At 36.7% G+C, this 104777-nt stretch overlaps 1 protein-coding gene across 3 annotated transcripts; it reads left to right on the top strand.

Annotated features, from left to right (window-relative positions):
• The first annotated feature begins 17598 nt into the window (after positions 1 to 17598).
• Positions 17599 to 103644, top strand: LOC105484316 (myotubularin related protein 2). 3 transcript variants are annotated; one of them, XM_011745822.3, is made up of 15 exons: positions 17599 to 17837; positions 55543 to 55648; positions 72236 to 72311; positions 75549 to 75643; positions 75813 to 75923; positions 79297 to 79398; positions 80302 to 80385; positions 87126 to 87275; positions 88025 to 88213; positions 89988 to 90173; positions 92672 to 92878; positions 96078 to 96170; positions 99583 to 99696; positions 101475 to 101651; positions 102341 to 103644. In XM_011745822.3, the coding sequence occupies exons 1-15, from the start codon at positions 17758 to 17760 to the stop codon at positions 102500 to 102502; spliced, it is 1932 nt and encodes a 643-aa protein (XP_011744124.1). In that variant the 5' UTR covers positions 17599 to 17757; the 3' UTR covers positions 102503 to 103644. The 3 variants fall into 3 exon arrangements, with proteins under 3 accessions (XP_011744124.1, XP_070931592.1, XP_070931593.1); XM_071075491.1 differs by lacking the exons at positions 17599 to 17837; positions 55543 to 55648 and adding an exon at positions 56122 to 56195; XM_071075492.1 differs by lacking the exons at positions 17599 to 17837; positions 55543 to 55648 and adding an exon at positions 71508 to 71527.
• The last annotated feature ends 1133 nt before the right edge of the window (positions 103645 to 104777 follow it).

Raw genomic sequence — 104777 nt, 5'->3', positions numbered from 1 at the left:
ACTCTATATCCATTGAACAACTCCCCTTTTCCCCTTCTCCCAGTCCCTGGTAACCACCATTCTATTTTCTGTTTCCTTTTTTTTTTTTTTTGAGATGGAGTCTCATTTTGTCACCCAGGTTGAAGTGCAGTGGTGTGATCTTGGCTCACTGCAACCTCCACCTCCCAGGTTCAAGCGATTCTCCTACCTCAGCCTCCCAATTAGCTGGGACTACAGGTGCACACCACCACACCCAGCTAATATTTTTTCTATTTTTAGTAGAGGCAGGGTTTCACCATGTTGGCCAGGCTTGTCTTGAACTCCTGACCTTGTGATCTGCCTATCTCGGCCTCCCAGAGTGCTAGGACTACAGGCGTGAGCCACTGTGCCTGGCCTACATTGATTTTCATATGTTTAATCAGCCTTGCATTCAAGGAATAAACTCCCCTTGATTTTGAAGTGCAATCCTTTGAATGTGTTGTTAAATGTGGTTTGCTGGTATTTTGTTAAGATTTTTGCAACCATGTTCATCAGAAAATGTAGTTCACCAGGTCTGTAGTTTTCATATAGTGTCTCTGTCTGGCTTTGGTTTCAGGATAACAATGCTGGCCTCACAGAATGAGCTTGGAGGTAATCCTCTCTTCAACTATTTTGGAAGCATTTCGGAATTAGGCTAATTTTTCTTGAAATGTTCAATAGAATTTACCAGTGAAGCCATCTGATTTTGTGCTTTTCTTTCTTGGAAGGTCTTTAACAAATTATTCAGTCTCTTTACTCATTATCTACATTTTCTATTTCTTCATGATTCACTCTTGGTAGGTGCCGGGTCCAACCTGCAGACCCTTGCTGAATGATGGATAAACAAATGCACTCAGACACAGATACCCAGTGAAAGAGCAGGTTAGGGGACCAGGCCACCCACAGACACCAAGAAGGGTGCTGTAAAGAGTCAGCAACTGCAGCCCTGACAAGCCAGCACTGCAGGCATTTATTTAGTATAGATTTAATGACAAAGGCCTTGAGTCAACACACTTGTGGGCAATTCACATGGTCACCCAGCCCCCCAACCCTTACCCCTGGAGAGAGTAGTCCTGTGCACGGATGACTAAAGGCCAGGTTCCGAGGCCTAAGTAAACTAACTTATCTAGTTCAGTTTCTTTACATCCCCTTGTTATCTAACCTAAGCTTTCAGGCACCGGATAAGAGAATATGCCTGCCTTCAGCTAAATCCTTTTCTGAAGCTTTTGTAAAACCTTCTGGCCTTCCAAGAAGGTTTACATCTTTCTACAATTTTTCCCACCACCCTGACTGATCTCCTACATCTCCCACTTTTCTGTTTTTAGTATCAGGTTTTGTTGATTGAAGAGTACAAATGTGTGCAGCAGCAGGTTTGTCAGGCATGGTGGTCGCTGCTCGTATTCCGGCTTTGCTTCCTAGAATTGGTAAATAACATAAGACAAACATGAGTATAATCAGCAACATTCTTTTCTAATCAAGGAGTGATGCCCCCAGGAGTGGGGGTCTATCCAGGAGAGATGATCTCACACACCCTTCTATATGACTGTTTGTTGGGCGTGTAGATCTATGGCGTTTAGGGATTCTGGAATTTTGGTTTTAAGTTGCTTTGCGTCTGCTGTTAAATTGTCATGAAAGGTTCCCCACAGGTGTTGTTTCACCGTATGCCAACTATGTATTGATTGATTCCATGATAGAGAAGTGACACAGATATATTTATGCTCCCAGTCGCAGTTTAATTGCTGTCAGAATGCCAGTGCATCCTGTCGCTCCTCCACATATTTCAAGGCAGTCTCAAGGGCTTTCAGATGTGCAAGAATCTTTTCATTTATACCTTGCTGTAAGAGAAGTTCATTAGACACATTTCTGGCCAAATTATCTATAAAAGTAGCTGTTTGTACTGATTCAGTAATAGATGCTACAGCCACACTAGCAGTTGCTAGGATGATTATGGCTGAGACTACAAAGGCTATAAGTGTTAACTATGAATCTTTTGTGTCTGACCTGGGTCAGGGCACATTCTAAGGTGGCAAGGGCAGAGGAACCTTGCCAATTGTGTGTTAAATTGACTGGTAGGAATGCCTTGGGTTGTCTCCTCAATACCATGACACTAGTAATATTTAAATTAGATATGTTATAATTAGAGATACAAGAGGCAAACCAAGCCCGTCTCTGCACTCGGGTCACAAATGTGGAGTTTTGGGGTGTAATAGAAACATTGGTTCCCATAAGGAAAACATATGATGACTAGTGCAAATCAAGCACTGATTAATGTGATTATGAAAAAAGGTCATAGTATAATTGTAACTGGAATTATGATATGTCCCATGCCAGGTGTTAAGGGGGGGTGCTAAGATATCCCAGGTGCCATAAAGTGTCTTGCGGTGGCAGAGACTCTACTTGGTGTCTGGGATATTCCAACTTCCTATCAGCCCAAATTATAGGCTTATGTTGTCAGAGGAAGCCACATCATCTGGGGCCGCAGTTCCTGCCGGGTCATTTCCTTCATTTCTGGTACCGGGTTGGGTCCTAGCCACACCATGGTATGGTTTGATGCATCGTGCTGGAATCTAAAGAGGACCTGAGGGGATGTGAACACAAGCATATTCTCTCCCCTACATTAACAATTCATTTGGACCACACCATACATTACTGTTTTCATCTTTCCATAAAACTGTGGGTTTTATGTCTTGAGAGGTTTTAGCAAAGTGCTTTTCTACAGCTGATTGAAATTTATTATCTAAATTTTAAAAATTAAGGGTAAATAAGGCTTGTGCCAATAGTGTTGCAGGGTCCTTACTCATATTCCCCCTTTATTGTTTTCTGAGCGTATTTTTAAGGGTGGAATGGGTACATTCTACTATGGCCTGTCCTTGGAGGTTATATGGGATGCCTGTGGAATGTTAGATTTCCACATGTGACAAAATTGTTGAAATTGTGAACTGGCATAAGCTGAATCATTACCATTTGTAATTTTTGTGGGCCACCCCTTAAATGCAAAAGTTAAAAGAAGATGTTTAATGACATATTGGGTGGACTCTCCAGGAAGAGTATGAGCACAAATTAAATGAAAATTGATATCAACTGATACATGTACATATCTAAGTTTCCCAAATTCAGAGATGTGTGTAACATCTGTTTGCCATAACTGATTAGGTTCTGGTCCTCTACAGTTAACACCTGTAGAAGGAGGGGATGTGCCTGTGAGCTCACAATCTGGGCATTGTAGGATAATTTGTTTAGCTAGTCTCTGGGTAAGTTGAAATTGTTTAGATAAGTTTCTCTAGTTTTGGTGTAAAAATTGATGCTATTGGGTAGCTTGGTCAAGCAGATGTCATAACCTGTAGGTCTGCTTGATCATTGCCATAAGCCAATGGGCCAGTAGTGAGCTGTGGGCCTGAATGTGTGTAATAAAAATAGGACGTGTATGTTGATCTAGCAATTGCTGAAGTCAGAGAAAAAGTGCACACAGGGTGGGCTCTAGAGTGGACTTAATGAGGGCTGTCTCAAGGTTCTGCAATAAATAGAGTAAGCAGAGTCACTAACAATATTGATGGACTAAGCAGAAAAAGTTTCCAAGGCCAATATTAAGGCTCCAACCTCAGCTCTTTGAGTGCTAGTAAATCGAGAATGAGTGAGAGAATTACGTGGTCTCCAGCAGACAGCCACTTTTCCAAGTTTACCAGAGCCATCAGTAAACAATGTCAAAGTGTTACGTATGGAGGATTGAACTGTTTTAGTAGGCAAAACCACAGAAGTACGAGATAAGAACTGAAGTAGTTTATCAGCAAGAAGGATATGCTCTATATGGCCTGTATAATCAGAGAGTGCTATTTGCAGGTCCACAGATGAGGGCAATTCTGCTTCAAATTCCTTTTTACTTAAAGGAATTCTGATGATATCAGGGTCATAACCTAGTAATAGATTGCATCATCTGCAGCCTGAATAGATGACTTTATTAACTAGCTGAATATAGGGAGAGAGTGTTTTAGTCTCGGTATGTGAGCAAAAAACCCATTCTAGAAAGCGTAGCTCTGGAGCCGTCTGTCCTATTAACACTGCAGGGGAGTGTTTGGTAGGAAAAACAAACAATTGAACTTAATACCATGGATTTATGGGATCTAGTTGCCTTTAAGAAATGCTGTGTGTATGCAGCACAATTTCCCTTTGTGCTGCAGGAGTTAAATACCTAGGAGAGTCTAGGGTAGCATTGCCTTTTAAGAAGAAAACAGGTTCTGTAACTTATCAGTAGATATGCCTAAGGCGGGGCAAAGCCAGTTAATATCGTCTAGTAATTTCTGATAATCATGTAAGGTGTGTAAGTTGCTAGTATTTAATTTAACCTTTTGAGGTCTTACTGACCAGGAAGTTAGTATGTACCCAAGATATTTCCAAGGAGAGGACATTTGTACTTTTTCAGACACTATGATTAAACCTCTTAACTGTGTATTCTTTACGAGAAAGGCATGTAACTTTAAAAGTGCTGGCTCCATTGGGGCTACTAGTAAAATATCATCCATAAAAATGAATAATCTTGCAATTAGAAAATTCTTTTCTACTGGGGAGCAAAGCCTGATTTATATGATACTGACACATTGTAGGACTGTTCAGCATTCCTTGAGGAAGCAATTTCCAATGAAATTGGCAAGCTGGCCTTTCATTATTGATTGCTGGTATCGTAAATGCAATTTTTTCTCTGTCCTGTTTTGCAAGGGGAATAGTATAAAAACAGTCTTTTAAGTCAATAACGATAATAGGCCAATATCAAGGAATCGCTATGGGGGAGGGGAGCCCCTGATGAAGGAGCCCCATAGGTTGCAAATTAGCATTGATAGCACATAAGTCATGCAATAGTCTCCATTTACCAGACTTTTTGAGAATAACGAAAATGGATGAATTCCAAGGGCTATTTGACGGTTTTATATGGCCGGCTTTTAATTACTCCTCAACTAATTCATGGGGTTATTGTAATTTCTCTCCCTTTAAAGGCCACTGTTCTACCCAAAGTGGATCTTGAGAGAGCCATGTCAGGGGTAGGGGAGGGATAATAACAGTGGCCATTATTAGAAAGGGGTCTGCAGAGTGACCTGCTCCCCACCTTTGGGCTAATAGGTCCTGTCCCCAAAGATTAACAGAGATGGGCATGATTAGAGTTATATAACTGCTTCTGAATCACAACAGGTTAGGGGGTGTGTGCCCTGCTTGGCTGTGCGCACTTGCCCAATGCTGACAAGTTTTTGTTTTTGAGTGACCCAAGGCCAAGTTTTTGGCCAGTTTTGGTAACTAATGATCAGAATATCTGCCTCTGTGTCCAATAAGTCAGTGACATTCTTATTTCCAATTTTTAAGGTGATCATGGGTCTCTGATCAGTGATCAATTGATTCCAATACACTCCTGTGGCTCCTATGCTTCCAAAACTTCCCTTTCCCCTTTCCTTTCCATGAGCACTGGGGACCCAATATAGTAAAAGCAGTAACTGAGTGATCTTTGATCCGGGGGAAGAATATACAGACCTTTACATTACATCATAACTAATATCTCACCTTGATAATCACTATCAGTTATGCTGGTGGGCACATTAATTCCTTTACTAGATAGGCTTGATCTCGCTAGTACTAATCCCACTGTTCCCAGAGGCAGTGGTGCCTAGATCCCAGTTGCAACCTTTTAGGGTCTTCTCCTTCTTTTAGCACTAATTTGTTGGGTCAGAGTAAGTCCAGTCCTGCACTCCCAATGGTGGCTGCTCTGAGAGAGAGAACTGTGGGCCTTCCATCTGAGTGAGGAAAGCTGCTAGCATTGCCCCAGTTTGAAGCGGGCCCTGGGGTCAGCCCCTCATGAAGTTTCCTACCTGGTTACCCTACCCCTGGTGGGGTTGCCGTTTTTATCAAATTTGGACCTGAATTAATTTGCCCAATATTTTCCCTTTTTACATCAGGGGCATATAGAAGGGGGCTCTTTTCCTGAGTTACCTTGGTCTCTATTATTGGGGCATTCCCTCTTCATATGACCCGGCTCTCTGCATAGAAAACAATTTGGGTCTCTCTCTCTTTTCTCTTTAGGAGACCTTAATGCTATAGCTAATATTTTGGCTTTGTGTGTTTCAGTCCTCACCAGTTGACATGCTCATATAAGTTCCCCGACTGTGGCTGCCTTTCCTCTGATTGCCTGCAATGCTTGTTGGCAATCCACATTAGCGTTTTCATATACCAATTGCAACAATAAGATATCAGTGGCCTGGGCGTGACTAAATTGTCTCTTAATTCCCTGGGTTAACTGATTGATAAACTCAACAAACGGCTCCCGAGGCCCTTGTTGAACATTTATAAAAGATCCCTGTTGAACTCCGCTTTCAGGAATTCAGTCCCAAGCCCTGAGAGCGCACAAAGACACTTGTGGATAGGCCCGAGGATCAAAATTTGTTGTACATTGGCATGGGGACCCCTCCCCTGGAGCATAGCAGCTGTTATGTCTTGCCTGGCCGCCTTATTCTGGTTGGCTTGTTTACACAACTGCTCATATTCTGCCTTCCAGAGGAGGTAATGGCTGGGCTCCAAAGTTGTTTTAGCTATCACTGACCAGTCACATGGGGTCATACAGAAGTTGTCTGCTAAGGCTTCAATCATTCCTTTCATAAATGGGTGGAGGCTCCATTTTCTTTAATGCTTTTTCTTAGCTATCTATAAGCATTAAAAGAAATGGGTTCATGCACTTAATTGGCCTGTCAATCTTGCATTACCGGGCAGGCTAAGAGCTCCCCTTCTAATGCTGCTTGCCTAAGACAGGGTCCCATAGCTGTAGCATATCCCTTGTCTTTTTTATAATTTATTGGAGGAGGGGGCTCAGGCGAAACCTCTGTTTCCTCTTTGTTATTTTGGCCCAGTCATAGTGGGGCTGAGGGATAAGGAGGAGGTAAGGTAGGTGATGGTTCCTCTTCCCTTCCCTTCTGAGGTTCTTCTGTGTATAATAGGGCCAGAGCTGCCCTATCTAAGGCCCATAATGTTAGAGATGTTACTGGGACCTGTTGCCCTTGCACATGATGTTGTTTAAGACTTCTTCCTACTTGTTCCTAGAGCTCTACTTCTAGCATACCTTCTGGGAACCATGGGTTATGGAAAACCACTGTTTGCATTAGGTCCCTTAATTGAGCCTGTGAAACCGAGGCTCTGCTAGCTTTAAGCAGCTGTTTCAATACTTTGATATACTACTTCTATTGTGCTGATAACTGTTGTCCCATGATGAAACCCGAGCCTGAATAATTCCCTTGAACTTGGAAATCCCAAGCAGGCACCAATGACTTACCGACTGTGCAGTGTTTTCACCTTCATTTTTGAGGGTTCTATTGCGATCTGTTGCAGTGTTCCTCATACAGAGAACCACCTGCCGGTCTGACTCACAGACCCTGGCTGAACGACGGATGAACAAATGCACTGAGACACAGGTATCCAGTGAAAAAGTGGGCTGGGGACCAGGCCGCCCACAGACACCGAGAAGGGTGCTGTAAAGAGTCAGCAGCTGTGGCCCTGACAAGCTGGCTCTGCAGGCATTTATTCAGTATATATTTAATGACAAAGGCCTTGGGTCAACACACTTGTGGGCAATTCACATGGTCGCCCTCCATCCCCCCGCCCAAGAGTAGTCCTGCATGTGGATGATTAAAGACCAGGTTCCGAGGCCTAAGTAAACTAACTTATCTAGATCAGTTTCTTTACATCCCCTTGTTATCTAACCTAAGCTTTCAGGCACTGGATAAGAGAATCTGGCTGTCTTCAGCCAAATCCTTTTCCGAAGGTTTTTTAAAACCTTCCAGCTTTCCAAGAAGGTTTGCATCTTTCTACAATTTTTCCCACTACCCTAACTGATCTCCTACAGGCAGGTTGGTGTTTCTAGGAACTTATTAATTTCTTCTAGGTTACCCAATTTTTTTTTTGGGGTTGGTTCACAAGTGTTCATGGTATTCTCTTATTATCCTTATTTCTTTGGCGTCACTTGTGATGTCTCTTCTTTCATCTCTGATTTTGGTTTTTGAGTCTTCTATTTTCTTAATTAATCCCTGTGCTATTGGTCTCTGGTTTTATTCCATTGTTATTGGAAAAGATACCATGTATGATGTCTATATTCTTTATTATTTTTAAGACTTGTACTGTGATCTAACATATGGTCTATCTTGGAGAACATTCCACGTGCACTTGAGAAGAACACATTCTGCTGTCATTTAGTGGAGGGTTCTATGTCTGTCTGTCAGGTCCAGTTGGTCTATACCGTTGTTCAAGTCCTCTATTTCCTTATTGACCTTCTCTCTTGCTCTATCCATTATTGAAAGTGAATTATTAAAGTGCCCTACTATTATTATGTTTCTGTCTATTTCTCCCTTCAATTCTGTCCAAGTCTGCTTCAAATATTTAGAATCTCTGAGGTTTAGTACATAAATCTTTATGATTGTTATATTTCTTGCTGAATTGACCATCTTATGCAACATGCTTCTTCATCTCTTGTGACAGTTTTTGATATAAAGTCTATTTCACCTGGTACTAGTATAGGCACCCCTGTTCTCTTTTGGTTACCACTTACATTAAAAATCTTTTTGCATCTTTTCACTTTCAGACTGTGAGTGTAGACTTAAAGTGAGTCTCTTCTAGACAATATATACTTGTATCTTGTTCTTTTCATCAATTCACCCAATCAATCTATGTCTTTGATTGGTGAGTTTATTTACACATAAAATAATTACTGATAGGGAAGGACTTACCATTGCTAGTTTGTTGTTTTCTGGGTTTTGTAGCCTTTTTTCCCCCTCTTTTCCTTTTTTATTGCCTACCTTTATGTTTCATTGATATTTTTGTGGTTATATGCTTTGATGTCTTCATTTCCTTTTGTATATATATATATTTTTTTGAGACACAGTCTCCCTCTGTTGCCCAGGCTGGAGTGCAGTGGCATGATCTCAGTTCACTGCAAGCTCTGCTTCCTGGGTTCACGTCATTCTCCTGCCTCAGTCTCCTGAGTAGCTGGGACTACAGGCACCTGCTGCTACACCCAGCTAATTTTTTGTATTTTTAGTAGAGATGGGGTTTCACCGTGTTAGCCAGGATGGTCTCGATCTCCTGACCTTGTGATCTGACCACCTCAGCCTCCCAAAGTGCTGGGTTTACAGGTGTGAGTCACCACGCCCAGCCTTGTGTATGTTTTATAGATATTTTCTTTGTGAATACCATTGCAATTACGTACAACATATTTAAATGATAGCATTCTATTTTAAATGATAATAATCTCTATCATATACAAAAATGCTACTTCTTTATATGTCTACTCCACCCCCACTTTATGTTACTGATATCACAAGTTACATCTTTATGTATTGTAAACCCATTAAAATAGATTTCTAGTTCTTAACATATCTTTGTTATTTAAATTCTATGCATCAAAAATACAATAGGACAGGTTACTATATTTGTCCATATACGTACCTTTATGGAGAATCTTATGTTTTCATATAGCTTTGTGTTGCTGTCTACAATCTTTTCATTTCAACTGGAAGGACTCTTGTTAGCACTTCTTGTAGAGAAGGTCTAGAGGTAATGAACTCTCTCAGTGTTTGTTTATCAGAGAAAGTCTAAATTTCTCCTTAATCTTTGAAGAACAGTGTGGCCAAATACAGTATTTCTGTTTGACAATATTTTTCCTCAACACTTTGAACATATCATCTTATACTCTTATGACTTGTAAAGTTTCTACTGGAAAATCTGATAATCTTATAGAAGCTTCTTTATGTGACAAATTGCTTTTCCTGCCTGTTTTCAAGATTCTCTCTTTGTCTTTGATTTTAGGAAGTTTGGGTATACCGTGTCTTGGGGTGATTCTCATTTAATTTATCCTAGTTGAAGTTCTTTTAGTTACTTGAATCTTAATGTTCATTGTTTCTTTTGATGTGGGAATTTTTCAGCCAATATTTCTTCAAATAATCTCCCTGCCTCTTTCTCTCTCTCTTCTCCTTCTGTAATTTCTACAATGCATATATTGGTTCACTTGATAGTGTCCCATAATTCCCTTAGGCTCTTGATATTGTTTGGATATGTGTCCCCTCTAAATCTCCTGGTGAAATTTAATTCACAGTGTCAGAGGTGGGCCTGGTGGGAGGTGTTTTGGTCATGGGGGCAGATGCCTCATGACTTGGTGCTGTCCTTGTGACAGTGAATAAGTTCTCATGAAATCTGATTGTTTGAAAGTGTAGGCACCTCCCCACTACTCTCCCTCTTGCTCTCATTTTTGTCATATGAGACACCTGCTCCCCCTTCATTTCCTGCCACAAGTAAAAGCTCCCTAAGGTCTCCCTAGAAGTGAAGAAGATGTGGACAACACGTTTCCTGTACAGCCTGCAGAACTGTGAACCAATTAAACCTTTTTTACTTTATAAATTACCCAGTCTCAAATATTTCTTTATAGCAATGCAGTAACAGCCTAACACAGCTTTCTTTACTTTTCTTCCTTTTTTTCTTTTAGTTTTTCTGACTCAATGGTTTCACATGACTTGTCTTTGAGTTCACTAATTTTTTCTTCTGCCTGATCAAGCTTGCTGTTGAATTCCTTTAATGAATTTTTCAGTTCATTTGTGTTTTTCAGTTCCAGAAATTTTGTCCTTTTTAAAAATAGCTTCTATCACTTTGTTGATATTCACATTTTGTTAATGCATTCTTTTGTGATTCATCTATTGGTATTCTCTTTAAGCTCATTGGACATCTTTATTTTTAACATTTTATTTATTCATTTTTTTTGAGATGGAGTTTTGTTCTTGTTGCCCAGACTGAAGTGCAATGGCGCAATCTTGGCTCACTGCAACCTCTGCCTCTCAGGTTCAAGCAGTTCTCCTGCCTCAGCCGCCCAAGTAGCTGGGATTACAGGCATGTGCCACTACACCTGGCTAATTTTTTGTATTTAGTAGAGATGGGGTCTTACCATATTGGTCAGGCTGGTCTCGAACTCCTGACCTCAGGTGATCTGCCCATCTCAGCTTCCTAGGGTGCTCAGATTACCGGCATGAGCCAATGTGCCTGGACTCGTTGAGCATCTTTGTAACAGTTATTTTAAATTCTTTTTTGGGCAGCTCATAAATCTGAATTTCTTTAGGGCTTGTTTTTGGAGTTGTATTTATTTCTTTGGTTGGGACATGTTTTACCCTTACTTTGTATGACCTATATCTTTTTTCATAGGATTTGAAAAAAACAACCACCTCTCCCAGTCTTTGTGTACTAGTTTTGTGCAAGAGAAGACGTTTACTACTCAGCTGTGCTGGAAGTTCTCTGACCTCCAAGATCTTTTCTGATCTTCTGCTTCTTTTGGTGTCTGCCTGTAGAAATGGAGCTATAATATGCTGCTCTCCTCTATTATAGGCTCCAAGCTCTGGTATCAATACCATCAGTGCTCAGAGTCTGGCAAAACCAAAACCAGTCCCTTAGGCAGCCCCAGAAAAGCCAAAACATTTTATTAAAAGTCCCCTTTTTTGCTTTCATCCACAGGAAGAAGTCCTAATAAGAAGTGAGTGTTCACCCCACCCATTCCTTCATGATATGCCATCTAGGGAAAGGACGATAAACAGGTATGCCAAATGCCATAAGTTTTTCTACCTCTTTCTCTAGAATCCTCTCTTGGTTTAACATGCTTTAACTTCTCACACAGATTTTCTTGTACTTTTTTTTTTTTTTTTCTCTTAGACAGGGTCTCATTCTGTCACCCAGGATGGAGTGCAGTGGCTTAATCATGGCTCACTGCAGTGTTGACCTCCTGGGCTCAAGCGATCCTGCTATCACAGCCTCCCAAGTAGCTGGGACTACAGGCACACGCCAGCACACCCAGCTAATTTTTTGTATATTTTGTAGAGATGGGGTTTCACCATGTTGCCCAGGCTGGACTCAAACTCTTGGGCTTAAGTGATCCACCCATCTTAGCCTCCCAAATTCTGGGATTACAGGGGTGAGCCATTGTGCCCAGCTTGTACATTATTTTTAAGTCAACATCTGTGTGGGAAAAGAAGAGCCTGCATCTTCCTAGTCTGGCCTCTTGTTGACATCACCCTATTTTAAGTAATATTCCATTTAGGATTTCACTTGTGTTTATAGATGTTAACAAAGGAAAGGTCTATGGGAAATAGACTTCATAAAATGGATTCAGCAGCTTTCTTTTTCTGTTCCTTAATTTCGTCAAAATCTGTTAGACTTGATCCATAAAAATATTTGAGGGAGAGGTTTTTGATTATTGTTTTAACTTCTATTTTTTTTCTATTTCTTACTTAGCAAATTTTGGCATGTTTCTGTTTCAAAATATTTATTTATTTAAGATTATAAGCGTTTAGTATAAAGATGTCCATAAAATTATTCTATGATGTTCAATCTTTTAATTATATCTTCTTGGTCATTCAATGTGTTTATCATTTTCATTTTCTCTCATCTTTTCATTTTGATACATAATATTTGTACATATCTATGGGCACATGTGATATTTTGTTGCATGCATAGAATATGTAATGACCAAGTCAGAGTATTTAGGGAATCTATCACCTTATTTATTATTTCTACGTGTTGAGAACATTTCAAGTCCTCTGCTATAGCTATTTTGAAATATACTGTACATTCTTATTAACTATAGACATCATATTCATATTCTGTTATTGAATGTTAGAACTCTTTTTTTTTTTTTTTTTTTTTTTGAGATGAAGTCTCCTTCTATCATCCAGGCTGGAGTGCAGTGGTGCAATCTTGGCTCACTGCAACTGCCTTCCGGGTTGAAGCGATTCTCCTGCCTCAGCCTCCTGAGTAGCTGGGATTACAGGTGCCTGCCACCACATCTGACTAATCTTCGTATTTTTAGTGGAGATGGGGTTTCACCATTCTCGCCAGGCTGGTCTTGAACTCCTGATCTCAAGTGATCCACCCACCTTGTCCTCCCAAAGTGCTGAAAATTACATGACCCACTGCACCCAGTCTATAACTTATTTCTTCTATCTAACTGTATGTTTGTACTCAATAACCAACCTCTCCTCATCCTCTACACACTCTTCCTAGCCTCTGGTGTCCATCATTCTACTCTCTACTTCCATGAGATTGACTTTTTGAGCTCCCATATATGAGAGATAACACGTGATTTTGTCTTTCTGTGCCTAGCTTACTTAACATAATGACCTGTAATTCTATTTATGTTGCTGCAAATGACATGATTTCATTCTTTTTATGACAGAATAGTATTTCATTGCATATATATTTTTTCTTTATTCATTTGACCATTGATGGACATGTAGGTTGGTTCCGCATCTTTGTTACTGTGAATAGTGCTGCAAAATAAACATGGGGTGCAGGTATCTTTTTGATAACTGATTTCTTTTCCTTTGAATAAACACCCAGTAATGGGTAGTTCTATTTTTAGTTTTTTCCAGAATATTTTCCATACTGGCTGTACTAATTTACATTCCCACCAACAGTATAAGAGTTCCCTTTTCTCCACATCCTCACCAGCATCTGTTATTTTTTGTCTCTTTGATAACAGTCATTCTGACTGGGATAAGGTGATATCTCATTGTGGTTTTGACTTACATTGTCCTGATAATTAGTTATGTTGAGTATTTTTTCATATACCTTTTGGCTATTCTTGTGTCTTCCTTTGAGAAACATCTGTTATGTCCTTTGCCCTTTTTTTCTTTGGGATGAAGTCTCATTCTGTCTCCCAGGCTGAAGTGCAGTGGTGTGATCTAGGCTCACTGCAAACTTGGCCTCCTGGGTTCAAGCAATTCTCCTGCCTCAGCCTCCTGAAGCTGGGATTACAGGCACCCATCACCATGCCAGCTATTTTTTTCTTTTTTCTTTTTTTTTTGTATTTTTGGTAGAGACGGGTTTTTGCCATGTTGGCCAGTCTGGTCTCGAACTCCTGACCTTAGGTGGTCTGCCCACCACAGCTTCCCAAAGTGCTGGGATTACAAGCATGAGCCACCGCGCCTGGCCCTTTGCCTTTTTTTTTTTTTTTTTTGACATAGAGTCTCACTCTGTCATCCAGGCTGGAGTGCAGTGGCACTATCTTGGCTCACTGCAACCTCTGCCTCCTGGGTGCAAGCAATTCTCCTGCCTCAGCCTCCCGAGTAGCTGGAATTACAGTCACACGCAACCACACCCACCTACTTTTTGTATTTTTTAGTAGAGACGGGGTTTCACCATTTGGCCAGGCTGGTCTCGAACTCCTGACCTCAAGTCATCTGCCCACCTCAGCCTCCCAAAAGTGCTAGGATTACAGGCATGAGCCACATGCTTAGCCTGCCTATTTTTTAATGGGATTTTTTTAACTGTTCACATATTTTAGTTCATTATATATTCTAAATATTACTCCCTTGTCAGATAGTTTGCAAATATTCTCTGCCATTCAACAAGTTGTCTCTTCATTTTGTAGATTGTTTCCTTTACCGTGCAGAAGCTTTTTACTTTAATATAGTCCCATTTGTCTATTTGTATTTTTGTTACTTGTGCTTTTGAGGTTTTAACTGTAAAATCATTGCCTAAAGTCCTGAAATAGTTCCCTTATATTTTACTGTAGTTATTTTACAGCTTTGGGTGTTACATTTTAGTCTTTAATCCATCTTAAGTTAATTTGTGTATGTGGTAAGATGCGGGGGTCCAGTTTTATTCTTCTGAATATGGATATCCAATATATCTAGCACCATTTATTGAAGAGATTGCCCTTTCCCCAGTATATTTTCTTGATGTCTGTTAAATCAGTTGGCTGTAAATGCATGTATTTATTTCTGGATTCTCTCTTATGTTCCTTTGGTATGTGTGTTTGTTTTTATACCAATATGCTGCTGTTGCTATAGCTTTTAATTTATTTATATTTTGATGTCAGATAGTCTGATGCCTCCAGCTTTGTTCTTTTTGCTCGGGATTGCTTTGGCTTTTCAGGCTCTTTTTTAGTTTCATGTAAATTTTAGAATTTTTCTTCTTATTTTGTGAAAATGACACTGATATTTTGACAGACATTGAATTTGTAGATTGCTTTGGGTAGTATGGTCATTTTAACAATGTTAATTGTTCTGTTCCATGAGCATGAAATGTCTTTCCATTTGTTTGCATCTTCTTCAATTTCCTTCATCAGAGTTTTATAGTTTTTCTTGTAGAGGTCTTTCATTTCGTTGGTTAAATTTATTCCTGTTTTTCTTTTTTTTTCAGTTTTTGTAAATGGCATTGCCTTCTTGATTTCTTTTTTGGTCATTATTGATGCATAGAAATGCAAACTAATTTTGGATGTTGATTTTGTATTCTGCAACTTTATTAATTTATGAGATCTCAATTTTTTTTGGTGTAGTACCCATACATGAACTGTTGTCAGTCTGATGAGATCAACGCAATATTGAGAGTAAGTGTTTAGGAACTTTTATGAAACTTTCAAGGAGTAACATCTGTTAAATCTAATAAACAATTTGGCCTTGTATTTTGCATACTTTTTCTTCAATTTTCCTAGTGCAGTTATCCCTTAGTATCTGCAGATTATTGGTTTCAGGACTCTCAAGGATAGTAAAATCTAAGGATGCTCAAGTCCCTTATATAAAATGGCATTAATATCTACATATAACCTATGCATATTCTCCTGTATACTTTAAATCAACTCTAGATTACTTATAATATCTAATATAATGTAAACGTTATATAAATAGTTGTTACATTGTATTGTTTTCTATTTGTCTTGTTTTTTACAATTTAAAAAAATTTTTCAATCTGTGGTTGGTTGAATCTGAGGACATGGAACTCATGGGTATAGAGGGCCAACTGTGATTAATTTTTCTTATATTTTTAAAAAAGTATTGGTTGGTGATGGTTTGAAAATTAAAAACAAAACACAGTTCCTTCTTGCAGATAGTCTGAGAAAAAACAGTCCAGATTATACATTGAAAAATTAATAACTTTTAGTGAGGTCTCGAGTCAATCTTTTTTTTTTTTTTTTCATTTTTCTTTTTCACTTAGAGTTCATGAATTAGAGCTCACTAATTAATTTTCAGCTGATATTCTTTGCTTGTGTTTTCACTCTGAGAAGTTACTGTTTTACCAGTCAGGTTAGAAGTAATGCAGTAAGTTCAGTAGAAAAACAAGTAATAATAGATCTAATTAGTGAGACTGTACTGTGCAACCGACTCTGTATAGAGAAAAACAACCGATTACGTAGATATTTTTATTCCCATTTTAGAGATGAGAAACAACTTAACCACAGCACAGAGCAACTGTAGTGACAGAACCGGGATTCCGACGCAGGTTTGTCTGGTTCCAAAGTCTCTACACCTTTACTACACTGTTCTTTATTAATCACTAGATAGAACCATACAAATATTGTTATATCAGGCAGAAGATTTCGAGGGTTCTATTAACACAGTGCTAGGAATGAACTGGGTGGAAGAAAGTATATGGGTCTTCCATTCAAGGGTTCATCAGTGTTCACCATACTTAGGAAGTTTAAGTCAAAGTAGCTGACAATGAGTTAGCATTTTGGAAGACAGGTAGAGATGGTGAAGAAATAAGGAAATTCTTCTATGAGTCATTATAGATATTTAAGCTTGTTAAAAAATGTTTTTGACTACCTACTCCTTTTGCCTACAGAGTACAGTTAAGATCTCTTAAAAATTATGGAAATAAAAACAATCGGTCGCTGCCTGTCCTCGCCAAACTGAAAAAAGGAACAGAACAGCTAAGCCTTTTGTGCTTAAACACATACTCATCAGTAACTACTTTAGCTCCTACAACTAAGCTAGGTTGTTCTTCTGGGGAATGTACTTGCAAGTTAATATTGCACTGCAAGTATAAGGTTTTTTTAAAGACATCAGTTGTACGTTATAAATTAAATCCAGTTTAAATCAATATGATTCTATTTATCCTAGCAAGGAAGTTTTTTTCTTTTTAAGGATCGTCTGATTTTTTTTTTTTACAGTAATAATCTTTGCATAATTTTACACCCCATACATGAGATGATTGGGATTCAATCTCAATCAGAAAAATCCCTTTATGGTGTCCTTCTTACGTCCTCTGTAACAGAAAAATCCTAGCAGAAGCATTTCCTCTTTACCCAGTTCCTGTTCTCTTATCACAGTTCTATTCCTCCACATTCCCTTCCTGCTAGGCACGGGAATTTGAAAGGGCATGGAAACACTGGTAAAAGTTTGTCTTCTACTTGGGTAATCCAATACCACCGCATCCAGTAGTATATAATTCTTTTTGCATGTATATCAGTTTCCTCCCCAATCCCTCTTCCATACCTCTTTCTCACTTTTCTCTCATTATCCTGTCCTCTTGTTTTCCTTGACCTCCACATTCCTGTCTCAATCATCCTCCTGGCCTCAGGTCCTTATCTCTTTCCTGATACCCTTCTGCTTAGTGTTCCCTCATTCCTCTTACACCTAGGATTATCTCCTCCTTCCCTAAGGGTCTGGTCCTTCATCCCTCCCGCTTCACCAGACCCTCTCACTCTGGGAGGCGCCACCTCCCTTTCCCCAAGACCAGAGGTCGCGCGGCCGGACACAGCTAGCACTGCGCGTCGGTGGCGACATCTGAGCGGGCGCAGTGGGGTCTTCCCGCGGCCCAGCAGCCTACGGGCGCGGTGCACTCTGGGGGAACATGGCCGCTTCCGGTCTCCCTCCCGGGCCGGCGCTGGCCTGACTGCGGCCCCTGCCCGCAGCACTCCGCCCTCTGCTTCTCCCGCCCTGTGGCCGCGAAGACCGCTTCAGCCTTTCCCTCTGCTGCCCCTGCCGCGCCATGGAGAAGAGCTCGAGCTGCGAGAGTCTTGGCTCCCAGCCGGCGGCGGCTCGGCCGCCCAGCGTGGACTCCTTGTCCAGGTAACCAGGACGCCCAGGGCCCCGCCCAGCGTCCGAAGGGGATGGAGAGGGGCCGGGGACCCACTGGATTGTTGTCCCGATTCGCGGATTCTGGTTTCTGAAGGCTGCACCGAAATTCCTTCCCCGGGACTTGGGAACCACTTCTGCCTCCCTCTCTGGGGCGTGGAGGCTGAGGAAAAGGAGGTTAAAACTCGCTGCTTCTTTATCGATTCCTCCACCTTTCATATTCCGATCTCTTTTTCTCCCCAAAGGAGGGGGCCCCAGTTAATTACTTTCTCCTGTCTCTCATTCCCTCTCAAACCTTTTTTAAGACAGTTCCCCCCGCCCCCATTCTTTTCCCCACATTTCCTGTCTTTCTCTATCACTTTTTCCAAAACCATCCTTCAGTCAATCTTTCTTCCTCCACCCTTTCTTGTGTCTTTGGGTTTTGGATTCTTGCCCAAGCCTTTTCTCTCTTTTCATGGCTTCACTTTCTTAATTTCTTTCATGCTTTTCTCTACACTCTGATTTTCTTTTCGCCTCTCCTTTTGCTTAAATATGTAAATAAAAATGTCTCCTGTGCTTCTCTTTTCTAAATCTTCCAGCTGAAAGTCAGTATCAAGGAATCTGAGTGATTTTTATCCCCAGTGATAGGTGTAAGAAAACAAAATGAGTGGTAGTTTTCTTCCTTCTTGGGCTACTGGTTCTCCAGGTTGTCATTTATCTTGTAACAGATGGGAATTTTATCCTGGAATTTTGAGGAGGACTTTATGCAGCTTTGCGGAGAGCTTTTATGAATATTAACTAGACGCGTTTTGGATGCGGTCTTTTTCTTTGATTTTTAAAATAATGATTTAAAATTTTATTAAAAAATAAGACCTGTATTTGCTTTTTATGCAGCCATGATGAAATCTGGTTCTTTTCCACTGAATAATAGTCTAATTGTTATTAGAGAGTTATTCGATAACTGCTGTGTGAAGACACAATTTTCATTTTCTCCTCGAATCAAGTGAAGTGGCTCTATTATAATTCATTTTGGATTCTGCTAAATATGGGTAGTTATTGCCTTTTTTCCTATTGGTGTTCAGTACCTCATTGGGGAACCACTGTCTGATCCCATCATTCTAAATCTCTATATGCATTCATAGCTCCCTGCCCAGTCGTTTTTCAGAGTCCTTAATAAGTACACTATAATTGTTGGCTTAAAGTGCCTTTTCTACCAGGCTATAAGCTATTGTACTTGAGGGCAATCTTAATCATCTTCGTATCTCCAGCACTTAACATAGTCTCAGCCTGTGATAGGTGCTCACTACGTTCATTTTTTTGAATTTGTAGCCTGAATTATCCACGAGAGGAGTTTTCTTTGCAGTTTGATTATATATATTGCACGTTTAAATCAAGTATTTTTTGAATTTTGTATTGCTTTGAAATGTAGAAAGCTGAGGATTAACATGTTTAGTTGTAAAATTCATTCAGAAAACAGGTTGGAAAATTCTAATTTTATGGGAAAGTTACAAATGACAACTATGCCTCAGAATAGAATAAGAGGCAACCAGTACTCTCATCCGAGGCAGAGTCAGAACCACATGAAGCAGCATAGTATGTTAGAAAGAAGGAAGTACTGGAAGTTAGGAAGCTCCCATGCTGAAGTCTCTGGCTGAGCTAGCTCTTTGGTCTTTATCGTTTAACCTTTTTAGTCGACGGTTTTCTCATCTTTTAAAATAAGAAGCTTAATCTAGAAAATCTGTAAGGTCCCTTGGAACTCTAAAATTGTCATTTTTTAAATGTTAATGACAATACTAAGATAAATGCATTGGTATTAATTTTAAAGATAATTCCTTTGCAAATAACCTGTTTTGGATATTCGCAATTACGCTAAATAAGTGTCTTTTATTATCACAAACTAATATTTCTAACGGTGCCACTTTAACATATTTATTTCCTAAAAAAGAAAGCCCAGCAAATTTAAAGTTTATGAACTTCTTTATAAAAAAGTATTTACTGACATGAATTTTAGAAAATTAAGTACTCCTCGAGAGAATTGTGATTATAGATTAGTCTCATCCTCTCTGGACAAAAATATAAGTATGATTCCTGTTTTCCATGAGAGAATGCCAGCTTTCATTACTCCCCTCTGGAAGACAGAAAAGTAGTATTTACTTAATGTCTACCGTATGGAAGTTTCCCTGCTAAATTCTACGTATCTTTTATTTCATTAATCATCATACCTGTTTGTGGCACTCTCTTTAATCAACAGTATGTAACAGATACATTATAGACACTAGTTAGAAAGCTTAATTTTAAACAATCTAGGCTAACACTTCTTCGCAGTTGATTCTAATACATTGCCAGTGTGGAAAACTTAATCTAGGCTAACACTTCATCTCAGGTGATTCTAATACATTGCTAATGTGGAAAACTTAATCTAGGCTAACATTTCATCGCAGGTGATTCTAATACATTGCCAGTGTGGAAAACTTAATCTAGGCTCACACTTTATTGCAGGTGATTCTAATACATTGCCAGTGTGGAAAACTTAATCTAGGCTAACACTTCATCGCAGGTGATTCTAATACATTGCCAGTGTGGACTGCTGTGGTCTCGTAGCTGTGTTAAGTGTCTATCTAGATTGTTTTTTTGTTACATTAGCCTTCGACAAAGCAAAATTATTGCTGTTTGGCCTATATTATCTCAGGTTTTGCAGAAATGATGCCCTTAAATTGTAGTTTATTTTTATGCTTTCTGTTTTTACACAGAGGCCTAATTGGGAAACTGCCTTGGGAATTTGTTTTGATATCTCTGGCAAAATAGTAGTTAATATTGTTAAATGTGTCACAGAATGTCTTTCACCCATAGACTGACATAAATTTCTGCTGAATTTAGCTACAAGGAAAATTATTTATAGAAAAAATTATGTACGCTCCTTGTTTGTTAGTAAATGCTAACTATGTAACTGCATCTTTCTCTTTAGCTTAGTAAAACACTTTAGTCAAATTTATATCTGAAGGTGGAAATATACTCATCTCTAATTTCTTTAAGTACTTTTATTATTACATGAACTCAAGTTAAATATGTGTTGCATTTAAATGTATTGATTAGATGTTTTAAGCCCTTTTGGGAAGTAGGAAGAATAATACACTAATCCATGTGGTTGCCCATTGTTTTTTGAAAATGACATACTTGGCCGGGTGCCGTGGCTCATGCCTGTAATCCCAGCACTTTGGGAGGCCAGGGTGGGAGGATCACTTGAGCCCAGGGGTTTGAGACCAGCCTGGGCAACATAGTGAGACCCCGTCTCTAAAAAAGAAAAACAAAAACAAAAAAAAATAAAAAATAAACAAAAATTGTTAAAATAAGTAAAAATATTTAAAATGAAAATGGGGTACTCCATTGAAGTTGGATGAAAGGCCATTGTGCTATCTGTAGTTCACAATAAACATATAATGGGTCATACTAAGTATCTGTAGTCATTTCAGAGTTGCTCTTGTCTCCAGTTATGCCTTCTAGGTCATCATAGGCCTGATACCTTTGCCCACAAGCGGGCAATTTCATTCTTCATATGATATCCAGATAGTAGTTTCCTAACCAGCTATAGTTATGTCATCCTGCATCTTTAAAAAAAAAAAAAAAGTAATTGTCAGCTGGGTGTGGTGGCACATGCCTGTAATCCTAGCTACTTGGGAGGCTGAGGTACCAGAATTGCTTGAACCTGGAGGCCGAGGTTGCAGTGAGCCAAGAATGCGCCACTGCACTCCAGAGTGAGCAACAGAGTGAGACTCCATCTCAAAAGAAAAAAAATAAAAAATAAACAAAAAACAGTAGTTGTCTTTGGTGAGTCCTGCTTAATATTGCCATACTTCAGTAAACTGTTCAGCAACTCTTGTATATCTTGCTGTTGGCCATTCTTCATGTATGTCTAGCCTCACAGAAAGAGAGCGGGGGTTGTGGAAAAATTCACTAGCATCCTGATAATCTAGTTATGTTCTGTAATTTTATTCTTGTTGGGTGTGGTCTGATTCTTGATATAAGTATGACTTTATAGGTAAAACATATAGGTAAAATAATATACTATATAGGTAAAATAATACTGTAGGTCAGATGTGATAATAAGAGTAGTCCTGAGTCTCAGAACTGTAATGAGTTACACAGCAGAATTTGACATTATATTGGTAATAATCTGCCATCTTAGTCTGGTTTTCCATTTTTCAGTTTATACACTAGTATAAAATGCACTGCTTTAGTGGGTTTCTTTGATTAGTTTGTATTATGCATAATCAAATGGTAAGCTATCCAGTGCCAAATAGGTGCTCAGTGAACATCTAAATGAAAGAATGTTGACAGAATGTTCACCACTGGTCTTGTTTGTTGTTCCCATTCAAAGGATTAAAAAGGATTCCTTCTGTTGAATTTGGCCTGAACACTTGCAATTTCAGGTCTAAGTTGTAGTTATTTTTATGGGAGACTCTGGACATCTTGAGCTGATTTTACTGGCTGTATTATCTGTTCTGTGCCCAGTCCCATACATAATGAGGTTATTATGTCCTCTTCAACTACCTATTTATCTATCTGCTACTCTTGTTTACTTTTGCCCCTTTTGCTCTAACTTGTGTTGTTAGTCGTTTTATTTAATGTGTATTCTTGTCATCCTTCATATACCCTCAGGCTTTAGTTATTCTGGGTACCATACTTGTTTATCCCAGATTATTTTGGTTTTATCAATTTCTAGTATATAATTTCATTAGCATTGATGAGCATCTTATGTTTACATTTAACTTCCATTAAAAAAATCAAAGGGGAGGTACACATACTCAAAGTAGTTCTCAACTGATTGCATTTCTAAATTGCATGCCTGCCTTAAAATTATCATTTGAAAACAGCAATTCCTGGATTTCTGTTTCCATGGATTTTTATTATACTTACAGCCTGAAGAAGTAGAAGAGTTTCCTAGATTTCTAAAACACATTTTGTTGCAAGCTCTCATCTTTAGGTTTAGCCTCAAGGTCACTTAAGAGTGATGTGTTGGAGGCCAGGTGCAGTAGCTAATGCCTGTAATCCTAGCAGTTTGGGAGGCTGAGCAGTTTGGGATGGCTTGAGCCCAGGAATTCCAGACCAGCCTGGGTCACATGGCAGAAAACTGTCTCTGCAAAAAAATAAAAAGTTAGCTGGGCATGGTAGTGCATGCCTGTAGTCCCAGATACTTGGGAGGCTGGTGTGAGAGGATCACCTGCGCCTGGGAATGTTGAGGCTGCAGTGGGTTGTGATGGTGCCACTGTATTCTGACCTGGGCAAGACAGTGAGACCCTGTCTCAAGAAAAAAAGGGATGGTAGGAAAGATGCTTTTATGTTGTTTTTCTAGTAGTGGTGATGGATTTGTGTACAATCACACATTTTTACCCATTCCCTTTGTCACTCTTGGCATGTCTTCTGAGACAGCTGGCAAGATTAGAGGTAGAAATTATAGCTGTAAAACAGAATAAAGCTACCAGATTGAACCTACAACCTTGGCATTATTAGTAGCACCTTGCATCAAACATTGAGCATATCAGACTAAAAATGACTTATTTTGGATTTCATTAATTAAAAACCCTCAAAGAACTAAGTTCTCTTAGATAAGAACCAATATGGGTCTGAAATATGTAATTATGTAGCTTTTCAGAAAGGACATATTTAAAGAATGCAAGTTGATAGTGAACCTGAGGCTGGGTCCCGTATATATCTGTATTTTTCCTTTTTATGCTATTATCAATAATTTCCTATTAGTGTAGATCAGTAGTTCCCAAAGTTTGATCTCCAGGCCAGTAGCATCAGTATCTCTTTGGGATTTGTTAAAAATGCAAATTCTTGGGGCCTACCTTGGACCTAACTGAATTAAAATTTTAGGGGTGGAGCCCAGCTGTTGGTGTTTTAGCAAGGTTTCCAGGTGATCCTGATGGACGCTACAGTTTGAGAACCACTGCCTTGGATCTTTTGCCAGTTGGTGCCTTTTGTAATGCAATCAACGTTATTTAAAACTAAGTTAGGGTCTATGGTAGAGGTACTGTGAAACTATTACTTGAAAGCATTTTTGTAATAAATGTTGACTAAAGTAGTAAAAGGTAAAAGTCATCTCTGGTCGATTTATTAGATTTGATTTCTAGTAAACTTCCTAAGGCATTTTTCTTTCTCAGTCATGAGTAACACGAAACAAGAATATGTGTTTTAGGCTTTTTCTTAAAAATAGATTCTTAGTGAGAAAGATTAGTGGAAACAAGCGTTTAAAAAAGGTACAGTTGACCCTCAAACCACATGGGTGTGAACCGTTCAGATCCACTTTTATGTGGATTTTCTCCTGCCTCTGCCACTCCTGACACAGCAAGACCAACCCTTCCTCTTCCTCCTCAGCATGTGCAATGTGATGAGGATAACAAACTTTATGATGACTCACTTCCACTTAATGGGTAGTAAATATATTTTATTTTTCTTGTGATTGTCTTAATAACATTTTTTTTTTCATTGTTAGAGTTCGGTTTATTGGCGTGCAGCCTGAAATATGTTTTGATGGGCTGTTTATGTTATCAGTAAAGCTTCCAGTCAACAGTAGTCTATTGGTAGTTAAGTCTAGGGAGTAGTTTGGGGAGTCAGAATTATATGCGGATTTTCAACTGCATTGAAGGTCAGCACCCCAACTCCTATGTTGTTCAAGGGTCAACTGTATTATGAAGAAATAATTCCAGGAGGCCATCACTTGAACCCATAAAGTTTGGATTATGCCCAAGGGAAGGAGACAACCTGGATACAGATGACCAGAAAGCAGTAAGTTTATTTTGGAAAGCTTCCAAGTTAATGCTATTGTATTCAAAATCACCAGAGCCAAAGATTGCATGTGATTCAGGATTTGAGTAATGGAAATTCTCCAGATTTTAGTGTGGAATATTTTTCCTTTGTAAGGAGGATGGTTTTGCATATGTAAAGTACTTGCTATCTTTGTGTCTACTGTATGATTTAGTTAAATTGGTAGATAATAATTAAACACTATTAGAGGTGATAGTCAAGGATAGGCAGTGATTTTAAAAACCGCTTTCCACAGGAAGTCAAGTTAAAAACGGAACTGTTTAAAAAGATAAGGTTGGTACTAGATTATAAAAATAAAAAGGACTAGGAAAGATGCCTTCTTGAAAATAATAACTTCAGTTCCCTTTCCTGTAGCTTTATTACGCAAAACTAGTTATACCTGTCCCTCCTAATATGTTTCTATATAGGTACCAATGTTGTCTTTAATATAAACTGTTAATAAGCAAGCTTCATAATTCTTCCCTTCCCCAAGTACATAGGACCTGTGGCCTTAATCACTGGTGAATATTCATTCTTTCAAAGATTCTTACTTTGTATGAATAACTCTTGGTCTCTTTAAATATTTTTAGTCTAGAGTAAATAAGAGCAGATGCTGTGTATTAAATATATTAAAAATTAGCTGCAAAATATATTTTAAAAATTTAAACACATTTGGAAAATTCTTTTTTCTTTTTTTTAAGTTATGCTTTAGGCTTAGCAGCACATAACAGAAAATCCAAACTGACAGTAGCTTAATATAAGAGATGTTAAATTTTTTGTTTCCACATGAAAGCCTGGAGATAGTCAATACAGATCTAATATGGTGGATCTGAAGTATCAAGGACCCAGATTGTCTTACATTCCAGGGTTACCTCATGAACCAAAATTATTGTTGGAACTCTAGCTATTATATCTTCAGGAGGAAGGGAAGAAGAAGACCATACTCTCTCTCTTTAAAGGATACTTTTTTGGCAGTCACATGTCTTGTTTTTAACCTTACATCCAGTTGGCTAGAACATGGTCCCATGGCCATACATAGGTAAACGAGAGGCTAGGATAGGCAGTCTCTTCTGTGAGGCCTTTGTGCTGAGCTAAATTTGGAGGTTCTGTCACTGAGGAATAGGAAAGAATGGGTATTGGAGTCATAGCAGCTTTTCCCCTTGTGTACAAATGAATCATTTAAAAGAAAGAAAGACATTTTCCACCTAAATTCTGCAATATTTCACTTATGCCAGAGACACCCTTAGAGTTGCAAATGCAGTTACCAAAATAGGAAACACACTGAAAGAGAGGAGGTAATATATTGTTGCAGACCAAAGAAGAGAACTGTGGCTTGGAGCACTCTGAACTCTTGAGTTTAGGTTTCTGTTTTTTTGTGTCTTGTCTTGGGTTAGATTTTTATAATCTTAGTCTGGAACCATAAAATGAAAGTGATGCATTTAATAATGCAAGATCATTAAGTGATGGGGAAATAGAAATCAAATGAAGAATGGGTTGATGTGCTGTTTTATATTTCACTTGAAGAGCTCAAGGAATTGCATGGTAAAGTAGTAGTGGTAATGACGTTGATAGTCTACTCTGCTTACTTCCAGTTTGACGTCCATTTCCAAGCCATGTATCCATGTATTTTATCCTATTCCTGAATGTTGCATCAGGTTCTACTTAGGTATTTTCTATCATTTTAGTTGTAAGGATGTGGTTTCCATAAGGGAAGGAAATCTGACCATTTTAGTTTATGAATGCTTTTGCCAATATTCAGTTTGTTTTTATATCCTTGACCTAAACATTTTATTAAAAATCCAGAGACATCTGTGTCTTATATATTCTTTTGTCACCTAACTTAAATATTAATATTTTAAGCATATAATTTCAAACCTAAGGAGTTTAATAATTTGGAAGTGAATAGAAGAACATATGTATGTAAGTCTCCTCTGGATTGATAAAACATTTATTCATCAGGCTCCGAGGATTTAATAGGCATTAAGTCAGAAATATATCCATTTCTCTTCTTGGCAGAATTGCTTTTACTGATAGCAGCAAATGAGCAGTTGCTGAGGTAGGGAGGAGGCCTTGTCTGGAGGTTATGCATTAGCAAAAGGGAAAATAACTGGCTGATGATGGGCTGGTGATTACAAGCCTTAATATTCTTGAGCTGAGCCAAGAAGCCCAGCAAAGCTCAACAATAAAATTTTGTATAATACAGATGTTCTCTGTTAACAATATTAGATAAAATTCTTCTATTATAAGCAAAGGCATTGCCTCAAAATGGAAATACCCAAGACAAGCCTTGCTTTCCTAGTGGTAGACAGTTATAGCAATAAATTAGTAGTATTAATATTAAACACAACAATAATAATATAAATAGCACAACATTTATTGCATGCTTACTATGCTGGGCATGGTGCTACATTTCTTCTATGCATTTTCTCATATAATCCTCATAACTGTATAAAGTAGAGAATGTTAATGTTTCCATTTTACAGAGAAGAAAACAGAAGATTAGAGAGGGCACCTTGACATGTGAATTCAAGTCCATTTGACTTCAGGGTCTGTGCTCTAAAGAACACACATGCCTGAAGATCCAGTGCCCCAGGTGCAGACCAAAGCTTTGTAGTTAGAGGGCAGTCCCAGGGCAGGTTGATTGGGTGGTAGTGATGAGGACACAAGTTTCCTTGACCTGCTATTTTGCTGGAGAAGGATAAAGATACACTATACATTGACCAAGTGAGAGTGTTCATATTTGGAGAGAATTTTCTTTACCTTTGAATGTTTTTTTTTCCTTCTGATAGAAAATAGAATGATTTTTTTTCTTTGCCTGATGATTAAGAGGATAGTATCATTTCATTCATTACCTGATGATTAAGAGGGTAGTATCGGTAGTATCATTTCATTAAAAATAACAGTTTTACATTTTGAAGACCATATAAAGTATGAAGCAGGTAATTGCCAAAGCCTCCTCCCCACCAATCCCTGCCCTGCAGGCTTTGCACAATGATTTAGAATTCTTTAGGGTTCCTTAAATTTCTGAATTCCCCTAAGTTCCTTTGTGTTTGTTTACAGTTAATGTGTTAAGAGCCATTGACATTTGAAGATCATCAGAAGTGAAGATAAAACATCTCAAAAATTATAATGTAAGTGAATGGTAAAATGCAGATATAAAAATAGACAAAAGTTAATATTGCCAGCAATATTTCTGGATTATTTATTGTCCGAAATGAAATTTGCACATATGAGTAACCAGTAACTTCAAACTTTCCATTTCCAAGTCCCTGTCCTTAAAATTCTGTGTTCTCTTCTACTTGGGGAAAACAGTCACTAAGTTTTAGTCATCCAGTAATTTTCCATTAGAATTCTTTTGGCATCCATGTTCTGTTTTCTTCCTTTTCTTCCTTAGCACTTTGCAGTTTGACTTGAGAAGCGGATGACAAGAATTCATATTATATGCAAAATGTTACAGATACTAAGGTCTTTGCTTTCCAGCTATTGATGAGTGTTGTGTATATTATTCAAGTGTAATTTTACTACTGTTTTGTATGTTTCTTAGCCAAAAATATGACCAGTTAGCTAGCCACCTGCCTTCCTCCCCTTTCCCTCTTCTTTCTTTCTTTTTTTCCCTGCCTCTTTCCCTTCCTTTCTTTCTGTAAATAATTGTTTAACATTTACTGTACCCTACACACTGTGCTAGATTCTGAATTCCAAAAAGCTTGGTGCTGAAATGAATTATATCTTTTTATACTCTTAGAGGGATTAGAGATCATCCAATTAGTGTTTTTCAGCTGTGGCTGAGGACCACCTGTATATTTCAGTCAACTGTGAACTTGGTGAACACTTAACTTCCTAGGTTTCAGTGTGGACATTCTGAATCACTGAGGTGACGTTAGGAATCGGCATTTAACTGTTGGAGAACCACCGATCCAGATGCATTTGGATGCTAGTCTAGTTTCAAAAGTTTTCAGATGTGGAAATAGATCTAGAGAACTCTTAATAATTTACTCCAAAGCACAATAAATGTTAAGAGGGCCAGGAAAGGTGGTGGTTTTCCTCTGAGGTTACAGAACTATTGAGTGTCAGAGATGATCTCCTAAATCCCAGTTCTAGACTTTACCATGTAGCATCATGATTTTTTTTGCAGGGCCGTATAGCTTCACTGTGTTTCATGTCTGTAGAACCCTCTGCTTATACCATGTATAAGATTATAACCAATCCATCACTGTTCCTGAAAAAATAAGAGGACATATGGGTTATGTAAATGAAAAACGTACTGTTTCTTCATTTTTAGTCAGATTTGTGACTCATTCTGGTTTTGAAATCATTGGATGATAGACTTGAAGGAAAGAAAAACCATTTTTTTTCTATCCATGATATTATTCCTACCTGGATTTAAGTTTTATGCTTACGAAAATGAGGATCTGATTTCATTTTTTGAATGAAATAGTAGGTACAAATTTTATAGTGTTTTGCAAACAGTAGGTGCTTGATAAGCTATACTATGAGCAGTTTACTATTAAAACTTTTCTTCCTTTGGATTCTGTGAAGTATGCTAGTTAGGAGTGATTTTATTTGCTTTGTACAGAATCTGATGCTTTATATACCAACCCAGAAACTTTAAATAATTGAAATAATTTTACTGTATTTATAATACTATATTTTATAGTTGGTATTCATAAGATCTCTGAGGGACTGAAATTTATAAAGTATTTTTGAACTATAAGAGGTTTAATTTTAGTATAGAGTATATTTTATATTGTATTGTGTATAATATATTGATAGTTACTGATTTGTCACTTTATATTAGTAAATCTCATTTATCTTAATTTTGGAAATACTCTGTAATTCTCAAATTACTGGGAAGTTTAATGATGCAGTGCCTTTTTTTAATATTTCAAGGCACATTTTAATTATATGATTTTTTAAAAAAATCATTTTAAAATAGCCTATTGATTTCTAAAAAATTTATTATATTTTTCAATTATAAATTTTCTTTTCATTAAAAATTTTTTTGTTCTTTTCATAACCATGGAATCAAAATTGTACATATAATAGCTCTAGAAAGGAACTTTATCTGTTATGTGGTTTTCTAGTTTATGATTTCTAACAACTAATCTGGTAAATAGGGAAGAGTATTCAAAATTAGGGAGAGATGTCCTTGGCGGGCATGGATCACTGAGTAATGTCAATATTTTGATTTTTAGCTTAACCTTTCTGGACTACAAAGAGAAAGACGTTGAATGCTCTACCTTTCCTACTGAGAGTTTTAGCTTAGTAACTGGAAAAAAAAAAAAACAAAACCCCACCTGTGTTAACTTCATTTATATGACTTAAAAGTTTGTGGAGAAAAGTTGTATCTCATTACATTGAAAGGATAGTGAAAGATTAATTGTATAATAATCAGTTTTGCTTGTCTTGGAAAAACAAAATATATCTATCTAGATAGCAAAAATAATGGATATGACTTTTAATTTAATGAATTCAGGTTTGCAAGGTGGGATGAGAAAATTACATGACAGATGATTTTTCAAGACAAATTTCCATGTTTTCTATGCTTGTCCAAGTAAAATTGTTGAGCGAGTGTTTAGGGAATACATCACCTTCTCTCTCTTAGTGTTTCTGCCTATATACTTGAGTTTGGGATGGAAGGGTTAATTTCAGAGTTCTAATAATCTGACCAGTTTTCAGTTTAGTTTGAGTCTTCTCTCAGTTAAGTGATATTTAAATAACTTTTTCCCTCTAGGCTACTTATAAATCTGTGTGTTTTCATTTGAGCTATCATCTGAATTTGAATTGGAGGTTTTTGAAGAGATTCTGAGAAGCTCCTTAAACGGGATGCTGTGGCTGTGGGATTGGTGCTGGAATTCAAGGTCCTTCCTGCCCTCCAGTCCTCACCCCTGTCTCCCAGGGACGCATTCATTTTGAGCAGAACACTTTGGCTTTCACCTCTTTATTTATTTAAATTTCCCGATAAGTTCTTTGAAGAAACAATACTCTGGAGAAAAAACAGACCTATGTAAACCGTTTTCTATACAAACTGGTTGTTCGGACTCTGCTGCATTATGAAATCATATACCTGTGTTTTATTTTGGGAAATGTAATTGATAGACGTGGAAATAAATTGTTAACTGTGTCCAGGGTCACATGTACCTCAAAACCTTGGGATTTTCCAAACTAAGTGCCAACATGCACCAGTTGGAAGGCTGTCCCAGAGCTCAAATCCCCTTTGTTTCTCCGAAGAATACAAGTTGTCTCTCATGCCATGATGATCATTTATATAATCTTTTTTATCTTATGAATTGGTTAAGTTTAATGCAGGGTTCTGGTTTAGCATTTTTAAACATAATTAAAAATTGTAAATTAATTTGTTTTGCGGGGATTGTTTTTCTGTTTTGAGAATCCTGCAAATATTCTGACAATAAGTCTTTTGTGTCTCAAATGTTTTATACACACTGCAGGCCTTTTATTATTTTTTTTTAATAAAATCTTCAACAGAATGACTAATAGAGCATGAACAGTGCTTATGACACTATAGTGCATTGTGTAAGTATTGAGAGCAAAATTTGCATTCCTAGAAAAGCTTGTTCACGATCAGAATATAGAAGGCATTCTTTAATGTTCTTGGGCAAACATGCTGTGTATGTGCTCAGGACATTACTTACAAGAAAATAACTTTTTAAAAAGAACCTTTTCTTTCTACGGAATATTGAAGAAAAATTGAACTGGCAGCAAGAGTGAAACAGTTTAAGGCAAGTGGTTTAGATCTTATTGTAATGACTATGGTCAGTAGAAATACAGCTTCTCCTAAATCCTCTAGAGGCATTTGTTTACTAGGATATATGAAAAGATAGATGACTTGAAGTTTCCAGGTTGTTTTCACTTAAAGTATATACTGCTGTTATGTTTATCTGCATCCTTAATTTTCAGAAATGCTTTTTCAATTTTTCAAGAAATACTTTTGTTGAATTATATTAGATTCTGTTCATTACTGTGAAGTACTTTCAGGTGTTGCTGTGATTGACAATAAAGTAATGATAATTCCATTAACAGTCTGGCAAATCAGGGTGCCAGAAAGGGTCAATACTTTTCTAACAGTTACACTGAAAAATACTGGTGGTGAAATTGGTTTTGTGATTGAAGTTTTGGGTCTGTCTTCTGATTGAATATATTTAAAAAATCACATAGGTTGTGTGTGTGTGTGTGTGTGTGTTCCTATATATATATTTAAAAAAATTTCTCCCCAGTATTTATGCTTTGTATTATGTGATTCATCAGTTAACTAAAACTTGTAAGTTTAAAAGTATGTATATTTAATTTTCCTAGTGCACATGAAGACATTTTACATTACAGAGCTGAATGAAAAGTACTTTTAGGGCCTAGTGCTTTGCTTAATTTTAATTTAATTAGTGGATACCTTTTTAAAAATGGACTTCCTATTCTGTTCTTGTATTTCCACAATGCTATTTGTTGAACAGTTTCTACCAGTTCAGTATTTAACACTAAGTACTTTCTACAGATCTTGCTTTTTGATCCTTCTTTAAAGATTTTGATCCTTATTGCAAGATTTTGTAACGTATCATTATCATTTTGTAAATAGAGAACTCTATCCCCAGTATTTAGTACATTGATGATATCAGTAAATGTTTGTGGAATGGAGGGGAGGTTAAAAAAAAAAAAAAAAAAAAAAGGAGACTTAGGAAGTTCCTGCTCTGGAGAGGACAGGAGGGAAGATGGCTGAGGCCTTTAGTTGGAGGTAGAAGACCTTAGTCTCCATCCTTCCGAGGAAGCTAAGGTGGTGGTTTGAGGTGTGGCATATTTGGATGGGATAAGTGAACCCCTGCTATCTGGAGAAAGCTTTTTCTGCCTTTGCAGCATTAAAAGGGATTATAAGTCCAGAGTTTGAGTCAAAATATACTTCTGTAGTAGGTACCAAACTTCATTTGTTTAGACATAATTTTAATTTGAAAGTTTCTTAGGAATATTTGTAACTAAAAACAAAATCTAAATGAAACAGCAGCAAAAAAATAAACAAGTGACGAGAGCTTTGTCTTATTTATTGATTTTATTTTGAAAAGCATAGAGAGAGTAATTTTACCCCCTACCAATAATTAGTTTGTATAACTTTGTTCACCTAAATGCTACACTTTGAAATGGTGGAACTTTCGAGACCAAAAGGGTAGAGCATTGCTTTGAAGAATAGTGTAACAAAGGAAAAAAAAAATCCTTTGTTATAATAACAGCAGAGAAAAAAATGTGTGGGAATGACTAAGAATCAGCTGATGGGATTACTGTTTTGATCTTGTGGTGGAAAGAAAACTCTCTCTGGCTGAGTTGGTGGCAGGCCTGTTAGAAAACCAAGGCAGACTAGTGCTGTATTGTATTATTCTGTTGCTATAAACCTAAGTCCTATTATTTCATAGGCATGTGTATATGTGCATATTCCAGAGTTTTGGTTATACTCTGATAAGTTTTGTTGTTTTTGAGAAAATATTTTCTTTATCACCACTTCATTAATTTCTAAGGGTTTCAGTTTCAATCTGCATATAGGTAGCCCCTTCACAGCACCATTAATTGAATAGAGTCCTTACCCCGATGCTTGCATTTGTCAACTTTGTCAAAGATCAGATGGTTGTAGGAAGGCAGCGTTATTTCAGGGCTCTCTATTCTGTTCCATTGGTCTGTGTGTCTGTTGTTTTTGTACCAGTACCATGCTGTTTTCGTTATTGTAGCCTTGTAGTATAGTTTGAAGTTGGGCAATGTGATGCCTCCAAATTTGTTCTTTTTACTTAGAATTGCTGTGGCCATTTGGGCTTCTTTTTGATTCCGGATGGATTTTAGAGTAGTTTTTTTTCTAATTTTGTGAAGAATATCATTGGTAATTTGGTACGAATAGCATTGAATCTGTAAATTGCTTAGGGTAGTATAGTCATTTTAACAATATTGATTCTTCGTATCCATGAGCATGGAATGTGTTTCAATTTGATGCATCATCTTTGATTTCTTTCAGTAGTGTTTTGTAATTCTTATTGTACAGATCTTTCACTTTTCTGGTTACCTGTATTCCTAGGTATTTCATTTTTTTGTAGGTATGAATGAGATTGCATCCTTGATTTAGCACTCAGCTTGGATTTTGTGTATAGAAATATTACTGACGTTCGTACATTGATTTTGTATCCTGAAACTTTGCTGAAGCTGTTTATCAGATCTAGTAGCTTTTGGGCAGAGACTGTTGGGTTTACTAGGTATAAAATATATTATCTGCAAACAGATAGTTTGACTTTCTCCCTTTTTATTTGGATGCTTTTTATTTCTTTCTCTTGCCTAATTTCTCTTGCTAGGACTTACAGTGTTATGTTGAATATGAGTGGTGAGAGGGGGCATTCTTGTCTTTTTCTTTTTCTTAAGGGGAGTGCTTCCAGCTTTTACCCATTCAGTGTGATGTTGGCTGTAGCTGTTATTATTTTGAGGTATGTTCCTTCAATGCCTAATTTGTGGAGGATTTTTAACATGAAGCGTTACTGAATTTTATCGAAAGCCTTTTCTGCATCTGTTGAGATGATCATATGGTTTTTATTTTCAGTCTATTTATTAATTGATTTGTGCACATTGAACCAGCCTTGCATCCCAGGAAGAAAGCCTACTTGATCATTGTAGATGAGCTTTTTGATGCACTGCTTGATTCAGTTTGCTAGTATTTTGTTGAGGATTTTTGCAGCTATGTTCATCAGGAATATTCGTCTGAAGTTTTCTTTTTTCATTGTCTCTCTGCCAGGCTTTTGTATCAGAGTGATACTGGCCTCAGAATGAGTTAGGGAGTCCTTCCTCCTCATTTTTTGGGGGGGAATAGTTTCCATAGGAATGGTACCAGGTCTTCTTTATGCATCTAGTAGAGTTTGTCTGTGAATCCATCTGGTCCTGGGCTTTTTCTGGTTGATAGGCTTTTTATTACAGATTCAATTTTGGAACTTGGAATTAGATCTTCAGGTTTTCAGTTTCTTCCTGGTTCAGTCTTGGAAGGTTGTATGTTTCCAGGAATTTTCTGTTTCTTGTAGGTTTTCTAGTTTGTGTCTGTAGAGGTATTCATAGTAGTCACTGAGGGTTTTTTGTATTTCTTTGGGGTTGGTGGTAATGCCCCCTTTGTCATTTCTGATTGTGTTTATTTGAAGCTTCTCTGTTTTTCTTTATTAGTCTAGCTAATGGTCTATCTTAATTATTCTTTCGAAGACCAGCTTCCGCTTTCATTGATCTTTTGTATGTTTTTTGTGTGTCTCAATTTCATTCAGTTCAGCTCTGATTTTGGTTATTTCTTCTGCTAGCTTTGGGGTTGTTCTTTGTTCCCTAGTTCCCCTGGGTGTGATGTTAGGTTGTCAGTTTGAGTTCTTTCTCATTTTTCGATGTGAGGGTTTAGTGCTGTAAACTTAACTCTTAGCACTGCTTTAGTGATGTCCAAGAGATTCTAGTATGTTGTATCTTTGTTCTCATTAGTTTTAAATAATTTCTGGATTTCTGTCTTAATTTCATTGTTTATTCAGGAGCAAGTTGTTAAATTACCATGTAATTGTATGGTTTCAAGTGATCTTAGTATTGATTTCTATTTTTGTTGCACTGTGATCCAGGAGTATGGTTGGTATGAATTTGGTTTCTTTGAATTTGTTGAGTATTGTTTTGTGGCTGATTCTGTTGTAGATGGTAGAGTATGTGCCATGTGCATATGAGAAGAATGTTGTTTTTGGGTGGAGAGTTCTGTAGATGTATGTTAGGTCTGTTTGATCAAGTGTTGAGTTTAGTTCTTGAATATCTTTGTTAGTTTCTGGCCTTAGTGATCTAATATTGTCAGTGGGGTGTTGAAGTCTCTCACTATTATTGTGTGGTTATCTAAGTCTCTTTGTAGGTCTCTAAGACCTTGTTTTATGAACCTAGGTGAGCTACTGTTTTGGATGCATATATATTTAGGATAGTTGAGTTTTCTTGTTGAATCCTTTACCCGTTTTATAATGGGTATAATAATATAATGCCCTTCTTTGTCTCATTTGATCATTGTTGGTTTTAAAGTCTGGTTTTTTTTTTGTTTTTGAGACAGAGTCTCGCTCTGTTGCCTAGGCTGGAGTGCAGTGGCACTATCTCGACTCACTGCAAACTCTGCCTCCTGGGTTCAAGGGATTCTCATGCCTCAGCCTCCTGAGTAGCTAAGATTACAGGCGTGCACCACCACACCTGGCTAACTTTTGTATTTTTAGTGGAGACAGGGTTTTGCCATGTTGGCCAGGCTGGTCTCACACTCCTGGCTTCAAGTGATCCACTTGCCTCAGCCTCCTGAAGTGCTGGGATTACAGGTGGAACCACCATGCCTGGCCAAGTCTGTTTTGTCTGAAATTAGAATAGCAACCCATAGTTTTGTTTTGTTTTCCATTTGCTTGGTGGGTTTTTCTTTATCCCTTTACTTTGAGCCTATATATTATCCCCTTATTTTAGTGCAAATATATCTGGCCAACTATTTTTATTACTGTTGTTTTTAATGTAATGGATGTGTTGTAAATGCTAATCTCTAAAAGAGTTCTGATTTTAGTTTAGAAAGATTTCTTGGTAAACAAGTATTTATTGAGTCTGTGTATTTTACCAAACTAGAAAACATGAATTTGCTTGAAAACATTAGCAAAGGACCAGTTTTAAATGGCTATGAATTAAAGATGAATGTGCTGAGGGAGGCATATATCCAGGAAGAGTGGGAATAATCTAAAAAGTCTTCCTAAGAAAATCACTTTTGTTTCTTAGCCCCATACATATTTGTTTTTTGCTCTAAATTTACATCTTATGCATTTTAACAGTAACTTCATTCTCTGCATTTTAGCACTATTGTCAATTACAGGATGCTGGTCCCCTTTCCCCAACCTGCATTTTTGTTTTTAAGCAGTGGTATGTGTGTGTGTGTGTGTGTGTGTGCAGGTGTGTGCGTGTGTAAGAATATCACACTTTAGACAGTATTTTCGCATCAGAGAACTGTGAGGACAAATGAGATCATTAAGGAGAGGAGGAGTACATAGAGAAGGTAAGTTCAAGGACTGAGTGAGTTTAGGGGCACTCCAGTATTATGAGGTTAAGGAGGTGAGAAGGAACCATTACAGGAGACCTGAGAGGACTGGCTAGGGAATAGGAGAAAAACCGTGAAGAGTATAGAGGTCTAGAAGTCAAGTGTCGAAAGTGTTTCAAGGAGGAAGGTATGATCAACTACGTTAAATGCTGCTGATAGACGAGGAGGAAGTATTAATAGGTTTAGCAAAGTGGAGGTTATTGATGACCTTGATAAAAGCATTTTTGTTGGTGTGGTGGAGGCAAAGGCCTGACTGAAGTAGATTTAGGAGAGAATGAGAAGTGAGGAATTGGAAGCACTGCATATATATTACCGGAAAGGGGTCCTGATCCAGACCTCAAGAGAGGGTTCTTAGATCTTGCTCAAGAAAGAATTTGGGGCAAGTCCATAAAGTGAAAGCGAGTTTATTAAGAAAGTAAAGGAATAAAGAATAGCTAGCTACTCCATGGGCAGAGCAGCCCCAAGGGCTGCTGCTTGCCCATTTTTGTGGTTATTTCTTGATTATATGCTAAACAAAGGGTGGATTTTTCATGATTGCCATGGCATTTGTAAACTGTCATGGTGCTTGAGGGAGTGTAGCAGTAAGGACAACCAAAGGTCACCCCGGTCACTATCTTGGTTTTGGTGAGATTTGTCTGGCTTCTTTATTGCATGCTGGTTTATCAGCAAGGTCTTCAAGACCTGTGTCTTGTGCTGACCTCCTGTGTCATCTTGTGACCTAGAATGCCTTAACCTCCTGGGAATGCAGCCCAGCAGGTTTCAGCCTTATTTTACCCAGCCCCTATTCAAGATGGAGTTGCTCTGGTTCAAACACCTCTGACATATAGACATCTCTTTCAGTGAGTTTTGCTATAAAGAAGCTCAGAGAAATGAAGCACTATTTGGAGGGATGAAGATGAGAGAAATAATACTTTGTTTCTATGCTAATTAGTGAGATTGAGTAGAAGATTTTATGATGCAGTAACTGGAGGGAAAGAATTTGCTGGAGAGATTTTCTTGTGTAAACAAGAGAGGATAGAGTTTAATGAGGGTTTCTGTTTGTTTGTTTTGTTTTTTTTAGATGGACTCTTGCTCTGTTGCCCAGCCTGGAGTGCAGTGGTCTCAGCAAGATCAAGTGCAGTGATCTTGGCTCACTTCTACCTCTGCCTTCCAGGTTCAAGTGATTCTCCTGCCTCAGCCTCCTGAGCAGCTGGGATTACAGACGTGTGCCACCATGCCCGGCTAATTTTTTTGTATTTTTAGTAGAGACGGGGTTTCACCATGTTAGCCAGGATGGTCTCAATCTCCTGACCTTGTGATCCGCCCTCCTCGGCCTTTTAAGGTGCTGGGATTACAGGCGTGAGCCACCATGCCCGGCCTAATGAAAGGTCTTTAGATGGCAATATGGATGATTTATCCATAGTAAGAGAAGGCAAGGCAGAATATACGTGCACAGATGCACACAGGTTATAGTTGAAGAGCTTGTGGAAAATCTGTGTTTGCTTCTCTATTTTTGCGTGAAACAGGAAGTTAGAACATCTAGGAAATTCAGGGTGGAGAAGATGATAGAGGGTGAAGAAAGCAAAGAACATATGAAATAGAAATCTAGCAGAATGAGAGAGTGTATGAACTAGAGAAATGTTGTGTAATATCTAGGCAGTATTAAGGGTCTAGTTGAGGTAAGTGGCCATGAATTCAACGTGAGTCTATGTGGTGGTGGTTTTTTTCTGTAGACTCATTCAACTGTGTGGGTACAGGACTGGAATAGTCAGAAAGTTGGCTTTAAGCAGCTTTCCGTTTGACAAGGAAGTACTATGAAGTAAGCAAGTGCAAGGGAATGATTGTAATAAGAGGCATGGAATTTTAAAAGCTGGGAAAAGGGAGATGTGAGAACATGAAATAGATACTCTGGAGTGTAGTAGGAACAGTGGAGGTTTTGGTGAAATTGAACAATTCGAGGTGTTGGTTGGGGGTACTAGAGAAAAAGAGCTGGTGGTCAGACAGTAGAGTGTTTGAAATTTAAATCAGGGAGTGATTACAGTTAATTGGTAATGCCATTCCAGAGGATATGATCATTGAGGTGAATGACCGAGGTAGAATGGAAGACAAGATCATTGCAGAAGAGGAATTCAATTAACTGAATGGCCAAGGTGTTTAAATGCTCATTTATGTGAAATTGGAATCAGTAAGAATTAGAGCAGTTGGTAGTACTGGAAAGAATAATGGTAAGCCTGAAGCTAAAGCCTTAAGGAGTGAGAGAGAGTGACTTAGAGACAGGCAAATGTTGTCAACAAAGAGGGTGGTACATGCTGTAGTCTGATGGCATGAGGTTGAATACTTGGGGTTTTTAGAGACAGAGAGGTAGAAGAATCTGAAAATGGCAGTGAGCGACAAGGCCCAGTTTCCAGGCCTAGTTGTGGGAGAGGAATATTGGAGAGAAAATAAAAGGGCTTATTTTTCTGTCTGAGAAGGCTGTTGGGGAACAGTGTCCTCAGGTAAAAACTAGGCTTCAGTAAGCATAAAAGGTAAAAAGACCATTTAAGAAGAGCTAGAGATAAAGGTCATTTTGGTGATGATTAACCTTAAAATTCAGAAACACAGGAATAGGGAGTGAATGGTAGGTAGAATCAGAAGGGGGATTAGAATCTGATAGTTCTGACTATTTGTGAGAACTGTTAAAAATAGAGATAAAAGGTATAATGATGTTAACTCTTACAGTCTTTAATGTGGACAGTGGTAAGACTGTCCATGTTAAAATGCAAATGATGTTGAAGGAAGGAAAGGGTAAGGTCGTGCAAGGGACAGTTACAATCTGGGGCCTCCACTTTACTTTTGCTAATGGTATTGCAGAGGCTGACAGAGAGATGAAAGGATAGTCTTACTTCACCAGAGCACATGGATTTCCAATGCCCTTTTTTATTATTATTTTTTTATTAATATACTTTAAGTTCTAGGGTACATGTGCATAACGTGCAGGTTTGTTACATATGTATACTTGTGCCATGTTGGTGTGCTGCACCCATCAACTCATCAGCACCCATCAACTCGTCCTTTACATCAGGTATAACTCCCAATGCAATACCTCCCCCCCACCCATAATAGGCCCCGGTGTGTGATGTTCCCCTTCCCGAGTCCAAGTGATCTCATTGTTCAGTTCCCACCTATGAATAAGAACATGTGGTGTTTGGTTTTCTGTTCTTGCGATAGTTTGCTGAGAATGATGGTTTCCAGCTGCATCCATGTCCCTACAAAGGACACAAACTCATCCTTTTTTATGGCTGCATAGTATTCCATGGTGTATATGTGCCACATTTTCTTAATCCAGTCTGTCACTGATGGACATTTGAGTTGATTCCAAGTCTTTGCTATTGTGAATAGTGCCACAATCAACATACGTGTGCATGTGTCTTTATAACAGCATGATTTATAATCCTTTGGGTATATACCCAGTAATGGGATGGCTGGGTCATATGGTACTTCTAGTTCTAGATCCTTGAGGAATTGCCATACTGTTTTCCATAATGGTTGAACTAGTTTACAATCCCACCAACAGTGTAAAAGTGTTACTATTTCTCCACATCCTCTCCAGCACCTGTTGTTTCCTGACTTTTTAATGATTGCCATTCTAACTGGTGTGAGATGGTATCTCATTGTGGTTTTGATTTGCATTTCTCTGATGGCCAGTGATGATGAGCATTTTTTCATGTGTCTGTTGGCTGTATGCATGTCTTCTTTTGAGAAATGTCTGTTCATATCCCTTGCCCACTTTTTGATGGGGTTGTTTGTTTTTTTCTTGTAAATTTGTTTGAGTTCTTTGTAGGTTCTGGATATTAGCCCTTTGTCAGATGAGTAGATTGCAAAAATGTTCTCCCATTCTGTAGGTTGCCTATTCACTCTGGTGGTAGTTTCTTTTGCTGTACAGAAGCTCTTCAGTTTAATTAGATCCCATTTGTCAATTTTGGCTTTTGTTGCCGTTGCTTTTGGTGTTTTAGACATGAAGTCCTTGCCCATGCCTATGTCCTGAATGGTATTACCTAGCTTTTCTTCTGGGGTTTTTATGGTATTAGGTCTAACATTTAAATCTCTAATTCATCTTGAATTAATTTTCGTATAGGGAGTAAGGAAAGGATCCAGTTTCAGCTTTCTACTTACGGCTAGCCAATTTTCCCAGCACCATTTATTAAATAGGGAATGCTTTCCCCATTTTTTGTTTTTCTCAGGTTTGTCAAAGATCAGATGGCTGTAGATCTGTGGTATTATTTCTGAGGACTCTGTTCTGTTCCATTGGTCTATATCTCTGTTTTGGTACCAGTACCATGCTGTTTTGGTTACTGTAGCCTTGTAGTACAGTTTGAAGTCAGGTAGCGTGATGCCTCCAGCTTTGTTCTTTTGACTTAGGATTGTCTTGGCAATGCGGGCTCTTTTTTGGTTCCATATGAACTTTAAAGCAGTTTTTTCCAATTCTGTGAAGAAACTCATTGGTAGCTTGATGGGGATGGCATTGAATCTATAAATTACCTTGGGCAGTATGGCCATTTTCATGATATTGATTCTTCCTATCCATGAGCATGGTATGTTCTTCCATTTGTTTGTGTCCTCTTTTATTTCACTGAGCAGTGGTTTGTAGTTCTCCTTGAAGAGGTCATTTACATCCCTTTAAGTTGGATTCCTAGGTATTTTATTCTCTTTGAAGCAATTGTGAATGGAAGTTCATTCATGATTTGGCTCTCTGTCTGTTACTGGTGTATAAGAATGCTTGTGATTTTTGCACATTAATTTTGTATCCTGAGACTTTGCTGAAGTTGCTTATCAGCTTAAGAAGATTTTGGGCTGAGATGACGGAGTTTTCTAAATATACAATGAAGCCCACAAGAGAAAGCTGGGAAGATCTAAAATTGACACTCTAACATCACAATTAAAAGAACTAGAGAAGCAAGAGCAAACACATTCAAAATCTTCCAATGCCCTTTTTAAACTCTTGCTGATGGAAGCTGGGGGATAAGGAAATGGGTTGGCCTGTCTGGAGCATGAGATGCTGAATAAATAACCAATTATATGATCATCGCCATTTTACATATAAAGAAACTGAGATTCAGAGAGGTAGAACACCCTGCCCATAGTCACGTGGCTACTAAGTAGTGGGGTAAAAGAAAATGAAGCAGTCTTAAACAGTGGATGAGGAGTCAAGGAACAGTAAGATTCTATGAGATAATATCGTATTGCCATGAACCATTATCTTTATTTACTATATATCAGATCTTATTACATGGATTCATACTGAATTCTAAATGGGGGATTAAATTACCAATCCAGCCTTCTCATGTGCAATGAATTCCTTGTTTTTCGTTGTCCAAAAACTTTAAAAATATTTATGGGAAATAGGCTTAAAGATAGTTAGTCTCTGGTAGTTCCTTCTTAACCTGTTTCCAAATCCAGTTAAGCTTTATCTGCTCCAAGGAGCGTTCCCTTATTGGTCTCAACTGAACTTCATCCTCATGCATTGAGCTTATATAATAATAAATATTGGGTATATGTTTGTGTTATATCTCCCCAGTTAGATAATAAGCACTTTGAGGGCATTTCTCCTTTTAGTTCTGTACTCCATATCAGAAGCAATATGAGATACAGAATTGGATCTGTATAATTCTGTATCTGCTTCTCTCTCTCTCTCTCTCTCTCTGGTTGTGCCACTAATTTGAACTATATTCCAAACCATTTACTTCACTTCTCTGGGCTATACTTTATCTGTAAATAAGGGGAGGGATGGGGTTTCACTAGAATGATCTCAGAAATCCTTTACATTTTTAATATTCTGTAAGTTCCTGGTTGGCTGTGAGAATAGTTGGCTACTAATGCAATACTTGCATGTGAAAGGGACAGTTTTAAAAAATATTTGGTATAATTCTAGGTACTGTATAGCTTAGTGTCCTTGAAAGGTGTGGGCAGTAGCCAAGTGGGATCAGAGTGAGAAATAAGACTGGAGAGAGTGTGGGGCCAGATAGTCTTTGACTCGTAGTGGGTATTTGTGAATGTGGGACTGAGAAGATTAAAGATAGAAATTTGAAAATCATTTGCACAGAGGTGATAATTGAATTCCCACAGAGGTGGGAATTCATGATATTTCAGAGAGAAGAAGAGAGAACCAGAGGCAAGGTCAGAGATTTCAAGAGAATCTACATTTAGGGGACAACTGGAAGAAATAACCTAGAAAAGGAGGGAGTTAAAGCTTGTAAATTTTAATGACAAGGGAAGCTTAGAGAGCAAAGAATTCCAGGAGGGAGGTAGTGATGATAGCATCAAATAATGCACGGAGGTTAAGGAAGTTGGGAACTCAGAGAAACAAGGCCCCTGGATTTGTTCCTGAGGTCATTAATGACATCTAGAAAACAGCGTCAATAGAGTACCTCTCCCAAAGTAGACTGGATGGGGCAGAATGATGCACATGAGAGGAAGGACTGGCTTTGAACCTGAAAAGAGAAATGTTATCTTCAATAGGAAGGAAGGGTGTGTTTGGATATAGATAAGTTTATTGAAGGAAGGGCAAGAAGTTGAGGCAGTCCATGCCTCCATACCTTAACTTTTTCATTCATGTCAAATAAGTATTTCTAAAACATTATAGAGACTGTTTGACATTGTAATTAATTTAACATTTTATTAATCAGTCCAATGGACTTTTCTCTTATTTCCCTTGACTGCTCTGTAGTATTAGGTAGTGTTAACTACTTATTTTGAATAGTTTCATTTGCTAAGTATTAAATCTTGTTTTATATCTTGTCCCTCTGCTACATAATTCAATTTTATGGATTTGATTTAGCTGTCACCTAGCTGTAACCTCTCGATAGAATGTTAAAGCTGTATTTCTGCTTGCTTAATGAATATATCCACTTTGATATTTTGCAAGAACCTCAAGTTTGATGTTCAGTGATATCAAAATCTTTTGAATTATTTCCACATGCCGCATACTAGCCAAACCTGCTCACTCTTCTGTATTTTCTCTCTTTGTCATTATGTGGCATAGTTCCATTGTCTATTAAGTGATCTTACTGCTCTAATACAATAACTTACTAACTGACGTAAGTTCCTCTAGAATTTTTTTCCCCAGTGCATGCTCCATAACCTGAGCAGAATGTCTCTGCACATAGAACTATTTGACACTTCTACTGAGAAATGTTTGATGGCTTCCCTTTGTCCTCAGAATATAATCTGAATTTTTAGCATGGTATCGAGGTTTATTCACAGAACATAGCTTGAACCTTTCTTGCCTCCACAAAGCCCAGTCACATAGGTTTCCCCAAATGATCTATTTATTTAAGCTGTTCTCTCTCAGGAATGTTTTTACTCTTCTGCTTTACCATCAAATCCTACTAACAGGTCACTGTCCAGCAAATATGACATTTTTCAAGCTTGCCTCAGCTTTCCCAGTCATATTTAGTCCTTTCCTCCTCTGTGCTCCTGTAGTTTTCTTTTTTTTTTTTTAACCATTTTAGCATTCATCACAATCAGATTCATAGACAGTTAAAAAGGAGTCTGTCTCTCCCGTGAGTCTATAATTTGGGAGCACATATAACATTGTATTACATATATGTCTTCATAGAACACTCATATAACCGATAAGCAGTGAATCAACATTGCCTGAATGAATGAATGAATGAATGAACAAATATATGATCATGTAAAATCTAAAATCCTTTGGCCTTGCTACCACCTCAATCTTAAAAAATTTCAAGACAGAAATCCGCAGCTCCTCAAATGACCTGTTTCTTCTTTACTGTCTAATTTGGCACACTGACTTTTCAGTCAGCAAGACTGGGGATCATATTTTGAGTCTTCCTTCTTCCTTGTTTTTCATGTCAAGTCAGCTACTAAATTCTATTCTGTTTCCAAAATGTCCCATATGTCCACTCCTATTTTATTTTTACTGCTAGTTTAGGCTCGCGATACCTTTGACTTGAGAAGATTTCCTAATAGTCTTGTAACAGATTTTCCCTCTCTTGTAATCCATTTTTTGATTTGTTGTTAAAAGTCTTCCTAAAGTACAGAAACTTTCAGAGGTCTCTCATTGCTTACAGAAATACCAACTTCTTATTCAGCAATTTTTTACTCTGTAATCCAAACCTACCTTTTCGGGCTTATCTCTAATTGTGCCTTATAAGTACCCTGTACTCCAATAAAAGTGATGTGCCTCCTCCAGTTGCTTTAACGTGTCTTGAATTTCCTACTATGTCCTTTTTCATGCTGTTCCTTTGCTTAGTGAAACTGAGAGTATTGAACCTCATTTATCTTCTGGCTAACATCAAATGCCACCTCTTTCATAAAAGCCTTTCTTGAGCCTCTAAATTAAAACTTTATATGAACTTTTCATATACAGCATTGTTAGGTGGTCTCTATCCCCAATATTGTGGATATATTTTGAAATGTAAGACATTTGAAATAGAATCAGTACTTAGCTAAATAGGTATAATTTCTGGTAAAATCACATAATATAAACAACACCCAAGGGCTTTGTTTCTCCAAACCCCCAGGGATTTGTTTCTCTTTCTCACACCCATTTATCATGTTCTGTTTGTGTTGTGTGTGTGTTTGTAGAAACAACATCTCACTGTGTTGCTGTGCTTGTGTTAAGTACACTAGTGAAAGTTCACCAAAAGCAGCAAGGGTCATATTTATCTCTGTATCTCTAGGGGTTCCTAGATGAGTATTTTCTTTCTTATTGTAGGCACTAAAAAAGGCATTGGTTAAACTGAGAAATGGGATAACCAAAATAATATGCTGCTGAAGGGAGATGATCATTTATAGAATCAGAACTAAGAAAAAAACATTTTTTTTACAAAACCAACCAGGCCATTAGTAATTATAGAAAGAACAATTTCAGGGCATCATTTGATAGTGGCAGAAGCTAGATTCCAAGAGATTAAGCAGTGAATGGGCATTGAGAAATGGAGGCAATGATGATAGACACCTAAGAATGGAATATGATCTGCAGATTTGGGAAGAGACTTGTGAACAAAAACCATATGTAGTATTTGAAAGAAAAAGGAGTTTGCTGTCAGAAATGCAAGTACCAAGTGCATTACTCCAAAGTGTTTCCATTTTTTTAGATTGGCAGAAAAGTACTCCATGTGAGTCAGGCAGGCCACTGAAGCGAGTAAGCAGCTCCAGTGTGCTGAGTTCACAAGGTTAGAGTAAGTGTGTGAATCACAGAATAAGAAGACTTGTAAACATAACCTTGTTGAACACTGGCAAGGGTGATGTCCTGGAGTCAATTGAGTTTACATTAGTCTGGTCCAGTTTAGTCTGATTAAATTATTTATTTAGAGAGAAGAGTTACTGAACCAACTGTGTATATATTCGTAGGGGGTCTCTCTCCCCAAAATTATTGTGGATATATTTTGAAATGTAAGTCATTTGAAATAGAATCACTACTTAGCTAAATAGGTGTAGTTTCTGATAAAATCACATGATATAAACAATGAAAATATTTAAAGGAATTGTGGCTAATGTTTGATAGATGTCATTTCTATTTGTAAGTAAGGGTGTTGAATTTGCACAGTGATAGTCCAGAGCTCCTGAAATTTATGCAGTTGTTGGGTTTAGTTTCCCTTTGACTCCATTATACATAAATATTCTCTTAAAGACTTTATTGTAAGAAACACAATATTGGATTAATTCTATTTAGTCTTTGTGTCTTTATAGTTAAGACTGTGATTACATAATTAAAATACTAAAAAATTTCAAATATGAAGCTGTTTTTAGCACATGTATGTGTGCATCATGTGTGTATAAAAAGTTTAATTTTTTAGTATTTATCTGCATATTGTATGGATGTTACGAAAGGTAGAATACTCATTTCAGAAGCCCTGGACCACTTTAGAACTAAAAGGGATCATCTGGGCCAAGATTCTTAACCTTTAAGTCCCTAACATTGTAAGCACTTCAGGAAATAGCTTTCATGGGATTTTCAAAGAGGTCTGTGACCACCAAAAAAGTTAAGAACCACTAACAGTCTAATTGGTACTTTTCACAGAGTGACAGTACAATGAGGAGTGGGAATTAAGTGACTTGGCCAATGATACTGCTGTTACCTAGATAGGACTAATCCTGGTTTCTCAATTCCCAGCTACTTCTTTAACCATCCCAGTGGAAATAACATAGTCAAAAACCAGCTCCCACCATTTTTTTTTTTTTTTTAGATTATCATTCTTTTAATACAACCTCTTAAAATAAATGTTTGTCTCAGTATCCTAGGAAGTCTTTTGATGGGAATGGGACATGATATATGGTATACAGAATAATATGTGCACAATAACAACTCCAGAAGGAAAACTAGACTTTCACCTTCCCTACCCATGTTTTATCCCTCTCCCTCCTTTCACAGATTTCTTTTTTGTTTTATCTTCCATATTCTAGTGAGATAATTCAGTCTTCTGATCATTCTCATTCAGTCTTTCACTCCTTAACAAATATTTCCTGAGTGTCTTCTTTATACCAAGTGCTATGCTAGGTCCTAGGAATAGAATGTTGAGCAAAACCAACAGGATCCCTTCTCCTTGAAGTATGACATCTTAGGAAGCATAGTCATTAATCAAGACAGGCATGGTGTCTTGCATCTGTGATTCTAACTTCTTGGGAGCCTGAGTGGGGAGGATCACTTGAGTCCAAGAGTCTGAGGTTGCACTGAGCTATGACTGCACCATTGCACTCCAGCCTGGGTGACAGAGCAGACCCTGTCTCAAAAAAAAAAAAAAAAAAAAAAAAAAAAAAAAAAAAAAGACATTAAACATTTGCAAAGATACGTAAGAAGAGACTGGTGGTAAGTGAAAAGAATGAAAAGCACAAAGTGCTATGAGAGTGGCCATGGGAGCACTGGTTTTGTCTGGGGCATCTGATTGGATTTTCCCAAGGAGATGATATTTCAGTTGAGAAGAGTTTGGCAGAACCATGCTTCCTGCAGAGGGCTAGCTAATTTCAGAATCTCAAAGAAGGCTAGTGTGGTTGAACTGGGGAGAGCAAGGGGAGAGAGAGATACACAAAAGGAACTGGAGAAGGAGGCAAGGATTAGATTATGTAGCAACTTGAGGCGGTGGTAAGGTATTGATCTTTATCTTGAGAGCAGTAGGGAGCCATTGAAGGATTTTAAGCAGGGGAATGACATGGGTTGTTTCCACTTTTTGGCTATTGTGAATAATGCTGCTATGAACATTCATGTACATATTCATGTACATTCATGTGTTTTTAATATACATTTTGTTTTTCTCTGGTAAATAATCTTTTTTCTGTGTGTGGAAAAAATTTTCATTTCTCTTGGGTTTATTTTTAAAAGTGGAATTGCTGGATCATAGGGTAATTCTGTGTTTCACCTTTTAAGGAACTACCAGAGTGTTTTCCAAAGTGGCTATACCATTTTACATTCCCACAAGCAGTGCATGAGTGTTCCGATTATTCCACATCTTTGCCAACACCTGCTATTGTGTTTTTTAAAACATTTTATAGACAGTATAGTGTGTGTGAAGTGATAACTCATTGTATTCCCCTTGCTTTTTATTAGCTAGGCTTTTAAGCCTGGTATTTAGATTTCAGCAAATTACAGCCTTTTATCTGTTTAGTTTGAAAAAACTACTTATTTATAAAATATGCCTTGTAGTTTCTCAAGCCCTTTATTTTTACTTTTTTTCCCTTTGTATGTGATTTCCAAAGCCTCAATCTGATTCATTCACTCATTAAAGGCCCAACCTCAGTTTCTTCTGTTTCCTTCATTAGCACTTGGAGCCACCTGAAATAGTTGATATTTGGCCATCTGACCTATAAAAATAGCAATTTCAAATGGTCCAACTTAATACATTTCTTGGCTTCCTCTAGTCATAATTATTACTATTTCCTTTGGGTTTTTTTTCCTCCTGGCCCTTGTTTGTACCTCTCATGGTATTATTGATATGCTTGTATGGTATAATGTCTTTTATTGGGCAGAAATCTGAAGTGCAGAGGCTGTTTCATAACCCAATGTTTTGTATATAGAAAGGGCATGGTAATTGTTAAAATTTTTTTCAAGGAAGAAAAGAACATGAAAATGGTTTCTTCATGAAATTATCTTGTGTAATTGGAGTGTGTGTCAGTGGGAGTAAACAGTTTTGGGAAATGTAGAAAACAGTAACAGGCAAAAGGAACATTCGATTTTTACTCATATTTTCTCAGTGAAAAGTTATTATTGGTGATGTAATTGTGTACCCTCTTCCATTGGTACTGTCTTCTTCTTTTTAGTCCTTTTTAGAACTTAAGAGCTTTCTTTATATAGAAGAAAAGTAATTTTAAGCAGTCAATTTCAAATTGGAGTTACTTTTCTTCAAATTTTCAAGAAACTCTTTTGGTAACTTTAATCTTCTATGATAGTTTCACTTTTAAACTGCATTTGCAATGCCAAGACACGTGCTTCCATAGTGGGAATAATATTTATTTTTCTAATACTTTGAACATAATGCCATTCAAGAGACGTAAGTTCTTATTTCATAAACATTAGGCCACTAATTATAGTTCTTGCCTTAGAACTTTTGCCATTATAATTTTATTCATGTAGCTAATCTGACTTGAGGGATAATATGTGTGCAGTAATACTCAGTTGTCATAAATAATAATAGCTACATGTGCCACGTATTCTGTTTTCAATGTTTTACATATTTTATTTTGAGAAGGTTGTTTGCTCAGATTGTAGTAAAGAAAGAATCTTGAAATAGTAAATAATAATAATATGTGGTGAGAGGAGCTTTTAGGTGAGTAAATGCAATATAATGTTACAGGTATTATGATAGAAATATGTACAGTGTACAGTAAAAGAAGCAGTAGTTACGTCTACAAAATAGATGGGACACAAAGGGCATGGAAGATTATAAAGGACATTAGAGACAGAGACAATAGGATTATCAAAGGCACAGAGGCATGAAATGGCTAGAGAACTTAAGAAATCTGCAAGCCATTCCCATTGGTTCCAGATAAGTAAAAACTACAGCTGGATATGTAGAACAAGGGCCAGATTGTCGAAAACTGAGTGTTATGCTGAGGAGTTTTGGCTTGATTTGGTAGGTAGTGAGGAATCAATGAAGATTTAAGCAAGGGATTGATATGATCAGATTTGGGTTTTGGAAAGATCACTTTGGTTTTGGTTTGGGATGATATATTGGATGAGTTGGAGAAAAGAGACAAGTAATTTGCAGTAGTCCAGAAAAGTGGTGTTAGGATGATAAAAAGTAGGATAGAAGATAGACCCAAGGGATGGTACAGAAATAGACTGTACAGGACTTTGGATTGATTGGATGTGATAGCTGTGTGGGAGAAAAGGATAGTTATGGTTTAAAAAAGTCACTTGGGGAATGGGAGAATCATTGAGCACTGTGTTGGGCCTAGCTGATGTTTCTAATTATAAGTCTTAAGTGGCCCCAGTTTGAAGATTTCCTTTACTAGTAGCCAAGAAAGATGGTTATGTTGGTCCACATTTAGGGATTAGCAGGACAGTCATGGCTAATGGATACGGATATAGGGACACTGATGGTTAGGAAGGGAAGTGAAGTGGGCAAGGGAGGGCAATGAATCATGAGGGATAATAAAAAATAGAGATGTTGAGGGTCTGGGTAGCTCTACTAGGTTGAAGATGAGATGAAGGGAAAGCTAAAAAAGTTAAATATTTAGAAAGGGTCAGCATCAGGTCAAAGATTAATTTCCTCAAGTTTAAGATTATGGTGGCAGGGTAATTCCCAGAAATGATAAAGTCCAAGGTGTAATAACAAGATGTACATTACTGAAGTGGGAATGTGTATGAGGGATATAGGAATTGAGGAATTTTGAGCTAGATGGTTGATAGTTTATGGATAATAAAATTCCCATAATGATGGCAGCTTTGGAGTAGAAAGAAATGCTGGAGAAGAAAGTGAGCCAGATGAGAAGACCCTTAGTGAGTGAGGAGGATGGGTGGGTGGATGATAGTAACAAGGAGGTTGTATACTGAAAAGCCATGAACCTTAGAGGAAGAAGGCTTTTATATATGAAGATGCAAAAATAATACTAATGCAGAAGCCTGAAAGTTCAGCTGGGAAAATGCTTGTTTCATCTTTGGGCATTGTTAGATGTGGGAAAAGAAAAAAGTCTCTTATTAAAGTCTGCAGGGAAGTGGATTCCTGTGAGGGAAGGTCAGTTGAGGCAGAGGTGAAGGGGAGAATCCTGTTAAAGATGTAGGGGAGTTTATTCACTGTGGACAAAAACATTCAGATGAAGATTAGGAAGAGAGTTAGTAGTTGAAGAAGGCTTGGACAGAGAAAAGTGGGGTATAGGAAACACACAGTAATATGGTAATGAACATATGCGACAGAGTGTTGAGTAGAAGTTTTAGCACGTGGAAGAGAGGCCCAGGTTGACAAGGAAAACAGGAATGTTTGGATGGACTGAGGTGAAGTGTGTAGGCCTAGGAAATCTGAGGACCAAAATGGTATCGGTTACTTAATGAAGTTAGAGACTGCAGTTTCTGCTCCAAGTTCAAATGCCTTGCTAATTACAAGATTCTTATTCTTTGGAGTTTGTAATTTAAAAAAGAGGTGGCCATGTAACTGAAGTTCTCTAGTCTAATGTGGGAAGTGTTAAGTGCAGTTATAGATAAAGTCTATGAAAGTGTAGAAGACTGAGAGTTTAGTTCCAACTGGAAGACCTTCTTGGAAGACTCCAAGACTTCTTGGAGAAGCTAGGTTTTTAAACCAGGTCTTAGAGGGTAGGTAGGATGTTATTAAATAGATTAGGGTAAAGGAACATTCTATTTTGGAAAGCCCTGAAGCAAAGGCATGAATTTTGGGAAATACAGAGCTTGTTTGTGGAACAGTTCATAAAAAATAAACATAGAGAGCTTGACTTCAAGATGAGCAAGGGAGAAGTGGAAAAAAAGCAGTGGAAATTAGCGTGTGTTATACCGGTAGCTATGGTGACTACAAGCATGTACAGAGCCAGTATGACAGAAGAAAACAAACAACTACAGAAAAGAGAACTATGCATCCTAGTGTGCCCATGGCCACCTTCAGTCTGAGTAGCTGCTAAAGGCAGCACTTCACGTTTATACCAGAAGTTTTAACAGTTCTGCTGCGCTTGTGTGCGCCTGTGTGATTACTCGCTCTCTCACATGCTGTCTCCCTCTCGTTCTCTCTCTCCCTCTCTCCTGTGTGCTCTCTCTCCTCCCTCTCTCCCCCCCTCTCTGCCTCTGTGTGTGTGTGTGTGTGTGTGTGTGTGTGTGCGCGCGCGCGCGCGTTTCTGCCATAATCACGAGAACAGTACTATGATGTATTCCCACACTGTACCCCTCCAGCTCCTCAGTATTTGCCTGGAGAGTGAAACCCTTTGTAGACTGGTTACACAGAAATATACATTAGTGCTTATTCAACTATAACACTGTGGATCATAATATCTGCCTGTGTTTATGTGTCTGAAAAGAGAAGGTAATAATTAAAGGCTGTTTACCACACTTTGGCTTGAAAGACTGATTCTTTGAATCTGAGACTGCAAAGTACAAGTTCCAGTACCTGGATTTGTTATTTTCTCTCTCTTAAATTTATTTACTTTATGCTTTGGCTCTAAAGAGCCATTTGGTTGTTTTTTTTTTTTCTTTTTTTTTTTTTTTTTGGTGACAGAGTCTTGCTCTGTTGTCCAGGCTGGAGGGAAGTGGTATGATCTCAGCTCATTGCAACCTCTACCTGCCAGGTTCAAATGATTCTCATGCTTCAGCCTCCTGAGTAGCTGGAACTACAGGCATGTGCCACCACTCCTGGCTAATTTTTTATTTTTAGTAGAGAGGGGGTTTCACCATGTTGCCCAGGCTGGTCTTGAACTCCTGGGCTCAAGCGATCCATCCTCCTTGGCCTCCCAAAGTGCTGGGATTACAGGCGTGAGCCACCACACCCAACCAGAGAGCCATTTGGTTTCTTGGCGCTACATGCTACAATAGTCTTTCTGTCAGTATTATTCTTCTAGGTAATACACTTTCTATAATTTCAAGTTATATTCAATTGCCTTTAAGAGGTTTTCTGTTCTCCCAGAAGGGCATATGCATATAAAATAGCATTATACATTTGAACTTGCCATAACTAGACTTTTTGAGATGTTGATTGCTATATTGTGTTTGACTGTATAGAACAGACTCTATTGCAGAGATTTTAAACATTTTAGTTCATTTATTTTATTACAAAGTTTTTATTTTATTTAATTTTTTGAGATGGATTCTTGGCATGTTGCCCAGGCTGGTCTCAAATTCCTGGGCTCAAGTGATCCTTCTGCCTCAGTCTCTCAAGCATCTTGGACTACAGGCACACACAGCCATGCTCACCCATTTATGTTACATAACAAGAATTCCAGAGGTAGAGAGTTGTTGGCCTAGTGATGCTACAAAAACCTATGCTCATCCTATTCTTTGGCTCCCTGTCCTCAGCAGGCCAGCATCTTGCTAATGTTTATAAGATGGCTCTTGTGTTTCCAAACTTTACATTCTTATTTCAGGCAAGAGAAATGGGAAAGGATAAAGACTGCCCTGCTGTTTCTGCTCCTCTTTATTAAGAAAATAAAAGGTTTCTATAATCATTAGCAGATTTCCCGCTAAATCCCACTGACTGGAATTGACTCACATGGCTCTCCTAGCCACAAGGAAGAGAATAGCAAGCCTCTTATCTTCAGCAGGGCACAATCTACCCTGATCAAAGTCAGAGAGAAAGGGGAATTTATTTGAAGTAGGAAGCTAACAATGTCTGTCAAAGTACTGTGCTTAAAATTTGGTTATTTTACCTGTTATTTTAAGGAAAATGACATTTAATCAGAATTTAGATACAAAGAAAAAGGAAAACATTCACAGCCTATCACTTTTTCTTTCCTTACATTATAAAACTATGTAATATAATTTCTTATGACTACTTTTTTGTATAATAGTATAGGTTGTTGGAAATACTATGTTGTGTTTGCACCAGAATACCACTTTTCATTCATTTAAATGAAGTGACAATTTCTTTTCGGGGGAGGTGATTTGAACATTGTATAAGTATTTTAGATATTCTTGTTATAGACAGGTTTGTAATGAATAAATGGAATTTGTTTTAAAGCTAAATGGTTCTTAATACTATCACAACACAAAGGTGAAGTATTTCCTCAAAATCTAGTGAAAAAAATTTTGACTTCTGGTATAAGGAAGACTTTTAATATGTTTTAGAAAAATACATTTTTGAAAATCTGAACTTAAAGACTCAATTCAAGGTATTTGAGGTTTTTCTACCATTGATCTTACCTTAAATAATTTTAACTTTGTTTTACTGATAAGAGGAAATGAATCAGTTATTCAGTTTGTGGCATATTGTCACAGATTTTAAAATTTAACAAGCATAATACATATTAACAGTGTACACAGGTCCTAAAGTAGATTTTGTGGAAAATAAAAAAGAAGTACAGGCTTGAGCATGGTAGTCCATGCGTGAAATCCTGATACTTCTGGAGGCTGAGTGAGAGGATCGTTTGAGGCCAGGAGTTTGAGGAGAATAGCCTGGATAACATAGTGAGACCTCATTTCTCCCCCGTGCTCTCCCCTCCCCCCAAAAAGACATAATTTTTGTTCTTGGGGCACTAGTTGGTGAGATAAAATAAACAATGAAAGTGTGATCAGGTATCAGAAGTTTGGCCAGGCACGGTGGCTCACACCTGTAATCCCAGCACTTTGGGAGACCGAAGCAGGTGTATCACTTGAGGTCAGGACTTCAAGACCAGCCTGGCCAACATGGTGAAACCTCGTCTCTACAAAAATACAAAAATTCAAAAATTAGTCGGGTGTGGGGGCAGGTGCCTGTAATCCCAGCTACTCAGGAGGCTGAGACAGGAGCATTGCTTGAACCTGTGAGGCAGAGGTTGCAGTGACCCGAGATCGCACCATTGCACTCCAGTCTGGGTGACAAGAGTGAAACTCTGTCTCAAAAAAAAAAAAAAAAAAAAGCTCTATAGGAATTTAAGAAAGTAAAAGTAACTGTCGAGTGATTACTTATAATGGAAGAAGTAGATACTTAAGGCAGGGCTGTTTGATGTGGTGGGAAGGTACAAGGTACAAAGAGCTTCTCTTTCCATCTTTATCTGTTCTTTTATCCATTCAGCCTTATTCAACTATTTGTAGTGTCTGAGATGTTCTGTAGACTTTGATACTTCTATACCTTTGCATTGCCTTTTGTTAGTTTTTGGAATTTCCTTGTTTGTCTGATGATCTCCTATCTTTCGAGACTCAGTTTGAATATCATCTCCTCTGAGACATCTTCCCTGAACTTTCTGGCCAGAATTGGCTGCTTCCTTTTCTTTTCTCCCGTAGATACTTGTATGTATGTGGGGTGTTTGTGTGTGTGTGTGTGTGTGTGTGTGTGTGTGTGTGTGTGTGTGTATGTGTTTCTATTTATAGTCATCACATTGCACCACTTATTTACTTGTCTGTGTCACAAGCTTGTGAGCTTCATGAACATGAGGATGATGTCGTATTTATTTTCAAATCACAGTGCCTGGTGTAGTGGTTTTGTACATTGGACCACTTAATGAATGTTCTTTGGATGAATGAATGGATGGGTGAATGGATAAAAAGAAGGAATTATCCTGGAGTGTCTTCATGAGTACTGGGAGTCTGTCCAGAGGGAACTTAGATCGTAAGAATACTTGACCCAGCAGGAATAGTTTGTAATTTGTTAAGATTTAGAAATAAGATTGAATAGGCAAAGCAGAACTTAGTTGGCTGTGGGAATTTTAATAAGTATTGGAGTTATATAAAATACAATGTCTGAAACTGGTCTTTGAAGCCGCCACTTTTCCAACATACTGTACTTTTGTATTTTGTAGTGCCTCCACTTCTCATTCAGAGAATTCAGTGCATACAAAATCAGCTTCTGTTGTGTCATCAGATTCCATTTCAACTTCTGCTGACAACTTTTCTCCTGATTTGAGGGTATGTATACTATTTTAAAATTCTGATGAAGTACTTTCTGTTAGATATTTGTGGCTAATACTATCAGTATAGCTAATTTAGCAGGAGATACTGATGGAGTATTCTCATAGACCCTGGTTTACAAAATATCACAGAATAGGCCAGCAAATTTGGAATGCTTACTTATTTGTAAAAGAAAAATGTGTAATTCATATCTGAGGTTGATCACCTCTAAGTTCTTTGCCAAAAGATGATTAATGAATTTTTTGTGGTATAAAAGATTTTTATGATTATTCTCATAATAGTAACCAATAATAGCTAACATTTATTGAATACATACTGTGTGCCAAGCATTGTTCTAAGTGCTATACATGAATTATCTCTTGTAAAACATTCACCAATTCTGTCACCAGTCTATGGATGATAATAACTTGTAGAGATTAAGTAATGTGTCCAAGATCTCATAGCTAATAAATTCTATTGCCGGTGTTCCAGCCCATGCAGTCCAGTTCGGGAGCTAAGTCACTTAAACACTGTGTGATAGTTCCTACACATCTCATTATAGTTTGTAAGTATTCCTCTATTTATTAAAGGTCTTGTTTCTATGAAATTAACCACATTAGCGATATCCTGTAGCACTCTGTACATTTCTGGATTCATCTACTTTTCTATAACTGCTTGTCTATGAATGATTGAAAAAATGAATTATATGTGTAGTGCTAACCCTTTAACCTTACTTCATAACTTTTTTTTTTTCCCTAAAAAACACAAAACAATAAACATTTATTTCTCATGGTTCTGGAAGCTGGGAAGTCCAAGATCAAGGTGCTGGTAAATCCATTATCTGATGAGGGTATGTCGTCTTGTATCCTCATATGATGGATAGCATGTCAGAATCTTTTTTTTTTTTAATTTTTATTATTATACTTTATGTTCTAGGGTACATGTGCACAATGTGCAGGTTATTCCAAACAAGTGGCTGCTTTCTTACTGGTTACACTTACACAATTTTAGCTACAACATTGTTTTCCTTAAGGAAGTCATTTGCTGTTGAGCATATGTTGAGGATACTTATATCATTTTCATCCATTTCCCAGAATTCAACAAGAAGAAAACATCTGTAAAATCTTCTGCATATTTGTCATTACCTTTTGTGAAATTTCATAAAATATTTGGGAGTAGCATGATTTTAAACATCACTAAAAATTAGAAAGGCTTATCTTCGTAATCTGGATATATCTTGTGCTAATTATGAAAACGTCATGCTATCATTAGCTGTTATCTTCATACAAAGGGCAGGGTTCATTGTTAATAAGAATGGTTATAAATCCGTTGTTGCTTCTCAAGTTGTTACTATTTTAAAATATATGTATCTAACGTTTGTTTATTCATTACATTAATAAAAATCCACTAAGGGCTGATAGACTTCTTAATAATTTTGAAATGTCTTGGCCTACTTCTGGTCACATTTCATTAGTTAAAAGCATCTTTGAATAACAACTAACCTCATATTGTCACTGATAAAGAACTCATACGAGGAATGAAGGAATGTCACTTTGGCTACTTGCTTATGCCTATGTTCTACCTGCTGTTTCTTGTCTGAGACGTTTTAAACCATTTGTGTGTACTTGTGAGTATTAGTTTAAACTACTTAACTTGACATACATGTGAAGTGCAGTACACTGCAGGATGCTGAAAATGGATAGATGAAGGAGGATTCTCCACTGTCAACTTCTCTCTGCATGTAGACCTCCATCATTTCCTCAGGACAACATGAATATCATAAATAGTGAATGACTGGCTTATATTTGGACAGAATGAGGGCCATAGTGCATAATGTTAATCTCTATATAAAATATTTTAAGGTTTTCTAATTTTTCTTAAACTTTTAATTTTAGAACAGTTTTAGAGTCATAGAAAAATTGCAAAGATTGACAGAGTTCCCATCTACTTTGCATCCAGTTCCACCCATTATATTAGTAAGCTACATTTGTTCCACATAATGAACCAATATTGATATGTTATTATTAAAGTCCACACTTTATTCAAATATCCTTAGTTTTTACCTAATGTTCTTTTTGTTCTAGGATCCTACCCATGCAGGATGCCACATTACATTTAGTAGTTATGTCGTCTTAGGTTTCTCTTGGCTGGGACAGTTTCTTAGACTTTTCTTGTTTTTGATGACTGTATCAGACTGTATCTTGTTTTTGATGACTTGATGGTATTTTATAGACCATATGACATTTTACTCATTATTCAACTGGGGTTATGTGTCTTGGGGAGGAAGGTCACAGAGGTAAAGTGCCATTTCATCACATTTTATTAAGGGTATGTACTATCAACATGACATCACTGCTGATATTAACCTTGATCACTTGGTTGAGGCAGTGTTAGGTTTTTTCACTGTAATTATTCCCTGAGCCCCTCCCCTACCCACATACTGTACTTTTCGGAAAGAAGTTGTTATGCACAGCCCACACTTAAGGAGTAGGGGGTTATACTCTACCTCCTAGAGGGTGGAACATCTAACAGCATTTTTTTGAATTCTGCATGGGAGAATTGTTTCTACCATTTATTGATTTGTTTAATCTTTTATTTATCTTATGGATTCATGGATATTTATTTTATACTTTTTGTTACAATCCAGAACAACTTTATTGATTCCAGCTTCAAATCGAGAGTTCTTTCAGTCAGATCTTTTGTTCCTTTGCCATACTCTCATCATTGTGTTTTTGAACCCTTGCTTATTTTCTGGCCTGACAAGATGCTCCAGACTCATAATATATATTTCCTCTCTCAGTTCTAGAATCATCATCCAGTTTTCATAGGAGCCCTGGTTCCTTTTTTTGGAAAACAATATCTAGCCACTAGGTGTGTTTAGTTGTGATTTTTTTTACAAAAGAAAAAGTAACAAAGCCTTTTTCTTCTGAGGCAAAAGGTCATTTTGCACATGTACAATTTTGAGATAATACAATGGGTAGGGTGATTATAAATGCACATTTGTCTGGAATAGACCTCTTTATGCCTGTTGTCACTTCAGGTTTAACGTTGGACTTAAGTGTCCTGAATTACATGACTACCTTAGCACTAGGTTACAAAGGGAGTCTGTCAAATTTATACATCAGCTGTGTTTGCAGAGTTCAAATGTATCCCCGTTAGTGCCTTATAATTTAGGATCTTTCACAATTTAGGAAGACCCTCACATTATTTTTATTTGCTGAATAAGCAGATAGCTGTTAGATTAAGGAGAATATGGTTTTAGGCAACAAAGGTTAACTGTTCTTTCCCTAGGAGAGTGCCTAAAGGGGCAGAGAAAAAAGGAAAAGTACTATGTTGTTAAGCTACATGTTACCCATTTTTCTCATTTTTAAAGGTATCTTTAGTTGTTAAATATATCTTTACTTGAATTATAGTCTTCACTTGCTGGAGGGAGATGAATGAGTAACATTAAATTAAATGTTAGTATCGTTTAAAAAATCCAGCCTGATTTCAAATGTATATGTGGATTTCTCTTGCGGGGAAGGTTGGGGTGGGAGAAGGGATGTGCTTCTGATAATTAAAAAAATGTCTAGCCTGCTACTGTGGTAGATATTCATACATGACTCATCTCTTTTAACTTTCTCAACAATCCTGTGATCCAGTCGTTATTATTCCCATTTGACAAATGAAGAACCTGACAGTCAGAAAGGGTGAATGAAATCATGTGCTTAGCGGCACAGTTGGCTGTTGCCCTTATTTTGTCTCACGTCATTCATACTCTTGTAGGATACATTACTGGGAGAGACTCCTCCCACAGTTTTGCTGCTAAGCTTTTTTAAATGCTAAATGAAATTTTCTTGATTAAAAAGGAATATCTTTTATACATTTTGGGGGATGAAAATAGTGGTTTCAATATTACTTTCTTAATAAATATTTGAGAAATGCTTTTCTAAGTAACCAGAAAAGGAGAGTTTTATAACAAAATTTGATTTCCTTTTTCAATTTTTTAAATTGACGATGATTGCTTTTCATGTGTATACCTTTAGCAACCATAAAGTGGTAGTGTTTTAATTACAGGCAAAACTAACTGCAGACAGTGATGTGTTGCATTTTGACTGACTATGGTTTGGCTCTTTATATGTATGATGAAGGGTTTGGTGTAGCGTTATTGAAAATTATCATTCACAGATGATTTGAAGTTGGTTAACCTCTAGGCTTCCAGTTCTTCACACAGCCTCATTGCTTATTTGTGTCCTGAGCCTTCACATTTTATAAGCTCCTTTAGTAACAGCTTTTAAATAGAAAGTGTAGAGAACATAATACATTGAAAAGCTAATCCAGTTTCATTAAAAAGATTAAATTGTGTAGGTTTTTTGCTATAGGTACTGTATGATGGCACTTTCCTGAAAGGATAGTGCCTTAGTAGATTAACAGCTAAATATGAAAGCTTTTTCTATTAAGAATTTTGTATTCAAACAAGATTTGTTGCCTCTGCATTAGTAAAGCAGAATGGAAAATGGGCTGGGGATGGAACTAGTGTAGATATATGTTGAACTTTGATTTTTCAAGTGGAATTCTATTTGTATTACTTTTTTGCCTTGTTATCCTTGTTTTTATGGAAAAAGTCTTATAGAGATGTAATCCGGTAGATGTATTTCGGAAAAATTGGGCACAAATCCAGGCTTTGTAAATGGAATTATGCTTTTCTGGTGACATAATTGTAGTGTTTTCTCTTTGCTTCAGTTGTTCTCCCTCTGGAAGTAAAACTTATTTAATTTCAGTTTTAAAACTTAAAAATGTAGTATTCTTTTATGTAGAATTTTAAGTAATGCATTTTAAAGAAATAACTCATTTGCAATTTTTAAAATTAGGCTTGTTTTTACTAGAACGTATTTCTGAAGCTGGCCACTTAGTAGAATTAAGAACCCAGGGAACTTATGTCTGGTTGTTTATTTGCTCACTGGAGAATAAATCCCATAAAATATAGGATTTTAAAATTCAAATGCATAGCTTCACTTATTTGTAAGTTATAATTTTTATAGCGCTGGGTTTTAATTAAAGTATGTGCCTCAAATGGTGGTTATTGAAAGATAAAAGTCAAGCTATGTAATAGTTCCTTTCCTTTGTGAAGCCTGTGGTTTTATACCAATGTTTGTCAACAATTCAGAATTAAATATTAAATAGAATTATGTCTTTTATGTCTTTGTTTTAGATATCTTATGTACATGTATATGATAAAGGATATATTTTGTTCATAACCATCTGTCTTGTCTTGAAGTATGTAATAGCTTAAATCAGGCAAATGTGTCTATATCTTCAAAATTTATGTTATGCATATTTCCTTTACAAACTAAAGGCCAGAAATAATTGGATTTTTTTTTTTTTCAAGAGGGAGTCTCACTCTCTCCCCTAGGCTGGAGTGCACTGGTGCTGTCTCAGCTCACTTGCAACCTCTGCCTCCCAGGTTCAAGTGATTCTCCTGCCCTAGCCTCCCCAGTAGTTGGGATTACAGGTGCTTGCCACCATGCCTGGCTAAATTTTTGTATTTTTAGTAGAGATGGGGTTTCACCGTGTTAGCCAGGATGTCGATCTTCTGATCTCGTGATCCACCCACCTCGGCCTCCCAAAGTGCTGGGATTACAGGCGTGAGCCACTGCACCCGGCCAATTGAATTATTTTTCAGTTAGACTATGTCCGTGAATGTGATATTAACATGTACTGAAAATATGCAGATCTATTTAGAATGAGTTAAGGTGTCTCATAGAGCATATGTTAGATAGTAAATAGTGTCTATCACATAATGATTATTTTAATAGAGAAGAAATGATTGTTAGCATTTATTTATGATTAACATCACGACCTCCCTTACCAACAATATCAACTCTTAAGAATCTAGGAATTGAAAAAATCAACCTTAGCCAGATAAAGGATATCCATCAGAACTCTACAATAAGCCTCATACTTAATAATGAAATACTAGAAATATGTTCATTAAGCTTAGAAACAAGATGATTACTATCGCCACTTTTATTCAGCATTATGCTGGAAATCCTAGCCAGTAAAATAAGAAAAGAAAAATAATAAATGATACAAGAAATGAAAGGAATAAACAAAACTTTCATTATTTGTAGAGGATTGTCTGTATGGGAAATCTGAGAAAATCTATATACAAACTACCAGAACTAATTATATAGCTTACCACTGTTGCCGGATATAAAATAACATAAAAAGATCATGCTTCTGTACATTAGCAAAAATGTTTAGAAAATGTGATTTAAAGAAGATCCCAGTTACAACAGCAACAAAAGTACTTAGGAATAAGTTAAAATGAGATATGGAAGAACTAGATGAAGAAAGTTATAAAACTTTATTAAGGAAGCTAAAAGAATATTCAAATAATAGGATGAGTAAATTCAGTAGTCTGGAGATGCAAAATATTTTCAAATATATCTGTTAATTGAATATAATTTCAAAAAAATTCAAAAGTTTGTTTTGCAGAACTTGGCAAAGTTTTAGCTGACTCTAAAATTTATGCCAGGGTAAAAGGTCACAATTAACCCAGAGGAAAAATAAAGTGGGGAGATTCACCCAATCAGGCATAAAGCTAAAGTAAATCAGAATAGGAATAAAGCAGTCAAGTTTAGGAACAGACTGATGTTTGTAGGAACTCTGTATGTGACAGATGTAGTATAACAAATCAGTGGGAGAAAGAATGAACTATTTGGTAATCAATGCTAGGTTGGCCATGTTTAAAAACAGAAGAGGCTGAATTTCTAACTCATGCACACCAACTGGATTCACTAGATTGAAAACCTAAAACTGAAAATAAAAACTTTAAAATTCTAGAAGAAAATATATGACAATATCGTTATGATTTATGATATCAGGAAGAATATTTAAAGTAAGACTCTAAAGTATTAACTTTTAAAGAAAAGCTTGTTATTTTTATTGTGCTAAAATTTACTAACTTTAGTGACAAATTCCGTATGTGAAGATTATGAAAAGACAAATCACATTTTGGGATAGTAGACTTGCAAAGAGTATGTGTAACTGATAAAAGATTAGTACCCAAATATGCAAAGAGCATCTACAAATTAATAAGAGAAAATGCAATCCAACAGAAAGTTGAGAAAGTCTATGAACAAGAAATTCAAGGAAAAATATGTACATAATGTTTAACCAATATATTTTAAAATGTTAAACCTCACTATAATCAGGGAATCAGGGATATGTCATTTTTAAAGCAACTGAAAAAACCTGTTTCACATTCATCATATCAAAACAATTAACAAGTCTGATAATATCAAGGATTGTTTGAAAAGTGGGGCAGTGGGAATTCTCATACAGTGCTGAAACAGCCACAGTAGAGAGAAATATAGCAATATCTACAAATGCTCATTCTTCTTAGCAGTTCCAGTTTTACTAATGTAAAAAGTCCCACATTTATTCCAGGAGACTGGAATAAAGATCTTACTTATACATTATTTGTGTGCATGATAAATGTACATTATTTGATAATAAATTGTGGTATATTCTATGATAGAAGGTATCTAGCTAAGTAAATTTTAATACACAAAACATACTGTATATTGATTATAGACATATATGCAGTTGAGAAAATACAAGCTCCTCCTAAAACACACGAGTAATGGGTATCGAGTATCTTACAGTTTCCCTCTTGCTTCACCACATCACCAAAGGCCTGTTTACCTCAGTTCTTTTTACCTAGTACCTTGTACATGTCTGACTTACAAAAAAATTACAAGGTACACTAAAAGGCAAAATTTATATATAAGAATTATAGCTTTCTATTATAAATATAGTAATATAAGAGAAAGAAAAATTCTATAATAACAATTAAAAATGTAAAATATCTAGGAATAAACAAATATGCACAAACTATGTGAAGAAACTTTAAAACTGCTGAGTGGTAAAGATGAATACTTAAATAGAAAGACATACCTTGATTCGAACAGAAAAGCTCAGTATTTTTAAATTTTAATTTTTGCTTATTCTATAAATAATATAGTTAAAATTTGACAAGATAATCCTCAAGTTTGTAATGACAAGTCTAGAAACAATATAAATGCCTTTCAGTGGGGAGGATGATTTTAAGATTATTTATATGTTTACTATTGAGTATGTGCAGTCTGAAATGAATGGTGGATCTCCATTTGTTTTTCAAGATAGATTAAAAATCCAAGGACAGAAGAACATTGTGAATAATAATCTCCCATTTGTTGGCGATAGTAGGTGGAGTGATAGAAGAGGCTGTGGGTACATAAAGAGGTGATACTAGTTAAGCACAGGTAGAATGGAAAGAATGAAGACATGTTTGGAGGCTATGTGAATAATTCCAAGTAAAAGTTGCTAAAGGACATGTACTAGGATAATGACATAATGCTTGGTAAAAAACAAATCTGAAAAAATTATAAGTGAGTGTAGTGTACACAAAGCTACCTGAACATTGCAGATTATGGGGAGAGAGGAGTCAAAGATAATGATTCCAGGTTTCAGATCTGGTGACAATATGTGGTTCCTTTCTCATCTGCCCTCCCCTCCTCTGTGTACTTTGCTGTTCCTTCTTTTATAAGTGGGGGTAATGCTAAAGTTTTCTTTATCCGTTGTTTTCCCCACTCTCTTTCTTCCACATTCTCTTTCTTTTTTGTGGTTTCAGCTGTCATCTCTTTTTGGATGACTTCCACATTTTTACCTCTTGTTCTGATCTCTTTCTCAGCCTGTGGTCCTTCATATCCCTTGCTTGCTTGGGATGTTATGTTATGATCATGGTCTTAGTGTAATCAGACATCTGTTCAATTCCGGCCACTGTTGGGAGATATATGTCATCTTGGAAAAGTTCCTTAACTTCTATAAGGGTCAATTACCCCATTTATAAATGAGCATTATAACCTTTCAAGAGTGTTAATGGCACTGAATGAATAATGATCTTCTAAAAACAGTACATAAACTGGGCTCATTCTCCTTGGTATGAAGTGAAATGAAAGAAATTTAGATAATATATCTATCTACCTATCTTCTGTTTTTCTTGTTTTGGGCAGATAATCTATTATAAGCCATCATTTATTGGAAAGGACTGTCTGAAGTATAGCTCAGAAGGACATCAGAAGGTGTGGGGCTAGTCCTTATGGATGGAAAAGTGGGGCTACATTAGTGGTGTGGGAAATGAAAGGAAGAGACATGACAAAATGTAGAAATAGATTAAATACGAGAGTCAAGGAAGCATTAAATTATGACTTAGCTGATGTATAGAATAATGTGTTACCCTTTAGAGATACAGGAAGTTTTTACAGAAAAGTTAAGGAATTGACATTCCGTTGAATGTACCTTGTGTGGTGCATTTTTTACAACTGATGAAACGATACTGATACATTTTTATATTGATACTAAAATACATAGTTTGCATTAGGGTTCATACTTTGTGGTGTGTATTCTATGGGTTTTGACAAAAGTATGATGGCATATATTCATTGTTACTGTATCATGTAGAATAGTTTCAGTGCCCTAAAAATCCCATTTGCATCACCTCTTTCATTTTCCCCTCTCCCTGAACATCAGGCAATCACTAATCTTTTTCTTTGTCCACATTTTTGCCTTTTCCAGAATGTCATGTAGTTGGAATCATCTAGTGTGCAGTCTTTTCAGAGTGGCTTCTTTCACTTAGTAATATCCTTTTAAGATTCCTCAAGTCTTTCCATGGCTTGATAGCTAATTTCTTTTTATTACTGAATGATACTTCTATGCATGATGTACCACATTTTGTTTATCCATTCACCTACTGAAGGTCAGATTGCTTCTAAGTTTTCACAGTTATGAAAACTTTTATTTAAAGATTAAAATCTGAAAGTTTTTATTGATATTAGGCATTCGTTTCTTAGGGCTGCTATAATAACAGAGTACCACAAACTAGGTGGCTTAAAACAACAGAAATTTATTCTTTCATAGTTCTGGAGCCTAGGTATCAGAAATGAAGATGTTAGCAGGGTTGGCTCCTGCCAACCAAGAGAGCTTTGAGGGAGATTCTATTCCATACCTTTCTCATAGCTGCTCATGAGGGTTAGCCATCTTTGATGTTCCTTGGATTGTAAATGCATCAGTCCAGTCTCTGCTTCCCTCTTCACAGGGCATTCTCCCTGTTTCTTCACATTGCTGTCTTCTTGTAAGGATACCAGTCATATTGAATTAGGGGCCCACCCTACACCAGTTTGACCTCATCTTAACTAATTATATCTGCAACAACCCTGTTTCCAAATTAGGTCACATTCTAAGGCACTGGTGGTTAGACTTCAACAACATTATTTATTGGAGGGCACAGTTCAACCCGTAGCATGAAGTGATGCTTTCTAGGCCATTCTTCTTTAGATAGTCATCGTTTTTGTTGTTGAATTATGGATGGTGATGTAACGTTTTCCAGCTTTGACTAGTTGTGGTTTCAGCTGAAAAACCAAAGTGTCCTTGACTGTGTTATTAAAAAAAAAGGGGGGGGGGGGCTTCCCTATGCTTGATCTTGGATGTACTTTCAAATGTGTAACCAGTAAGATCTATCCCAGATGCCAGTCTGTGGCTTTACCTTGTTAGAATTTTTGTTTGCATGGTTCATTTGCCCACTTTTGTGGTTTGTCAGTCAAGTTGTAGAAAACATAGAATAAAGTATAATTGATATAAACAGTTTTCTTTAGAAGGATTATCCAACAAAAAATAAGTTACTAAGAAAATCCTTTTCCTCTCTTCTGGGTTTTAGTACAGTATGTAAAAAAGACTGTGGAGGATAGTTTATAACTGTATAGACTCATTTTTCCCTTTCAGGTGGTGATTATTTAGTGTTTTGCAGATTTCAGACAAATTCTTTCCTGTTTTTCTACCATCTAACCACTCCATGTGAAAATTGACTCTTAAACTTGCCAACTTCTAGATCCAGTTTATAGTAATTTCCTAATTGTGTGTGTGTAAGAGAGTGTATTTTTGTGTTTGTGTGCCTCTGTGTGTGAGAAAGAGAGGGAGAGAAGAGAAAGGGAGGGAGTGAAAAAAGAAGTTAAAGTTACATGGAAAATTACTGGACAATTTGAAAATAATTTGATAAAGTGGGCATGGAAGAAAATCAGAGCTGGGAAGGGAGGGATACCAAACTGATTATGTAGTAGGAATAAAAAAAGAATTATAAATTTTAGTCTTGTGTCTTTTGTTTTCAAGTAAGAGTTTTAATAAGATTATCAGACTTTTCTTCTTGATAATAAAATGATTGAATATTGTATTAAATGCTATCAAATAGCACATTTTATGGAATCTTACCTATTGATGTGGCCAGAGCTCCAGACACAGGCAGGGTTCTGATGCATCTGATAGAAAGCAGGTTGGCTAGCCAGTTAGTAACATTATTTTGACCCAATAAGAGAAAGTGCTTAAAGTATTCTAGAGGATTTCTCCAGTAGCGAATTTTCTTCCCACATATCTGAGGGTTATGTAACTTATTCTCCACTAAAGATATTTACATGTCAAGGCAGAAAAACCTAATGTATTCTCCACTAAAGATATTTACATGTGAAGGCAGAAAAACCTAATGGACCAGACTGGCTTTGCTCTCTTGGTTCCTAACCCCCATTTTAACAAGATACGTTCCTGGTGTTTTTGAGTTGCCTCTCTTGTTTTGACCTCACTTCATTTATTCATTGAATCTGCTTTCTCTCTTCTTCCATTGCTGACATATCTGAGTTGCAGTTCCTGTCAAGTAAAAATCATCAAGTATTATTCATATAATTATTTCTATTTTTTTATAAGCCTAGGGTCAGATTTGATCAGTTTTCCAATGTATCATATTTCTCTTTATTTCTGTTACCATAGACTAATCCAGGATTCTGTTTCCTTTCGTAGATTATCATCATTTCATCTTCATCCTTTTCGGTTCCGTTCCTTCCCTGACCATGCCATCTGCCCCTATCAAAGGCCTACAGTGATTTTTTTTTTTTTTTTTTTTACATGACTGGTCAAGTTTAAAGTCCTTGACTTCTCCCCAGTATTTTATTATAAAAATTTCTGAACACAAAATAAAGTTTACAAAGGACCCAGCTGTATCCACCATCAGAATTCTGCTATTAACATTTTACCCTATTTCCTTGTTTTTATCTGACATCCATCATCTGTGTATCCCTCCATCCATCTATTCATCTAACTTACTTTTTGATGCATTTCAAAGTAAATTGCAGACATCAGTACTTTTCCAACTAAATATGTCAGCATGCAAATAAATATATGTGGTTTTTCTTTTGATATAAAATTTATACCTATTGAAATACAGAAATCTTAAGTGTACATTCTGTGAGTTTAGAAAAATGCATACACCTGTACAACCCAAATCCCTGTCAAGATGTAGAACTTGTCACCCCAAATACTTTCATCATGCCCCTTTTCAGTCCACACTCTCATTCTCATCCCCATAGCAACAACTGTTTTGAATTTTTTCATACTGGAGTCTGTTGCAGAATTTCATGTAAATGGACCCATATGATATGGACTCTCTTGCTGAAGGCATCTTTGAAACCCTTTATTAGGATACCCTAAACTTTTACTCCATTTTTATTTCTCAAGCCATCTCCTTTATTCTCTCAGGTAGACATTATTCTGTTAATTTTCCTAAGTTGTGTCAGACTCTTTGGAATATTGCAGCTATTTTCAGTCCTCATAAGAAATGAAAGGGAAAAGGTTTGCTGCTTTCCTTAGAACCGTTAGATGCTTACTGTTCTGTAGCTAAATCTAGAATGTAGTAGTTAGGAGTCAGGGAGAGATTGACTTATGGTTCCCTATATGACATGCTTTCTCAAATATTAATCCCTTTGATGAGTATTAGAGAAAGTGTGTCATACAGGGAATCTCTAGAGCAGAGAAAAAAGCATCATGTGAATAGGCCATTTTGGTAAAAGACAGTGAAAACGTCTGTTGATGCTTCTATTATGTGAATAACAAGTACAGATTTTCCTCGACCTGTGATGGAGTGACATCCAGATAAACCCGTTGTAAGTTGAAAATACCATAACTTGAACCATTGTAAGCCAGGGACTGTCTCTATTTTTTGTTGTTGTTGTTTTTTTCATTTTCACGGTGTTTTGCAAATCTCTTTATGGTGCAGTTATCTTGATTTCATAGTTGCTAACTTTTAAGGTGGGTATTAATATCATGTTAATAATAAGAATGGTGAAACTAAGACTAAGAGGTCAGTATGGTGGTAGTGAATGTGGAGTTTTTTTAGGAGTTCTTAGGATATGAAACGTAAGGTTTTGCGGTACACCACAAATCCCTTGTATATTTTAATTCTGATTTTCCCTTTTTAGCTGAATTATAGTTTAAGGTATTTTTTTCTTTTTTTTTTCTCTAAAAGGTATTTCTGGGTTGTATTTTCTGAGACCTGGCTATCTGAGAATGACATCCTGCTGCCATTAAACACTTTATGGGAGCATATTCCTTCACAGCTTTGATGACATTTTGTTATTGTCTTGTAGAATATGGTATTATAGATAACCTTGAAGCTAACTTGATTTTGCTTTCTTCAAAGGTAATTTTTTTTGGCCTATATTCTTATAGTTTATATTTTCTTTTAGTTCAAAAAAATTTGCCAGGGTGCAACTAGATGTGTCTCTGTTCATTGATTTTGGGTGGAACATGGTAAATTCTTCTGATCAACATCAATTATATATTGCACTTTTTGCTCCTATTGATTTTTTTTTTTCATTTAGAAAATGCGATTATTTTCTTGATTATTTTCCATGATGATGTTATCTTTGTTTTTTTCCTTCAAATTCTTACAGCACTTTTCAAGTTTGCCCTCAACATTAACTCTGTTTTCTGAATAACCAATGCAATTTGTTACTAACTCCATACAGATTTTATTTCTGCTATTACATTTTTAAATGTCCTTGCAGTCATTTTCACTCATTTCTCTTGTTTCCTTGTGTCTCTCTCCTTATGGCTTTCTGTTTCTACTCTATTTCTTTTTTTCTTTTTTCTTTTTTGTTTTTTTAGAGCAGGGTCTCACTCCCATTCCCCAGGCTGGAGTGCAGTGGAGTGCATCATGGCTCACTGAAGCCTTGACTTTCGGGGCTCAGGGTAATCCTCTCACCACAGCCTCCCGAGTAGCTGAGACTATAGACCCGTGATGCCATGCCTGCCCAGCTAATTTTTTTGCATTTTTAGTAGAGACAGGGTTTTGCCATGTTGTCCAGGCTGGTCTTGAATTCCTGGTTTCAAGCAGTCCACCCACCTCGGCCTCCTCGAGTGCTGGGAGCATAGGCACGAGCCACTGTGCCTGGCCTTCTCTTTCTGTTTATTAGAAAATACGACTTATTTCCTTTTGAGTGTGCAAAGTACCTTATACTTGTTTTTACAAATGCCTATAGAAAATTGTTTTCAGAAGACTGCTTTTTTTTCTTTTTTAAAGTTTCGGGTTGATACTCTCTTTTCTTTGTCTTTTTTTTTTTTTTTTCTAGGCCTTTTTTTTCCCCTAGTCTCTTTTCTCTTGCTTGATTAAGTATAGATTTGTCTAGAATCAGTGTTTGTCAACAAACACAGGATCTAGATTGCCCCATCCCTGTTCTGTTCACTTGAGTGCTAGTTGGAGTTCCTTTTCCTATCTCCAGTGTAGAATTAGTTGTTTGTATACAACCTTTACATATGCCTATTGTTAAAAGTCTGTCATCTAGAGCAGCTCTGCTGGACAAAGATAGGATCTTGTATTGCTTCTTTTCATTGCCTCGCTCTTTGACATTCTGGTCAGAGAGAATATAAGAAAGCCTATGTGTGGTTCTCAAAGTGTGCTACTTGCAGGAGTTTTCCTGTCTCTTTTCTCACTTTATAAAATTTTATGAGGATTGTATCTCCCATGTTTCTGTGTGCCTTTGCCAGAACTACCCTCCTCTCTTCTATACGTAACATAAATATTTTCTGGGGTTGCTGGTCCTTTCTGAATGTAGAAATGTAGAGAAAGAGGAAGTCATGTGGAACAGTGCTGTCGCAGCCACAAGAAGGTATACATGTGCAATATGGGAACTACTGCCCAGCGTTATAAGTGACATAAACGTTGTATTTCTGAGTGAGGTGGTAGACCAGGGGAAGAATAAAGCATTTTCCTTTCTATAATCTTTCAAACGGTTGATTTTTTTCAGTATACTCTGATATTTGTTTTGTATCTTTGGGTCTAATTTTGTTGCTTTCATAATTAGTAGAATTATTAGCAGATTCTGACAATCAGTTGTTTGAACTTCTATTATTATTAATGATGGACAACACTTATTACATACATCTTATGTGTTAACACTGATATAAGTGCTTTAAATGTATTAACTCAGTTAATTTTCATAACAACCTGTGTGTGGTACTATTGTTATCATTTTATAGATGGGGAAAATGAGGCATAGAGAAATTGAAAATGTTGTCTAAGAGTACCAAGTTAGTATGTGGTGCAGTCAGGATGTGAACCAAAGTCTGTATTTTTGTAGATGGCCAGTTTTTGCCTTTTTAACCGCATCATCATAGGCCAGTCCTCCTTTCCTCTCTTCTTTCCTTCTTCTTTTCTTTTATGACTACATAAGATTATTTAGGGACTGGCAACTAGATAGCATTTTTAAAAGATAACCTTTAAAGATGACTTTTCTGAAGTTTAGATGTGGCACATAAAAATATATATGTATGTATATACTATTTCTTTAGGTATTGCATTAAAGTTACTTTATGAAACAAATTGTTGAACTTTCAAAGAATGAATTTGTTTAGATTGCAAATTTATTGAAAATAGGTTAATTTGTTCTTTGTAGTTCTTAGTTATTGGCCGCAGGTGAGCCAGATTGCTGAAGATGAAGGAATTAATGGGACTGGAGACAAAAATTTACTGTTTGACGGTGAAAGAGGTGGGAGGAGGTGAGGAAGGCTTTTGGTAGTTAAGGGTGGATATATTTAGCATATGACAATTTGGGTGTGTCTCTGTGTTCTCTGGGTTGTAACTCTTTAGAGAACTGTTTCTGTATCCACATTCTTGGAATATAGGGCAGCATCCTTCACAAGCTAACTACCTGGTAATATTTGTTGATTATGATTTTATTTAAACTCTTTTTCAACAAGATTATTTATCAACATCATTTCTAAATTCTCTAAACATTAAATCTACATAAGAACTTAATTTTGTCTGAGTTTAAATGTACTACGGCCCTTCAGCATTGCTTTGGAATTCATTCAACTATAGTTCAAATCTATACACTGGCATTTTAACTATGTGATCTTGAACTAATTACTACTTTCGGCTGCTTTTTCCTCATCTGTGAAATGAGCATATAATACCTCTTTTATTGTTAGGCTGTCTTAGGATGCAGTGCAAAAACATGTAAAATTTTTTGTATAACAAATGTAGAGTGCTTTTGATATGATTTAAGCACTCAGTAAATGCTTTCTAGAAAAACATTAACTTCATATATTATACATGCCAACACTACAGTTTTAACAAATTTGATTTAAAATAGTGTATGTGATATGATGTTATAACTTCAAGAACAAGCATACTCAGTTGAAATATGAGTGAAAAAGTAGCCTCTAATAAAAAAATGTTTCTTTTTTTTGTCTTTTCCACCCCAGGTCCTGAGGGAGTCTAACAAGTTAGCAGAAATGGAAGAACCACCCTTGCTTCCAGGAGAAAATATTAAAGACATGGGTCCGTAATGGTATTTTTTGCTTAATGTCCTCCGTTCTGACTGTGCAGAATGTTCAGTACTCTCAGCATACAGAGAATAAACTGGCTGTCAGAGACACCTTCTGTCTGGCAGAACTCTTTACCTGCAGCCTTCCCAGCATCTTAGTGTGTTCTACAAACGTAGGCCTAGACCCGCTGCTAGTGTTTGTGTTTGAACTCTGGGAAACATGCAAATTGAATTATACTTTGCCTCTTCTCTGGTTTTACTTTCTTTAAAAGTAGGTGGCTTTTTGCTAAAACTGTTGCTAAAGCCTGTGAAGGAAAATTTTATTATTTTGAATTACTACATTCAGATATTGAGTTGCCTAGATAAAAACATTGAATTGTCACCTTATACAAGTAATTTTTCTTAAAATACCTTCTCTTCTGTTTGCTTCCTTCATGTCTTTCTTCTCTGAATAAACTCAGGTTAATTTTTGGCTGAAATACATCATCTCCATTGCATCTGTTTGTATGTAGATGCCCTTCTCTGCCCAGCCTAATACTTATAATATGGACTGGAAACTATGAGCTTATAAGCTGTGTTTTTTTTTCCATCATGCTTCTGTTTTGTTTCATCTGTGTGATAATCTACAGATATCTACTCATAAACTCTGAGAAATAAAGTAATATGTTAGAAGAATGAAGTAAATGATTTCTTAGTTAATATAACTACTTTCATTTTATTACCAATCATAATTTTTAAAAAGGATTTTAAAAATGCTTAATTTTACTTGGCTAGGTGTCATTTCTATGTGTAAAAACAAACCAAAGGGAGGACCTGAAGTCTAAATGGATTATTATTTACTAAATTTAGCTTCCTAGTCCTTAGCATGGTATTTGTCTTTTCTTGCTCTTGACTCTTGATTGAATAACCTCTCAGTCTTTTTCTTTTCACCACTCAGCCTTATGTATACACCAGGCTCTCAATCTGAACTACCTACTTACATTTTTTCAGAATTGGCTATTATATAATGATAGTAGTTATTATTATTGAGTGCTTACTATCTCAGTCATTCTCAGAGAGTATATTCTTGAGAATAACATCAACCCCATTTTATAGATGAGGAAGGAAACTAAAGCATAGGGAGATAACCTAGCTAATAAGGTTATATCTAGCATTATGACAATTTCTTTTTTCTTATTCTGAACTTAATGCCGTAATTGCAGCTCCCATTATGAAATATGGCTTTATTAAAGACCTTCAAGTTACCACTCAGTCTCCTTTGTTGGCTCCTCTTCCTTTAATAGCAACACGCCCTAGGACTTCATCCTTGATCCATTTCCCTTTTCCCTCCTGTATACTCTTTTCGGTTGACCATATCTAAATTTGTAACATCACTTGCCATATATTGGCTGATGACTCTAAAATTTGTACCTCCAGTGTGAAACCCCTGTCCTAATGTAAGTAAACAATTGCCTCTATCTTAAACACACATCCTTGAATATCCCATAGGAACCTTATACCCAACATCTCCAAAATGGAAATCATCACGTTTAACCCCAAACGTACTCTTTTTCTTGCATTCTCTCTCTCATTTGACATCAATACCAGTTGTCCATTTATTCAAGTCAGAAATCTGGTTGTCGTACTAGACTGCTCTTTTTTTCTTTTCTGGACTCTTAACATCCAGTCAGTTACCTGACCTGGAGGAGTCAGTGTGTAAGAATTTCTTGTATTTATCTTCTTTTCTCCATTGTCATGATCTCTTGAGGAATGATAGAGGGTACAGAACAAAGCAAAGACTAATGATGATAATAGTAACATAGGTATAAACCCTTGAATTTTTGTATTGTACTTAAAACTTTAGAAGCACTTTTATGTGTATATTATCTCATGATTTTAGAATAAAGGGTAAGGTGTAACAGAAAAGCACTGGCCCGAGAATGACATTCCTGTGGTGGGATATAGGATAGTAAGGCTGAGTTTTCTTACAGGAGTAAGAAAACTGACTCTGGAAGGAATCCAGAAATGTTTTTAGTAACCTTGAATAAAGCTTTCCTAGTCGAGGTAAAACTTCATAAGGGAAAAATATTATTTGTGCAAAGCAAGTTTGTGTATTTTTATATAATGATAGGTTCATTTAATTTTAAAAGCTTCCCTCTAAATGAAATGTACATTGGAAACAGTGATTTAAAAAAAGTAGTTTATACTTAAAATCTTCCTAAGGGAACTATTTTGAAGGTTAGAAATGATTGTGAAAAGATCAGTCTCATTTCAAATTCCATACAAAGCAGCCAGTCCTTCGAAGTGTTGAATGAGAAGCAAAGTCAGGAGGTTATTAAATATATTTAATGGCCCCAAGTTTTCTCAGAAGCCCATTGAAAGGGTCTTAGAAAGTTGTTGCTCCACAGAATTGTTCCTTACTTCCTTGGAATGATGAAGATACTCCTTTATCTGCTGATTTGGTGTAGTAATGACATACTAGGAATTTATGAATATTTTAAGACATTATGAACTGTGGCATTTTAAATAATATTTTGAGATACTGATTCCTAAGTTATCCTGCATAATCAGTTAATGCATATTTTACAAAACATAATGCCATGTAGATCCATCGTTTATTTAATAAAACATTATTTGTGATTATTTCTTTACAAAGTCTGGCATCAGTTGGTCAGCAGTACAATATCCTCTTCTTATACTGTTATTTTTCTAAGAAATTATATTTTAAATGTGTGCCATTTCACCTGTAAAATTTTACCCATAAGTATTAATCAGATCAGGAGTTTGTGGAATAACATATGTTTTGGACATTGCATTTTTGGAAGAATGTTGACAAACTGGACTGTGGGCAGAGGAAGATCAGGAGATTGGGGAGGTTACATAGAAACTGCAATGAGATGATGGCGACTGTGCCTTGCCATGCTTATTTTTAATACCACCATTACTAGTACTCTTTCACCCGTCTCTGCTGCAGCTACCCACAACTGTTTCATCTAGCCAGGATAGTAGCCCCTTTGTTTACTTATGTTCTGTCTCATGGGATGAGAAGTCCCTCCCCCTCTTCAGTCTATCCCATTTAATTCTATGTTTCTTCCCCAGATTAGTGGAGGGATGGAAGCTTGGGTTGTAGGATTCTGAGGTCTCTGGAAATTACTGGTTCTGTTATTTTTCAGCATAAATTAGTCTAGGAATCATAACAATTTTATAAGATGAGATACCAGGTTTTAATAGCACATAATATATAGTAAACTGTGGACTTCTTGCCTTTTCAGCCAAAGATGTAACTTATATATGTCCATTCACTGGTGCTGTACGAGGAACTCTGACTGTCACGAATTATAGGTTATATTTCAAAAGCATGGAACGGGTAAGAGTCAGATTAGATTTTTGTATGTACATGAGTGTGTTGTTTGTAGCTAGTTTTGTTCATTTCTGATCATCTCTAATGAAAGCATTTCTGATTAAGATTTTGATCAGCTATATAATTGGACAGTATTAATTGCTCAGTTTTAATTATTTTTTCTTTCCTTCTTTAGGATCCCCCATTTGTTTTAGATGCTTCCCTTGGTGTGATAAGTAGAGTAGAAAAAATTGGTGGTGCTTCTAGTCGAGGTGAAAATTCTTATGGACTAGAAACTGTGTGTAAGGTAAATGTTATAATGTGTATGTGATTTTCTTTGGTTTGAAAAGCTTTGTATTAAATAGAAACCTCTGTTTTGAAATTGGTTTCCAAAATATCAAATGGATTTCCAATTAGAAATGTTATTTTAGTATGACATTGATAGAAGAAAACAAAATTTAGCAGTAATAGAAAAGGTGATTCATGAATTAGACTTAATTCTTTTGGGTCCAGTTCAGTCTACATACTTTGATATATTTAGAAATTCATAACTTATTTTTTAATAATGATCATCTTGGCTGGACACGGTGGCTCACGCCTGTAATCCCAGTACTTTCAGAGACTGAGGCAGACGGATCACTTCAGGTCAAAAGTTCGAGACCAGTCTGGCCAACATGATGAAAACCCACCTCTACTAAAAATACAAAAACTAACCGGGCGTGGTGGTGGGCACCTGTAATCTCAGCTATTGGGGAGGCTGAGGCAGCAGAATTGCTTGAATCTGGGAGGTGGAGGTTGCAGTGAGCCAAGATAGTGCCACTGTACTCCAGCCTGGGCAACAGAGCAAGACTCTGAAAAAAAAAAAATTAGTAATAATGACCATCTTTAATGCACATAGTACTGATAGGATACCACATACTTCCACATTCATTATTTCACTTTGAGCCTTATAAAAATCCTGTGAGGTAGGCACAATAGACATTATTACCTTTAATTTACAAATTAGCAACATAAGGCTCTGAGCAGTTCCACTACTTTGTAGTGGAAGAACTAAATAAATATGATATATTCATCATCACCTATCTTTTCTATTTCTAGTTCTCATAATTTTTCTTTTTTTTTGAGATGGAGTCTCGCTCTGTCGCCCAGGCTGGAGTGCAGTGGCGTGATCTTTGCTCACTGCAAGCTCTGCCTCCTGGGTTCACGCGATTCTCCTGCCTCAGTCTCCCGAGTAGCTGGGACCACAAGCACCCACCACCATGCCTGGCTAATTTTTTTGTGTGTATTTTTAGTAGAGATGGGGTTTCACCATGTTAGCCAGGATGGTCTCAATCTCCTGACCTTGTGATCTGCCCATCTTGGCCTCCCAGAGTGCTGGGATTACAAGTGTGAGCCACTATGCCCAGCCAATTTTTCTACTTCTGAAATAATAGTGTGGAAAAATTGATATTGTAGACTTTTCTTATGTTCTAATCTACTGGCATTCTTTAAATGCATTGATATTTGAATGAAACATAGATTGTTACATTTTTACCATTAAGTCATAGATATTTAATACTATGTACCACTTCTCCAGGTCACTGTTATTAAGGCCTAATTCACTAACACGCATGCACATTGAGATTCTACATCACATTGTTCCTTTCTTTTGCTATTCTGCCAGTGCCAAAAGAAACAGCATGTGTATAATTCAAGATACTTTGTTATGCTAATCTTAGAAGTTTTGTGACTCTGGTATTAAAGCTAATGACTTAGTAATTATTTTTGTAGTTTTCTTTTTTTTTCGAGACAAGAGTCTGGCTCTGTCACCCAGGCTGGAGTGCAGTGGCATGATCTCGGCTCACTGCAGCCTCTGCTTCCCAGGTTCAACTGATTCTCCTACCTCAGCCTCCTGAGTAGCTGGGATTACAGGCATATGCCACCATGCCTGGCTATTTTTTGTATTTTTGGTAGAGACAGGTTTCACCACGCTGGTCAGGCTGGTATCAAACTCCTGGCCTCAAGTGATCTGCTCACCTTGGCCTCCCAAGGTGTTGAGATTACAGGCGTGAGCCACTGTGCCTGGCCTGTGGTTTTCCATTATAGTCAGAAGGGCTCTGTAAGTGTAATTGCTGTCAACCACGTGTCAAGCACACTGTTTCCTGATCACTTTTCTGTAGTTTAATAGTAAGTAGCACATATAATATAAGAGGATGTGAAAGAAGATAATTTTGAATCTTAATCATTTTAAATATAATTTTTTTTTTCCATGGAACAGGATCGTTATCAATTAACACAAATATTTGTAGGGCCCCTGACATGGTACTTTCAGAGAACTCTGTGGTTAACAGAATGATTCTGAGTATCTCTCCTAGTTATAAAGATATTTACTAAGGGAAAACAAGATATCAGCTTAGGTTCCTGCACATGTTTATTTTAAAAGATAGTAAAGCCAGCATTCTAGTTTTGGATCAGATTTATAATACACTGTCTTACTCACATATTGTGGGTACATTGTAGTGGAGTGGCTTTGTGTGTGATTCTACAAAATGAGGCATAATAAAGCTATTTTGAATTCTGCCTAGGTAAAAACATTTAAATAAAATGATTAGTCTTAAAATTATTCTTTTCTTATAATTTTTTTTTTTTTTAATTTTTCGTAGAGACAAGGTCTTGCTGTGTTGCCCAGGCTGGTCTTGAACTTGTAACAATTTATGTTTCATTCAAGTATCAATCAATGCATTTAAAGAATGATAGTAGATAAGAACATAGGAAAAGTCTACAATACCAATTTTTCCCCACCACTGTTTTAGAAGTAGAACACCTCAAGTGTCCCTCTTGCTTTGTCCACCCAAAGTGTCAGAATTAGAGGCATGAGCCACTGTGTCTGGCCCTTGAAATTATCTTAATCCCCAGTTTTTTTCTAAGTGCTATTAAGATAACAGTAAACCAGAACATGAATAACTGCATTCAGCCTGAGCATAGAAAACTGCTTAGGGACAAATGGAAGGGAACCTTGGTCTTTAGACCTTACTGTAGAACCTGGATAATATAAACTAAACTATTCAGAGGTTATGTGTCAGTAGATGGTGGAAGAATGTGGTTATAGAGTGAGGGAAGGAAGACTTTCAGGCAGGGTTTAGTTCTATCAAGTCTAGTAGCAGGGGACTTAGGAAGAGAAGGTCCAATGCAAATGAACCCTGGGAAGGGAGAGTTAGTAGGAAAATAATCACCAGATATAATGAAATGAAGGCACATATGAAATGTAACAAATACTAATCAGGTTTTATTAATAAGGAAATTTATGAGAGAAAATGGGCTTTCACAGGGAAAGCACATATAGTTTTCAGTCATGATATTAATAGTTTGTGTCAGTCATGATATTAATCTTCAGATGTAATATCGTTAATCCTCAGTGGTTACATCAAATACTGTCGCTTTCACTGGCCTATTTTGAGTCCATAAACATAGGTAAATTTCCTGTCCTCTGAATTCTGCTTTGTAGTAGAGTACTTGTGTTTCTTTCAATTTTTCCCAGTAAACCATTATAATTTCCCTGTCTCCAGGAGCTGATGCCTGATTTATTTTTGTATCCTACATTCACAAATCTTAACATTTTACAAGATAGTTCCAAGTAACCTTATTGATTCATTTAAGTAAGTAGTGAACAATCATTAACTTGGTTCCTAAATCTTTTCTAGGATATTAGGAGTTTACGATTTGCTCATAAACCAGAGGGGCGGACAAGAAGATCCATATTTGAGAATCTAATGAAATATGCATTTCCTGTCTCTAATAACCTGGTAAAATGTTTCCTGTCTTTGGAAAATTTGTGCTATAATTATTGATGTAGTATAAAGAAACTTGTTTAGGCTGTCTAGAATCTCTACATTTACATCCCTGCTTTGACATTTAACCAGAGGTATAGTGTAAGTATAACCTAGTATCTTGCATCAATTTCTTTAGGTATGAAATAAAGGAAGCTGGACTAGCTGATTTCTGAGGTCCAATCCAGCACTAACATTTTATGATTATATGATCTTGCTATTCAGGGTGTTTCCATGATGAAAAGTTGCCTATTGTCTTCATTAGGATTTGAAATCTCCTTTTTAATTGGGAGCCAGTTAAGACTAGCAATTTGGGAGGTAAGGGTAGGCAAACCCTGAGTTCCCACTATGTGCTATAGACAGTGTTAGACTCCCACGTTTATATCACGTCACTTCTCTGTAGCCTATGGTGGTAGATATTATTTATCCCTGTTTAGCGATGAAAGCCACGTCAGGTAAGCAGTTAACTCAAGGGCACAGTTAGTAGGAGTACTATTTGGAATCAACGTTGGTCTTATGACTCCAGTTCAATTTTTTTTTTTGTTTTTGGCATCATAGTTGTTTTTAAATGTAATGTCTTTATTTGAAAGTAAACCTACAAAGGCTACCAAAGATAATCTGAAGGAAATAAAATGATATGTTAGTATTTGATAAGTTTTGTTGTCAAGTGTCTTTGCTTTTTTGTATGCTTAAAAAATATGTAAAAAAAATAGATTTTCAAAATTATAAAACAAAAACTATAATACAAAAAAGGATGCTAATACATAAACTGTTCTTGCAGATAAATAAATGAAAACTTTGGATATATGGATACATTTCTGATTCATTACCTTTGTGAATATCTTTTTTTAGCTCTTATCATTGTTTACTTTTTTGTAGCCTCTTTTTGCTTTTGAATACAAAGAAGTATTCCCTGAAAATGGATGGAAACTATATGACCCTCTTTTAGAGTATAGAAGGCAGGTATGTACTTTCTTTTCTTTCAATTTTAGTATTTTGTATTCTTTTCATTACAAAGAAAACTGGGTGAACCATGTATGAAAACCAGCATATCTCATACCACAGTAATTCACTACAGTAACAGATTAAAGCAGAATTCAATCTTGAAATCTGTTTTAGTATATCATTCTTCCTATTCTTCCTTCAGTATACCACTTTCCAAAAAGTCTCTATATTGCATTACTTAAGCCCCACCTAAAATAGTCTTTTCTTTATTTTTAACTTTCCTCCTGTCCACTATGCTTTCTTGAGAATTTAAGACATACTGATTATTTCTTGGTAATCGTTCGATTTGTTATCTAGAATATTCTAGAATTCAAATATGAAAATTCTTGAGCTTTTACTTTTGTATTTAAATTTCAAACATAGCATTTTAATTATAACATTTCTAATTAATTGTGGTTTTACAAAACCACAATAAGTAGAGGTAAAGAACCACCACCAGAGAGCTAAAGATATCTAAATGACTTGAAGTGTGGGGCTTGTTACCACACTTACATGTGGAAAGTGAAGTTGAAATTTCCTCATTTAGTTATAAAGTTAATTGGCAAAATATGAAATAGAATACAAAATAAATGGGAATCAACTAAAAGCCAAGAGTATACAAGAAACATGTTAGGATATTTGTGCTAACTCAAAAATCCAGTGTCAGAAGATGACTAAGCAACGAAAAAGTATAGCAAGTGTCTTTAGAAATTATAAAAATGAGGACTACTCTTTGGGAGTCTGGGAACAAATTGCTGTCCCAGGAGCGTTCAGTGTAGAACTTTGGAAAGCAGATGAGGTAACTGTGTCTAAATAAAAGAAATAAATTATTACTGAAAAGAAAAAATAAGTTAAAGTGTAAATGAACAACTATACCCATACAGAAAGAGAATTATGAGATTAGGAATTGTGACAGTAAGAATAGAGCATTGGCTTCTACATAAAGTGGTATGGATGCTTTATGGTCTTTGACTTACTTCTCTGAATCAACTAAAAGTTCTAATGGAGTCAGGACACTAGTTAGAAGCTGTAGTTTTAAGATTTTTTTTCTTGGATATATTTTAAGTTTATTACAGAAGAAAATGAAGATGATCTCTTAAAATTAAGGACTAATGATAAAGTATCAGATTATTCATTTTCACCCCTTTAAATTTAAAAGAGGAAGTGGTAATACTTGCATTCTGTACAAAATTCAAAAGGTCCAGCAGGGTATACTGAAAGGTAGGTTTTCCTTCCAGGACAACCCTGTGTCCCCCCCGCCATTCGAGTTCCCCTCCCTTTAGGAAATGACATTATTGGTTTCCTGAGTATTTTTTTCAAAGTTTCATGTCTACAAAGCTTGTGTATGTATGTTTGGGTATTGTTTTTTTAAGCATATGGTAGCATGCCATGCACACTCTTCTCTGCTTTTCTTTTTTCATTAATATATTTTGGAGATGGTACCATCTTCAAACATACAGACCTTTCTGTTTTTTTAAATTGAGATACAACTCACATACCATAAAATTTACTATTTTAAAGTATACAGTCCACTGCTTTTTAACATATTCACGAAATTGTGCAGTTACCACCACACTGTAATTCTAGCACATTTAGAAGACTTAGTTTTGAATTTTAGCTCTAGTTCTTACTCTCACACTTAGATGTAGGCTCTTGAATGAGTCATTTATGGCACACTGCCTTCATTTTTTACTTGGTGATAGATACCACATTATGGGATGTTTGAAGGATTGGTAACATATAGAAAGGCACTTTGTAAACTGCAAAAATCTATCCAAATGATGATTATTATATTTATTGCGTTGTGAGGCTCTGAAAAACAGGTATTATGACTGGCTTTATCATGTGCTGCCACTAAAAAAATGATAGCCACATTCATTCAATAGATCTACACTTAATAGTGTTAAAAGAAATCAGACTATATCTCTTCAAAAATGAGCAAAGGCTGGGCACAGTGGCTCAAACCTGTAATCCCAGCATTTTGGGAGGCTGAGACAGGCAGATCACTTGAGCCCAGGAGTTTGAGATCAGCGTGGGCAACATAGTGAAACCCCATCTATACAAAAAAATAAAAATTAGCCAGGTGTGGCGTGCACCTGTAGTCCAGCTACTTGGGAGGCTGAGATGGGAGGACCACCTGAGCCCAGGAGATCAAGGCTGTGGTGAGCTGTGAATATGCCACTGCACTCAAGCTTGGGCAACAGTGAGATGCCCCATGTCTCAAAAAATAAGTAAATAAAAATGGGCAAAGCTATTAATAACTGTTTAGGTTTGTCATATAGGAGAATGTTTCTTTAATTTACTCTTGAAGGACATATACAATATGTAGTGATTATACACAGGACTATGGAATTTGTGGATAAGGCCAAGAAAAATCAAGTCATCAGTCTGGGCACAGTGGCTCACAACTGTAATCCCAGCACTTTGGGAGGCCAAGGCAGGAGGACTGCTCAAGCCCAGGAGTTCGAGACAAGCCTGGGAAACATGGTGAAACCCTGTCTCTACCAAAAATACAAAAATTAGCCAGGTGTGGTGACACATGCTTGTAGTCACAGCTATCCAGGGGGATTGAGGCAGGAGGATTGATTGAGCCCTGGAGCTCGAGGCTGCAGTGAGCCATGAATGTGCCACTACACTCCAGCCTGGGTGACAGAGTGAGACCCTGTCTCAAAAAAAAAAAAAAAAAAAGGAAAAATATCAAGTCATGGGTAAAAATCTGTATAAAGATAATGAGCAGCCCAGTGTGGTGGTTCACACTTGTAATCCCAGCACTTTGAGAAGCCAAGGTGGGAGGATTGCTTGAGCTCAGGAGTTGGACACCAGCCTGGGCAACATGGTGTAACCCTATCTCTACAAAAAATACAAAAATTAGCCAGGCGTGGTGGTGCATGCCTGAAGTCCTAGCTACTCTGGAGGCTGACGTGGGAGGATTGCTTGAGCCCTGGAGGTTGAGGCTACAGTGAGCTGTGATTGCACCACTGCAGTCCAGCCTGGTGAAGAGTGCAGAGACCTTATCTCAAGAAACAAACAAAAAAGGTAACGAGCATGGTCTCCTGCAGAAATACCCAACAAAAGTTACATGCATTACTTAACAAACTTGGAAAACAGTCACTTCAGTCAAGGGAAACAGAATTTATCCTTAGAACTGGAATATAAGTAACTAAGAAAGCCATAATCCTTTCAGTTTGTTTGTGTAATAACTTGACCCTGACAAGTGGATACTGAAGGGCAGTGATTTTGTTTGGAGAGTAGATATATACCAAAGATCAATAGTTGTCAGTATATTTTTAGTACTGTCTACAAAGAAAGTGTCTGAGGGCTAGCCAATTCCAGTTTTCTGCTTGAAAGGCAGTTTTTAGTGAAGATAGGCGTGTCAGCATATCTAAGAACGAGGTAGCCATGAAGGTAATTTAAGTCAGTGGTTCTCATTCCTACCCCACCCTGCTACTTACCTGAATAATGTGACATTCCCCATGAGAACAGTGGTTCTCCTGGTAGTGATTTTACAAGGATATGGGAAGTGGAGTGGGAGACGAGAGTACCTTTCTGAGTTGGGGGATGGTGCATTAGGCTCTCCGATGTATGCTTCTCAAGTGATCTGACCTTCTTAGCTCTGACTGCATGTTTTCTAAGAAAACTTTGGAAACTGATTTTGCTTCTTATGGAAACTTCCTATGGTTCACTGATTTATTCATTTATACATTTATCAAATTCATATAATACGTTCTAAATACTAGTGGCTAAAATATGAAACAAAATGATAAAGTCCAGGTTCCCAAAGAGTTTGTGTTCAATGGAGCATTCAAACAAATAGATTAACAATTACAATATAATGTAATGAATAGTCTGATAGAGCAAGTACTGTAGGGAGAGAACATGAAGCCATCTGGGAGCTGAAAGACATTTGATATAGACTAGACCAGAGCATACAGTGGCAAGGGAGAGATCTGGAGAAAGCAGGATTGTAGAGGGCTTTGCTAAGTCTGGTAAAGGACTTCATACTTTATATGAAAAGCAATAAGTAGCCATTGATTTTAAGCAGAGGAATGACATAATCCCTTTTGCATCTTAAAAGATTACTGTGGAGGCAGTGTAGAGAATGGATTATAGAGGGACAGGAGAGAAGTGATAATGGCCTGAATTAGGGAAGTGGTGGTAAGAATTGAAAAAAGTGAGCAAACTTCTGGTATTTCCGGAGGCAAAATCATAGAAATTGGTCATTGACTGGATGTAAGGGATAAGGGAGAGGGAGGAGTTAAAGACGATAACCAAGTTTCTTGGATGAATACCATCTCTTTAAACTTGCCAATTCACTGTACTTTTTAGTATAGCATGTGAAAATATACGTATATATAAAAAATATATACGTATATATAAAATATGAAATATATAAGTATATATTCACATGCTATACTAAAAAGTACAGTGAATTGTGTGTATATATATATTATAATAAGTTTTAAGATGGAATCTCGCTGTGTCATCCAGGCTGGAGTGCAGTGGCGTGATCTTACCTCACTGCAACCCTCACCTCCTGGGTTCAAGCAATTCTCCTGCCTCAGCTTCCCAAGTAGCTGGGATTACAGGCATGAGTCACCATTCCCGGTTAAGTTTTGTATAATAGAAATGGGGTTTCATCCATGTTGGCCAGGCTGGTCTTGAACTCCTGACCTCTAGTGATCTGCCCACCTCAGCCTCCCAAAGTGCTGGGATTACAGGCGTGAGCCACCATGCCCGGCCAGCACGTAAATATTTTGTTAAAAACCTCTAATTAAGCCTTTTACTTGTGGAAATAAGTCATGGGTAAAAATCTGTATGAAGATAATGAGCAGCCTGGTGCAGGGTTTAACTTTCATCTTAAAGTTGTCCAGAATATCTGAAGTCAAGGAAATCAGGAGGGAGGGAAAGATGTAGACCATAGGGAGCAAGATGGGACCAGGCTAATTATATGGGGTAAACAGGATGTAAGGTACTAATGAAAGAACGGTTAGGGATAAATAGAAGCGCTATTGAGAGTGTTTGCTGGAAGGGAATTTTCTTTCTTAATTTTAACATCCTTCTGGGTGTTTGGCAACAGCTTGAGAAATACTTCTTTAAAGGAGAGTACATTCTGCTCTATGAGATTTTTACAACAATTTAGTGAACTAGGATAGTAAATTTTTCTTGAGGAATAATGTACTTTTATATAAAAAGGACAGATTTGGAATGGTCATGGAATTCTCTGCTACTTCCTAATGTATAGCTTTGGCCAAATTACAAACTGTGCCATAGTTTCTTTATGAAATGAAGTTAATGAAACCTGAGTACAGTAAAATACATCTGTGTTTGGGTGTAAAGAGGCTGGCAAAGTGCCTACACATAATAGATGCTCAGTAAATGTATTTTTCACTTTCAATTCTGTCTTTTTGTTTGATAAGAATTTTCAGAGATCATAAAATTTAAAAGATTTTCTTAAGTCCAATCATTTAATAGCTGAATTTTGTATACAGTGAAGGATGGAAAATTTCAGTTGTCTTATTAAGTAATCCTATAATGTGAAGTACTACACTATAAAATAGCAGATGTTGAAGAAGCACGAGAACTCAATAGTTGATATATTTTTAAAAAATTGTTTTAAACATTTTTCTTGCTTGTTGCCTTTTATTTTGCCTTGCATGCTTCCCTTACTTTTCTAATATATTTTAGATTAGCAAAATCCATTAGTACCTGAGTGAAAAATGTACTTCACATATATAAGTGATAGCTTTGTATGTAGTACTCTGGTGGACACTTGGTGCCTGACTTCTGATGTTTCTTTGTATAGATGAATGGCAACAAAGTCACTCATCCAGTCAAACTGAATGAGACCCTGCACTTTGGGAGGCCAAGGCAGGCGGATCACCTGAGGTCAGGAGTTCAGGACCAGCCTGACCAACATGGTGAAACCCTGTCTCTACTAAAAATACAAAATTAGCCAGGCGTGGTGGTGCATGCCTGTAATCCCAGCTACTGGGGAGGCTGAGGCAGGAGAATCCCTTGAACCTGGGAGGCAGAGGTTGCAGTAAGCCGAGATCACATCATTGCACTCCAGCCTAGGCAACAAGAGTGAAACTCTGTCTCCAAAAAAAAAAAAATAGGAACATTTGGCCAGGTGTGGTGGCTTACGCCTATAATCCCAGCACTTTGGGAGGCCAAGACAGGTGGATCACGAGGTTAGGAGATTGAGACCATCCTGGCCAACCCTGTCTCTACTAAAAATACAAAAATTAGCCCAGCACGGTGACGTACGCCTGTAGTCCCAGCTACTCAGGAGGCTGAGGCAGGAGAGTCACTTGAACCCGGGAGGCAGAGGTTGCAATGAGCTGAGATCGCACCATTGCACTCCAGCCTGGGCAACAGAGCGATACTCTGTCTCAAAAAAAGAATAGGAACATTTGAAGTATTAATGTTTCCTCCCTCCTCCTGAATATGCTTAGCACAAGCCCACACTCAGTATTTAGTGAATTAATGTCTGTTATATTAACATCAAATTGGGAATTGGGTTCCACAAATGAATACATATCCCTATATCAGAATATCTAATCCTAAAAGCCTGGTACCACAGGCTGACAACAGCTATCCCAGCACTTTAGGAGATGGACAGTAGAGGTCAGAGAGATTGAACAGGATGACTTCTGTCCTGGTGTCGCTTAATATTTTAGTTAGATAGTAATTTGTCTTATGTTTCATTTCACATGTAGGGAATTCCAAATGAAAGCTGGAGAATAACAAAGATAAATGAACGATATGAACTTTGTGATACATACCCTGCCCTCCTGGTCGTGCCAGCAAATATTCCTGACGAAGAATTAAAGAGAGTGGGATCCTTCAGATCAAGAGGCCGTATCCCAGTAAGTAGGAAGTTTGGAGTTTGGATGAGCCTTTGCAAGTGCTTTTTTACTCAACGTAATGCTGAGATTAATGAGTAGGAGAATGGATTCAGGATATAAATAGCTACAGCAGCAGGTCTTTCGTGGGGATATTGGAGATTGATTTATTTAGTAAAGTTAAAACTAGAGGAAAGACTTAGATTAAAGAGGCTTCCGGAGAGTGTGATATGGGTATTAGATAAACTGCACAGAATTGCATGATTCTTCACTGAAAAGCAAAGTTTGCTCTGTGTATTAGTCACTATTTATCTTATTGTATATTCTTTAGTCATGGTGATAAATGTTTTTTTTTTTTTAAGTCCTAGAAAGAACACCTTACAAATTTATAACTGGATCTTAGAAAGATGAGCTTAAATAATTTTAGGTACAAAATTCATAGATTCTAAAGGCTTTTAGAACTGAGCAGTTTTGCTAATATATTAAGTGGGGTTTACTTAGCCCTGTTTCAAAGTATTTTTTCCAGGAGGTAACATTTCCCAGTAATCAACGACTTTCCTAAATCAGTATCTGACTAAAGAATTAGACCAAGTTTTCCACATGCCAGAATTGGCTTGAAAGAAAGGCGATAATTTTTCCTAGCAGCCCCAGATGTCCTTTCATGGCCAGGCTTTGGATCCAATTAGAAAGCAGAGATTTATTGAGTACTGTTTTTGAGAATTATAAACAGAGAAGTATGTAAAAGGTGTGTTACCTTTTTTTTCCTCATTAAGGTTTTATCATGGATTCATCCTGAAAGTCAAGCCACAGTCACTCGGTGTAGCCAGCCCATGGTTGGAGTGAGTGGAAAGCGAAGCAAAGAAGATGAAAAATACCTTCAAGCTATCATGGATTCCAATGCCCAATCTCACAAAATCTTTATATTTGATGCCCGGCCAAGTGTTAATGCTGTTGCCAACAAGGTCAGATGGTCTCTTAGTAATTATAATTATGGTTTCATGGATCAGCTGAGTTTGGCAGGACCACAGTGTAGTAAAAAGGGCTCAAGCTCTACACTGGTAAAGATATAGGTTCTAGTCTTGGCTCTTCAACTTGATGGTGTGATTTTGAGTTATTTAACCTCTTTAGACCTCAATTTGTTTATTGGTAAAAATGAGAATAATAGCTAACAGTGTTGTTTTGGGAGCAAACATCATTTAATAAAAAATAATGCATAACCTTGTGCTTACTTACATAATAACTAGGTGTTCAGTTATTCTGAGTTTCCCACTTCTCCAAATTTGACAACTGAGTTTATGACTCACTGAAGTCCCTGTATAGTCCTGCTCTAGGAATAGCAAACTAGTGTTCTCAGTGACTAGTGGTGCCCTCTTCTGACCGTCCTCCACCTGAACAAGTTATTCAGACTGACTGACAGTCAGCTGTAGCTGATTGTTCCAGCAGAATAAATATTAGCATTATGGAAATTGAAATTTTGGTTCAGTTGACCAAATCTATAGGAGGAGGGAAGGAGAGAGAAGACATAACAACTTGACTACAGCAGCAGGTACCATTACTGAAAAGTGCTCATCTTTTCAAGTGTACATTTCAGTGCTTTTAGTATATTCACAAAGTTGTACAACCATCACCACTACTTGATTCCAGGACATTTTCATTCTATGTGTTTCTGTGACAGGTTCTATATAGTTGTTACCGCTGCTGTCTTTCTAGAATGTTGCAACAAATTTGAATTGAAAGTTCCTCTCTTATTCCCACTCTTCAGAAGTAATCCTTGTTAACAGGTATCCATTGAAACACTGTTAATTCTATAATTGTGCCAAATGATTTCCCACTCTCAGTGTCAGAAAGGAAGCTGAACTTCTGTTATTTCAGTAATTTGTTGCTGTTTATGAGTTCGTGGGTTCTGTTGTTTTTCAAAGATGTGGGTCATATGATCACTTAATTTTATATAATTATATTTGCTGCTCCAGTATTTTCCTAATTTGTTTCCATTAGGGCTCTAAGAAGTATGATTTTACACATGAGTTAGGTAGAAGATAGAATATTTTATTCATGAAATATAAAAAGATTAAGTCCAGAAAAATTAGGTTCTTCTTTCCAGCCATAGCTTATTTTGAACACCAAATATTTTCTCATTCTATTCTGTAGATGTAGATTTCAGTCTTTGAGAACATTCATGATGATAGCATTCTGTGCTTTTATACTTGTTCTTTTTATTTAAAAAGAATTATGTGGTTAAAAAAGAAGCAGGTCATTTTGATTGCAAAGAGTTTATTTCTTAGATATGAAGATTAAAATGAGGTGAAGAGGCAGGGAGGTGAAGCAGCATAGGTAAACCAGATATGCGATCGCAGCACCTGAAACTTACAGTCTGGTAATTTCAGTATATATGAAAGGAAGTCTTCTATAAGAACTTATGCTTGGGTAGAAGTTGAAGTATGGGCTGGGAAAATTTAGTGCTTTACAATGTTTAAATACCCTCATATGTGTTTCACATTTAATTTTAATAATGGGCCACATGAGCAAGTCAGAGTACGTATATATTCATTTGGTAAAGAAGAACATGAGGAAGCGAGTGGTTGTGCTAAATAAGCTGTCCTGAGCCATCCATTTTCCCGTGGAGTTTTCCTGGTCTCCAGTAATATGTATCATCTTTTATGCTATTGGATATTTTATGTCACTTGTCCACAGATGTGCATTCATTTATGATTTTCCATGATGTGTGCTTTTTTCCAGGCAAAGGGTGGAGGTTATGAAAGTGAAGATGCCTATCAAAATGCTGAACTAGTTTTTCTGGATATCCACAATATTCATGTTATGAGAGAATCTTTACGAAAACTTAAGGAGATTGTGTACCCCAACATTGAGGAAACTCACTGGTTGTCTAACTTGGAATCTACTCATTGGCTAGAACATATTAAGGTGGGTGTGTGTTACTATATCCCAAACAAAGACTTTCTCTACTCCTTTGTTTATATTAGCTTTTAATATTAACAATGAAAAATGGGTAAATGCTTTGATACTTGGAATTACTACTGAATTTTAATGTTTGAATGAATTGGTTTTTTATACTGTGCATTTGGTTCTGTTGTACTTCTTTCGTTCCCCCTCGCCATCCTATCTGAATTCGAACCATCCTTCAGATTCTAGTTCATATTTCATTTCTTCGTAAAGTCTTCCCAGATTGCATCCTTTTCCATTTTCTCTGAACTCTTTACCCTGTCTTTCTGTCTAGTCAGGAACTAGCCTGTACTTTGTTTGCTTTTGTGTGTCAACCAATGTATATTGCTAATTTATGAAGACCAAGACTGGATAAATCCTATATATATATTTTTGTCTTCTCAGGAGCTAGGGCAGCACTATCTGTGAATAGGTACCCAGTAAATATTAGTTGCATGATATGTGAAAACCATTCTGATCAGGAAAATGAGGTGGAATGGTTGCATGAGCCACACTGAGTGCTAAGTCATTTGCAGAGCACATGTCAGTGCTAATTTACCTAACATGCTAATATAGTTATCATATTTTCAGATATGGTCTGTCAGTAACATAACTCACCAAAATATAGACTTATGTAACCACATATATAAATATTATGAGGTAATGGGAAATGCATTCTTTCATGATAAGAACGATACTTCTACTCACATTAAAATCTCTGAAGTTCAGACAATTGAAGAGAAAACCAAACTGAGTTAAGAATTTTAAATAGACCACTTTTACTATTGTTTCCGCTTTGAGAAGCTTAGAAGCTTGAAAATCACAAAGTATAAACACTACTCAGCATGTTCATGTGGCCCATTTATTAAATTATGTGATGTGTAAATATACAGTCTTACGCTTGATTTGGAACTAACATAAATCTCTGTGTTTGATTCTGAAAACTCCAAGTATTTAATTTCCAGCTACAACATGGTCTCTAAAAGGCTGGCTATAACAGAATCAAATTTCCCTGGAGGTATAAGACATATAGTTGGGCTAAACTACTTTATTCTCCCCCAATCCTTATCACACCAAGAAAATTTATTCACTCAATCACTCTCTTCTGGTCTCTGTTCAAATATCACCTGAGAGAGGCCTTTCCCCGCCTCTTTACAAAATAAGAGTTCTACCAGCACTCCCTATAACTTCTATGGAGGGTTTTCACTTATTGCCATCTGGTATACTGTATATTTCCTTGTTTATTTGTGACTGGTGGGCCTTACCCAAATAGAATGTAAACTTCAGTAAGCAGGAACTTTGTTCTCTGCTGTATGGCCTGTGCCTAGAACAGTATCTGCCTTCTAGTAAGGGACTCCATAAATGTTTAACGAATGAATGAACGATTACTACTTTGTATAACTCTTCCTGACCAATCGTAACTAAACCTTTGGGTTAGTGATTCTTAACTTTGTATATGCACTAGAATTATAGGTGGAATTTATTTAAAATATGGAATTAGGATCATTGGAGAATGGGGTCTAGGCACTTCAGGCTTACAAATGCCTCTGATATCCTGATGTCAAGATCGTCATAGTACCCCATTTCCAGAATATGCTAATAGCTGTGATCGAGGGGAGGTTACGATATTTCCAAGCTTAATAATCTGTTTTCTTTCATTCTCATCTGTGTAGGTAGAACTATACTCTTTTTCAGGTATAATACGATATGGCCATTGCAGGGAAGAATAGGCTGTACTGTCCTTTTTTTTTTTTTAAGATACCATACTTTTGTGTTTCTTTCTTGATTATATCTAATTATTTTTAATAATTTAGTTTTAACTCAAGATCGATTTCAGAAAAGGTAAGTTATTTTGTAAAGGATTTCTGCATATTTAAAAAAATAAGAGCTTAAGTTATTTTAAATAACAGATTGACATATTAATCTGTGAATTTTCATGCATAGTGTTACAGAAAAGTAGCTCACTCTAAAGTTTATACTATGCTTGCTGTATGCTTTGTGACATAAAAATCTTTAGTCAAAACAATACAATAAATGCTATAGAATATTTCAAAAGAGATCCAGTATTATTGCTTTCACGTACTTGTCCCAATTTAGTTTCAGTAAGCGTTGTTTCAAATCATAAAAAAACTTCAATTTCCATATCAATTATTTTTATTTAAATAGATGATGGAATATTTGATGATTCTTAGAAACAGATCTCTTTAGAACTTTTCTAAGAAGAATCTTACACCATGATTTATTTAGCACCCAAAGGTACTTTTTATTTGGCTATTTCATTGGGCAAATTAATAGGAGTCAACAATTATGAGGTTTTTCTAGTTTTAAAAGCAAAATTTACGTATCTTCTACCATTTAAAAAAATTATTCTTAGGAAGGGACAAATGTTTTTCCTCATGTTATTGAAATAGTGATCCCTCATAAGCTTTATTAGTAAATTTTGAAGAAGGAAGTATTTATTAAAAAAATTTGTTTTCCAGCTTATTCTTGCAGGAGCTCTTAGGATTGCTGACAAGGTAGAATCAGGGAAGACGTCTGTGGTAGTGCATTGCAGTGATGGCTGGGATCGCACAGCTCAGCTCACTTCCCTTGCCATGCTCATGCTGGATGGATACTATCGAACTATCCGAGGATTTGAAGTCCTTGTGGAGAAAGAATGGCTAAGTTTTGGACATCGATTTCAACTAGTAAGTAAGGAACCTTGACTTTTGATACCAAGGCATGTGAAAAAAATACGTTTTTTAAAATAAGATATTCTTCGAAATTATCATTTATCTAGTGGGGCAAACGTTTTTGCTTGCTTTGGAAAGCATTAGGATATCCCTAACATGACTAGTCTGGAGCCAGAGCTATTTGTCAAGCATCTGACCCGGTCTTTTCTGTGATCTCCACTGGGAAACATCATATATCATTCAGTGATTGTCTATGGGTGTTTCTGGGCAGGCGTTTTCCTAAATAGTTGAAAAACTTTTAGAAGGGTCTTTACCCAGATGCTGTCTGTAATGTTAACCTTTAGTATCCAGTAGTTACCAGAGTATACTAGCAGTGTTTATACAGTGTCCCTTGGTATATGTGGGGGCTTGGTTCCCAGACCCCATGAATAGACCAAAATCCACACACACTGAACTTCTGAAGCTGGCCCTGCAGGGACCACGTAAAGTCGGCCCTCTGTGTATGTGGGTTCCACATCCTGCATTTGGCTGAAACAAATCTGCATATAAGTGGACCTGTGCAGTTCTGTGTCGTTCAAGGGTCAACTGTAACTTGAAAGAGACATTTAAAGTTAGTCTGTTCTTTTGAACTTGAACTGTTAAATAAAATTGGGCACCTGGGTGTTTATTCAGATGGCTCACATTTTGCCGCCCTCTACACAATGTACTTATCATGAAATGGCCATTTAAAACAAACTTTTACTTCAAAGAATAAAGTTTTAGTCAGCCAAAGCTGCACATGTTCATATAAATGTGATCAAAATCAAACATTTTGGGGTGTTTGAAGTTGCTATGGATTCCTAAATTGCTAACTCTGGTTACCTACTCCCCCTCTTTTTTTTTCCTAGTTATATTCTGAAAATAGAATTTTGACAATTAAAGGGCACCCAGGCAAGAGGATTTGCTCACAAGGTTAATGTAATGATTCTCAAACTTTTTGGTTTTAGGACCCCCTTTACATTGTTAACAATTATGGATAGCTTTTTTTCCTAACTCCCCAAACTTGTCACCCAGAGAACTTTATGTGAGTTATATCTATCAATATTTGCCATATTGAAAATTAAATTTAAAAAAATTTAAAAATATTAATTTAGGAAGTAAGCCTATTATATATTAACAGAAATAATATTTAAATGGAAAAATAGTTTCCAAAACAAAAAGTTTAATGAAAAGACTGGCATCGTTTTACTTTTACAAATTTAATGAGTTTGGCTTAATAGAAGATAGCTGAATTTTATATTTATTTTTACCTTCAATCTGTTTTGTGAGTTTTAAGTATATGAAGAAAATCTAACCACATACAGATATATAAGTGGAAAAGCAGAAAGTATTTTAATAGCTTTTTCAGGGAATTGTAGATATTCTTCTTTGATACTATGCCAGAACTTGATAAACAGTAGTTTCTTAGAGGTTAGTTGTTATATGGAATCCAAAATCAAATTAATGAATTTTTTAATCATTAAATTCCATTGGTCTCGCTTCCATTTTGAATAGATCTTTTACCCATGTGTGGTTTTGTAACATCACATATTGGTTATTTGGAAAGTACTGGCTTATTGAGTTACACAAATCTTCCAAATGTAAATGCATTTCGTCATATAATACCATAAAATCACACTTGTTAATCACCACCATTGATTTTGTCAGAAAAGCCTTCAAGTATTTTTAAGCTCATTACGGTGGGCAAAAGTTCTCCAAAAATTGAGTTTTCACTCAAAAGCTTGAATATTTTCATTGACAACAAATACTGTCAGTTGTTTTCCTTTCAGTGATAATTCACATTGTACATTTTCAAAAAAAACTCTTTTTAAGTCTAAGCACAGTGCATATATTGATTTCTCTTTCAAATAAAAATGATGAGAAAGTGCTATCTCCTACCATACTACGTGCAGCAGCAAAGAGTTACACATATTTCCCGTTTTGTCACACAGGCCATTAAAAAAAAGTGTACTTAAGGGATGAGATTTAATAAAATTAGTGATTTTTACTGCCTTGTTAAGCACACTGGCATAAGAAAAATCGATTTTTTTCCTTTCTTTAACTGCGAGTGTCTGGTGGTAGAATACAGTGGGTACGAATGCAGTTTTAATTACAAGCATTGCCCTGCTTGATGCCTGCAGAGGCACCAGAATTTTTATCCTTCATAACTTATGCATCATTAGTGCAAATGCCAACACACTGAAAAAGGTAAATAATGTCTTAATAAATTATGAAAATAGTTTTGACCTCACAGCCCTTGGATGTTTGTGGACCACACATTTAGAATTTCTGCTTTGGGTAAGGAGCAGGATTCTGTTTTCAGTTATCTGAGTCAAAGGTCCTCAGAGGAAATAACTGAGAAACTAGGTAGATGACTGCATGCTTGAAGGGTGGATGTCAAGCATTTTTGGCAGGTTTTCTAAGATGTGTGCTAATAGGGTTCCTCCTAATAAAGACACATCAGCGCTAAGATAGCGGGTACCCTTCACTCACTGGTCAAGGCATTAACAGAGAGTGGTGCTTTCTAAGGCCAGTGTCCATGTAACTTATTTCTCAAAGAGAGAAATTAAAATCTCTAGGACAAAAATCTGGCCTCTGAGTTCTGACTGCTTCCATCTTTTATTAGCAACCTTTTTAGGATCTGGGTTTATTAAACAGAGTAGTAATTCGTATTACAAGCACTTGTGTCAGAAAATATCTCAGCAGTTTGCACATCAAAATGTTAATAGATTTCTGCTTGGCAGGCTAGTGGGTGATTTTTTACTTACTTTGCAATGCTCTTTAAAATACTCTGAAAAATTTTATGTATTTGAGACAGGGCCTCGCTTTGTCATCTAGGCTGGAGTGCAGTGGTGCAATCATAGTTCACTGTAGCCTTGTACTTTTGGGCTCAAGCCAGCCTCCCACCTTAGCCTCCTGAACAGCTAGGACTACAGGTGCATGCCACCATGCCTGGCTTTTAAAAATTTTTTGTAGAGATGGAGTCTTGCTATGTTGCCCAGACCCATCTCAAATTCCTGGCTTCAAGTGATCCTTCCACCACAGCCTCCCAAAGTGTTGAGATTACAGGTGTGAACCACAGAACCTGACTTTGAAAATTTTTAGACTATTGACCAATTATTATTTTTTAAAAAAATTATTTCCACCAAAACATGAAAACTCCCCCAAAGTTCATATATTTCACTTTTTGCTTCAGAGAGTTGGCCATGGAGATAAGAACCATGCAGATGCAGACAGATCGCCTGTTTTTCTTCAATTTATTGACTGTGTCTGGCAGATGACAAGACAGGTAATTTATCTGGCCTATCTATTCTTATATATCTCCTTTCAGTTTTCCTGTCAGAGTGGGGAGATTTGGTCACTGATTATCCTATAGGTCATTAAATGGAAATTCTTGTAACATCTCCATGTCCATGTGAGAGCTATTATTTATTGTCACATTATGAATCAGGTTAAAGATTAACACTTGACAATTTGATTCTATTAGCATTTCAATGAGTAGCATTGATAACAACTCCCAAGAGGTTTTATCCTTTGTTTTGAACAAATAGTGTTAAACAGGCTCACCTAGAAGCTCATATTGCTAAGAGTGGAGATAAAATAAGCTAGGTATCACAAGCAAAATCAAATCTTTTAAGTAACTTTAACTGTTAATTTTTTAAAATTTTTCTATCTGCTCGTTCTGAAAATTTGTATTTTAAGGGAAAAATGTTTATATAGGAAGCATAACAAGGGAGGCACATATTACATTCAGTTCTTTTTATTTTTTGGCATGGAGCGAGCTATTATGGCTTTTAGAACTTCTAACAAATTTGAAATATTAATATAAATGAATTTAATCTTTTGGAAAGAGCAGAGGGGACTGAGAAAACACCTGGTTTACTATGAGATGACTTTATTAATGAGGCAAGGGGTCACTGTCTTAAAAAGATGATTTAATTCTGACTCAAGAAAAACCATCTGGAAACCCTGTTGAATGCAGCTCATTGGGAGGTAATTATTTACCTAAGGCTTTGTTAGACCCCCAAACAACTAGAAGTCTGAATTGTTTGCACTTAGATTGCCATATGAATTTAAAGTAGGGCAAGTGCTGGCTCTGCTTGGCTTTGGATCATATTTATTTAGGAGCATATTTTTAGCTTCAATAAAATACTATTTCAATAAAAGAAAATGAATGGTAATCAGGTGAAATAATCAATTATATATTTAATAGTCCCTTGCCTCCATAAGCATTTCTGCATGGGTGAATTATTTAGAAACATGTTGGGTTAAATGAAGCATTTTTGTAGCTATGACTACAATATGATGAGACTAGTGTTTTAGCATATATACTGAAAAGGTGTATGCAATTCAGTTTTGGTTTATAAATCAGACCTTCAGTGTGTTGGGAGCTGGGAGGGAGAGGTGCTATATACCTAATTTAACAATGTTGAGTTCTTTCTTGGATTAGGTTTGACTTTTTCCTTTGGAATTGGCTTTGAGGCAGTGTATCTACTACCTAAGTCCCTACAATCCTTTTTTGGATATGTGACCCAAAACACTAGGACCCCACTTTTGACTATTACCATATTCAGTTTTAAATAACCTTTGACTGTTGGCAAAAATCAAATTTGCCATGAAAGGAGTAGGAAAGCTCTTTGAAACCGTGGTATTGTTGATGGTTGTGTGTACTGCTTTCCAAAGTGAATACCTTGAAGGAAACGATGTGTTTGAATATCAGTTCTGATATGTTTGTTAGAAAAAAAGCACATTTACCAATTTCTTGCAAAGAAGAGTACATGATAATCTATAGCCAACCACCCTGAATGCACCCATCTCATCTGATTTTGGAAGCTAAGCAGGGTCAGGCCTTGTGAGCACTTGGATGGGAGAAGAGTACATCATAATACATTTCTTCCTTAGTAATTTTAATTTTGTTAACTTTTTATATGCTCTATCTAAAAGTAGTTTAACTCTAATTTTGAGCATGGCACTAAATAAAAGAAAATCAGTTTAAATCTGTATTTTTGATAGAACCTAAAATACTTTATAGCTGTCTTTATTTTATACACCTAGTGTTTTTCTGTATATTTTCTTCCTGAATATAAAGCATATTAGCTAGTCGTAACGTTTGTTAGCAATTGTCGGTTTTATAAATACTTGAATACTAGTACAGAGACCTGAATAGCACATTTGTCAAAACAGAACCAACTATGTTATGATAGCCAGATTCTATACCTCTCCTCCTATTTCCGTCCTCATCTCTGTCACCTCAGTCCTGAGATCAGGAAGCAGTTGTTGAAGGGCCTTTTAGATTTTAAACATGTAAATAAAACAAAATAGTTCTCTTCTGCTTAGGATTTTAAAAGCAATAGCTGCATTTAATGCCCTGCTATTTTAGTTTCTTTGTGAGGAAATGCCTACTGATTAAGCTGTCTTCTCATAACTGAGCTAATAGTTTTGCCAAGAAGATGAAAAACTAATCACAGGCTTAGATCCTTGGGATTGCTATTTAGTGATTCAGGATGCATTCATATTTGGCTATATAAAAAGGCTGTTAAGAGTGTGAACAAATACAGGAGATGGGATTTATTTTTTAAAGGAATAAATGGAATTTGAGTTTTTTACAATTAGCTTTTTGTTGTGGAAATGCTTGGTCATCTTCTGCTTGATCATCTGCTTCATTCAGCTTCACAGCCACAAAAATTATTCAAGGCCTACTAAGGGCCCTTTATTGTTAGGAAATCTGTCATGTTATCCTGTCTATACTTGCTAAAATGTAGGAAACTTCAAGGCAAAGTTGTTTTCATCCCTGTTCCATTTACATGCTGTTTATACTATTTTCCTCCACTATAAAGGAAGGGATCTAAGAAGTAAAAACTTGGAAGCAATGTGTATTTTCACAGTCTGCAATCTAAATATTTATATAATTTCTTACATACAGCCCTATAATTGGTAGAACCTTACATAGAAGCTTTCAAATAATTCTGAAATATTAGATAGGATGGATTAAACGAAACCTTCTAACTTACGGGGGTTTGTAATTTTTTATTTCATTAGTCCCCTAAAATTGTGTTGTGTAAAACTAAGACATCCAGTCAAGCCCCCTGGCTTGGGTTAGAGAGTGAATTTTCTTTTTGTTAGATTCTGCTAAAATAGTGGCTTACAAGGGACTCTGGTTTGATGGGATGGATGTTCCCTGAAAAGTTTAGGTCGGTGCAAAAGTAACTGCCATTTCAGTGGCAAAAGCTGCAATTACTTTTTCAGCAACCTAAGTATTTAATAGGTTAATTAACTTGTAAATTATCTGCCTTAGATGTTTACTTTTGTGTATTGCTAACATGTTCTGGAGACATTATTGGCATTTTTTTGTGTAATCCTTAGAAAAACAACTATGTTGTTGAAAATTTAAAGAATCTTAATGTTGTTTGTGGTCATTTTTGGCAGAGAATGCCTAGAGTTGCCAGAATTGCATAAGTCAAAATTCAGCCTGCAAGTTTAGGGTTAGCAGATACAGCGGATACAGAAACATCATGGTCGTTAAAGTGATAACACGATGTTTGAAAAGAAAATCATACAAATAATGCCATAATGGTTTGGAATAATGTAGATTTGAATGTTTAACTTATTTTTAAATACTACCTCAAAGGATCTACCCATGACAGGGATGAGTATGCTTGAAGAATGTCTTAATTTATGTGTTTGTGATGTTCGATTTGCAGTTTCCTACCGCATTTGAATTCAATGAGTATTTTCTCATTACCATTTTGGACCACCTATACAGCTGCTTATTCGGAACATTCCTCTGTAATAGTGAACAACAGAGAGGAAAAGAGGTAAAATATGAAACATGACCTTACCCATACTATCTCTACTGTATACTTTTCCCTAAAAGAATGTACTCTGTGATAGATTTCAACTGAAGTCATTCTTTTGGGTCATACTTTATCTTACATGCTATAATATTGATTGCTTCCTTCCATAGATCTGGAACTGATATATTCTGAAGTATCTTTGTCACAAGGCTGAAGGTGCTAGCTATCTGTCTGCTATGAGTTCATGGGTGGGAAGTAGTTTCTGCTAAAGAGAACTGAAGTATGTGAAATCTAGGGAGCACCAGTGTACCATTTTTTTCTATGTAGAATGGAAATCCTTTACAGTAGGTGCAGAAAAATTTAATTAGCAGAAAATGTATATTTGAGTGAATAGGCAGCTCAAATTCCCAAGTATATCCTATTTATGGAGACATTTTAGGTTAAGTTTTTGAGTTTTTTAAGTTGTAGAGTAATACTGTAAAAAAATTCAAACACATAAAAGATAATATGTGGAAAGTTAAAGTTTTTCGTTATCCCACTTTTCCCCAGAGGTATCACTGTTAAGTGGGGTTGGTATTAAGAAGAAATGGTGTAAGGATTACATTTCAAGTTTTACGTCTTTCTCAAAACTTGTCTATCCTATGTATCAACATCTTAGTCATCTTGATTAGTATCTCCCTCTGCATCAACTTTTATTCTAAAAAATGTGGTTATAAAGTAGTTTATGTTTTATTTAATAAAGCACAGTAGGAATAAGTACTTGCACTGAAGCTCAGTTGCTGGGTTCAAATCTTGGATCTATCACTTTCTGTAACAGTTTGCTTGGGGAAGTTAATGTCTCCTTTTGTAAAATTATGAAGATTATTAAATAAGCGATACAAAATGCCACAGAACTGCTATGTAGTATTTCCTAGACTTCCTTAAAGGCAGGTATTAAATTTTTAAATTCACCTTATGTTTCAGTGTCTAGCATGCAATAAATATTTCTATGCATAGCAGGCACTCAATAACTTAAGGAATGTTCATTAGAAATAGCATAACTAAGTTTCAAAGATAGTTTTATTTTTTGAGAGCCTTGGGTAGGAATCATTGATAAAAAAAAAAAAAACTTTTGAAATTAATACTTTTTAAAATTAATATGCATACCATGAAATTCACTTTGATAGTGTATAGTTGACTGGTTTTTAGTATATCTGAGTTGTACAGCCATCACCACATTTTCATTTCAGAACATTTCATCACCTCAGAAAACCTGTTAATAGTCACTCCCCATTCAGCCCTGCCAAACACCAATGTTTTTGTCTCTGGATTTGCCTTTTCTGGACATTTCATATAAATGGAGTCATTTAATATGTAAACCTTGTGTCTGGCTCCTTTCCTTTAATATGCTTTCAAGGTTCATACATTATGTATCATTTCTTTTTATGGCTGAATAATATTCCATTGTGTGGATATATTTTACTTATCATCAGTTGATGGACTTTTGGGTTGTTCCCACTTCTTGACTATTAATGAATAATGCTGGTTTGAACATCTATAAAAAAGTTTTCATACAGACATGTCTTCCGTTTATTGGATAGGTACAAGAGTGGAATTGTTGGATCATATGGTATCTGAGGAAATGCAGACTGTTTTCCAGTACCCTCTGATTTTAATATAAGTTGGTTTATCACTGAAGTCTCCAAGTCGACATCCTCTAAAGAGATTTTAATGACGACAAAGTACTTTTTTACAAATTTCATCTCAAGTGTAAATGGCTTAGGTGGTGGATAATCTTTACCTATTTTTCCTGCCTACAGAATCTTCCTAAAAGGACTGTGTCACTGTGGTCTTACATAAATAGCCAGGCGGAAGACTTCACTAATCCTCTCTATGGGAGCTATTCCAATCACGTCCTTTATCCAGTAGCCAGCATGCGCCACCTAGAGCTCTGGGTAGGATATTACATAAGGTGGAATCCACGGATGAAACCACAGGTATGTGCTGTACAATATACAATGGGAATTTTCATTCATACAATGCAACTTTGTCCCTTAAAAGCAGCTGGAAAGATTATCTGTGCATATTTGAAACTTTACTCTTTACCCATCGACAGTTACAACTGTATAGTAGAAAAAGTACTATACTGGGGCAGGGTAATCAGTATACCTGGTTCTTAGGACTGCTTGTATGACATCAGACATATCACTGCTCTCTTTTCTCGCATCTTCCCTCCTCTGTCTGGATAACCTCTAGGGGGTCTTGTTTTAATAAGCTGAAGAAAGTAGCTTTAGGAAAGTTAAAAGCTGAACAAAATTCTGGTCTACTGTGAATATGTTTATGGAATATTAACTACTTAGAACTGTTTAAGACTAAAAACCTGTAAATAATAGGGACTCTTCTGACTACTGACTTTTAATTGTGTTAATTATTTGTTGTATTTGGAAAAGTACCAGTTTCAGGAGCACCTACACAGCAGGTTATTCTCTGGAAATACTCAGGGGCACTGGGAAAGCCAGTGGAAAGATGAGTGGTGTCCATAGTCCCTATATTTAACTTCACTGATGGGTTGGAAAGGTGCCACTGGTTCCAACAGCTGAAAGAACATACACTGCAACATTTAGGGAACGATTTGACTCTTTGGTCAGGATTTCCTAGTTGAATATTTTATGTTTTGCTCTTGCAGGAACCTATTCACAACAGATACAAAGAACTTCTTGCTAAACGAGCAGAGCTTCAGAAAAAAGTAGAGGAACTACAGAGAGAGATTTCTAACCGATCAACCTCATCCTCAGAAAGAGCCAGCTCTCCTGCACAGTGTGTCACTCCTGTCCAAACTGTTGTATAAAGGACTGTAAGATCAGGGGCATCATTGCTATACACTCTTGATTACACTGGCAGCTCTATGAGTAGAAAGTCTTCCGAATTTAGAACCCATCTATGAGAGAAAGTTCAGTCACTTTATTTATTTTAAATCTCTCTAGGATGAGTTTAGAACTGTAGCAGTGCAGGTGGCTTAAGTGAAATAACTCCATATGTAATTACATGATTATGATACTAATCTTTTAAGTATCCAAGGATATTAAAATACTTCAATCCTGGATCCACAATGGGAACAAGTTTCTATTAAAAGGCAAATGCTGTTACAAATTTTTGGCATCTGGTAATATTAAAACCATTTTAGAAATATGCTCTGTGCTCACTGTGCAGAGGAATATCAGTTTTCCAACCAAAACTGAAATTCTGTGGCATCACATATATTGGGGCCTTGATGTCATGACAGATCAAAATCATTTGATATCCCTTTCTCCATTCTAGGTTTTTCTTTTTTTCAGTAATTGATTTACCTTGATCACTTTTCAACTTCCATATTCTCGTATAGTAAAAGGCAAAGTGTTGATTATGGCATAGTAGTAGTTGAAAATTATTGCTGTCATTGTTTACATACTTAAAACATATTAGCAAGTTGAGCCAAAATGGGAGGCCTTATAGATGTGCTTGGGGGAAGATGAAGGGCAGAAAGTATCCATACAGGAGTTCAAAGAATTCCATGCCCTTCAGATTAGCCCAATTACCAGAAACATCATGGGAGATATTTTAAAAACTAATTATTCACTTGTTTTGTGTGTCTGAACACACAGAAGCTAACTGGCAAGTTTTTAAGAAGTATTTAAAAATCTTACTAGGATTGACATTTTTCTGAAGTCTGTATAAATAGCTTATAGTGAGAAGTACTATGCTCAAATTTTACATTTTTCCCTTTTCAAATTCTATAATTTCCACTACCAAAGAACACACTGCATGTAAAAGATGTATTACAATCTCAAAGCCAGTAAAAGAAATCTTGCTTCACTGCTCACCTGCTACAAGTAAGAGTCTGGTGCTGGTAGAAACATTTGACTTTTATTCTATATAAGAGCCATATGTAATGTACTGTAATAAAGGAGCTTCTTGTCCCTTGGTCTTTTAATTAAAAGAAATTCCAACTGACTTTTAAACTTTGTTCTTGTCCAAAGTTGCCTTTTCTTTTTTTTTCCCAGAAATATTTGGAAATTATTGAAGGAATATGCACCCCACATGAAAATGTTCAATTTGTACCCATTTTCCCTTAACCAACACCCAAATCAAACAAAATATACAGTGTTTTTCCACTCACTAATTCACTATACAGGGAGTCTGAACCTTAGCCTCCCTCTTGGTCTTGCAATGAGGAACTATAGTTTCTATTAGTATATCCAATTTAGCAAAATTAGTACCAAAATGATTTCTTTGGTAATTTTGTGAAATACAAGCTTTTTAACAGGGCATTTAAGTGGCTAGCAAATTGGTGTTAAACATTAAGCTTTCTACTCCAAGTATTTCACAAATGCATCTGCCATTTTCCTCATTTAAACTTTGATTATCTTGGCCTGATACCACATAAAAGAATGTAGAATGGCTGAAGAGATCAAGAATTTAAAGCTTCTAGTCTTAATATACTTGCATCCACTTCAAATTCCAATCAAAAGCCAGGGGAATCTAAGTGCAACCCTACCACTTCTCTGCTGAGAACCTTCCAGTGGTTCCCCTCACCTTCTGCAGAAGTCTCCAATATGGAGTACATGCACTTGAGCATTTAAGATATACCACTGGTGTGTGTGGAAGGGAGGGAGGAGGAATACTACCACTTTTTATATATTTACACAAGCAAAACTTTTAAATATTTGAATTGACAGTTACATGTTTCATAACTTTATATGTCTGTTGGTTGTACAGGTGTAATTTTTTCCCTTTTTGATTAGGGTTACAAAATTTAGAGACCAGTATGATTAAGTTGAAGCTCCTTAGCCTCCTTCGACCTAGTCTCTGCATACCTCAACTGTTATGTACCAGTGCTACTCTTCTGTTCAAAACTGCCTCATGTAATCTGCAGATTCCTGCTTCCCCACTTTTGTTCAGTCTATCTTGTGCACCTGGAACAACTGTTCTCCCTTGTGACTAATTCCTCTTTTCTAGCGTTTAGGCATCACCTCTTCCTCTGGGAAGTTATCTGATTCACGACTGCCTTCTCTGACATCCCCACCTTCCTCTGTGCCCCCATAGCCCTGTGTATATGGCTACTACCACTGCAATTCACCACATTA

This window comes from Macaca nemestrina, chromosome 12 (assembly GCF_043159975.1).
Source record: "Macaca nemestrina isolate mMacNem1 chromosome 12, mMacNem.hap1, whole genome shotgun sequence".
In the NCBI taxonomy this organism is placed as follows: Eukaryota; Metazoa; Chordata; class Mammalia; order Primates; family Cercopithecidae; genus Macaca; species Macaca nemestrina.
Note: the sequence above shows the minus strand (reverse complement) of the source record. Positions and strands in the feature narration are given on the sequence as shown.

What these genes read in the sequence shown, in the direction of transcription:
- LOC105484316 (XM_011745822.3), top strand. Translation starts at nt 17,758, where the DNA reads ATGGAGAAGAGCTCGAGCTGCGAGAGTCTTGGCTCCCAGCCGGCGGCG. An exon ending in TTCCTGTCTCTAATAACCTG is followed by an intron (nt 79,399 to 80,301) that starts GTAAAATGTTTC and finishes ACTTTTTTGTAG; the next exon opens with CCTCTTTTTGCTTTTGAATA. An exon ending in TTAATGCTGTTGCCAACAAG is followed by an intron (nt 88,214 to 89,987) that starts GTCAGATGGTCT and finishes GCTTTTTTCCAG; the next exon opens with GCAAAGGGTGGAGGTTATGA.